The sequence below is a fragment of the Drosophila teissieri genome, chromosome 3R (assembly GCF_016746235.2).
Source record: "Drosophila teissieri strain GT53w chromosome 3R, Prin_Dtei_1.1, whole genome shotgun sequence".
NCBI classification, from domain to species: Eukaryota; Metazoa; Arthropoda; class Insecta; order Diptera; family Drosophilidae; genus Drosophila; species Drosophila teissieri.
The window spans coordinates 31569174-31704983 of record NC_053032.1 but is presented as its reverse complement, the minus strand read 5'-3'; the positions used below and the strand labels follow the sequence as shown (position 1 = coordinate 31704983).

The window sequence follows — 135810 nt, the reverse complement described above, 5'->3', positions numbered from 1 at the left end:
AGATACCCCCACAGACACACACACGAGCCTAGACAGGCGAGCGCACACAGATGCGGAGGCACCAACACATGGACACACCCGAGCGGTGTGGAGAGGAGCGGAGAGCTCGGTTTGCCTATGTGCCAAGGCACTTCGAGTTTCATTTTATGTTTTGACCCCTTTTAAGTTCAAGAACCCTTTTCCTCACAACATCGCAGCACACATGCGCAGGGCCGCCCTCTCTCACGCGCTCTTTATCTCCAACGCCAACTGAGCGATCGTTGGAGAGTTGGGGCTCGACTCTGCTCCGCACTGCTCCCACCAACCAATACCAGGAAACGCAACGGCCCAGAGAGAGCACGAGAGCCTGAGAGCCAGCTCTCCAAGCGCAAGCGGAAAGCTCAGCTCAGTGGAGACTTGGAGAGCAGGGATTGTTATTGTTTTGAGGTGGGATTCCAAAGTTGTTTTTTTTCTTGGGCGCAACAAGTGTATTTCGACTTTTGATTTATGCCTGCGGAGTCCGCTCTCGAAGCGAGCGGTTCGCTCTGCACTGAGCGGAATTATTAATTGATTGATGAACACTAATTATGTTAATTGGTTAATGAAATGCAATGTGTCAAGCGCCGAGCTCGTGGCTCAATTGCGGCGACTGAAGCGGAGCTCTTCCGTCCTTTCCTCGCCAGGAAAAGCTTTTCACTACAGTGGAAAAAAAAGGTATTTCATACTGCTGCTTTTGTGAGATATGTTGTAATTACATTTTGACAACTAATTCAAACACTACAGAAGTACTACAGAAATCATCCGCAACGTTATCAAAAGGAGAAATTGACTAGATATTGAACAAATAAAACTATATATTCGTATAAATCTACTCATATATGTGCATGTCAAAGTTATCACCCAACAAGTACGTCGTATCTTTTAACGAACAGCGTTCAGTTATAGGGGTTTCACTGTAGCCCCTCGCAGGTACTGCGGTCGGGAATGAGTCACTCAGGAGAAAAAGCTCTTCGGAGCAAGTGCTTTGGGGGAAAGCGATCGCAAAGGGCGTTGTCTGCGCCTGGTGACCTCACTGCAACGGGGATATGTGGCTATGTGGGGGCTCAGCCCGGTGAGCCACTAGCGATGTATCTGTTTCGATTAAACAGTTACATCCTCCGCGCAAAAGCCAAATGATAATAGACACCAACACCGCCAACAGCTGTCTAAAACCGTTCATGGTCATTGTGCCATAAATGGCAAACGAAACGAAATTGAAATTAAGCAAATGAGTGGGAAACCAGACGCTGAAGCAACCAAGGAGAAGAACACCAAGGCAGCGAGGCAGCAGCGCCATCAAACTCAAACGCACGGCAGCAACATCAGCAATCGGAACGTCGCAGCGTCGGAAAACGAGTTGATGGAGTCGAGGTCCAAAAGCCGAATCCGAATCCAAATCCGAATCCACTAGACGAAGGCGGATGCGCACCCAGAAGCCAAATGAGGAACTCTAGCGGATGCTGTGCCTCTTCAGCTGGCCCAAAATCCAAGCGACTTCAGCGCAATGCACACTGTCAGATAAACTGTGTCCCAATACATTTCATTACGCTTCATTCGTAACATTTGTATCTAGTTAAATGAACGTTTTAGCAGATGCTCACAGGAACTGCGCCCTTTATTCTCGCAGTGCAACTGTGAGCCGTGAGTTAACCGCATTGGGTTGGGGCTTGGAGTTGGCCCACATGTCCCACGCTTCCATTTACATACTCACACAGGCGCACGTATCGAAATCCAGCAGCTAACGGTAACTTTACGCAATCCCAAGACAAGAATGCAGCGAACAGGAGAGAAATCCGAGAGATACGGCGAAAGAGCGGCGGAGAAAGGGTTTTCTTTCAAATCAACGGGTATCATAAAAATAAATAAAAATACAAATGTGCGACGCTTTCAACATAAAGAGAAAGATACCGAACGAAAGGGGGATTGTGGGGGGCTTCGAAGGGAGGAGCAGAGTGTGAGCGCGTGAGGGGGGAAAGGTGGGGGAGCGGGACCAGGCGACGCATGTAAATTGCCGGCCATGTAAAGTTTACTTTCCACTTTTGGACGAAGCGTCAGGTGCGCCGCCTGCCAAACGGACAACGCTTTCGGTGCTTTGGGCGTGTGCCCATTTGTCGGAACCCCCATGCCACCCAACACCCTCTCCATCTCCCCTCACCCCTGCCGTTATATGTGCACCCAGGCCACAACGGGCTGCCTGCAGCAACTGCAACAGGTTCGTAAATAACCATCAAGTTGCGGGCGTAGCTCTGGGCCAAAGTCCTAAACGCGTCTCGGGTTTCAGGGCACCGATCCACAGGCGCACACTCAGAAAAAAGGGGTGCCATAACACACAAGTGCCAGTCAATATTATTCTGAAGAAAAATAAAATTTTTCTGGTGTGGTATCATTAATGTGGGGTAGGTTACTTTGGACTAGCACTTTCACGAACATTTCGAAATCTTCCTGTCTTCCACTATTTCGTTCAGTGCTTGAACAGGTTACGGCCTTAAAGGCAACAACAACGAGCCGTCAAAACAGCCCAAGAAGAAAGCCCATCGTCCAAGTCGGTCTCGAAAATCCAGACTCGCTGCTCCACCGCCAGTCGTACGCATTTGAAGCGTTTTTACTGTTTACTGTTACGACTCTCGAAAGCGAAGATCGCCGCTCCTCCCCGCACCTCTCCGCCGCTCCGCTCCCAGTTCAACGACCGAAAAACGGACAGACCCCCTGAGCCCCCCATTCCCCATCCGGAGGCCCCTTCTGCGGAGCGGTTCTTCCTGACTGCCCTGCCTTTTCTTCTGGTTCGCCTGCTGGTTCGTCTAGCTTTCTATTGTCTGATGATCGCCCAAAAAGAAAGACAGACAAAAAGTGCTCGTGGGTTTTAACCCTACGAAATGCTGGGAATGGGCATGGGTATGGGTATGGGAATGGAAACGGAGATGGAGATGGAAACGGAGATGGAAGTGGCTAGACCGTCTCTCTCACGCTCGCGCATTCCATACCCGAGGTACACAGCAACGATCTTCGGTCTCTGCGCCGCTGAAGCTGCTGAGGATTAATAATGAGCCGATCTGTTGCCGAAAATGTCCAGAGAGTGTTGTGCCCCTAGATTCTTCTTGGAGCGCGGGTCCGTCGGTCATTGACTTCGCCAAGTGGCCAAGGGATAGACGCACTGTGCGGGATTCCTATGATATGATTAATGGTCTGAGTTCGCTCCTAAGCTCTGCGATGAGTTCCAAAGTCCTCAACGCTCAGGAGATCCATTATAAAAAGATCAAGAGAGATCAATCTTAATGGCAGATCGAGCTGTTTTCTACTCTAATATTATTATTACGTGATATATTATATTATACAGGATTCCCTATTGAAAATGACTTTGATACAAATTCACTGAAAATAACTTCGACTTCAGGCAGCGCCCATTAGCATGCAGGCAGTGCAGCCTGCCATTAAAATCATCTACCCGGCCAATAAAATCACTTGACAAATTATGCAACAGGCTCGGAAAGCACAACCACCTGTGTGACGAATCATGGGAAAATGTCAACGGCGGCGGGAGAAATCCCAGGGGGTTGAGTTGTGGGTTTCACTGTAACAGGTTCACGCACAGTGCACCGCACAAATCCAGGCGGGTGTCGTAAATAAGCCACCGTAACGCCCTTGCCGCGGAGGGCTCATTAAAATTCCATGTGAAAATTGCCATAAAATCTATTTTGATTTTCAGCTCACCTGCGTTACACAGGGGAAAATATTAGCCATAGATCTCTTCATATCACATAGGATTGCGACTATTTTTAGCTATAAATATGCCTATGATACAAACTAGTTATGTGATTAGCTGCTTTTAACTGTGTATCTCCACCCCCGTTTTCCACTCCCGGAAAGCGGTGCTGAAAGCTTTCGCTGCGAGATTTTCCATGGGTCACTAGATCCGCCATAGGGATCTGTGAGCTGTGAATGGGGAATGGTGAGAGCCTCCCCCGACACTGAAAACACATTTGTAATTATTCACCCCTCGCAGTCGCAGTGGCAGTCATGTGAAGGCATTTCCGCTCGCCTTTGTCCCGGTCGCACTTCCGTGTCCCGCACCCAGAAGGCAATTGTCAAACGCTCACCCTCGCCGCCGAGGATCGGACCGCTGACCCTCGCGTCCAAGTGTCCGGAAATGAGATGCAAATATTATGTGGGACTCAGCTCAGCGCAGCTCGGCTCCGAGTCGGGTCGGGTCGGTTAGGAGCGGATCCTTGAGAGGCCACCCCCCTCACAGTTGAGTGGGCATGTGCAAGGAGGTGCGCCCATGAGGGTTGCTCATCTTGCAACTTCACCCATCAAAGCATTCCGTGTAACATATGCACGAAGATCCCCAGCGGGAGGGTAAGAAAATTGTCTTGGCCTTCTGCACGTGCGTTTTCCTTTCCACGGCAGCGAAGAGGGAAAACAAGGAAAACAGTGAAACTAATGAAAATAATGAAAATCGCACTGCTTGAGTGCGCTTGAAGCGCGTAATTTGGAACCCTAGATCACGCTTATCGCCTCTTAAATATCTACGCGGCCATTTAGTGGAAATTATGCAAAGTCGGGATGGTCTAGGTGCAGTCTGCAAGTAGCTACAAGTAAATGGCGTTTCTCATTAACAGGTGGAAGGTCTTCCTTATTCCTGGGAAACCAGTGGTGGGTTTTATGCATTTTCTTAATGGGGAACTATATGAAGTTTTGGACGAATAATAAGAAAATATGGCTTTGAGTGAGTTAGAAGCCCACGAAGGAAGTAGGTCATCTGAATCGTAATTGCAAGCATATGTAACTTCAGGCCTGCAGCTCCCGACTCGCGACTCCCCTTGCGACCCTATTTAATGTCCGGCTGGATGTCTTTCAGCTATGTGATTAAAAGATTTGAAAGCAAAATACTCGGGAAATGAGGGGAGAGCGGCCCCACAATTTATCATCCTCTGGCGGGCAGAGACTGGATGTAACCCCCTGATCCCAGCGAGGCGCAAATCATCAGAAGGCGGGGTCACAGACCCATCGGGAGCAGATTCAATTTCCCATCTCTCTCTATCTGCGCGTCCCTCTATCTCTGGTGTGGGGGACAAAGTCGTCTTTGTCAAGGCGAAAGCGTGGAATGCCGCATGTCGATGGCTGCTGGAGGGGAGTGCTCCAGAGGAGGTTCAACGAGATGATGTGCGTCCGGAACGAGCAAGGGGGTGGCTACTTTCGCCATCCGATAAACAATTTCCAATTGCAGTAACAGTAGAATCAGAATCCCATACAGCTTCAAACCCAGTCCAGAAGAACCAGATTCAATCAAAGTCCTAGCACTTCACTCCATTCCAAGCGACTTTCTTTAGGGCCCAGTCCCATTCAGAACTTCCTTTCGCGCGCTTTCTCTTCTGATCTCATTTGATCACCATCCGGCTGACGAGTTCAACTCCCCTTTCATTCCGTAATGTCTGTGGTCCTTAAAGTCAAGTGCTCGTTTCCCTTACTTGCCTTTCCCTTCGCTGAGTTTTGCTCTCTTAAGTCGCAAGTCTTCAAGTGGAGAAGTTGAAGGTGAAGGTGAAGGAGAAGGTACTGGGGTGCAGCGCTGGCAGGAAATATTGAATTCATAATTATGTAGATAGGAGTTCTTGATATGCGCATATTTTTACGATGCACTGTTGCTTTTGGATGGATCGCTGCCACTAATTAGGGCGCGGCACATCTTCTCAAGCGAGTCCAGCGAGTCCGGCGAGTTCCAGGGTGGAATGTCTCGAAGGAATGCCTATGTCTACCGACTTCCGAATATCCTAGCAGCCTGCTCTCCCCGCTTCTCAAACTCAGAGCCAAACACCCCTGGATGACAACATTTACGTAGTCAAACGATCACTTCACACTAGGCGCACACGAGAAGGAAGAAGAGCCAACCGCCGGTCCACTGAGATTCCACCACCATTACTCCGCTGGCTACCAGGTCGATTGTAACGTCTGTCTGGCCGAGGGTTGCTAGGCCGTCTAATTATCATTTTTGAACGTTCAGGTGTCGCAGTCAGAGCCATCATCAGGTGTTCGGCCGTTGATGAGTAGTGTAGACGAGAGTTCCTTGTTCGTCTGCTGCGGCTTAAGGATTCTCGAGACGCACGACCGGTCTTCCTTTGTTCGGACCTGGGTATTCCAGCTCCTTTTTCGCTTTTTGTTATTCCGGAGGGTACTAATGCATTGTGCTGCCTGTTCCTTTGTGCGCTCGCTGAGTGGATGGATGGTTGGTGGGATGGTTGGAATGGATCGCTGGTGCTGGAGGGACGGGCTTTGTTTGGCATTCACTTGTAACTGACTTTGGTTGGCTTTTCGAGGGCCATTTAGGGCCGAGCACACTGGCAAAAACGCTTGACATGGAATAAAATGATAATGGGAACCATCTTCAACTTTGGGACACCCATTTTCCTCAGTGCTGGGCTGCAAAGCAACCCTCGGGTATCGGAGTGTTTGTGCGGCATCCTGTTGCTTGCTGTTGCATGAAACAGGATGCCAACGAGCGTGTAATGCCCTGCTGCCCCGATCCTCCACCCCGTCCAAGGCCGCACCCTCCACCCCCGCGAATCGGCGGCAGTCGAGTGCATTCAACTGTTGCTGTTTGATTTCCAATTTCCATTTTCCAATTTGAATGCTCCGAAGGAAGTGATAATTGGATGGATATTGCTGTTGATTCCTCTTCCTGTTCGGCTGGGAACCAAGGCAATTTAATGGCTTTTCAAACACTCACTTCCCTGGGCGAAGTTGCACTTAACTCAAGGTTGCCAAGCCCCTAACAAAACTTCCCATTGCCGCCCAGCAGCCTGCATATGCGGCTAACAAAATACAAAACAAGGAAAAACACCAAACAAATCAAAATCAATTTGTCAAGCGACACTTGCCACCGTAAATAAGAGTGGCCAACAGCAGCACAAAAAGGCAGCAGCACACCGCCGACCGCAGCAGCAACTGCGGGCTGAAAAAGACATTCGAACGGCAATCAGAAATCAAAACAAAAACCGCTAAAAAAACACAAAAAGAGCCACGCCGAATAAAACACAATCGAATCACACAAAAAAGGCGCGCATGCGCAAAACGAGTTTTCGACTCGCAGAACAATTGAAGCTTTTTCAGCCGGCGAGCGACGAAAGCGTGGTGCGATAGGAGTTGCCCCAACCCATCCAATCCCCAATCCCATGCCCAATGCCCGTTAATTGTTAGAGGAGACATAGGAGCACAAGGTGCGAGGGCAGCCAGCACACTGCGAAAAATGTCGTACAGCTTGGAAACCTTCTCAAGACACCTTAAAATCGAATTTGAAGCCAATGTTGTCTTGAGCTATCATTGTATAAAAGGCATTTGGAGACACAAGACTAATGAAATGTTAGTACTGCTTTCCCAGTGTAGAAGTGAGTCAGAGCTGCGCGATCGATCGACAATTGAAATGGACAACCAGAGCTGGACAGGATCCGCTGGCCCGCAAAGGGGATCTGGGTGGCAGGGGCACATGCACATGCAAATTGCTGTAAGCCGACGCGACAACTTCATTTGTTCAACGGAGCTCTGGTGGCCAACGGAAATGCAACCGTTGGCCTAAAAGGGGGCCGTCGAGTGGGCTGGGGAGTGGTTGGCGGTTGGCATGGAAGCGGGAATGGGAGTGGGAATGGGAGTGTGGCCAGTTGATGCACGTCGTCTGCCCAATTGAGGTTAAGTAATGCAGTCAAATGCGTGAAAAATGGCCAAATGGAACCAGCAACAATCGCAGCCGGCAAAAGTGCGAAGCCACTGGTCTGGGTTCCAGGAAGGACTGAGCAATGGAGTTCCAGAGAGGCGACCTACACGTAGGACTCGGTGCGTGACGGCAACTTAAAAGAAACGCACGTCGCCAAGCGATGTTGTCACCACCATGCCATCATCATGATCATCGCCGTCTTCGTGGTTTTCAGAAACCCGATCCGCGATTAGCATGCAGGCATTCCTGCGATTGATTTTTGTGGGTCACCATGGCGAAAACTGATGTTCACCTGCCTGTTCGTTAGCAGACTGCAGTTAGCCAGTTGCTATACAGATTCAGAAAAGTATAACAGTATATATGGTATATATTTAAACATATAACAGCCACAATCCAAGAACCATCCGAGTATTATTCCCAAACCCTGCCCATGCTAATGACGTTACCAGATCATTGGCTGCACCTGACCCCTACGTGCAAGTCGAGCTGCGATCCAAGCTCGCACTTCGGGCTGTATAATTAATTTGGAATTGGCACCTAGTTTGACACTCGAGGCTGACACCACGACACCTGCCCCCAGCAGTTCAAAATAAAACAGAAGTCCGCCGCACCTCCTCCTCCTTTCTTTGATCCCCATCCCCTTTGGGATCCCGCAGTTTCCACTCCTCCGACTCGCAAACTGGTTGCCATTGGCAGCAAACAGCAAACATTTGCTGTTGCCGTTTGCTCTTTGCGCGCGGCTTCTAATCCGTTTGGAATTTCAGACACGCCAAAGTGGCGCACCGGCTGTTTTAACTGAGCGAAGCATGCCACAGCCACACTGTGAGAAAAGCGAAACACTTCTTAAGATCGCCCTCATTTCGTACATTTAAAACTCTGGTAACAAATAAGCCGGGCTCATTGTGAATAAATGTTTCACGTACATAATACCCACTTGAAACCGTCTTCTAGGTGATCGATTTTCCCAGTGCCCGGATCAGGCTGCAGGCACAGGCTGCCTAGCCAGTTTGGATTTGTGGCCGGCTGAGTGGATGCCTGGTGTCTGCTGTTGGCAAAATGTCAAGTGTCTGCCGCGGAAATGAGGCCGTTGTGGCAGCTAGACTCCGCGGATAAAGTCCACGACGAAGTTGCCACACGTACTTGCAATGCAACTCGAGGAACTCGCGAGAGTTGACATCTTATTTGGCGAAGGATTCTTTGAACAAACAATTTATTGTGCAACTAACTTAGATAAACCATTTTGATTTAGAAACTAGGTTAAATTCGAGTTGACTAAGCCGGTGTATCAGAGTTAAATTGACCCATAAAATCTTTTCATTTGACAAGCGGTTCGATTGCCCAATATTACGTATACGCCATGTACACAACTACATAACCACATTTTTCTCCAATCTTTAATCTTCACTTAGCCTCACACATACTCATACGCAAAAATCATTTTCTTTCGCCAGTCAAGCGTCGCATTTTGGCTTTGATGAAGGAGCTGAGATCTCTCGATCTTCCCAGCACACGCCATGCGAAATAATAACAGCCCCTCGTCATGGATCGGCCGCCCAATCACTTGATCACATGTTATGCAATCCCGAGAGAGAGAAAAATATAATAATAAGCGAACGGCACAGCAGGCGAGTAAAAATGCATTTTCACGCAGCCTGATGGAAGCGGAGTGAAATGAACCGAAGATAAATGCACTGGAAAGAATTACAGTTTTGTAAATATTGTCTTAACTACAAAATATGTCTCTTAATTGACCTACTGATAAACAAAAGTGGGGTCAATCAAAAAGGGTAAGCTTTCATGGACTCAATCTAGGAAAATCTTGAGTTTTTTTCCGTGTGCCCAGCGAATGCCACTGCCAGTTTTTCCTGAACACATGCTAGTCCCAACTCCCCTCCCAAAAAGCCCCCATTCCCATTCCCGATCCCATCCCGAACACACGGAACTGCATGCCGAATTCGCGAAGCCAACCAGTTTCACTTGCGAAAGCAACCAGCTTCCATTTCCATTTCATTCGAGAGTTGACCGCGCTCAATCGCGTTTCGGGCCAATTAGCGCAACAATCAAAAGTAAATCCCACTAAATCCCAAAGCAGCCCACCAAGATGAAGGAGGCCAGCCTGGAGGATCAGTATGCCAGTTTTCCGGAGATCAAGCGGCCGGAGGTGCTGAAGTTTCTGGACTGGATCCACGCGCAGCCGCACATCTCGGATAGATTTTCCGAGGGCGAGGCCCTGCACTTCTTCCACGCCTGCCGCTGCAGCATGGAGGTGGCCAAGCAGGTCCTGGACACCAATCTCACGGCCCGCACCCACCTGGAGGAGTTCTTCGTGAACCTAGACTGCGAGCGGCCCGAGATCAGGCGCGCCATGCGAACAGTGTGGGTTGTAGTCCGACTTGACTTTACTCGGACTTCTCTCAGTGCCTATTGTGCCTAATAACTATATAATTTCTTTATGCGTGGACAGCTCCATTGTTCCCCTGCCAGGCGCCACTCCCGAAGGATACCGGGTGATTCTCGCCAAGCTCGATGACTTGAATACCTCAAACTACAATTTTGCAGATGTAATGAAGCTGTGAGTACCAACGGACCAGAGAACTGCCTTTGCATCGTCACCAAACTAAGAAAATCCTGACATATCCCCTAAGTGAAATAGTTATGGACAATTCACAAACATTTGCTCAATTCAACTGTATTATTAATGGTTGACAGTGATTGTTGTACTGAGACAGAGCGTGATTCGCACGTCATTTGTGGCGTGATTATGACAAGCATGCGGAGCATGAAAAGATTAAAGGTCCAAACTGAACTCTCAGACTAAATGCACCCAAAAGCACCGAGGTACACACTGGGTTACTCGGTTATTTCGCCTTAATGTACAGCTCACTAACTTCGTTAATAACGATCATTATAACCTGCTGCATAATGGTAGGCAATTAAGAGCCAACAATTAAGCAGGCTTGACAGACAAGGGTGCAGATCAGGGGTTGTATCAGTGGACACACTTCGTAAGTTTGGATTGGATTTTGAAAGCCTTTGCTCTTCACTTCCAGATATTGCATGGTGTTCGACTTTTGGATGTATGAAGATGGCATTCAGCCGGGCCACGTCATAGTAATCGATCTGAAGAACACTTCCCTGGGCCATGTAGCCCGCATTGGCCTTTTGCAAATGAAGAAGTTTCTCTATTACCTGCAGGTGGCTGAGCTAAACCCTTCGTTACGTATGATAAAAAGTCCTATTTTCAGGAAGCGGCTGCTATCCGGTTGATAGGCTTTCACTTCATTAACATTGTACCCTTCATGGACAAGATTCTCGCGCTGATGACCCCGTTTATGAAAAAGGAACTGATCTCTGTGCTCCACATGCACAGTGACTTGAAGGAGTTCTACAAGTTCGTGCCCCAGGAAATGCTCCCCAAGGAGTACGGCGGTCAACTGGAGGAGACGAACTTGGCAAAAGGTCGGTCATAAATAGTACTCTAAATATACCAAAAATATTTAAACAATTGTTTGCAGAGATTTACTATAAAAAGTTGCTGGACAATCGAAAGGAAATGCTCGAGTTCGAAACCCGCCACCAGGTGAATGAGAAACTGCGACCCGGCAAAGCCAAAAATGCTTCAGACTTGTTCGGGATTGAGGGAAACTTCAAGAAGCTGGATATTGATTAGGGCAATGGCCCCACCTTACTCTAGAGAAATTGTTATTGTTTTCCTCGGTGTTTGATGAAATAAATAAAGCGAAAAGTTCTTTTTAAATCCGGAGAAGAATCTTGCAATTTTCAATTTTCCACAGCATGCTTTTGGGCTGTAACTGCCGTCAGATTTTCTTTACGGCTTCTTAAAGATTGTATTAAGATTTATTCTCGGTGTAAGGAATTTTCAATTAATTAATTATATTTGATTTCAAACTATACGTTATTACCCAAAAAATTAATTGTCCTTTATTTACGTTGCAGCTTAGCTTTAAATATACATACAAGGTATGTAAAACAAATGAGAAAAACAATTTACAGCACGATTAAAATGAAAAATGGGATGCCCTTACAGACTACTAGTTGCTATGATTAGGCAAAGTCCATCTGATGGCTTCGCAATGAGTCTTACTTACTAGGCGGTTAGGTTACAGTAAAACCAGCAATACTAGAATAGAGTTTATCGAGTCTTACAAGTAATTATTGAACGGTAATATTATTTTACACTTTCGTCACTAAACCTAATCTAAAAGAAAACCATCGTCAATAGCTGCGCTCGGGTGAATTTAAAGAATTAAAGCCCAAATACATGCGATGACCATTTGTGTAATGGGCCAAGTAAATCGATGTTTTAACGAGTTCCTCCGGAATATCAAGAAAATTATTATCTGAATTGCAAGCAGTCTTTCCAGGTGAAAATCTATCGTAAAGTTTGCTAGTCGTCTACGATTTATGGCTGGAATACCTGTTGATTCATTTGATTCTGGCGGATAGCCTGCGGATTGTTATTGCTGCGCATACCCTGTGGGTTGCTGTTGTTGATATTGTTGCTGTAGGTTTGGCGCATTCGATTATTGTTTTTTCCTGAGCGACCAGTAGCTTTTGGTACTTGCTTCTGATGCTGCTCTGCCATCATGAAGGGTGCATTCGCATTTACGGTGATGGGCAACTGAAACACGATTTAAAAATAAGTACGTCTCAGGAAACGGCTGCTAATTAGAATGCTATGAACTTACAGGAATATTAAAGCGCTGCACGGGCATCGCTTGATTGGTGTGCTTGGCATTGTAGTTGGGGGGAGTTCGCTGTGCGGACATTAAAGTGGCCATATTATTTCCTGGCGGTGGTGTGGGTGCCATTATTACGTTCATGCTGTTGCTATTCGCTGGTGGCGGGGCGGTCACAGGAGCTGTCATCGTGGTGCTGACCACTGGCCGAAGGTATGTAGTGGCGGGCAGCTTGAGCATGGCCTCCTGATTGGGTTGGTTCATCAACGACATCATAGGTGGCCACTTTTTGGAACTTGCTGCGCTGGGAATAGGTGGTGCGGATGGACAGGGCGCTACTGTTCGCATTATCTGCGAACTGGGACTTGGGCTTGTTATCGATGGAGTCGGCGTTGGCGTGGCCACTTTAGATTTGGAACGGCCAGGCTCTATTACCGGAGCCGGAACTGTAGGTGGAACTGGGATTGCCGATGGCACAGACTGACCACAAGAGGCAGAGTGTCTAGGCCAGTGCAACTGCTGGCAGGGATAGTCACAGTAAGAGGTATTCCAACAGCAGTACAACTGTGCCTCACGCATGCAATTCGCACACCACTGCTTCCTCTTGGCCTCCTCGACCGCCCGCATCTGCTCCATGGCGTTCTGCTGTCGCAGATCGCAGATCACGCGTTTGTGCTCTTGCTCCAATGTCTTTCGCATCTCGGCAATCATCAGCTCGCTTGTGCGATGCAAGTCGTTTATCTGGCGGTCGTAGTGCTGCTTCAGACGCTCGTTCTCCAGCGACAACCCGGCAATCCGGGCCTGCAGGACACTCTGGTCTCCAGTAGCCATGTCGCTGAGCGTATCTTCGATGACGGATATAAAGTAGTCGGTAATCTGTGAAATTGGGGATAAGGCAAGACAGCTTTAGTGGGGTAACATGTACACAAAGATTAGCGAATTAAATTTTAGAAGCAATCATACCTTGTGTGCGTTCTCCTTCAGTTTTTGCGAGACCGGTCCGGCTTGCGAGGGATAGATTTGGGAGCCATCCGATCGGAGAGGCCCGCGTGGGCGAGCTACCAACTTTGGCGCACCGGAGTGCAGGAGCATTTCACTTAATGCCGTGGCCAAGCCCGGAGTTATGGGATCATTAGGAATGGAATCACTGGGCAAGGAGTCGTTTGCCGTTCCGTTTAAGGCGCTGGCCAGTAGACCCCCGGATGGTACACTGTTGGTAATTGAGTCTTCCTGTGATGTGGACGTGGCCATTGGAGGAACAGTCAAACCGGCTAGTGGTGGGGGCATAGATACTGAGCTGGGAACGCAAGAGGAAGTTGGTAGCGTTGAGGTATTCTGCAGCGTGTTCTTTGAAACGGCCCTCAATGGTGGAACCGGGAAAGTCATAGGACTGTGTGGATGGCAGCTGCCGCCCTGCTCCACTGGAATCACTACCATGTTGGATCTGAGCAAAGAAGACGTGGTGGTGGCTGGGGGAGCAGTCCCCGGCGGGGAGGTTGGGATACGATCGTTTTTCCCCCTAAATTGAAGGTGTGACGGAGACTTTCCTTTGGGTGGTGGCGTTGGCTTGTTAACAGCAAGAGTGCTAGTGGGCTTTGGTGATGCCGAAGGTGAAGGTGCAGTTGACTGGACAGGCGAGTGACTTGGAGAGGGTGCCTGGGGTGTGCCTGCTATGGGAACTTGCTGAAGCCCTTTACGTTTTCCTGCTGAATCCGTCGACTTGACTCCCTGTTTCTGGCCTACCCTTTGGATTGTGGTGTCGCCCACAAATCGAACCAGGTCATTCGTTGCGGGTGTCTCCTCTCGTGGCGGTAAGGGAGGAGGCGGGGGCATAGGCAATGGCATCGGTGGCACAGACTTAAACCTCTGACTCACATTAGACTGCTCTGTTTCCATTTCTTCTTCGCTGAGAATCTCTTCCTTGATTCTGACTTCTTCACAAGGTACAATATCCACTGGCTTGGGTTGGGGAGCCGGCACTGCAACTGGCATTTGAGATTCCGGCTGTGCTGTGACTGTCTCCTGTTGCATGGGAACTTCAGTAGTTGGAGTTTGATTAACCTCAATTGATCTTTCCTCAATTTCTTCGTCTTCTGGCTCCGACATCACCTCGGTTTTAATTTCTATAAACGGAATTACTTTTTTAATGAGCTGTTCTTGTTGTCTCTCGACATCGGATTGTTTTGGGTTCGCTGCTTCAATTCCTTTTGGGGTATTTTGTTTGGGAGGTGGCGCTGTTGGAGGAGGAATGGGTGCCACCGCTGTGTCCTCTGCTGTCTGCTGTTGCTCGCGTGGTATCTTTGTGATGGTCACTCCCTGGCGTCGTCTGACCAATTCCACCACAGAAACCACAGACGCAGATACCGGGGATGCGGTGGAAGTTTCATTGACAGCACTTTCTATGACAGTCTCTGCATCTTGTAGTTTCTCATCCTGTGGTGCGATTTTAGGAGATCTTGAAGGCTCTTGGCCAGTTTTTTCTAGCCCTTCAATTTGATTATCCTGTTCCTGTTGTTTCCTAGCATGCTTTGACTTGCGTTTGTGCTCGCTGCATTCGCTGGTGTAACTGGCATCACTCAGAGAATGTTTGCGTTTTGATGCCGCCGCTTCTGAAGTTTCCACGGATTCTGAAACTATTTTGGCAGCTAGAGATTTCCGTTTGAGCAAAACCTTGCAACGAGAGTCGGTCAACGATTCACCAGATCTGGGTATAACCTCATAGTTGTTGCTCTTCACCTTTGAGTGATCGCTGCACCCGGCCCCAGTTACAGGAACAATATCCACCTCCGAAAGCTTTTTCGTAGGACTGGGCGACTGATCCGATTCGTTTCCTGATTCTGTCGCCTTTGTCTTCTTGACTATGGACAGCTTGTCGTCCGCGGTCTTGCGTATAAGAAACTGCAGCGGTGTCTTATTGGCCGGCTCCAGTTCCCTGTCGATAGCCGCATACACGCCAGGCATCATCTGCTCCAGTTGTTGTTGCTCCTCCAGAGGATCGTAAGGGGTGCGATAGGGAGCATAATTAAACGCGCCAATCTTCCGCTTGATTTGGTCGATGTGAACCTCAACCTCCCTGATGCATTCGGCCAAATCCCTAGCTGATCTCCGGCTGGTCTGCGTGTTTGGATTCTGAGCCGAATAAAGAAAGCAGTCCTTAACGGGCACGAAAGCTCGGTCGTGTTTGCCGAAGAATCGCACATTTACTAGCGTAGCGTTTGATGAGCCCATGGCTTTCGCGGGCCAATAGGGGAATCCCTTCAGTTTCGCCCAGAGCAGGAGATGCGGATGCCGGCACACCTTCACGAACCACTCGTCGCTGGAATTGGCATTTAGATAGCATTCGGGGCAGGTGTCGATTTCGTTGGCCTCCTGTCGGCACACCTTCACCAAAGCCTTGGCGGCCTGTTCCACTTTGGCATCTACAAGATAAAGATCATTCAAAGCCATTAACAAATGACCTTTAATAGGCTTAATCGATTTTATCGAAATGCACTTACCGCCGGCATCCAGGATAAGAGCGTTGTGCTGTATCCACTTCACTTCGCCGAGAAACTCCTCAGTGCTTTGGTAGGCCCCATTGCGGATGCACTGCGCCAGGATCTCGAAGCTCACCGGGTTCACAAAGTACTTCTTGTACGTCAGCGGAAAGACCTCTTGCGGCGACCGGAGCTTATGGGCCTGCAGATTGAGATGGATGTGGAAAGGGTGCATCAGTGGCGGATCTGAATTCGTCGCGCGGCGAAGAGATCGTTCGTTCAACGAGCTTTTGTCGTTTGAGAACAAGTTTTCGCTTCTACCCAGATACGCCGATTAAGTGTATGTGTATATGTACATGTGTATCCATGTCACGGAGGGGGATGGCTACAGGGGTCTGGCGGTAGAGGAGGGAACGGTGAGCTGAGCAAATATTGTTGCTGCTATCTGTTGTTCCTTGCACGTCTTCTGGAGTATATATATATATATATGTATATATATATATGTACACGCGACCAAGGTATTAAATGGAGGCCAAAGATAGACTACTGTGTACAGAGAAAAGCCACTGATGGACTTAGAGTAATAGCAAACTAGTGCTACCGAAAAATTACCAAACACAATAATGTTATAGAAACTATTGTTGTGGGCACGTTTCCTGTCGTTTGACGTAGATGAAAAACATCCGGAAGTCAGTCAGAAAAATGCTATTACGTTCCATGGCACTGTTGATATACATAAATTGTTATAATAGTATATGCTTATCCATACTGCTTGCACTTTTGTATAATGTTACTAAAGTTAAACTCCGCCCAAGCAGTGATACATTTGGTTAAATTCGTTGGTTCTCGTAATATTACAGTTCTTCATAGAGGAAAACAAAATGTACAGGAATCTAATGATATGTTGATTGTCCATCCTCTGGTTCGCTATTCTCCCCTGGGGCCAGGCATTGTAAGACGGAATTGAACAGTCTATTTGCGTAGCTCAGACCATTAAACCGCATTATCATGTTCATGAGGCCCTCACGAACACAATCACAGCCAGCCATTAGCCACACCAGCAGGCCTTTGGCCATTGGAATCGACTGGCAGATAAGTAAGCGCAGAAAAGTAACCACGTGAGTCGTTAAACAGCCCCGACTAATGCCCACATCTGCTGTTGGAATTGGTGTTGGAGCGGGGAGCCATGCCGGATGTGCATATGTGGGGCTTTAGCCCCAAGGGTCAAGGGAGCGCAAAGTAACTTGTTGCCCAAGAACGCAATAGCCCGGCAGACCAGCGAGACTTTTCAGGTGTCTATCTGCTCGTCCGCTGAAACAAGAGAAAAACTGGGTCTACAGTGGAAGCGAGTGGAGGCGGCAAAGAGCGAAAAAATCACAGATTTATATCCCATATTATTAGCAGCTGCGGGCACAGTAATATTTCAATCAATGCCACCCCTAAATTGCAATATTGCTGAATGTCTTCAGTTTGATTGGAAGTCTTGTACTTGATTTTAGGGGTTAAACATAGAATTTACCTATGAGTTATCAGCAAGTATGGATGCTGAAAACCACACATTGTGTATATATGTACATATTTACGTGTCTCTGGTGAAGCACAATATTTTCGCGTGACTTTTGATACACACGGAGAACGGCGTTGAATGATAATGAAATCTCGACAAGGAACAAATTACATTACATACAGAGCCGATGGAATATGAATCGCGAATTCAGCATAGTCACTCACCCCGCGCACATGCTTCATACGGTCCAGGGCGAAGGAAAGCAGCTGGCTTAGTAGATCCACTGAAACTCCATTGCGCCGCAGTCTGGAAACACAAATGACCAGTATATACATAGGTTTCACTTATAGGGAAATGCCAGATAGTCACCTCTTGGGAACTGCCTCGATCACCTGACACTCGGGGCACTTCCAGCCGGAGTCGAACTTGGTGGTGGGTCGGACGCAGTGAGTGTGAAAGGAGCGCAGGCACTTGGAGCAAGGCATCAGCTTGCCGCACCCTTTGCACTTCCAGCAGAACGGGTCCCAGCCGGGCTGCAGGAGAGGATTGCAAGAAATTATTATGGGCCCACTATTTGTTTATCTTCTTAAGCGTAGCAATTTGTATGTTGTAATGCACGGCAAGGTACAACTAATTCAAAGTAATATCTACCAACTTTTGTCACCACTCACCATTGGTGGCTCCTCATAAATGAGAACCAGCCGCTCGGCCGCCTCCTCCTCTTGGGTTTTGGCCGTTATCGTCTTTGTGTCACTGACATCCGAGAAGAGCGAGTTATCGCCTTCGCCGGATGTGTTCAACACCAGTTCCGAGTCCCGGTCATCATGGATTACGCGATCAAGAAAAGCACTATGTTTTTTCGCGAACTCCTCGTTCTCGCTGCGTAGATTGCTGCGTCGTGGGCCCTTGTCATCATTGCTCCAGCTGTTGCTCAAGGATAAAGTTTTGCTTCGGGACCGGCAGCGGGTGGCAATTGAGTATGGGGGCTCAATGTTGCTGTCCTCCACATTTAGATCCGCCAGCCGCTCGCCATCTTCGAAGGCCATCGATCGTCCTCTCGGTCTGCAGATCTTAATGCTCCTGTCGATGTCCTCGTCCTGCCAGTCGTCATCGGAGTCGAGGATGGGAGCAGGAATGCTTTTGCTCCGCTTAAGGGCAACCTTTAGAGATTTTTTTTCGTTTTTGGAGGAGGCATTTAAGCTGCGGGATAGCTCTCCACCTGCTGCCTGCGTGGCGAGATTCCCGGGCAAATTGCGCGACTTTCGGCGCTTCAGCTTGGACACACCGGTCACAAAGTTGCTGAGCACCTCGGATTCGATGTGTGAGCGCTGCAGAGCAAGCATTTCCTTGGCTACTTTGGCTTTGTTGTTTGGCGTGGAGGACTTGGCCTGATGCTGTTGTGGCTGCACCTTCGTCAACTTCATGGTAAGCGAGGAGCCCACGTTGATGTTGGAGGGACTCGAGCTGGACGAGTTGCTGCTGCAGTTGGCCGAGCCAGGCAGCGCACTGACCATATACTTTTGACGCTTGCTGGGCATGATGACCGGCTCCATCTCGATGTGGCCATCAAGCGAGGAGCTCTGCAACTGCGGCTGTGGGCTGCCGATGGCGGAGAGGGCCTCGAAGTCCGGCCGGGGAATGGACTTTAAACTATCCCCGCTGCTGTCGCTGCTGTCCGTGCTTTCCATGCTCTGTGTGAAAGACTGAAAAGGGTATAATTAATGGAAAAATCTGGCAATTGAACATGTTAAAAAAAATAGTTTTATGTTTTGCCCATTAACCTATTTTTAGATTTTTTTCGGTCAAAATTCGTGAGGTTAACTATAGCTATTTTAATGCTAATGCTGCTTTAGAGGTATAAATACATTTTAGGAAGACTAAATGTGCAGTATCCTTATGTATGTTTGGGTTTCTAAAAATACAAACAAACAACATATCTTAAAGGCCATATTAACTAGACAATTTACGAATCTGCCTTATATTCTTCAATTACAAAATGTCATTTTGAGTAATAAGCAAGAGGGGACACTATACTAGAGTGCAGTCACTAATCTATACTTAGATACATGATACAAGTAGGCTGGTGATCCTGATCAGGAATACAAGAATGGTTTGGAAACCCACTCTTCTACCAGTTACACACTTTCTAACGGATGAAGTGTTTCTTTAACTGTTTGAGTTGTGAGAATAGCAGTGTGAAGACACTCTGTATGGAGTGTGGCCTGCAATCTCGTTACCAAGTACACATTTTAGCCATAAAATCGGAGAGAATTCGAAACCGCAAACACGATATGCTAAACCATATCAGCCCGACTCGCCGAAGTGTGCCGAATGTGACGAATGCTACAAATGGCAATGAATAAATGCAAAGTGTCACGGAATCGTGCGTGTTTCGTTTGCCGTTCTTTTTGCGTCACCCGCGCAACTTCAGCGAGTGATTGCGGCGTGTTCGCCGCACTTCCTGCTTACATATTTGCATCTGGGGTCGCTTCGCGAATGTTACGCACCTGCGAGGTTCGTGCTAGGAGGCCTCACTGTGGCCACTCTTCCGCTGGCGATTTGCAAGCCGCAACCATAACTGTGCGATTTATTTCGGGCCGAGCGGTTTCTGGGCGAGATTCCTCTGCCGCGGCATCTGCAAGAAATGTGCGCACGATGAATTAAGTGTCTTCAGTGTGTTGTGCTCTGCATGGCCAGGTTTACTGGTGCGGATGCTAGGCGGGGAGGGGTGGGGGAAGAGTGATAGGCGGAGAGCATTTCCTTGTGTCTGGCTCTTACCAATTTCTCAGGGCTGTGGGCGAAAATCGGCGCCTTAACTCAACGCCTTCAAGGCCGCCGTCTCCAGACGCCGGTTCTCGAGTCTTCCACGTACAGCGATTAGCCGATGATCGGCTTCCTCAATTGATGTAACGCAGCGCCTTCCTAGTTTAATTAATGGTTTTGTTGTAGTTTATTTTTTCCCGAAGTAACAGTGCTGCCAGATGACAACAGTCCGCGGTCTATCGGGCTATCGGTGTAGGGAGAGTCAATTATGCTATCGATGATAAGCTAATTCGATACTTTGGTTGATGCTGCCTCAGTACGACCAAATTCAGCAATTCGAAATTGGCGCGCATTCAAAAGGCTTAGTTCATTACCCACAAACTAAAATAACACATTTGAATCTGCGTTACTAGACAGACTATACCATCATAATAGAAAACTAAGTAAGACTGCCTCTTTCAAAACTAACCAGCAGCTGTTGGCAACGCTGGCTGGTGCGGTTACTAGCTAAGCAATCTAGTTGGCAATAGTGGCTGAGGGGAACTTTGCTTCTTAAAAGTGAAGTGGGATATTTTTCCATAAAACATTCAATTTGTTAAGAGTCTTTATTGTACCATCATTTTGACGGGCTGTTTTCGTATTATTACGTATTTGAAATTCATGAGCACAAGAGCATTGCCTAATGACTTCCAACAATACACAAAGTGACAGAAGCCAAAACCACACGTCTAATGGTGTATGGTTTACATATAGGCCCATTAATCCAGAACATTAATCATGAATTAATCAATACGAAATTAAGCGAGTTTAAATAAAGGATTACACAAAACATGCGACCACGAAGAGCTGTAAAATTTACTACTAGCCAGGGATTAGATTGGAAAGCACTAGGCCATAAAAGTAAATCAGCCACATGGTGGGAATAGGTCATGCATCATAATTTCAGGTAATTAAGTTCGGTTTTATGCGATGATCTGCTCTAATTTGGCTTTGCACAATAATGAGCCAAATAATGACCAAAAATGCAAAAGCATTTACATGAATTTATAATGGAGCGCATAACCTTGAAAGTACCATAAATCATTGGGCAGCTTCCCGGAAAATCTTCTACGGCAATTCGAGGAGTTTAATTAAAATTAAAAGGCTGCGCCAACGAGACCAGCTCTCTGGACCCTGGCCATTCTCCGGCAACACTTCCCGACTGGATGGGATATAGCCCTGCTAGCAGGTAAACAAGTTATGAATCCCATTACATAAACCATTTCCCAGGCTGACAATACCCAGCGATGTGGCTGGCGTGGGTGTGGGTGTGGGTGTGGGTAGGGGCCATAACCCAAGGACCCCATAGCGGTTGAACTTCTACAAACGGTTTTCATATATTCATGGCAAATTATAATGCTGTGAGAGTATAAAATGCGACGAAGAAAGACAAAAGTTGCCCCATTCATAAGGGTCACACTCGGGCAGACACTGCCTCAAACCGCCTACCACCCACTGAGCCACCTACCTCCCACCACCCACCACCTGTAATGTGGAGCCCATTCCCTGCGATGGCTTCCGAAATAGCGACAATGTCGAGCTGCTGCTGGCCACGTGTAAACATGCATCTCCATATATCAATAAATTGAGATTACTTACATAATTTGTATTCCAAAATCCAAAAACTGTTAAAAAAGTTGCCTTGGCCCCTTTTTCATACGATTGGCTGTGTATGTGTGTGGTGTGGGAGCGCGTGTGTGTGCAGTACACGAGTACATTGTGGAAAAAGTTTTTCTTTTTCGAGTGAGAGTGGCTGGGGTGTTTTCCTCGGGGAGCAATTCGGTTAATATTCCGAACATAAATTTGCAAAGGAACCACTTTAATCAATGGCCAGGTAGGGGCACCCGTTCAGCGGATAGGTGAGGTATATGCTATGGTGTGTGGTATGTATATGGATATGGATGGGGCGCAGGGATCAAAGGACGAGCCCAACCCCGCCCCTTTGGCGCCTCTCCGAGGTGCAATGTACCATTAAGCGGCGGTATTGATTTGCCTGAGAAGATCAGAACAATGGGCGTGTGGCTGCGATTTTTCCGGCTCATTCGCATCTGATTTGGCAGGCGGAGATGCGAATATCTGGTTCGTTTCACCCGGAAGTTTAAAGTGCTTACTTTTGGATATTTCGCTGGAATTAAACACTAATTGCAATAGGCAACAAAGAGGTCTCAAGCATTTGGCGCATCGTGGGTACCTTCCCATTTCTTTTATTCCTGTTTATTAAATAATAGAAATTCGCTAACCGTCGCCAGCGGCAGGCATAAATTGCAGAGTACTCCGGCTAGCCATGGGGGTTCGGATCCGGGACTCCGTTCCGGACATTGTTTGTTTTTCTGGCGGAAAGAAGATGGAAAAGTAAGTGGGCCAGTGGCAGGGGTCCGGGAAACCGGCGATGCGTCCCATTCATAACCCATATTCAATTTCGTTTTGCAGCTCCAGCGCCGCAGGCGGCAGTTCTCGGATTCCACTGCCATCCAGTGCATCCTCATGGTCTCATGGCTTAGCCAACTTGCATAATCACTGGCATGGACTGTGAATTTATAGAAAGCTTTGCGGGCACCTGAGTCACGAGCCCGTGGCCGGTGGCCACCACTCTGCCCCCACCACGCCCACTGGAATGCCCACTCGAACGCCCACTCCCACTTGAACGTCCACGCCCACGCCCACTCCCACTTGATCGCCCCTCCCAATCTACTGACCAATTATTGAGCCGTTGCCAAATGCAAGGCATAAAATGAGCGCACATATTGCCGGCACGGGCAGCGTGGGGATTCGGATGGCAAGGAGCCGGAACGGAACGGCACGGATCGGATCGGATCCGAAAGTAAAGGAAAGGTGCGGGGCGGCTGTGGGAGTTGGCATTAGTTTTGGAGGAGGAGCAGGACCAGGAGGAGGTGGCTTGTGGCAGCGGCGCAGAAACAAGAGCAATAACTGTTTGGCAAACAGATTTATTTTTGTTCCTAAGTCCGCAGGAGCGGAGTTTGTGCTTGAGGATTTCTATGTTCAGCAGCCATGATATTCTTATTCAGATTCAGATTTATTTAATAGATATATGCCCAAGCTAAGTATTTTTGATGCAAATTCCAGTTGGAAGATTAACAATCAATCTGTTTGGTTCACCAACTGTGGTTGCTACACCTCTTCCTCCAAACAATCTAAACCCTAAATGCTCAGAGATTCATGCGAGCCAAACTCAATTATCCATTTAGGGGCAGGACAAACAAGGACCGCTCCTGGGTCTTCGCTTTGGGCCCGCACAAATATTGGTTTCCAACTTTCATTGCCACTGCGGTGTGGCGTCTGCGAAGCCCGGTCAAAAGCAGAAAAGGCCTCTCCCTGCGGGCTACAGGCTGTTTGCTCCTGGCTTCTGGCTCCTGGTTCGTGGCTCATGGCTCGTGGCTCGTGGCTCCTGCTGGTGCTACATTAAGTGCATGTTTTGACTGCGCCGCATCCTCGCAGCCTCGCAACCCGACTCGATTCTGACCACAGACAGCCAGGCCCACACACTTCACCCGGCCAACCGACCAGCCAAAGGGGGAGGAGTGCGGGCGGACGGGGGCCGCGTGGGTGCAGTGCATCATTTTTGCATTAGAAAAGTGCAGGGCCATGAAAACTGTAAATAACGTGGAGCACATAAGACTGAGGGTCGGGCCAAAATCCCAATGGCTGCGCTGCTGGGCCAGCCGCAAATTATGCTTGTCAAAAATGAATGTTGCATACGTAACGGAAGGCAAGGAGAGCTGCACTGGGAGAAAAGGCGTAGGTTTTGAAACTTGGCTTGAGCCTTGACTACTGCGCGCCTAATTGCTCCAAAAGGTGAGTTTACTTGGTAGATGTGTCTTCTCGCAGTGCAGCTAACGAGTGGGTGGGCTGCCTGCCAGGAAAAGCCACAAAGTGCGACTAAGTGGGAGGCAAAGGGGTTGAGGGCGGAGGAGCGAGGTCGCTGCTAGAAATCGCAGCAGTTTGCGGTTGTCGTCATCGGCGTACGTGCTCGATGCGTGGCAATCGGATTCCCCCGAGGGTCCGCACATGGCCCACGTATCCTCGTATCCACGTATCCGCATGAGGACTCGCACACGGAGTGCGGACCACGGCCAAACCAAAGCCAAGCCAAGCCAAGCCGAAGTCTGTGCCAACGGCTCTCGAATCGCTCCTTGGTCTCGGTCTCGGTCTCGGTCTGATTCTGGGTTCTGGGCTCCGAGTTCTGGGTTCTGGGTCGTGGTGGTTTTGGCCAAAATCGGCTGTGTTGCCACATAAGGAGCTCCGCTGGGCTGGAGATGAAGATGGCGATGATGACGATGGTGACGCTGACGCGGCTGCTGACGCAGATGCAAGGGCAACTTTTGACTAAACGGGCTCCAAGTGCATTAGGACGGAAATGTTATTACAGCGAGACACTGAGAAAAACATCATATCAAGTAGATTTGCTTTTTTTCTTTTCACCAATTTAATGAACGTTAAATAAAGATAACCTATTTAACAATATAAAGGTATTTCCACCATTCATCCATGCGCAAATTCCCTTTGATTGACATTAAATGTTAATTTCCCAGTGGCACGTCGACTTTAATTTTCCGGATGAACGCTGCACTGCGCTTCGGGCGACAAAGCAGCCCGCTTTCCCGCAGTGTACTTCCCTCGCACTTCGCAGTCATTATTGAAGCATTTGGCAAGGTGGCTGTGGCACTGGGAAGCGGAGATTAGGCGCGGAAATGCTCCGAATGTTCGTTTGGTTATCGCCAGCAAACATTTCAGAATGGCTATGGCAAAAGTCGGAAATTTGATATGCCAAAAACCGTTTACGATCAACAAGTGATAGGAACGGGGCTCATGGCAAATTATGCAGATTGCCTGAAAAAGTGGAGGGAGGGGTGTCATGGGGATGAGGGGGAAGGACCTAGGATATTGAGGAAGTTGGCTGCAGTGTTTGGCGAGAACTTTCCATCAAGTGCGCAGGAAGAGACATTGATTTGACTGCAGCGAAGTTTTCCATTATGGAAATGTCATCAAATCGATTTTCCCCCCTCGTTTGGCCTTGTTTTTCCCCTTCTGCGGCTGTAATGACGGTATGCTAAATGGTAGAAAAACGAGCATAAATGCATATGACACGTATGTACATACATACATATGTATAAACATACACATGTTGAAATGTAAAGGCTTTGTTTTTGGTTTTATTAAATTTATTCATATTTCTCTTTGTGTTCTCTGTTACTCGTATTATTACAGTAATAATAATAATTATTATTATTCCATCTATGTTAATATAGTGTGTAATAAAGCTTGACAATCTATTAATGCTATTACAATGTATTCTCGGTTATATTGTTTGTTCAATGTTCGCTTTTTCCGGTCTGTCCGTCTTCTTTGTCCACGTCCACGTCCATGTCCGTGTCCGTATCCGTGTGTCCTGTCCGCAAGTGCGTTCGTGTCCTGTCGGGATGTTTTGTATTTATAAATGCGTATACGAGTTCGTGATGGATTCTGATTCAGATTCTGTGCGGCTCGTAGGATTTGGCTAATTTCAGCTTTCGAATGGAATTCAAGTTAAAATGCAATATGCAATGCAATGTTTTTATGGTATTGTACAAAATTTGTTACTACTATTCATCATTCGCATTTCATTTATTTCGCCAGCACTTGGCGGCGCTCATAAAAAGTTAATTTTGCCGCTTTGCCACATGCAACGCCACCAGATGCAGATACCCAGAAACCAAGTCACACGGATACGCAGATATGCGAATACCCGGATTCAGATACGTTTCGCAACTAGGTATCTGGTTCTGTGGGCGCTTTCCATTTGCATTCAAGCTGAGTAATTAAAATCATAGTAACATTTCCATCTCCGTCCGGAAAAACGCGTGGCGGTCGTGGAAGTGGTAGGTGGAAATTGGGAAATGGTGAACGGTAAATGGGAGACTTAGTTAAAAGCATAGTTTAAATTTTCTCTAGTCGGGCTCTTGCTATTCTCATTACCCATTACTCTATTTGCGTGTTTACACTTGTCTTTTGCTCTCGCTCAGTTGGCGGTTTCCATTTGGTTTTAATTAGTTCAAACGATTTAAAATGAATAAAATATTGGCTCTGTCTGCGCGAGTATGATGTAATTAAAATGGCCTATGTACACAGGGTCTGTTTCAGTTTCATTTTCAGATTCAGATTTAGATCCGTCCATTAGAGCGGCGAAAATGCATTTGATTGAATCATTCACTCTGCGCTGTCAAAAATAAGGTACGCAGGGAAGAGGGATTCATTTAAATTATATTCAGATTCAGATTCAAATACAGATACAGATACATATAGAGATTAAACTAGAATGCTCTGTTTGCCGTGTTTTGTGTGTGCCGTGCAAATTTGCTCTGGTTCAGTTCATAATACCAAAATACAAAAATCCCTTCGCCTGAAACTCGGCACACATTAAACAACAACGGCGATAAAACAAATAATGGATAACTACGGGGTGAAGGGGTTAAAAATCTCATGGAAGTTGTGCAAATATTTGCCTGCATACTTTCCCATAATTATTATAGTAATTCATTGCATTCATGTGTTTAATTATTCCGCACACACACACATACGCACTCAGATACACACACTCGCACACAGGCACGCATTCACACATTTATCATGCGAAGGGGGGCGGTGAGTGGGCGTGGTCATGTAAGTGGAATTTATCGTGTACTTATATTGACTTCTATAGCTTACTTTTACATTACCAAGCTCGAATTTGAAACTTTCTACAGACACAAAAAATCCATTTAATGCGACCTCTGTTCTCGTGTGCTCTCTCCTCTGCAAACACGGATCTCGATAAATGTTTACATTGCATATGTACTATGTGTACTATATGTACTTTATACTATATATAAGATATACACATCGATATAGCCTCGCTTGGGTCGTATTTGTTTTTCAGTTTTCCGTTTTCAGTTTTCATTTCTTTCTACATTCAGATTACACACAAGTACAAACATATGCAGATGTTTATATATATATAGATATATGTTGCGTAAATGTTAATGTCGTACCTTATTCAGATATAGTTTTTGATCTACTTGCAGGACTTCGAGTGGGAGAACGGAGTGGAACCGAACGTGTTCTGTTCTGTATGCTAGGCTAGTGGGATTGACTAAATCATAGGTAATAGGTACTAAGTGTTCAGCAAGTACTACGGTTACGTAATCGAAACGGGCTCTAACACGTCTAAACAATCGCATGAGGCTAACAGGTTAAAAACAGACTTTAAAAACATTTGGCACGACTCTGTGATATATGCGATACTTTCGGGTAGTGAGCATAAAATTATTTTGATTTAAAAGTCCTTAAGCAATAGGAATACATTTACATATGTACAAGAAGGAACTATTTTACGGGGCGGAGGGGCTAAAAACTAGATAAAGTATTTATATATCCATTGCACATCCAGGATTATAAGGGCGATTATATGGGGCGTAATAGATCTGGTTAACGTTTCATATATATATGCATATCTAGAGATACCATCCTATTCGAATCTAAGCCTATTCAGTGTCTGATCTCTAAAACCCTAGCACCCCAGAAGCAATATGTCTAAGTCTCGACCAGCTATGGGTCCAATACACATGCGATTAATCGTACTATACACCTTATGAAGATCAGTTTGGTCGCTATACCTTATAGAATACACCGCTGTCGACCTCCAGGAAGGTACCGACCTCAAGGGACACTACCAAATGCTAGCTGGGATTGGGACTACAATGGAGTATGAACTGGAAGTATATTCTTGAACGATGTCTAGTCTGAGAGTGCAATCCGAATGGAAAATAAACGTTGTCAACTCAACACTTTCGGAAACTATAATTTTGATTGGGATGTGATGACAGTCTCATATGGGCTTTCATTTATATGGTTGGTCGACCAATTTACAATTTAATTAACAACAGTGGTGTTTGTTCTACTTTTAATAACCTTCTATAGTTCAATCCCCCAAAAATGAAAACCCAATCAATTCTGTCCGCATTTCTCTTTCATGAATTTCTCGTTGGATTTATGTTCCTCAGAATAATGTGATGCAGTCAAAAGATTGTGTGGGTTGCTACATATACATATGTTCATCTAGAGCACTCGTTCCTCAAACTGATATGAACCAAACGATTGCCAAGGGTTTCCCGGGGACTCTGGGGACTCTGGGGACACGAATCTATTGACCTATTTACACCTGGGTACCGTAATACTAGAGCGACACGAACTCGCCAGGACCGCCGCCCTTGTCCTGGCCCTGGGTCACCTCCTGCGGCTGGTGAAGATCCTGCGTCTGCTCGGGCATTCCCTTGGTCTGGCTCTCCGCCTGGCCAAAGAGCGTCTCGTTTTCGTACCGCTCCTCGGCGTGCAGCGACAGAGTGGAGCCACCGAGTCCTCCGCTCGCGGTGATCCGCCGACCCATGTTGTCGTACTTGGGGTAGGCGGAGCTGTCCAGCGGCCTCATGGGCGTGACCTCGACGGGCGGCGACTGGCAGGCGGAGGGCGGTGGCGGCGCATTGTTGATGCAGCTGGCGCAGTTGCTGGGACTCGGGTGGTGGCACTGCACCACCGCTGTGACGGCGGGCGGCGGCGGCGGAGGAGGCAGCTCCATGGCATTGCTGTGGTACGCCGACTGGTGGGGGTCGTAGCCACTGGCCTCCAGGTTGTAGGTCACGATTTCATCATGTGTGTAGAGTCCGGATGGCTGGTGTTGCTGTTGGAGCTGCTGGTGCTGCTGCTGAATCTGCTGTTGCTGCTGCTGCTGCTGCTGATGTTGATGTTGCTGCTGCTGCTGCTGATGTTGCTGCAAGGAGGTGTCCTTCTTGAGAATACCTCTGCGGGCTGTGTGTCTCGGTAGAGTGGCAAACTGACCCTCGGGCACGGCAACTGCACCGGCTCCGGCACCACTCTCCTGCACGTCCTGCATCCTCTTCGGAATGTTCAGCAGATCTGGATACATGTTCAGGTCCGCTCCGTCCAGCATGTCCTGGGTGACGGATACCCGGATGAAGATGTTGCCCCCGAAGGCTGGATTTGGGACTATGTTGGAACAGAACTCGGGGGGCGGGGGGAAGACGCCCACGTTCAGCGGGAACTCCTCGGAGATCTGGGCTGGATGCGAGTGGGCATGGCCTGCCATCGAGGTGGGCACACTCATCATGCCGCAGGTGGGATCTTTGACCTGCATCAACTGTTGCCGCATGCCACCACCGCCTGCAACCTGTTGCTGCTGCGGCTGCTGCTGCACCAACATGCTGCCATGGCGATGACTCTCCACCGCATGGATCTCTATCTGGTTGAAGCCCATGCCGGCCGAGTCCGCCTTGTTCATGCCAATGGAAGTGGGCTGGTTGTCGATGCCATAGCTGTCACCGCGGTCATTGGTGGTCGTGGTGACGCTCGAGTCCAGAAGCTTCTTCTCCTGATCATTGAAGCTGACACTCGACTTCACGCCCGCCTTGTTGGCATGTCGGTGCTGGCGGGTGGTGCGTTTGCACAGACAGACCACAAACGAGATGGAGATCAGCAGGAAGACGGTGCCGAAGATGCCCATGATGAGGCCGAAGTACCAGAAGGTCTCGGGCGTCTTCTCCAGCACATGCTGAACGATCTCGCTGAGGTAGATGCTGATGTTCTGGGTCATACTGCCGATGGAATTGGAGCCCGTGCAGGCGTAGGTTCCGGCATCCAGGCTGGTCACGTTGAAGACGGTTAGATTGCTCCACAGCTTGTCCGAGGAGATGCTCTCCGAGTCGAAGAGCACGTTGTCGTTGTCCAGTATCTTGCCATTCAGCTCCCAAGCCACCTCCGGCAGGGGATCTCCGTACACCAGGCAGCTGAAGGTGGTGTTGCTGCCGATGTCGATGTTCTGCACCTCCTCGTTGTTGAAGATCTCCACCCGCGGCGGACAGCCGAAGAGCTCGTCGTCCACGCTGTCCCAGGTGCGATCCTTCTGCGCCGGAGGCCCCTTGCACACCAGACTTACGGAGCTCAGGCGACTGTTCACGTACCAGCCGCGGAACTTCCGCAGCTTGCAGTTGCACTGCCAGGGATTCTCCTCCAGCGAGAGCGTCTTCAGATTGGCCATGTGCTGGAACACGTACTCGCTGAGGCTCTCGAGCAGATTGTTCTTTAGGTTGAGGAACTCCAGCAGGTTCAGATTGGCCAGGGACATGGGATCTATGTAGGAGATCAGGCAGTCGTGCATGTCCAGGGTGCGCAGGTGGGGCAGTATGGGAAACTGATAGGCCGCCAGGCGCTTGAGGGGATTCCCATTCAGATAGAGGATCCTCAGACGATCGTTCCCCATGAAGGTGTCCTTGTCGAGCATCTCCAGCTTGTTGTCCGACAGGTCGATCTCCACCAGGATCTTCAGATTGCGGAACGACTCCTTGTGTATGTACTGCACCTCGGACTTCTTGAGGTAAATGCGCTGCAGGTTGAGCAGCCCCAGAGTGGAGAACTCCTCCCGGTTGAGGTACGGGATGTGGTTGTCGTTGAGCACCAGCACCTGCAGCTCCGTGCTCAGGGTGTTCGGAATGGTGGTCAGCTGCAGGGAGCTGCAGATGGCCGACTTCTTGCCGTTGGTCCACTTGCAGGTGCAGTTGGAGGCGCAACTGAGGGACCAGTCATCCGCCACCGTCCAGGCCACCAGGCACAGCAGGATCCAGCAGACTGCGGAGGAAACGAATTCAAATGTATTACTGGTAAATCCCAGAGTGTGACTAAAACTGGGGTCTAAGGATGTATATATATGTCGTAACTAATCTGCAGTGGATACTCTTGTACTGGCCATCTATCTCGGCGCGTGGCACCTGCCGCCTGGGCATGACAACTCACCTGGCAGAGCCCTCGGGGTGGTGCTCCTCCTGCGCTCCATGCTGCGGTGCATATGGCTTCGTTGCTGGGGCTCCTGCTGGCGATTTTCCACTTTTCCACTACCCGGGCAATTGATGACCCTAAATGGCTTTGGCTGATTCGATTGCCATGTTTCACATCATGTTGCCGCCGCCAGCAAAAAGGTCTCCATTACTCCACATTACTCAGCACTTTGGCCACACTTCTTCGGCACTAGCACTATTGATTTTGCCGCTTCTTGCCCACCGCCTCCAGTTTGGCTGAGTTCTTTTCTTTTAATTTGCTTCGAGTGGAAAGTTGGTCCTTCTGCGCCTTTTCCTGCTCCTGCTCCTCCTGCTGCTGCTCCAGCTCCTGCTAGTATCCTTTTAAGATTTCTTAAATCTGCAAAATGTAAAAGAGAATCCGGTATTAGCGTGAGCGGCCAACAATGCCCATTGTAGTCGTGTAGTTGTGTAGTGCCAGTTGTAGTCCTGCTGCACCCACACTTGGCCCATTTGTAATCTCTGTTTACCGAGCTCGGTTTTGGCCTCTGTCTGAATAGAGTGGGTGGGTGGTGCCAAGTGGCCGGGGCTTTAAAATCGCCTTTCAACAACATTTTGCAATTTGTTGTACGTCCAGCTGGACGGCACAACAAAGCGGCAACCAAAACCCGCAGGGCTCAGGCTCGAACTCAGGGCATTCCCACCCCCTTTTCCATTCCCATTCCCATGGCCAGCTCCATTCTCATTCTCATTTCATTGGCATCGACAGCGGCATTGGCATCGGCATCGGCATCTTTACAAAATCAGCATCAATAGCCTGTCGAATGCTTTTTACTTTTGTGCCCACGGGTTTTGTTTGTACTTCTTTTGACTGAAAAGGAGCGGGTCTGAACTGGAAAAAAGCCAACTCGAAGCGGTTCCGAGGTGGGAGGGCATGTTCATCGCTCACTGCGGAAAATAAATAAAAATGCTATGATTGTAACTGGGCTGCGCGCTTGTACATTAATTATAAACGCATTATTCAGGCCACTTGAAGTGCTGACACCTCGTTCAATAATACTGGAGAAGAAACTGCTCTACTGTTTGGTTGACATAAACTTTAACTCATTCTGAGACACTTGAATGAACTCACTGCCTGTGTAGCGCTCCTTTCTGGCATGAAAGTAATTTAGCTCTGCGGAAAATGCCTAATTTAACACAATCTACACCGCACTTACTGTTGCCAACCGAAGTCGGGCCACATTCGCTTTGCCCCAGGTTTCCTGGAACACTCAATCCCACCATTTTCAGCTCCATCTCTAGCTCCACCTGCCCCCAAAGAGGCCACCCACCCAGCGCATAAGGATGAATCCGCTCCGCTGGCAAACTAAGAGATACAGACAGACAATGAAAACGTAAAAAGCTCAAAAGGTTCATTTGTCAATTTGCCATTTGAATTTGTATTTGAGAATTCACTTGGCCGCTTTTGCGCTTTGTCCTGACGGCACCCAAGCCCCCCACTACCCTCTCCTCTCCCCTCCTCGCCACCGCTCACCAGGACCCCTCGTCGAAAAGGACGACCCACAAAGGCAGGCCAAAACCTTGGCAGCCTCAATTTCTGCTCATCGCTCGTTGCTGGCAATGCGGATAATATTTCCTGTGTCAGTGCAGCAGCAGCAGCAGCAGCAGCAGCAGTTGGCAGTTGCAATTGCTGGCTTTTCCTCGGCCTCAGACCGCTTTCCCACTTTCCCACTTTCCCTCCAATCGTCGACGGTTTTATTTTTGCTGCTTTATGAGCACACAGATAGAAAATGGTATACCATTTTATGGACTTTGATTCCCAACTGGGAAGTGGAAAGATAAATACTGCGATTCGATCGACTGCGTTTACTGATCGAACTAATTTAAAGCTTTAACTACAAATATTATTTGAATTGTGTATTATTTGAGATATTCATAGTTTTAAAGGCACCACACACTAAATGGAATAGAATTTAGTTCTGCAGAGATTTTTCGCAGTGAAAAGCCAAGTGGGAATGGAGGCGCACTAAGGGGACACTCTGGCTGGAACCGCATCGGCACTCACAGGTTCGTTGATATTCATAAATGTGGCACAGTGGACCAAAAAAGCAAAGCTAATTTGATGGCCAATTGCCAAAAGGAGGCCAGGCACAGTACCAGCGCGGCACAATATTAAAAAAATATTATGGAGGAATGGAGGAATATGTTGCAAGCGCACTGACTGCAGCCGCAAGTCGTAAAGCAAATCAATTAACTGATGCCACACAGACACGGGGCTCCAGCATATGGGAGATGGCCCAGAAAGATATTCCCTCTGCCAAACTCAGACATATAAACGACTCGGAGATCCCTGGTATCTGGTATCTGGTAAATGGTAACTGGTATCTGGTATGTGGTTTTTGGTAGCTGGCTAATCTGCCGGAATGGACGGTAATTGTTAACCTGTACTTGGCAATTGCCAATTTGATTTCGAATCCAATTCGAGATAATCTGCGGCAGTTTAGCTGCAAATTGATTTCGGGTTTCAAATCCAAACAGGTGCAACAGTGCGTATGAGCAATTATACAGCGGCCAACTAAGTGGACCTGGAACTCAGAGGATTTAACCCAGTCGAATTAGACTGGAAATCTATTCTTAACTGAAACTAAGGATGCAAATATTTGCATCCTCGGAATTATTAGTTACCAAGTAAGTGTGAAATGCCGACAGGATATGATGCACAATCATTGTGAAATTGAGCGACAGAATTTTAAACTTTCCGCAAACACAATTGTGCACATATTTGTCGTACAATGTTGACTGAAACGCAGCTAGGCAGAAATTAAAAGAATTGATTATAACCGAATCAAAAGCCTTACCATTCCAGTGCACCCGAATCAATAATGCATTATAAATATAACCCAGCGTAATTCATTATTACTTCCCGCCTGCTGGACTTTAAAATGCACATTTCCAACTTAATCCATTAAATCCCACCTTACATTTTGTCCGCCGAATGAATTGCCATTCTAGTTTTTTCACGGTTTTTTTTTTGTTGGCACAATTGCTACTCTTCGTTGGCCATATACAATTCCATTTGACAATTGGAATTCAATTTCAATTTTAGCTGGCCGAAAGTTAACTAAATGTCCGCCCCGCAGCTCGACCACGCCTCGCTCATTTGTAAAACTTCATCAAATGTAATTGTCGGAAAACAGGCAAAAAGTCCTTGTCCAGGACCAACAATGGGAGGCCATGCTCCGTGCTGCATTACCAAATTAAAAACAAAAACTAAACTTTTCAGCTTTTTCTTTCATTCCGATTTTTGCCCAACCTCCCATCTTCCATCTTCCGCCTTCATGATGCGTAGCCAGGGGCGTAGGTCACGACCGGGGTTATTTCGGCTCGGCTTCGGCTATTTTTTTAGATTATGCAAATGCGACGCGGTTATCTATTTGTTTATGCAACCAATCTGCTACAGGTTTTTGGGGTCGCGCTGTTTTGATTAGCGCTACACGTGAGATAACGGCACTTTTACATAAAACGTCAATCGAACTTTGGGCAAGCAACCCTCGAATATTAACATATTGTGCATGAATTAACTGTACCAGTCCATATTTTTAGATAAGGAGGATATTAGATATACAAGTACTCCAGATAACTTTAAATAATTTAAAAATGTACAAAGTACCTACTGCATAACAAATTGTATTTCTTTTACTATGAAAACCCATGGCAATTGAAGACTTTAAGCAATAAAGATCATGACTTTCACCCCCATTTGGTTCGTCCTCCCAAAGGACTCTTCGTTGGCATCCCCTCAGGTCTAAGCCCCTGTGCGTATGCAAATGGTTTCTTTGCCGCCTGGCTGAGCACTTTCTCCGCCCACCCACTCCCCCTGCTCCTGCCACGCCCACCTGCCGCCCACCCTGCTTTCCCCAATTGTTTTGCTGTTGCATAAGCACGTGCGAATGTGCGTGCAAATGCAAATGGCGATGGAAAACTTTTTAAATTGAGCAAACATTAACAAAAAGGCAAATCCAGAAGTGGGCGCAACTTTTCCGGGCAGCGGCGGAAGGGGGCGTGGCACTTGCATGGCAAAAACAACTGCAAATACAAATGCAAACAAAACAAAAAAATGTAGTACAAAAACACGAGAAGGTGGCTCTTATCGCCTGTCATCGGGTGGCCTATTTGTTTTTCCTTGTTAAGACCAGGACTCGCCAATCTTTCAAGGACAGCCGTCTCCAAAGTGTAAATTGCAAACTTTTCCTTGGGCTCCAAAGTGGATCCACAGCGGGGTGGGGCGTGGCGGGGAGGGGTGTCCGTCGTGCCACAAATCCGCACATAATCGGAAAATGTCACAGCGAAAAAAACAAGCAAAATTAATGGCACTCGAAGCGCCGCCAGGCCAAGATTAGATGCCGCTGACGTTGACCGTGTTGAGTTTTATTGCCGCCCGGAAATGGTTTTCATAAATACACAAAACTCCGCAAAGAGCGAGGACGCAGGACGCAGGACGAAGGACAAGATGGCAGGATTGCAGGATGGCCTGATGGCAGCAGCAGACACTTATGGACGGGGGCAATGCAATTATCTGGGGGCAGAGTGCAAGTGCAGCACAATGTACGTGCGAAAACGAGAAACAGGACATTCGCCTTAGCCCAGCAGCCACGGGGCTTCCACTACAAGGATTCTGGGGCAGGAGCAGGCGGAGAAGGACATAAACATGTGCCCTGCTCCTGCGTCGACGGAGTGCCAGCGAGTGCAATTGTTATTGTTCGCCGTGGCCTTCGCATGCGGAGCATTGTAAATTTATCATGAGCTGTGCCAGGATTACACCGAAAGAAACTAATGGTGTTCGGTAAGGAAAAACCTTGGTACTAAGTGGAAGTAGTTGTGTTAGAAAAACTTAAGTTAAGCTATAATCTTAACATTGTTCCTTATTCCCGATAGGTTTTTCCGTGTGCAGGCTTCCAACTCGCACTCGCAGTTATCTTGGCCATTATTGAAGCCAAAACAATAGATTGGCCCCAGGGGAATCAATAAAATCGGTCCGTAATCAGCCACCTGCAAGGCATCCGGTAATGCGGGGCTCCCAGCTTCCTGCGAAACGCATTCAGCTGGAGGTACGTCCATTGTGGGCCGCATAAATAATACCCTGAAACTATTGTCTTGGCGAGCGGGCTGCCAATTTATCTGGCAACTTCTAATCAATTCGAGCCTGCAATTGAAATGGGCCCTAATTGCCGTCCGCAGCGGCAGCAGCAGGCTTTCAATCTCAGCTATCCAGCTACCCATTTTCCCATTCATTATATTTTCATTTCGTTTCAGTTTCGAACAAACTCGAATGCAACAGTGCGTGCAAACAGTTATTCAACATTAAGCCAACAATAACGAGTAGCCGCCCTGTTGGCTTCGCAGGAAATTTACCATTTACAATTTACAATTTACCAGTTACCATTTACCATTCACCATTCACCATTCCCCATTCAGCACTCACCATTCAGCATTTGTGTGTTAATAGGAAAGGCGGTGCTGATTGAGTTGGCTCATTGGCAGCTTATAAATAGCAATGTTTTCCAGCCCTCGCCGGAGTTTGTCCTCTACTTGGCTTAATTGGAAAATTACAATTTTCTGCGAAAACAGGGCAATAAGTTTCCAGTGAAGATTGCCGTTGAAACTATATGCTCTTCAAAGAGATGCAATTTGAGATGCAGATGCCGGGCTATATTACCATTTCCATTTCAACAAGTTGTAATGACAAACCTCACTCGAATAGCTTTTCAAGGAATCAATATAGATATATAACGAGTGGCGTTGTGTCAACAACTAATAATCGATTGGTAATTCCCATCGTGTAGGCCGTAATATGAGCTGTGTCAATTTGATTGACGGACTTAATTGATTGAAGCCCACTTAAAACCATAATGCACACACCAGTGGCCCCCCCTTCCCCAACGGCCGACAAAAATCCCCATTATTATTTGCCCTTTTGCGAGCAGAGTATCTCAATTTCGGCCTAGACCGCAGATCAACATTTCGCAAATGTCGTGTTGCTGGTCGCATTGTTGTTGCCACTGTTGTTTGGCTGTCAGAGCTTACAATTGTTTGCCATCCTTGTCATCGTCGTCCTGGTGGTTTTGCTGCAATTCCGTTTTGGGCACCAGCTGTACCTATAACTCGAGTTGCTGCCGCTGCGTGCTGCATGCTGCTGCTGCTGTTGCGTTTTCTGTTGCTGCTGCTGCAGCTGCGCATGCTGGTCTGCTGTTGGCAGCTTTACAACTGCGAGACCATTCGAGTTGATGCCGCCCAGTGCGGAGAGTGGGGGGAGTGGAGCCCGGCCAGACATTATAGTCGTCAGTTGCTGCCCCATTGTTGCATTGTTGTTGCCGCTGCTGCAACTGGCGACGCCAGCTACATGACCTCAGCACACAGTTTTCGGGGGAATTCCCCGCACTTGTGTGCGTATGCCATGTCCTGTATGTTGTGCACACTGAGCACTCTGCGAGCCATCAGTATATTTGTGTAGAACCACAGAGGCACATACAAACGAGCCGAAGGATGCCGTCCAGGATGCCGGGATGCATGGTTGCCTGAATGCCGGGATGCCGGGATGCCTGGATGCCAGAATGATGATGATGGTGACGAGCGGCGGCGGTGCTCATATTTTGTCCAGCACCACAATCAGGAGCACGACCAACAGGAGCAGCGCCAGGCACAATTGCAATGCAAACAATACGGAAGCGGCAAGGAGCAACTGCAGCGCCGGAAATGGGCTGAAGAAATTGGGAAGATGCCACAGCAAACTGCAAACTGTAAACTGTAAACAGCAAACGGCAACAGCAGTGGTGTCTGCTTTTGATAATGCAACTCAGTTTTAGCAGGAAGGCAATAGCATAAAAATCCAATTTACTTTGTCATTAAGTAAAAAGGAATTCTTTTGGCCAAAATACCCATTATAAAACAGTTTTTTGAGAGTAACTCGCGAAATATTTGGCTTACAGCTGAAAAATTGACGTTTTTAGTTAACTATCCATACCACACTCAGCCTGATACGAGAAAATCTATTTTTGTTGATAATTGTTCATTTTTTATAAGGGGTTACAACACAATTTTTGGAAAAAAACTTCAAAAATTTGTGAGTTCCAGATTGGTATGCCAATCGATTACAAATGCTTCAAGAAACATAACAAGGTATTCCAATCCATTTTTGAACATTTTTTCGCAAAGTTATGGAGAAAACGTCGATTTTGGGGTGATTTCGAGGCAAAACCTGAGGTTTTTTGCATAAAACTCAAAAATTTAGTGACCTAGAGCGGAAAGAATGGCATCTCTGGATAGCTATTGGCACTAGCTAACGATCGGTGCCACTCTTGGTCAGATCGAAGAAAATACAATATTTGGCCAATTTTTGATTTTTTGATAAGGGGTTACATCATATTTTTTTGCGAAAATTCTCAAAAAACAAAAAGTTTTATATTGGAACGCCAATTTGTTGGGGGCACTTTAACAAACTTTTCAAGGTACGCCAATCCGTTTTTGGACCATTTTTGACGTGGTTATCGGGAGGGAAGTCAATGTCTGACTTGCTGCAAATTTTCAAGGAACTAGTGGAAACCAAAGATTAAGGCAGAGTTTACACGAAAGAATGGCAATCAATCACGGGCAGGCATATTGCACAGAGCCTTGCTTACAAATATTCGCCAGGACTTAAAAAGCTGATGTCCTGGCAGCACTGAGACAGCAGGAAGAATAATCAGAAGACGGGCGGCAGATAAGAAAGGACGAGGCCGGCGATCTATTACCACAGCTGCAGCCATTGCACAGCAGCCACATCCTGCTGCGTCCATTGAGCGAAGTGTGCTAAGCAAACAAAATGCTCCTGTGAGCCCGGCTCCTGCTCCTGAATATGCTGCTCCTGCTGCTGAATATGCTGCCCCTGCATCTGCAACAACAATGCCTTGAATAACCAAAAGGGATGTTGACTTGCCGTTTGCTAAAAGGAACTGCAGCTATTCCGTTCGCATATACTCATATATTCATTTACTTGGATGCCGCCAGATGCTGCCGTCGTTCGGTGGGATGCGAATGTGGGTACTGTGTCCTGGGTGTCCTGGCCACCCCGTAAATTAGTTGCACCCATCAGCCCGCTCCAACTATTTTACTCGCAGCCCGTCTGAAGCTCGTGCTCTCCGCAACCGCAGCCTCTGAATGCGGCCAAAGCAATGCGGAAGAATATTAAGCGGTTTTTAAGCGCCTGCATATTAAAAAGGATACAGAAAGGATACCCCGAGACAGAGGCGCCAGCTGGACCAGTGATGTTAACTTGGCCTTTGCCAGGCGGTCTGTGCCTAATGGCAGAACGAGGCTCTTTTAAAAATTCATATGACCTCCTGGTATTCAATTGAACCAATTCGTTTGGAAAAAAACAGCCAAGTAATGAATGTTTTAGTATCCTTAAAATATACGTCTGGAAATTTGCTGTTTTTTCTAAATATATGTGCTATTTTTCCAGGATAGCCGGCGCATCTCTGCCGCAAAAGGAACAGAATAGCAGAGGCAGAAACAGAAGCACAGCAAAGGACATTCGGCGGCAGCTTTCGGATTCCCTGGGCGGCTGGCAGTTAAAGTTCCTTGGATCATTTGGCGATTTGCAAATTACCAACAAATGCTCTTGTAGCGAAGGACGAGTGGTGGGTGGTGGGCAGTGGGCAGTGGGAGGGGGGCGGAATGATTTGGACGGCGATTGTGCGAAAAGTTCCTCTCCGACATTTTTATTTAACTTTTATTTCTCTTTTTATTCCGCTGGCCGACTGTCTAATACGTGCATTGGGTTCTCGACTGGCCACTTGGTCTGGATTCTTGGACTGGATTGGGGATGAGGAATGGGTGATGGGGATGAGGAGGGGGATTGGCATCGGCATCCACTTGGAGTCCACTTTGGCAACCGAACCCTTTTCCATTCAATCGACCGTTAGCTTTGTTTTCAGCATGTCCTTTCTGTTTGTCCTGTGCAGTTGGGTGTGTATATGTGCATGTGTGTGTGTACGTTGTGTAATTAACTCACATTTGCCACGCCCACAATGGGCGACATTGCCGGCTTTAATGAGTCACAAAACGGTTTTATGTGTCAAACGTTTGAAAAGCCATTCGTCGATTGAGAGTGCAAATGAAAATGAGAACGAAAATGAAAGAAATCGGAGTGGAAATCGGAGGGGAAATCTGGCCCAACTGCTGATGATGATGATGATGATGATACTCGATGATGACGGCCACCAGGGTCTTTCAAAGGGTTCATTTAACAGCTAATTAAATGTTTAATCGGATATCTCTGCTATGGCGAATAAAGGCACACTGCCGCCCTCCGCCCCTCAAAAATCCAGCGCGGCAATCTATTGGCGAAATCTGCTCTTCACTGGGAAGGGTAATAAAAGTGAATACAATACAGCTGGAAAGGCAGAATTCATCGAATGAATTTGTTATTAAGAGATACATTTTCAGTGGTTTGATATATTTGCCAGCTCCTCAGCCACACTAGTTTGCTATATTTAAAGTGGAATATTTCACGTAACCCCAGCGTGTTTTAATTGCGAAATGGCGATCAACTAACAAACACGCCGCTGAAATGCAGCAAACTGCTCTACCGCAATTTGATGGCCAGTGGGGCATCCATCTGTGATATATGCATATACATATGAACCCCATTCGTGTTTGCTCGACTGGTCGTTAGGCAATCATAATCACCGCAGCAGAAAACATCGGCCAGTCAGTCCATCAGGCCAAAGCCCAAAGGCCTTTTAATTACTCGATGTCCAGTTTCAATGATTCCGCTTCTTTTTGGCTTCTTTAAGCACCCAGCATCGACAACTTGTGTTAATTACTTGCCGGCAAAGTGCAAACCAACTAACCCAATTAGGATTGGAAAAGGCCAGACACTGACACACAGCGAGATTGAGTGGGGAAATGTGGGCACCGAGCAAGAGCGGCAAAATGGGAAAATGGGGAGGACAGAAAGCAATAAACATCAACTTTGAGCTTTGATGAAATCCGCGAAGAGGCCAACCACCCGGCGAAAGGAGGATGATACAGCAGCAGGAGCAGGAGCGGGAGTAGTAAGCAAATTACTGGAGCGGAGCTGCAAAATGTCCTGGCTAGTGGACTCTTCTGGCTTCTTCATTTGGCATTCAGTTCGGCTATCGCTGGATTTATTTCCAGCCAGCGAGGAAGCCAGCTTTATGAGTTGCCAGCTCCATTCCATTGAAATCCTGCCCACCTGGGCCTCCACCCTTGCACATTGCACACATTTCCCGGGGCCTTCTGATCTGAACAATTAGACTCCGGGTTACATTCACCAATTTGAATGGCCCCCGAAAGTTTGCTGAGCCTCCACATCTGGGCGGGCGAAAGGGAAAGGGATTTGTAAGACGCTTGGAAATTAGCTTATAAATACGCAATCTCAGCCGGGCAGGGCAGTCTTGCTCCTGGTCTCGGTCTCGTTCTTGGTCTTCGTCTTGGTCTTGGTCTCTGGAAATGCAAAAGTCTGAAAATGTGAAAAGGAAACCCGGCTGATGGCGGAGGACATCACAACGACACTGACGCAGTTGCTGCATTTTTCATGGGCTGTGCAAAATAAATTAGTGAAAGCTGTAAATATGATGAACTGCTGCTGATGCTTCAGCTTCAGGATGCCTTTCCGCCCCCTTCCTTCTACCCCTTCCTTCCCAATCCTTTGCAAGTCATCCATGTCCTGGACCCAGTTTCGCTCGAGCGACAAACTTGCGAAAGTTTTGTTGGTCGCCAGCGGCGCGCATTTTCAACAGCTGAAGCTGCAGCTGAAAAGCTGAAGTGGAAAGCTGCACTGGGAAATATTGGATAGCCATCAGAGGATTTCATCAAACTGTTTTGATTTTCCATGATATTAATGCTCTATTATTCACACTTATTTTGGGAATCAATATTCCCTAACAGTGCTGGCTTTAATAAATCACAATTTCTGTCTGTACTTGGAGTATTTTAGAAGTAAACCCCATGTCTAAACAAACTCGCCTAATTGAATATTTCCCAAACGATTTTTCGCTGTGTGATGGAGATGGAGATTGGTGGTGGCACCTTTCTGGCGGAGGAGCATCCTCCACAGCTCCCGCATTTGTAGCCGCTTTAGTTTAGTTTGATTCAGTTAGTAGTTTTAAGAGTTAAGTAGTTTTCAAAAGTTTTATGAATTATTAAGAGGATTTTCGAGTTTTACGCTAGCCTTTCATTTTCGCTTTCAGCTTCCTGCCAGCTCGCTCCCCTATATTACCGAAAAACCCGGCGGAAAGCCCCGGAAACCCCCAGAAACCCCCGGAAAAGTCCGCTTTTAGGCGCTCGTCAGCCGTTTCCGCTGCTGTCCGTCGTTTGCCATTTCGGCGTCGCCCGAAAAGCTGTCGAAATATTTTGCAGATTTTTTAATTTTTCATGCCGCACTTCCACTCTGCTGCTGTTGCTGTGGGTGGCTTGATTGTTGTTCCTGCCACTGAAGTTGATGATGATGCTGATGGTGATGATGATGAGGACGTCGGCAGAGCGAGCAAACATTGACTTGAATGGCGGCACAGCCCTTTTCCTCCTTTTCCTCCGTTGCCTCCACTTCCCCCAATTGGCCCCCGAAAATTAAATACATTTTACTGTCAATAAAATTATAAATGCAAATTATAATTTTCTACTGCCGTTTCGGACACTGGACGTGGACGTGGCAGTGGCAGTGGACGTGGACGCACAACAATTAGCCAGCCCCACGCCAAGTGCCCAATTTGCTCTGCGAGTGGAGCAGTGGAGATAATGCTCCCCAAATTCCCTGCCATGGCCGGGCACTGATTGTGACGTCAATGGCCAAATTAAAACTTTAACGTGTCGCACAGCGAGTGGTTAGTGGGCATCCCAGATGGCGGCGATGGAGATACGGACCAGTGCTGTCAGTTCATCATTGTTTCCCGTCAGCAGGACTCCCGTTGGGCTACGTTTCCCTGAATTCCTCCTGAATTCTCCTGCAGAAGGCATTACAAAGTCAAATAAACGCAAGTACATACATTTGCAGGAGTGCCTTCGAGTTATCATACAGCACGGATTGTAGCAGAATGTTTGTATATATTAAACTGAAGTTTTTGTTATTCCAAGTTGGCTTTTTTGGGAGTAACTCATGGTGAAAGTGCGCAACACTACGTGGGGTTAGTTGGGTGTTCGTTCGGTTAGTTGGCTGACGCCTGGCGGCAAGGATGTTGGCATGTTAATTCAGTTTGCAAATTGTTGCGATGCCGATGCCTGCCTGTCGCTAGACATATACAAATACGTATGTATATAGTATATTTTCCCTTTTTTTCTCTATTTTCTATTTTGGGTTCTACGTGAGCGCGGTGGAGCGCTAATTTGGTTTGGCTAGGCGGTGTAAGCGGTGCAAACTTCGTTGATTTGCTAAGTGAAACTTCGATTATACTCGTAGAGACAGCTCTTAGTGGGTTCATTTGCTCCGTTTTGGTGGCCCTCGTCGCAGTTTTCACAGTTTTCGCATTTTCGGCGCTCGATTTCCCATTTCCCATTTTGCTCGACTGGCGGAATAGCCAGAGGAGTATAAACTTTCGCCACGTAACATTTGTTATGCTCTATTTCTTTGCAAAGCAATTACCGACCCACATATCCAGACAAATAAACAGAAACCAACAACGCACAGCAAAAACGGCCGGGCAAACATGCCTCCCGTGGAACGGCCTATGCACAGTGGGTGGCAAGTGGGTGGCAAGCGGGCGGAAAAGTGGGCGGCAGTGCGGCATAGACGTGCATAAATGGATTCGGGCGCACAAAAGGGGGCGGGGTTAAAGCTGGGGAAAGCGAGTGTGCTTCTAAATGAATCGCACTTATCACGTAGTGGCGTCGGCCTCAAGTACAGTGAGGCCTGGCACGGGGCGATAATGAATGCAAGTTACGGCGAAATAGAATTAACTTTAGTTGCCAATTAATTAGTGAGGTCAAAGGCTGCGCGGCGAACGAGGCAACGAAACCGCCAGCGATGAGTTAACGCAAAATGGGCTCCTTCAAACGGGATGCGGAAGTTGTCACATGGAAACTGCGTAATGTAGTCGCAAGCCAGCGGAGCCAGGTGAAAGGTGGTGAAAGTGACAGGTGAGTCGTTGAAAACTCTGAAGAGAGTACTCCGCATGGAATGGAAGCTGTGCACGTGGAATTAACTTGTGTGAAAGATAAGTACACGAGCTGGCTTAGTCGTAGATGTTTCAGGCTTCAGGATCAAACAAATTAGTGCATATTTCTGTAATGTTTAGTGGCAATCCATTTGCAGTTGTGGCGAATGCAACTCAGTAGAAATTATATTCAGAACTTGCTTTAGTGTCGAGGGTATAAAGTACTACGATTTATTTACCACATTAAGCCTTGCCATTTACCAAAGTAACCAATAGCCTTTGCGAACTGGCAGGCTTCCCAATTTGTGTTGTGGAGCCAAAGTAATATAGTTAGTTCAAGGACCCATTAACTTTTAGAGTTAACACTGTACAAAGGACACTATCTGATGCTAACGGCCAGGCTCCCAAAAATTATTACCACGTGAATTCGAGCAACTTTTGTTGCATTTGTTGCGTTTCTGAATAAATAATCGATAGCTTTTGCGCAACAGCGCCAAAACAAGCCACCGAGAGGGGATTGAGCACAATGAGGACCCCAAATGGGCTCTAAAATGGGGTCTAAAATGGGTGATTCAGATGGAGACAGAGGGGGCAGAGGGGGGCAGATGGGGCAGTGGCTGATGGTGATTTGCACAGGCGGAGGCCAAGTAAATTTGCAGAGCGAAAACAAATTTATAAGCGCATTAAACGGGCGCGTGTAGTTCTCGTGATTTGTGTTCCGAAACGGGGAACCACCGAAAAGCGGGGGTCTTGAGGGGGAACTTGGGGAAGGGGAGCGGGGTTCCAAGGCAGGGAACACGACGAACAAGGGAGGTCAGAGTGCAAAGTGCTTACCAAGCGCTTAGCGATTAATCAGTTTGCTAACAACGAAAGCCAGTCGAAGGGCGATAGTGCACTCAGAAAAACACATGCTCATTAGAAGTCTAGTTTCATTTAAACCATTGTTAATCAAAAGTTATAGTGTTTGCGAACTTGAGATGAACGAGCAGTTGAAGACTTTATATTAAACACACCTTTTAAAAGCATATACCCATGCATTTTCATTCCATTCCATTACAATTACATTTATAGCCTCTATTTACAGACTTTGCATGTTGGAAACGGAAAAGGAAGGCCCACTTTCTTCAAGTGTGGAACCTTCAGCGGAGGTTGGACTCGTGTGCTGAGGCAGTGCAGCGGCACTCGGAACTTTGGAGTCCTTGAGCCCCGAGCCCTGAGCCTTGCGCCTGCAACCTCCAAGGAGCATCGACCACACGAGGGGCGGCGAACTGTACCTCACGGTTTCTGCTGCAGCTGCACTAACGCCGTTTTGGTGGCTAATTAAGTCAATTATGCACTTAGGGCGCCAAGTGGCGTGCGGCACCAATGGAGGCCGTGCCCCACAGACATCGCTGCACCACCGCAGCCGTTGCAGTCGTTTAAACATCAAAGCTCGTCACGCTCAAGTCCCTGCCCCGCCCACTTCCTGGCTGCCACAGCCGCTTCAGTCGCCCCAGTCGCCTCAGCCGCCTTTTTTAATAATATGAACGGGCCTCGGCTGTGGAAATAACTCATACGCACCGTATGCCGCGCTCGCCGTACATCAGCTGGTGCGTTGGTATTGGTGTTGGTGTTGGCATTCGCGTTGGTCCTGGAGCCTTCGCCATTGTTGTTGTCGGCATAAGGACGTGTTACTTACACTTTGCCTTATGTACTTTGGGCGCTGATACATACGCGTATATGCAGTGTGTAACAAGCTGTATATACTTACACACCCAGTACATGTACTATAAGTACGGAGCTGTGGGCTTATGTGCTGGTGCGGCTGGCACGAGAAACGATTTATCTCAATTTACATACTAAATGACAGGCAGAGCGGCTCATGCATTCCTTTTCGTGACTGTCGAAGGATCCCCGACAGCCCGCCATCCCGACATCCCGACATCGCAACAACCCAACATCCCGACATCTCCACATCGCCACATCCAACATCCCAACATCCGACTGCCACGTCCTCGTGCTCCCAGGACTCTCCATTCCCCTCAGCTGCTCCTTGGACGCACAATGGGCAGAAGATTGGTAAATGAGGCATAAACATTGATTTTCAGTTTAAGTAAACACTTAATTGAGTATAAGTTGAGTGGATATATACTCCGGGCGGCGCGGCGAAGGCGCAAAAATCGCTTAATTATTCAGGGCAAACAAAGTGACTGGCCGCTGGAATCATTCATTTTTTAATCAATCGAATCGATGCGATAGCCCTGCGCTCCGCGTTGAAAGGCGGCATTAAAAACCTCTGCAATCGAGCGATCCGTTAATCATGGATTCGTTAAAGTATTTAATATGCCTGCCCATCGCAGATGTTCAAGAACAACATCTCCCTATCGATCTTGGTTTTCCAGCTATGTCTTACAGCTTAAATGGGATGCAACAGTAAAAACGCTTTAATTAAATCGAAATTAATTCCCCTATGCTCAGCTATTTAATCTTTAAATTGAAATCAACAATGTTTATTACTTCATTAGCGATGTATTAATATAATTGATTACCAGTTGTTGATAAACATGTAGTAATTTCTATGCTGCTATCGACCACATGCCATATAATTCAATTAATACATTTAATTCACGGTGGCCCACCGCCTATCGCTCCGATTTGCCCCACTGTGCGGGGCACAGTGCCTACGCTCGATTCCGCATCACTTGTCAGTCCTATATAATGTAATGAAGGCGTTCGATGAAACAAATGCAAAATTTCAAAGACGTAAAAACGAAATTACAGGATGAGACAGACGCGCTGCGAAAGTAGGCCTCTGCGAGGTGACACTGGAGTTGGTGGGCTGTCTGTCGACAGCTGCTTTTGGGGGTCCTGTCTAAAAAGGAGACCTGAAAGCAATTACTTTATACCGCAACCACACACAGAGATACACACACAGATACACACACTGGCTGGGCACTAGGGTGGTGTTTTTGTGCAAATTTAGATAAATCACTTCAAACTCCGTTCGTTGTTTGTTCAATATGCGTGATGAATAAGTTCTCCAGCCACAACACATTCGCATTTAATTTCATTTCTTTAAATCAGCTACATATTTTCATAGATTGTGTTGCATATGCAATTCATGCATGTTCTTGACGTTGCATGAAATAAATTTCGAAAGGCATCACGTCGTATGAGTAATAAACTTCATAGCCAACGCGCAAATGCATCACTCATACGCAGTGTGACATTCAATTGCTTCACTGTTTTCACAGCAAAACGTTTTTTTTTCGGGGGGCGTTCTCCCATAAATGTTGAACAGATGAGGTCCACCCCAAAGGACGGCACACACACGCCCACTCAGAGTCACAGATTGAGCCCCAATCCCAGCTAAGCGGTTTCGGCTCGTTCATTTGTCGCCACCGGGGGGAAATGGGAAAGTGGGGAAATGGGAAAGTGGGGGGATATTGTAATTCCCCGGCGATGCAGCGCACGCACATGACTTTTTAATAAATATTAAACAGTGCGTCGCAAAAGTAAGCGCCAGCGGGACAAAGGGGACGGCGACGGCAGTGTTGACATGACGCCTGGCGAAATATTAAATTACGATAATAAAATATTGAACAAAGATTGTTTTGTTCCACTTTAAAAAGCCAGAGTCCTGCGGTTCAGTTCGGTTTGGTTGAGTTTTTGCTTTAGGTTCGCTTCCGTTCGCTGTGGCATTTTTGACAAATGTTTTTCGTTTTCGGCAGTACGGTTATTGTTTTGCCAGCCAGTCCTTGGGAATTCCCCCCACGCAAGCCCCCCTCCTTATGTGGTAATATAACGCTCTTTTACTTCGAAATTTGCCCAAATATCTGGGGCTATGTTCGTCGCTCCCCTGCGGCGCTTTTGTAAGTTATATATATTTATTTTTACAAAAGAGGAGCAAAGTTGCGTAAATTATTGTTAACGGAGGCGTGAGTGGGCGGGTCCACCTACCTCCCCCGACTTGGATGTTTTTTTTTTATTTTCTTTGGCCGCCTTTTGTGTATTTGAACTTGGCAGTGCGTTAAATTGTAAAGGCCGTGCCAACACAAGCACACAACACTCGTATTGTTGGCATTTAGTAAGCTAATCCCTGGAAGTCTTCAGGAGATTGCGCCAGATTACAGGCAAATGCGAATCCAACAATCCAAGTGACTTTCCCGGGGATTGGGCTGTGGGGTGGTCTGGGTGTTGTGGGAGGACGAAGGAGGACGAAGGCCAGAAAGAAACGCACACGGCTCTAGATCATTTTAATTTGGCATTTGATTAGGCACGTGTTCCATCGGAAGCAGCTTAAGGACATGTATGTGCGCACAAGGACAAACTATCCTCATTGTCTGCCCCTATTTGCAATGTCAACGCAGAGGTAAGGCCCCCGGCTCCCCGAACTGAAGCTCAAACTCAAACTCAAAGACTAAGACAAAGACAAAGAGAAAGAGAAAGTAGCCGTGGAGTGGGGTAGAAAGCAGGCAAAGCAATTGCAAATACTCCCCAGCTATATGAATATTTATGAGCGTGTTTGCGACTGCTTAAGACACACAACTAGCTGGCGAGGAGCGCGGCTGGGAGGGGGGCGTGGAAAAGTGGAAAAGCAGAAACGTAGAAACGCAGCAGCGGAAAAGCTAGGGAAAGCAGGTGCACTCAAAGGAAAGTCGCGAAGAGGTGGGTCCAAAAGGAAGTATTGGAGATTACACTTGGGGAACTTCTTCCTTTAGTCATCAGGAGTTTTTGGATTTTTGTATAGATACATTTTTCGCTCTGTGCATCTGTAAGTACTGAGTGGGGAGCCGAGAGCCTTGAGACCGTATGGCTTCACCCTGGCCAGGTTTACGGATTAGCGGACAAGAAGTGCACACAAATGCCGCCCGCAAATGCCCACACTCAGTTCCAGTTTGAGCCATCTCAGTGGGTGGGTGGGTAAATGGCCGAAGCCATTTGGCAGAGCTACTCGGGATCCTGGCTAAATTGCCGGCTATGAAAATGAAACTTCATTGTTTTGCCATTGCCGTTGCCATTGTTTGATTATTATTATAATGCGAGCGGGTGTTTGTGCGTTTGTGTGGGCTGCTGTTTGGAAAATATCCCCAATATACCCAATATAGGAGATGGCCAGTGGAAGGACGCATATGACTACTTGACCACTTGATTGTCCCTGCAAAACAAACCGAGAATATCAACACGTTTGGCCAATCTGCCGGCACTCCATTGTCGTCTCTGTTTCTGCTCTGCAGGCGGGCGTAATTAGTTGACTTCCTTGAATTAGTTTTAAGGTGATTAAATTTAATGGCCTGCGCTGGCGCCTCGAATATTTACCGCACGAATGCAATTACCCGAATGGCTACGCAGCCAAGACAACAAATCAGCAATTAAGCCACATCGCACCGCCCACTCGGCCACCTTTCAGCCACCTGTCACCGCATCCGCACTCCGCCACTCCGCCACCCACACAGAGGCCACAAATTCGAATGGAACCCCAAGAAACCAAGAAACCAAGAGCCACCGAAGCAGGGAGCCCGCTTTCCACCCCGTTCGGAGACTTGATGCTGACGTTAATGACCGCCAATAAAATGCGTGCTCAAGTGGCAGGAAACTGCCTCGAGGAGCTCGCGGAGCTCGCGGAGCTCGAGGAGCTCGAGAAGCTACAGAGATTCCGACTCCAAGGATCTGGCTGGGCCAGCAAATAATGTCAAAGTCAATATGCCTTATCGCGCCGTTAAACGTAAAGGGTATTATAATAAAATAAATAACGCAAAAATCAGCAACGACTGAAATTAAATCGAACATCAACAATCTGTGGCGAAACAACAGCACAAACAATCGGCAACCAAGAAGGAAGCTGCGCCAAAGGACCCACTGTCTCGTTCGTCTCGTTCCGCCCGGAATCAACGAGCCATCCGGCAACTTGGTTATCCATTCCATCGACATCGCAGCACCGACATCCATGGCCATGCCATCGACTTTCGCCAGGAGCGGTATTCCGCGATGCTTTTGGAGTGCAGCTCGTTAGGCACGAACGAGCAGAGCAGCAGAAAGCCCAGGGAACCCAGAGAACCCAGTAAACGCAGAAACCCCAGAAAACCCAGACAGACAGACAGATAGGGAGATAGGGAGACAGGCGGGCAAGGACATAAACAGCCAGCTTTCCATCGAGTGGTTCCAGTTCGAAGGGAAAGAGGAGAAGGAGATGGTGGCAAGGACATTCGACGGCCATCTTAAATGCCAATTTGAGGCGCTGCATTTGCCCCCCATCGAAGAAAGTCTGCACAGCCGAGTGTTTGAATACTAATTGGAATCGAGGGACTCGGTGCGTCTGAATTTATTCCGAAATAATTACCATTTAACAGGCCATGCAAGTTCTCAGCTGGGCTGCATAAACTCAGTTTAAATATGGCCAAAAATAAAGTCTCTCCAAGGCCATCCTACGTTCTCTTGGCTCCGACCTCTTGGCGTGTATAGTTTTCTTTAACGTTTCCATTTTTTGCGCATCTTGAATGCCAATTTGGGCAGCGCCACTCAAAGCACTGAGAGAAATCCCTCTGAACTATTCATAATACAATTAGCTGGCCACTCTTCATATTGCGTTTGCTGTAAGTGGATTAAAGTTCTTCGACCGCTATGTAGGTTTTAAATATTCCCGAAAACCGTGACAACTTTTCTCTCAGTGCCACATTCATCCCGGATCCGGACAGGGCTGTCCGTCGAAAAGCCAATCTGCTCAACACTTTGTTTGCCGCCGCCATTGTCGATGCTGTCGACCCCAATTTGCAGAGCTCCTTGTCGCGCTCATATTGATATACATAGCTGCGCCTCTGGAGCTTCCCCCACCTCGCCACGCTTATCCCCCAGATCCCAGACCCTCACCCCTCACCATTCACCCCTGATCCCTGGAACCGCATCTCTGGTCGGTTTTTAATACATAGCGTATCCTTATGCAAACAAGGCGGCCAGGGGACTGTCAGCAGGTAACAGGTAACAGGTAATCTCCTGCCACGACGGCGGGCGCGGATACTCGTAATTCAAGGCAGCTCACGTAGATTTTAAGTTTCGTCATTAAGATTATTGGACTAAGAAAAATTTGGTCAATGCATGCGCGGAATTTTTCATGAAGGGACGCCGCGGCAAGCAACTGTGGAGGAGGCCAAGGGCCAAGGATTCAGGTGATGAATCGAGGGACGCGCTGAGCAGGTTAGTCCATGGTGTACTCAAGATCCTTTAAAGGTCCTGGCACTGGAACGAATTGGGCTACAATGGCACTCTTATATTTCCCAGATTATTACAAATTGCAGGTGAGATTGGCCAGCATTTCCTAAGTATGTAACTTTTAACTTTTAAGGGATATTTATGCATTGCGATGATTTCCCGCGATTCCTCTGATTAATATCCACGAAATCTATCATTTAATTCCGAGGCTGATTTCCAAATATTTTTCTTAATTAATTCCGCTGATAAATAACAACATCCTCCAGGGTTCACCCCTTGAGTGTGGAAATGGAAAACGCGCGAGCCCTACATCTCATCCTTGTCCCTCTGCATTGTGCAGTTAGGAGCGGGTCCAGGACACGTGTCCCGTCCGTCAACCTTTCATGGGCATTCCATCAAGTCCGAAAGGGTCTTCAGCCAACTCACTCTTTGCTGTGAGGGAAACTTTCTCGAAATTCTTTCATACGTCTGCAGCTTTTGCCCAGTTCTTTTCTGCTCGTTTTCTTACTTTGTGTGTAAGCAAATTGCCCAATTTCGTTCCCTTTGCCTGCCTTCCTGGGGTTTTCCTTTGGCGGGGTTATCAACGCATTATCTTCGTGAAAAGGAGTGCAGTTGGAAATTGTTGGGGGCAGCGGGCGCCACTAAAAACAGGGCCAAATGGAGGGGGGAGCCAACAATAACACACAAAGAGCGGATGGGCGCAAAGTGGAAAAGGAAGAAAAGGACGAAAAGGAAGTTGGGGGAAAATGGGGAAAATGGGAAAAATGGTGAGCGGAGCTGATGCTGGCCAAGAGCACTAGTCGCCGGCTGGGTGAAAAGCAATAATCTAACATTTCAGCACATTTTACAGTTCACTGAATTAAATAAAGAAACTTTGAGCTCACAAGCGCACGCACACACTGGCACACACACACTGGCACACACACACATACGCTGGCACATACACACACAGATACAGATTAAAACCTATGAGCACAGAGCTGCCGCTGTCTACGTGGCGTATGCGTATTTCCACATCTTCGAGCGTGCTCATCCTTACAGCTCACATATACCTCATATCCTTGATTCGAGGAAGAGGAACTCCCTACTTACGTGGAGAGTTAGGCTAATCTCCCATTCTTCGGGGTGAATTTATTTCTAGAAAATATCGAGCTTTTTGTGTGTAATAACTCTGGCTTCGCTGGCTATTTAAAAGGTAGTTCAGAATTAAGGTTTCAATTGAATCAAGAGACCCTGCAGAAGAGCATTCTATAGATTGTCCCGATGTTTTCTCAGCTAATGCTGGCCTCCAGATTGTGTGTCTATACTGCATGAATGTGAGGAGTTGGTCGCTCGAATGTTGCCACAAAACTCAAACGGGTCGGCACATTTGGTAGAGGACAGACAGCCGGGACGGGACTGCTCCACTGCTCCCAAGCAGCGTCTTCTGGTCTTCTGGCTGGGCTAAGAGCAAGGACTTCCAGGGTCGCACTGAGTGACTGAACTGAGGAGCAAGCAAAGCAATTTTTATGGCAGCAGAATCGTACGGGAGGAGCGCAAAGTAAATGCCGCGTTATGGGACCCGAGTTTCCGAGCTGCGAGTTTCCTAGCTGCCGCATGCCGCATGCCGCACTGCCTCGCAGCCGCACTGCCAGTGGGGCAAGGGCACAGGGACGCACGCTGGAAAAGCGTGCTGGAAAAAATGAAAAGCACAAAAAAGGAAACACCAAAAGGGAAAAAACTGCTGAGCTAACGATGTGTGATTTTTCTGTATGGCTGGCTGATGGGAGTAGATGGCAAGTGGCGGTGGTGGGTGGTGGTAGGTGGTGGTGGGTGGTAGGTGGGAGGGGGCGACAATTGGGCCGGGGTTAGGTCTCCTTTTTTGGGTTTCGGGGGGCATAAAAAAATAATAATAAATGAAAGTGTTGGCGCTGGCTCGTGGTACGTGTAATAACATTCAAGTGCGCCAAGTTTAATCTTTCAAAATGCTTATGCACAAAAAATAAGCTATAGCTGCTATATAGCCCCAAGTCGGCGGACTGGGGCGACGGAGTGTCAGCGGGCGAAAAGTAATGGGGAAAAAAATAAAATAATAAGGCAGGCCAGCGCCGAAAAAGCCGAAAAAAAAGAAGGCGAGGGTAATTTACGTTTAGAGCCTGCAAAATTATTCAAATTAAAATTGTAAGTATTCTAACGCGTCGCAGGCATCTGCGGCCCACCAGCTGCGGTGCGCTGCAGGACCAAAGATCAGGCGCGTACACTGCGCGAAATCGGGAGTTGGCCAAAAAGGTGGGTGAAATGTCAGTAGAAGCTGTGAAATCTAAACTAACATAAGAATCAGAATATATTGCATCAAATCTACAGACGCCTTAAGTGGTTTTGAGTACTTGGCGATTCCTGTAAATGCCTCTTTTCTTACAGTGTAGAGGAAGGGGGAGAGAGAAGGAGACAGGCGAGGAAGCGAGAGCGCTGACCCAGCGCTGTGTTAAATTAGCTGGGACACTTAATTTCTGTTGACGCGCACATTTTTCTATGGAAATTAACGCTAAATAATTTTTTGGATTCGCCAGCGAATCGTTCAGGCAGCAGACCGAGCAGACCGAGGCGAAGGACCTCCTCCCTCGCAGGACTCGCTCCTTGGCCCACCATTTGTATTCGGCTTAGGCTGGAGTTGGCAATTAGGCCCGGGGTGTTTGAATTAGTTTCGTGTTTTAATGAGTTTCATAACTTTTTGGTTCCGTTGTAAATTTTGCAGCAGCAACAAAACACGCATAAAAGATGCGTGCAACGGTTAAAGCGGTGGGTGGTGCGGGAAAAGCGGGAAAGCAGGAAAGCAGGAGGAAAACGAGCAAATTTCCATGTTACTGCTGGGGCAAACCCTCGGGCGGATTTATGTATGTATTTGTTAGCCATACCCAGTTGACATAAGCGAGAGCAAAGTGGCAAAAGGCAACATGAAAAATGCTTTAAATCTTGTCAAGCGCGGGGGTGTGTGTCTCCGTGTCTGTGTGAGGGGGGTGGGGGTGTTTAGGGTCGGAGGTCAGGTCTCAGATGTGTGTCCGTGTGCATGCTAATGATATTTTAAGAGAGCTTTCACTGGGCCGCACATGTGTGAGTGGGCAAAGTGAAAAATTATTTATGTTGCATACTTATTGGAGCATGCAAATGCGCATTGTTATGCAAAACGGCTCCGAATGCCGCCCATAAATTGAATTATCCAGCGAATCAAACTATCCAGCAATTTGGCATGTAATATTCAAGCGCTCTAATTAATTAAACATCACAGAGTCCGCCAGAAAAAACAAAGCGAACGGGCAGTGAACAGGACTCGCCGAAAAAAGGAGCGAAAATTCCAATGACAAATGGGGCTCCCTGTTAAATATTTGCAGGAAACCCTTTATCCGTTTTTCCCTTTTTCCGTTTTTCCGGCATTAAAACAGAAAAACACCAAACGTTTCTATCTCCTGTGCACACACCATTTATTTCCCTCACTTGGTATTTCCCCTTGTTGGTAGCCACCATTCAACTGTAATTACTTAGGTAGACCCGATGCGAAACGATACGGGATATAAGCCTCTTTTGCAGAGAAAGAAAAACTTGGAATTCCCTTTTAATTTTTCATTGTTAAATTGCCATTTCGTGGAGACACAAAGTGTGGCAAGTGCAGGGATGCGCAAGAACAGAAGCGGAAAACCAAGGCAAAGCAAAACAGCGGCAGAGGCGGAAAACTCAGGCGGAAAACTCAGGCGGAAAACTGAGGCAGAAAACTGAGGCTGGCAAAGGGACAAGCAAATTGAAACTTTATACAGTTGGCAGAAGTTGAACGGGGCAAATCAAAGGCAGCAAACCCGAAAGGGCTAACAAATTTGCAACATTTTGCTGGTCCGTGAAATGGGAACCGATTTTGATGTAGGTCAGGTCAGGCCAGTCGAAGAGATTGAAACAAATTTAATAACGCCAAGCTGATCCGGGCCGGCACTGTGAGAAATCCAGCCTCATTAGTGCTGAATGTTTAAGTTCCCCGATTAGTTTGCTTTAATAAGACCATTGACGTCGAACTCAACTTCAATTTGTATGGAATTTATAAAGCATTACGGCTCAAGTATTCAGAGCAATCCAAAACTGAGTGGAATTGATTTGGGTCAGCAAAGGTGTGCATGAATTTAATAAACCCAATAAAAGGCAGAAGCCAGCGAAGCAAATTGAATGTTTACATAAGACAAATGAAGAGCAACTTCTGAGATATCTTCATAAAAGTCTGCCAACGAAATACGGCCAGGAATAGATAGCACTCCCGAAAAGAAATAAATAATAGTAAATAATGGTAAACAATAGCCGGTTTGCAAAGTTGAAGCAAAAGCGTAAACTGGAACTGATTGCTCCGCACTGAATTTAATAAAGTTAAAAAAAAACTCAAGCCAGCCAGTTGAATGTGTACGCAAAACCCATTAAGAGCAGCCAGGAAGGCACTCGTATCATGGCAGAATCTTTTGCAAAATAAATGCGGAGGGAAATAAATAAATATCAAACCATAAATAAATAAAAGTTGTGAACAAGCAAATGCCCTGTCCACCAGTTGGCAAACATTTACAACTCCAGAAAAACCAGCAAAAACACTAAAAACAGTAAAAACAGCAAAAGCAGCAGCAGCAGCCAACCAGCGAAGATACAAGATACACACGTCAGCGTCGGCTTTGTGTGCTCGTATCTCGTGGGTAGTTGCGGTCGTGGGCGGCGACACGCCCCCTTCGCACAAAAATCAATATGTTGATTTGAACTTTCTTCTTTCTTCTCGCATCGCCCCTTTTTTTCTGTGTTTTTTTTTGCGTTTTTCGTTTTTCTGTTTGGCCACAAACTTTTGCGCCAAGGAATTGTATGTTGGCCAACTCAACGCAACTCAACTCGACTGAACTCTCAACTGAATGAAAGAAGTGGAGGCCGAAAACAGCCATTATCTGCTTACATATTCATGTGTATGTACCATAAAAGTCGGTATGTATTTCTATACATAAGCGGATATTTTTGACACTTCAAAAATTGGAATATCTCAGAGTCGAGCCGACAGGCGAACAAAATGCCCTGTGTAATTTTTCATGACTCTGCGCCCCATCTGGGACCCACTGGGTACCAGCTCCATTGCCCTATTGCTCCATTCGAAATCGTAGCAGAAGCAGATTGAGCTGTTGAGCTGGGGGATTGCGAATAAAAGCGGGCATGGGCATCCCCTCCAGATAACCAGATACCCAGATACGGAGGCAAAGGAACCAGGATGACAACTGGGCCCGCTCCCGTTCATCGCTGCTCCGTATTTCGGCAGTGTGCGGCCTGCCACTTTTTTATTATTTCGCAAATATCGATAAGGACAGATAGGCACAGGCGGGTATCGGCGACGAGAACACAGCGCCATCTCCGTGTCACTCCGGCTGTCTTTCCCACTTTGCCCACCATTTCCCACCTCGAGCTCGCAATATTTGGGAACAGTAAATGTTTGCTAAATATCCTCGGTAAATACTTGGCAGCTTATGTGGGTGCTGCACACACATAATCATTCGCACATAAATAAATAAGTGTGTTCTACAGTGGAATCATGGCTTACTCACAGTGCTACAGTGCTACTCGGCTGTGAAGGCTCGTCGGAGTGGCCCAAAAACCTGCAAGAGAAGAAAAACACGAAATGGTTACTTATTGTAAACATATCAATATGGATTATTTTAGCTAGAGATAGTTCATAAAACCCTTTATGTTTGCACACTTGAAGACGCCTTTGAACTGTGAACCAAGTCATTCGAAGGGAAGTGAAAACTATAGCCTCGGAATCAGCTTCCATTTAGTTTAAGCCCCTTACAAGGGACCAGACCCGGGCACATTTCAGTTCGATATCACTGTTTAACAGTTCGGCTGAATGATTCCTTCGAATCCTCAGCTCTGTGAGGCTGTCAGGAGTACTTACTGTACTCCGTTGAGCCCGCTGAGCCCGGCTCCATGGGACGGATGGCTGGCAGCAGTGAGGACTGGGCTATAATGCACTTTAAAGCTCGTCTGGGACGAATGGCATAATGTGCGAGGGCATTATTAATGAATTTATGTATTCGCAAACGCATCCAATACCCACCCAATCAACGCTGCGTATACGCAATCTTTGGCATCTTTGGAAGTTCATGTTGCCGACGAGGCTTACCCGAGAAATTGGTATTATTTTACATACATTTGAACGTTGGGGGCTCACGAGTCTCGAGCGATTCATTAGTTTCTATTTCAGTGGCTGGCAATTCAATCAGGTTGATCAGTTTTCAATATTGCAGCTATATTGCCTAAGTCTATCTCGCTCTTCTTGGGCCTCGTTGGCCTTCTCTAGTTTCATGGCTGTTTGGCAGGCAGTAAAGTAAATTTAGTTAACCAACCATAAAAAATTGTGTGCGCAATGTGGGTGAGTGCTTTGGCCACTGCCACAACTTTCCCAACCCCTCCACTCGCTCTGGTATTCACACATATTACGTATACGACACATAGTTGGGCGGAAAGTTGATGATGTGGTCGTAGTGGCTCCTGCCTCTTCTCCTGCTGCTGCTCATTAGAGCCGCGTTCGCGCCGAAAAATCTGTAACACATAAAAGTATGCAACATCAAATGTGCTAACGACGAGCGACACACAGGGAAAAATGCTCAAGAATTCGCGAAAGTTGCTTATAACTTATAATGTCGGAGTACGGTAGTGCAAATTATTCAACAATTTAATGAATGAATGAAAACTAATTTATTTAAGGATGCCACAATATTGTGCATATAGACTTCCATTTCTATAGGTATGCCTTTTTGTTTAAGGAGAAACCATCAAACCCATATTATGTTTTCCTGTGATACGCATCTGACCCAAAAGCTGACCCGATTGTTGATATTTTGCCGCGGTGCAGCATCGAAAGAGAAAGCCATGGATGGAGATAAATAGCGAGGGCTGCCGGGTGATTCCCAGATATTATCAGAAAAGTTATTGGTGCTCTGGGTGGTCAGTGGGTGAGTGGGTGAGTGGGGTGGCGAACTGCTGCTGAGCATTAAATTTATGAATCCGCAGCGAAGTGTCTTCCTCCACTTGGTGGCCCATAACTCCGAGTCAGCTTAGAGCCGGGCACCCAGAATGTAGAATCCAGAAACCAGAATCCACTAGCCAGTAGCCAGTAGCCAGTAGCCATGGCGACTGTGGCGCCGACAGGAAGTTACGTGACTCGTGGGCATAAGTCCGAGCTGCACTTCACCTTATTTGCGTGGACTTCATCTGCTGGCTCCTCTTCCTTGGCTCCACTAATGGCTAAGTCGGGCCAAGCAGTCAAGTGATAAATTCCGGGCCAAATAGAAACGAAGTGGCCGAGAAATTTACATTATCACGCGAGGCGCAAGGCGGTGGGCAGCTGAACTCTGGACAATATAGTTATGCAAATAGCGCCACGAATTATATAAATTGCGTATACGCAGCGTGGCCCAGACACATTGATATAAATTCATATTCAAATGGCCAAAAGCGAAAGTGGGGCTCCCAATGTGGGGGGAAACAAAAAAACATTTGCACAACATTCGAGATACACTCGCATATCTCCAACTTCCTGGGGGGATGGGCCACTGTGTCTCCGGCAAATTAAGGCGGGCGCAAAGGAAAAAGGAAAAAGGACAAAGGGCCTGTAAATAGCGGAAAATGTTAAACGACCGACCGTCTACCATCGACGTCGGAGGTACGCAAATTGATATTTTTCTACAACATGCAAATAACACGAGTAATGCGAGTGCAGGGCGTGGGAAAAGGGGGGAAATGGGAAAAATGGGGAGCAGGGAGGCTTTCCCTGCGCAAATAAATGATCTGATAAGACAACAACAAACGTAAAAATTTATGCATGCCAACTAAAGCACACACACACACATACACACACGCCGAGCCGCCGGAAGTGGGCGGTAAATGGCTGGGTGGCCACGTGTAGGATGCTGTGAAAAAGTGAAATAAAGTTAAACAGGATATTTCAACATTCTCGCAGCGAAAGCAGCACAAGCAGCAGCAGCGGCAGAAGCAACAGCAAACAAAACAAGCGAAAGTAAAAGCTAACGAGGGGCGGAGTGGGGGCCGGAGGCGTGGCAAGGACGTTGCCAGGACACATTCCGATTCGGTGTGTTAAAATGTAATAGCAACGTTAATGAACACGAACGCAGTCGCAGTCGCAATGGAAATGGTCACATAAAAAAGGCAACGATTTGCCCCGGCCTCTGCTCCTTTCATTTCATTCCATTTTTTGTTTTCGCCACTCCCCCTATTTTTTCGCCCGCCCCACAGGTTGTGGTTGTAAAACACGCACACACTCTGGCCCACCGAAGGACTCACACCCACACACCCACACACCACGCACCACACGGCCACAGCCACAGAACCATGGAACCCATACATCCAAAGACAGGACATTAGCAGGGAGAGCAAAAAGTTAGCAAAGCGCAGGATGTGCGCGGATGAGAGCCAAACAAATCTCAGCCACGCACGTATTTGGCAGCCTCGTGTAACCTCCCCCCACCCACTGGATCCTTTCTCCGCTTTCCCCACTTACCCGCTCTTCCCACTTTCCCCCCCAACTCCGCCCAATCGAGGTTCGCTTTCTTTGTTGTCTCCCAAAAACCAATTGCGCTGTCGTCCTCGTCATCGTGCGCTATTGATACACTCGCGGAAAATGGGGGGAAATGCCTTTCACTTTTCAGATTTCTACAATATATTTCGGGCCATACGAAGGCCTTAATAATATATTTGGCCCACGCCATCTGCGGCTATGTTTATTTTTTTTGCAGTGTTAGTAATGTTCCTGCCTTCGCTGTCGTCGAGGCCAACTGCCTCCGCCTTCGCACCCATCTCCTCCTCCGCCTCCGCCTCGGCATCCTTCATCGAATCCCACTCCGACTCCTGACTCCAGTTCGTTCGCCTGGTCCGCACCCAATCGTCGCCCAATGCTGCGGGGAATGTCACCACTTGGTGATGCGTGAACAGGCGCAGACAGTGATTCAATCACTGCTATCTGCCAACTTGGTGGCATGCGACTGTTTTACACAACCAGCGACTTTCACTGAATGCAACTAAGTTATTTGAATAGTAGTTATAGGAAAATACCCCTGATGAATATGATGTTGGTTGATCCATCGCATCCATTCATTGACTTTTTAAGTTGAAATTGTAAAGGCCGCTGGAGTGCGCAGCGTTTCTATCTCGATTTTTCCCAGTTTTGCCAGTTTCACCTTTTCCAGCTTTTCCGCCAGCGTGTAAGAAAAGCACAGGCTAAGGAGCTTATGAGATTATAACTCCCTGTGCTTCGATTCCTTCGCGTCAGTGGCTGGGGCAGGGGAAGGGGAAGCCCCTCACTAAACCGGGGCTTAATAGTAGTTGCGTAGTTGCAGGGGATCCCTGAGCCGACGAGGGTTCCAATTAACCACGAGAGCGAAATGCGAGTTCTCTGCAGCAATTATAAACTAATTCCAGTTGGGCTCAATCACAGTTTTGCCCCATCACTGTTATCCTGTTTTTCGTTTTTCCGTTTTTCCGTGGCAGGAGGTAGGAGTGATGGGTTTTCCGAGGCTGTCGCTTTCAATGAGGCAGTTTACACCGTTCGCCTGGCATTTGATGAGCATCCCGGGCGCGACACCTTGGCTCCATAATGATGCGTGTGTCGCCCCCAAATCCTCCCCTAAGCAGCCCCAAGCACCCCTTGGGCAGCCCCCACCAAATTGGAGGCCCAATTTGCGGATCTTGGCTTGTTGCTCGACTCATAAACATTGCAGCTTACCTCTGGCAAGACGTTTTTATGTCATCCGATCCGTTAACGAATTTTCCAATAGGCCCTTCGCCATTCGGCGGCTGCTCATTTTCCGCCCCTGAATTACCAAATTGGATGTCCAATACTTATGCTGGCTGGGGTTAAGCAGCAGGCAGCAGGCAATTTATGAATACCTTAATACGGTTTATAGTCGAAATATTTACCCACCAAAAACACAGGCTGAAATGCGAGAACATCCCGGCCAAATAAGCCAAATAATAAAAAAGAAGCCGACCACCAGCCTGACAACGCGCGTTGGAGATGTCGATGTCCTGGGCGGCTGGGCGGCAGGGCGGCAGGGCGGCTGGGGGGTAATGAAAATAACTGACATTAAGCAGATGAAGCGGTCCTGGGCAACGTGGCCAAATGGGCGGATGGAAAATGCGGAAAATCGGCAGGAAGTCGGGGGAAAATCGGCAGCCAGCAGCGAAGAGCTGCGAGTGGAGCATAAAATATTAAACGGGAAACCTTCGTAATTAAAGTGAAATGAATTTAAGTACGCAAATTGGACGTTGAGGAAGTCAGGAGTCAGGACTCGTGTCCTCGTGTCCTCGCATCCTCGTCTCGATTTCTGCACTTGGAGGAATTCCTGGAGTTTAGTAGTACGAGCTTAAGTTATGTTAGTTACAGAAATACAATACGTATTTGAAACGAAGCAAGAATAAGTTTAAACTTTAAAGATAACTTATTAAGGATCCAGCATTGTTCGCAGTGTAATGGTTTGGTGATGCAGAGAAGGTCCAGCACACGAGTATACGTATAATTAAGTGGTCACCAAGCCCCGGCCTTCGAAAAGCCACTTGAATGGCCCAATCTGAGCTTTGACTTTGAAGTGAGTTTGCCTCAAATCATACGAGTATGTGCACAATTCAAGGATCCACACAAGCCGCTGTGGCACATCTTTTTCCCCGGGCTAATTAAAATGCAGTTAAGTATTTATTTTCTCATAATTGAGGTGGCCGAATGAAAAAGTCAAGTGGCCCAGAGAACAGCGAACAGGGAACAGCTGGCCAATTAATTTCAAGTGCACGTTAGAGGGCCAGTCGATGTTGGAAGGGAGTGGAGAAGTGGATTGGAGCCATCGATTGCCGATGGACATGCAACTTGGAGTTGAAAGCGTCTAATTGGTGCAGAACTGTGTGACTGATAAGCGCAGAAATGTCATTCTATGTAATATATATCCAATGCTTTCTGGCCAAGGTTACCTTCAGTAGCATAAAAACTGGTCCAATTATTCTACGTGATTTTACGCATTCCTGCACTTGTCTAGACTGAGTGGGAATTCAACGGAAAATCGATGATATTTCGCTTAATTAGCAGGAACCTTCGGCTAATGATTGATTCGTGCGTGTGAGCTTCTTTGAATTAGGTTAATCAATTAGCAGATACGCAGTCATTCGGGCATCGATCCATCTGTGAATCTGAAAATGAGATACCCGACCAAATGGTTTCTGGCCAGGATATCCATTCCGCTCGGAAGCCCCAAAAACCAATTGGGCTAATTTGGCGACCTGCAAATGGGACTTGCGAGTAACCCTTTTAGCGGGCGCATCAGACAATGGAGCACATGTGAACGGCGTAGTCCTATTCCCCGCAAAGGACTGGGAAAACTTATCGCTGCCATTGCCAAATTGTCGCCATCATTTTCTGGAGGGCGGTGGGGGTCTGTTTTCCACACCGACCGAGAATGAGATACAAAACTGTAACTGCGGGTAACTTGAGTAGCCATTTCCACTCATTCGCTTTCGCATTCGCATTTCCAGGGCGTCCCCTTTCCCAATTGCTTTTCCCATTGCCTTTCCCTTTCCTGTGCGACTCTTTCCCCTTTTAGCCCCTTTTAGCCACTTCAACTGCGGTTTCATTAGCCGCGGTCTCTGTCAACTGTTGTTCTTCCTCCGCCCGTTGCCACTGGTTGGCTTCCTCTAATTTCGTTAAGTTTCGTTGCCACAACAGGAAACCGAGTGTGTGCCACAATTTTTTCCCATCCGCAGTTAATGCCTCCCCAGCCGAAGAGGCCAGTTTTAGCGAGCCATTGCACTGAAACAATAATTTTGGTGTGGCCTTTAGTCTAAGTATTTTCTTGTAAAAATGCCAAGTTGCGCTTGAAACGTTTAGTTCAGTTCATAGCACAAATAAAGTAATTAACATGAATGGAAGTTAGGAAGATAAATATTTTCCCCAAGTGTAAATTGTGGCATCTTCCTTTCTCCCCCGCCTCGCCACATCTCCGTCTCGCTCTGCCGTCAAATGCAATTAACAAAACACGCTCCTAGCATAAAGTCATTAGTTATTCCATTTCATGAATATCCCTCTCTCGATTCGAACGCTTCGTTGGCCATGTTTATGTGTGTGTGTGTGTGTGTGTGTGAGCCAGCTTGGAGCATATGCCGCGTATGTGTGAGTGGAGGAAGGCCGATGGCGGATGGGGGCACTGTGTGACTTAAAGCCCTGACCATTGACCAAAAACCAAGGTCCACAACAAATGTACATAACAATATTATTTTGGTGGATTTTCGCAAAACGGCCGAGAGCATTGATGCTGGGCATGCTTAAACTACAGCACCACCCCGTGGGGGGCACACCACCCCCTCCGCCCCTTCCTGCTGATGCCCTGCAACCATTTGAAGTCCTGGCTAAATTGCCATTCAGTGTTGTACACCGTCATTGGTGTTCGTTGTTCGCTGTCCGGCGTCACGTTGTTTGCTTTCACCTCAAGCCAAGTTTGCGAATGTTGCCCGTGCCCCCGGTCGGAAACCCCATCCCATATCACACCATAGCATACCATGCCACACCATACCATCCCATGCCACACCATACCATCCCCTACCATCCCACGTCATGCCATCCAATCGAGAGCCCCGATTCGCTCACCCTTCAGCCGGAAAGCGTGTACGCCGGATAAACTTTTCGGCACGAGTTCTTATAGGCAAAAATGGTTTTTCAATACTCAAAGATTTATGAGTCTATGAATCTTGTACCCATGCATGTACATAAGTGAGTTTGTCGGCGTGGGCACTGAGAAAAAAGTGATGTACTTTTAATAACAGAAATGAGTCCCAAATGAAATTACCTAACTAGAGAATAAAAATGTTTTCTTGTCCCTCTTTCAGCAAGCATGTGATATGAAAATTTAAAATGGCATATTTGTTTTTTCCTCTGTATGACCATGAGATACTGACACCCGCCCTTCCCGCACCCTCCGCCCTGACCACATTGCATAATCCTCGGCGAAGATCCCGGCCAGAACCGACCCGAAACGGAACGGTACGGAACGGAACCACTGGAGCAGCAGCAGAGGAGTCTGAAGAGGCCAAAAGCAAACACCACAAATTAGTCGGCATATAACACGAACCGGTAAATGGCTAAGAAGTGAACTGCAGGGGGGCGGAGGAGCGGAGGGACTCGCCAGGAGAACAACAAATAGAAATCAAGTGAAATTCCTGGGCAAGCAAAGTTTTCCATTTCATTTTTCGGATTTTGCTCATCTATTCTTTTTTGTGTGTGTGTGCTTTTTTTTTGCCTTTTTGGATTCCCGAGCAAAGTTGGGGCAGCTGCCACATGGAACATGAATCAACACAGAAAGTCCTCAAAAGTTCTCGGGGATGATTTAATTAGAATTCTCGAAGATGTCACCCAGGGCTATGCCCCCAGCTCGGCTTGGCTTGGTTTAAGCCGGCGTTGGGCAACGTTTAATTATGAAATTTTCAAGGTGGCAAGTTGGTTAGTTCGGAGAGGTGGCAGGATGGGAGGTTGGCAAGGTGACAGGGAAATGCAAAAGGGGAACCTCGGATGCCCCACCTCAAGGTATTTTGTGGTAGATTAGCCGGGCGTTCAATGTGTTGATGCGGCGGAGGCGTGGAATCCTGATTGGTGTCGGATTTCGGGTGTCGGATGCTGGCAACGATGTGATAAGTTAATTGAAATTAAATTTTAATTTCATGGGATAAAGTTGCCTTCGATGAGATTGCTTTTTGCGGGCGTCAAGGTGCCCCTCGAAGTCAATATGGAAACGAAAACATCGGGGGCAGTGGAGTGGAGTGGAGTGGAGTGGATGTGCATACGTCCGAAGAGCAATCAAAAAGAAATCCCCCGGGTCTATTAGCAGAATCATTTCATTTCCCTTTTAATGGACAACTCACATGTCACGCTGCCTCTAAGAAAACTCATTTATACATTATGTATACGCCATGTTGAACACACAAGCACAAGATTCAATCTACGTCGCAACGGAGTCCTTGAGGTCTGCTCGAGGATGTTAATTGGAGTCGTTGCTGCCACATCGCAACACCTTTGCGTTTCCCAGGAAGCCAAACACTCGAACAATCCGAATTCGCCCGGGGCTCCCGAGTTCTCTACATCAGTTTTAATTATACAAATGCAAATGCAAACGAATCCGTCCGAGTTTCCAGTTAAGTGAACGGGCGGAGCTTACGCTTTTCGCCCGAAATCGATTTCCCAATCATAACTACAAGTGGCCATAATCAGCTCGACCGGCGGGCAATGATTTCAACAATTGGCCAACCACTCGGACTTAAACCCATCATGTTGGTTGTTGGCTGTTGGTTGTCGGTTAAATGGCCAACGGCAACGGTGGTCGTGGCCATTAACTATGCAAATAATGTGCGGGATATAGACAAAATCGCCACAAGATTAATGTTTATTGATTTTCCCGGCCAGCGATAATTTGTTACCACGCCAAATTGGGCGACAGTCGAGCGGCGCTGAGTGAATGCGATTTTTCTGGCTTACTTTTCTATTTTTGGGCAAAGCCATTCTGAGAATTTGATAAGCCCCTTTTGGAATTTTTCAGAACCCCGTCCCCCAGAAAGTTTTTGTGGGTATTTGCATTATTAAGTACTAGCGCCGCTTCCCCCGGCATTTTCCGATTTCTTGGTGGTCGGTCGCTTTGTGGGAAATGCGAAATGCGAAATGGAAAATGGAGAAGGGGTGATGGGTGTTGGGTGATGGCTGATGGGTCGGTCATCCATTGAGCCGAAGGTGTCACATTGCCCGGATTTTCTTATCAGACATCAAAGGACACCTTGCGGTGCCATCGCTCCCGGATCGTTGCCATTGCAACCCGCAAACGAAAATGTTGCCTCCTCCTCCTCCTCCTCCAAGGAGAAGGGGCCAAACTCAGTGCCAAGTTTACGCATCCCCAGGAATCTTGGCTCCAGCCGGGTTTTACTAACTTTCAGGTTTGTATAAATATTTTCGTTGGCTTGTTTGTCTGGTTTCGTCTGTTTAGCATTTCGGAATATTAATTAAAACAAACTTTCGGGAATGTGAGCATTATTAAAAAGAAAGCTTACGTGCGCTGCCTTCTTTTTTGGCCCTCCATTTTTTGCCACCTCAAATCGGTTTCTGCATTTTAAACTGGTACACAAAAATAACATTGAAAATCTGTTTTGCTATGGAAAAATCCTGGTAAGTAAAAAAGAGCGTTAGCCACGAAGTGGAAAGTCTAGATAGAAATGCTTTTAAGTTGTAAGCTTTTTGGGAAGGCAATTAAATGCGATACCTTGCAGATATTTCCCAATTGCGTTCTTAAAAGCGTTTTACAAGTGAAAAGTCTCAGCCACGACTAGAACGAATATAATTACTGGTTCATCAATAGGAATTAAAAAATCATCAAGAAAGGTCTTCCAAAATCGATTTTAAGGACAATTACTTAGTGTAAATGGGAAAGAAACCTTTACATCTAATGGAGGCGAGTGTTGTCAACCGGAATTGAACGAAACTAAAGAGAAAATAATTTTTTTAATATTGATGAACGCGAAAGCAGCAAAGGAGCAGGCGACCCGCCGGAAGCCAGGAAAAGAAAATGTATTAGAAAGGGTCTATAATTCGGGTGTTTCCCGAAGAAGTCCTTGTTTCGGTCGAAAAGGAATCCCCAAATGGAAGCCCGCGGTCCTGGGCAGCATTACCTGGATTTACTTAGCCCAACTTCAAAGGACACTTGCTCCCGCGGGAAGCGGCGCTCCCCCAATTCGTCCGCAATTCGCCCGACTTCTTATTTACTCTTCATCTCTTTATTTCACCGAAATTAGCTGGAAGTGAAAACGAAACCAAAGCCAAACCAGAAACAGAAACAGTAACTGAAACCGAAACTGAAACTGAAGCTGAAACTAAACGAATATCGAGCGGCAACAAAGCGGCGCAACAAAAGCCATCGCCAAACGCAAAGCAGAGCAGAGCAGAGCAGGCCCAATCCCAATCCCAAAACCCGGCCAGACCGAAGTCAACCTACTTTTGGACGCAACAGACTACGGCAGAGCCGAGCGAGTATCCTATATGCGCCATGTAAGTGCACGGGGAGAAAAAGCTGGCAGTGGTTGCTCTGCCAATATTTACTCAACCCTTTCTGCTTTCTGTTCCGTGTTGTTTTGCGGCGCCACAAAATCCCCAAATATTGTAATTCAATTAACACACGCCTACTGCAGATGTAGAACTGCCATTATGTGATAATGTAAGATAAATAAAACCGCCCTCGCCTATGAAAAGGATGTGGACTTGGGGTTTGAAGAGGCCTGTCCTTTCATTTGAGCTAGAGGGATTTAGGAACACATTTGAAAGAAACTCAAAAAATTACACAAGCTTAAGAAATCAGCATAAAGAACACCGTGCAATTCACTTTTCAGTCCACAACAAAGTGCTGCAACCCACAGCCCATTTGGTAGTAACCACTTTTTCTGCCCGTGCACGAGTTCATTCGGTATGCGCCCAAATGGGGGGCGTGGAGTGGGTTTTTCGGGCAGACGGGCGGTTGGGCGGTCGGGCGGACGGCGAGGAGGACGTGTGTATGGGGCACAATTGGGCGCCCTGCGGCGGATTATTGAATTTTCCAGCATTCTCCGCTGACACTTGGCGCCTAATGCGCTACCGCTTACCTACTGCTGCTGTTGCTGCTGTTGCTGCTTTTGCTGCTGTTGCTGCTGCTGCTGATGTCCTTGTTGCTGCTGGCTTGCTCCTGCGTCCTGCGAACTGCGGGCCGCTTCCGCTGCTCCGGCGGCTGCTGTTTACCGATTCACTGGCGCTGACGAAAATTCCGATAGAACTTGGCATAATTTACATATCTCCGAGTGCTTAGGCCAGGCGGGCCAAATGCATTGGACACAGTGTGCAGGAGTGCGTGTGCGTGTGTGTGTGTACCCGATTTTCCGTTTATTTTCCGAGTACTCCGTCTTTCGCCGAATTTCCGCACTTTTTTCCCAGGCCCAGGCCCAATTTCTGCACCGTTAGGCGAAAAATCAAAAACGGCGCGCGTGTCGTACCGCTTGTGATATCCAGTGATTTGACGGGCAGCCCACGCACTTGCAACACGCGACACACGAGCACCGGGAATCGAGAGTCGGGAGTCGGGAGTCGCGAATCGAGGGACTGGGGGCTATAAAGTGGGTTTTTTGGGGCACACCGAGGGATGGAGGAGCACTGACAGGCGACCGTTGACGGTTGACGGTTGACGGGCGACAGCAACTAAGATGAATGTCAATAAAAATGATTCTGCTCTCCACTGCAGTTGGCGTTTTTCCGCTTTGCCCCCGAATGCTCTTCTTGGCTTTCTGTTTTTCTCCCCGTTTTTTTTTTGTCGGTCTGTGCCGAGTTACTGTGATTTAATTATGAATGCCAGACGAAAGTCCTGAGGATAGGAGCGCCGGGTAGTGGTTTTCTCGCCACGCGAAGAATCCGTACTGAAGATACAGATACGGACTGCGAATTGGCAAGTCAGAACTCGCCACAATTCATCTCGCAGCAGGGCTGCTGCGCAAAATCCGGGAATCTGCGCCTGCGCCGCTCTCCCCTCGCTTTCTCTCTCCGACTCTTCTCTTTCTCGACTCTCTCCGCTTTCTCCGTGGTAAATATGTCTGTGTGCCACGCTCGTTGGAATGCTATAAAAAAGGAAACGTTAGAATGAAATGAAAATGTAGCATAATTTATGACTGCATCGTCTTTTAAATAATTGCACGCACACACACCTACGAACCTACACCCTGCTACACCCCGCTACACCCCTCGCTTTAAATATTAACATCCACTCACCTAACGACCGCCCGAAGGACCCCCCAAAACACCCGACCCGAGCCTCCTAATGGCCATGTAAATATCCATTTTTTTATATTTAATACGACTTTTTTAAAAGTCTTCCAAATTGGTTACGGGTCAATGGTATTTGGACGTTTCAAGAACGAAAGCGATACGAGAAGATTTACGAGGGAATTAGGTAAACAATATCTGCACATCATGAGCAAATAATTGCCCTGCCGTCTGCCCAAATGAATGATATATAAAATCTTAGAACACTACTTTTATAAACATCTTAATCCCCAAATACAAGGGAGAGTATTTTTAAATGGTACTTTATTTAAGCTTATAATTGTATAATATGAAATTGAACCCCACATCTTAACTATTGCAGACATGAACTACTTATATTTGGCAATTTAATGATGCATTTACCTTAATGTAAAACCACTTCATAAGCAATTGCTCTGCATTTTTGGCCTCTTGTTGAAGCCACTTCATGAGTAGTTGTTCATTATTGACCAGTTCAGATAGTTGAAGGCCGATTTGAAATCAGTTCGTGTGCCTCTAGAGAACGCGTCGTTGTTGTCATTAGCTCATTAGCTTTTCGAATATGGAACTGGGTAACTGAGAGACTGGGAGCTTGTCATGCACTACTAGAGAATCAAAGTTGGCAAGAGAGAATGTATGTTTCCCAATCAAAGCTCGACGTTGTTCAAATTCGACCCGGAGGAAGTGGGCAGGTCGACGTCGCTTGGCGGAACAAATGTGCCCATGGTCAGGACGCTTTCCTGCTTCGCGCACAGTTTCAGCATCTCGGATTTAAGTTTGTCCAGTATGGCGTGATTGGGTTGATTAACCGCCGCCTTGCTCTGCAGGACGGTAATCTCCTGCTCCTCCAGCTTCTTCTCCTTGAAGGTCTTTATGGAGTTGTTGCCATAGAGGCGCAATAAGGAACCCCAGGTCTGGATGTGCGGATGTAGAATCTGACAAAGGGTAAACTTAAAAGTTATATGAAAATGTATGCAAAGAACCTATCACTGCTCACCTGAAGGATTGCTTGCGAAGCCAATTGCTTGCCCTCTCGCTTGTTTTTGCAAACCACTTTGGCAGTGTGTTTGCCCACGGTCATGGTGAACTCATTCTTGTTATTCGCGGTGCGGTTGATCTCCTGGCTGATCTGAACATCGCTGCCGTAGTTGCGCTGCAAACAAGTTAGCAGAATGGCATTGGGAGAGGGCTCCGTCGTCTTATTGCAAAATTCGGTGACCCGGGGATCTTCGATGCGGATGTCATCGAAAACCTGCAGGAAATGAATAAGAAGGAAGCCATTAAAGTACACGATATTCAGAAATCATGAAATTCTATATAGTTATCTTTCTTACAGACAGATCGCTCTGAGCCTTTTTGGCAGTACCGCTCTTTTGGTCCTTGTTGTTGCCCGTAATCTTGTCTTTGACATCGGGAATGAGTATTTCCAGCGTTTCCCGAGCCGCCTCGGACTTGGCCTGCTTCTTACTGGTGCCATAGCCCGTTCCATACTTGAGATTATTTACCGATACGGTGGCAGAGTATGGCGTGGCTGCATTTTGGAGCTCCTTGAATTCATAGGTGGGCTGCGTTTTCAGAGCATGCTGCACATACTCGTGTAGGATGCAGACGAAGCTCTTGCCATTGGGATTCATGATCCACTCCTTCCGACCGCGCGGGTTTGTTGAGCCCTCGCCAGCTGCCGCTAGTATTGGGAATTTAATTAGCTTAGTCCCATCGGGCAGCGTGGGTCGTTGGATGTTCTTGATGTGCTTGCGGTTTTTGGTGAACTTGCGGCGAGCATTCCAACTCCGAAATCGCAGCACACGGATCACCTTGAATTTGAAGAGTTTCTGGCAGTAGGTGTTCAGTTGCTCCGGTGTTATGGATTCTTTTTGGGTATTCTCGTTGACCGTGACAATTTTGGCAGCTGGCATAAGGGCAGTTAAGCCATCTGGTTGGGCTTTGGGAACGGAGCTGCCGTCGTTGTTCTCTTTTCCCTCCACGTCCATGGGTTCAGCCGGTAAGGCGGCAGCTCCGGTCACAGGACACACAGCCGCTGGAGGCGCTTCATCTGTTTTTTCTTGCTCCACCTCCGACTCCTCCTCCAAAGCCCGTCTGTAGTTGAGACAAGGGATTGCTCCCAAGGGCACTGCATGCTTGCGGGCACTTCCAGTGCCAAGAAAATAGGGCCTCGATGCGCAACAGACGCGGGTTTTGCGGTGCAAGAAGAGCGGCATTCCGCTGTTGTGAGTCACCTGCACCCATCCCTCGGGCAGGACTTCAAAGTGGTTAAGCCGTTTTTCTAAAATGGAAACAAATTAAAGTAATGGTCATCTTTGTTTGGTGAAAACCACTGACCTTCTAGCACAGTCTTGAAACGCTGCTCGTACTTGGGCTGCTTTGACTCGCGGAGCTCGTCGGGCAGCTTCTCGTCCAGCAGATTTTCGATCTCCTCATCATCAAATTCCGAGGAATCGTATTCTTCGCCGTCACCTTCAGCCGCCTCCTCCTCCTCCATGTCGCCTCCTTCTCCATACTTTCCACCCTGCTGCTCGCTAGCGTTGTCTGGTTGCCATGTAAGGAGATACAATCACGGTATAGATAAGCTGTCTGTTTGTCTGGGAAATGGGAAACCAGTCGAAAAGTTGATGGGAGGGCCCACAGAATATTTGAATGGCAAGTTCACGGGTTGGCCCACATTTGTATAGCTCTTTGATGTTTCATTAAAATGATCCCTCCTTATTAGTGGCTCTACCTGAGGAAGCTGGACAAGCCAGTCGGATAATGGGTATCATGCGCATGGAGATGTCCACACAAAACTGCCGCCACCTGCCTGACAAGAAGCTAAAGGAAAACTGAAGCTGCTATATCGTGGTTTAACCTGCCGGCTGACTCTTTTATCAGCCTCCTTTGTTTGCACAATGATAGGCGCCAAGATCTTGAGATAAGAACCTCGCCTGCACTGAGAAACCAAAAGTGGTCATTACAAAGTCGTTACATGTGACCTAGCCTGTTATCTGGTATAACTTAAACCCCTGGATGAATTGGGAATTAGATCCGAGGTTTAGTTCCGTCTCACCTGACTCATCGTCCTCATCGCTGCCAGAGCCGACTTCGTCGAGAACCTGGAACTGCCGGAGTTGCTGGTCCATGGGCTCGTTCTGGAGCTCGTTGTCCCGGGTCTGGCGCATTTCCTCGATGGCGCTCAGCGAAAAGCCGGCCACCTTGAGCTCCTGCTCCTCGTCCTCCAGCCGGGGTCGCTTGCGGACCTGCCCGGAATCCGGACAGTCGGCCAGCGGCTTCTCCGCCATTGTGTTTTAAAGATGTGTGTCTAGATCGGAAGGGGTTTAATTCGGACTGATCGGAACGGTCTAGTAATGCTGTCCCGGGGCCAATCTCGCCTATAACCAATACTGAGAGCATCCAACGCCTTGCAATTGATTTCTCATTGGAAGTGCCACATTGGTTAAGCCAGAAGCCCCGCCGGAAAATTCTGCGACTGCACTTTCGCGGATTACAAACGTTGCTACTTGCTGCGTCTTTCGCGATGGATTCTGCCTAATCTGTTGGACAGAATCCCAAAGCAAAAGCTGCGCAATTCAAGTGAGAATTCGAGACTTTAAAGAGAGAGGGTTATTTGGGGAAAATAACCAAACAAGCGAAACAAACACCACATGCAGCTTTGCGGAAACGGATAAGCACTTTTTGAATTGGGGTTATTGGTGGTTCCGGGTATTATCCTCCGGATAAGTACGTTTAGTCTTAGGATCTATGACAATTGCAGCTCTAAACACTTTTCTACAGCTATTGCAAGGAATTTTGCAATTTAAAGACGCCCTCTAATTTATTTAGTGCAAAACAGTGTGACCAGGCGCAGGACGTTTTAAAATACTGGCTACTCGCAAGCCGGCAAGTTACTTTCGAATTCGTTACTCATAAAAAGGGTAATTAATTTAACGATGTTTTCAATTTTAATATAACTACTAACATAAAATTGATTTAACAAAAAGTGGCGCGCAACTTCAGTCAGGTACCCTGCAAAGGCATAACAAAATGGCCACGTTTTGTATCCATTTTGTAAGACAAAAACTACAAGCATTAACAAAAGTGCACTTTAATAAACATTTATACAATCTTTTATTATTTAACACAGCCCTTTTTGCACATATCCTGTATTCGATAAATATAAATAACATTGAGTATTAAAGTTAAACTGAAAATAATCTAAGCTATAGGTTGTTAGTTTCGAAATCCCCAGCAGAATTATCTTTTAACATCTTATTCATCTTAGAATCCTTATTTGGTAAATTAATTTTGCCTAATTAAGTTTTAGCCTTTTAGCCTTAGCCCTTGTCTGCATCCAAACGATTCGTTTACGTACTGGCCTCTACGTCCAGTTCCACAGGATTATCCAGCGCCTCCTGGGCGCTTAAAACGTGGGCGTGGCCCTTGGAGCGGAAGTGAGCAGCCAGGTGGGAGCGGCGAACGAAGGATACTTTGCAGGACTCGCAGCTGAAAAAGAGTTTACATGTTAGGAATCCTACTGAGATTCAAGCAACTGCAATCTTACTGGAACGCGCGCACTCCGGTGTGACTTAGCATGTGCGTCCGGAGTTTTCCGCTCATGGCAAAGCTTTTATCACAATCCTTGCACTTGAATGGTTTGACATTCGTATGGCGCCTGAACGAAAGAAGGTCAGATATAGAAGACAATATAAATTGAAACCAGTTCTGTCGTACATGCGTTCGTGCTGGATGCGTCCGCTGGCGTTGCTGTAGGTTGCCTCGCAGTAGCGGCACTGAAACGGAGCAGTTCCTGCGTGCAACGCTTGGTGGCGCCGCAGAAGTGTACCAGTGTAGAATTTCTGGGAGCACTGGTCGCAAGCGAAGCTCTTCACGCCGGTGTGCCGAAGAAGGTGCAGCTTGAAGTTGCTGGGGCATGAGAAGTGCCGGCCGCACTGTTCGCATATGCACTCCCTCTTGCGTCGTTCCCGCTTCAGAGCCACCGCTTCGTCCTCGGTGAGCCTGCCCCAATGGGTACGTGGTTTGTGGCTATTATGGGCCTGGCTGTTGTCGGCAAACTTTAGAGAGGGGAAGACTGGGGGCGTGGACTTTGCACTTCTGCGGAGCTCCTTTTGCTGCACAGGAATCTCTACCTCAGGCTCCTCGATCTGCTCACATATTTCGAGCGGCTCTTCCGTCTCCTCCGGCAGCTGTTCCTCGGGTAGCATGTCTATGACCTCGACTTCGGTGACTTCCTCGGTGTACTGAAGCTCCTCCTCCACACCAACCACGACGGATTCGTTTAAGTCCAAGACCCCAACGTTGGGACTGTTTTGCAGTGTGTTCTGGGTGTGTATCACGCGTTCCCGAAAGGAAATCGCCACCTGCAGGTCCATTTCGCAGGGTGAGCAAATGAAGGTGGGCAGTTCGTGCTCGTCTCCGGATCCGCCGAGTAACTATAGATTATCCAGGCTTGAGTTTTAAAATCAGATAAACATAGTGAGGCACTCACAAACAAACCAGTCAAAGCCTCGATCTGGTGCAGCATCACGGAATCGGGCTCCTGGAAGAGATTCCTGGGCGTTGAACAGAAGATGAACTGGCCGCAAGTGCGGCAATAACGCTGCGGCATTTATTGACTTATTAACTTAGTGACTTAGTAACGTTTAAGAAGAATTTAAACAGAAAATTGTTCTGCTTTTCATATTATTGCTCACTTAGCGATGCCTGATTGGTCCAGCTGAGACGATCTGGCAACGCTATCATGACATCGTAAGGGGTATTCCAAAACGGATTCTGATTGGAATGATAAGAAAATGTCCCTCCAATTCGCCTTTCCAGGATTATATTTAACAGTTAATTTGAAAAATATTATCTTATTTGCAGTGCATGCGAGCAGACCATTTCTTACAGTGTAGATTCACTTAATTTGAACAGCTGATTTGTGTAAACAACCTTACAATAACAAATATTTCCAGGTTGAGCATATTTTTTAAGTCTCGTATCTCTGAGGATGCATCTGAACGCGAATACCAAGATACTGGGTCGCAGGGTTATCCTGGTGCCCTACGAGGCGCGCCACGTGCCCAAGTACCACCAGTGGATGAGCAACGAGACCCTGAGGGAGCTGACCGCCTCCGAGGAGCTGACTTTGGAAGAGGAGCACGAGATGCAAAGGAGTTGGCGGGAGGACGACGACAAGCTCACCTTCATTGTCCTGGATGCAGAGATTTACGCGCGTGACCAGGATGAGATTACCGCCATGGTGGGAGACACCAATCTCTTCCTGCACCAGGATCCCGATAGCCAGCAACAAACGGCGGAGGCGGAAATCATGATTGCCGAACCCGATGCCAGAGGCAAGGGATTCGGCAGGGAAGCCATGCTCCTCATGCTGAAGTACGCCCAAGCGCAGTCCCAGTTAAAATTGGACAAATTCGAGGTGAAGATCGACATGGATAACGCTGCATCCCTGCATTTGTTCAAGAGTTTTACGTTCGTGGAGACGCGTCGAGTGGAGGTCTTTCACGAGGTCACCCTGGAGCGGCCCATCACTCCGGATTGGATCAACTGGCTGGACCAACAGGTGGATCTGCGCACTCAAAGCTATCAGTGAAACAATGATGATCGAGAATAGAAAATAACCTTTAAGAATCGTAATTTCACGGTCTGTTTATTACACTTATGTTACATCTACTTGTTTCGCTTGCCTTATTTATGTTGCATTTTACATCAAATGTATGTATTTATGGGTGCATCGATGTTTCTTTTTGTTTCGCCCTGTGGCTTGGATGATTGTAATGCTGTGTATGCTTCTTGTAAGTTGTAATTTGTATTTTGTAATTTGTAATTTTCGTGGCAGGAAATGGACAACAAGCATTTGCCGCTTGCTCATTGTATCCGGTGTTGCGTGTGTGTATATTTAAGTATAGTACATAAAACTAGATGCTTAGTGCTTTACAGCTGCATACTGCATACTTAAGACCTCTAAATTGTTTCAATTTTTTATAAAAATTATTATCAAATAATCAAAGGCAAACATAATCGTAATCAGAATTGCAAATGAAAAACAAAAATCCGCCAATTGTGTCGGATAGCTGCCGCCAAAACTGAGCTCTTAACATAGATGTAGGCCAATAATAAATACGGATTAGGCAGCGGCACGTGGGCCATCGATGGGCATGGCGTGAAGCACTTCGTCCAGCAGCTGCAGAGCGCGATGCAGATGCACCTCGATCCAGCAGGGCGTTTCCTTGATGGACTGGCGTGGGTAGTCAGGTCCCCAGCCCTTGACAAAGCTCAGGCGCAGGATGCACAGTCGGCGCAAATCGTCCACGCCAATTCCAGCCGCTGCTGTCATGCCTAGAATAAGACATTAACATATTAGTTGGCATTAAATCGAACTGATTCCATGAACTTACTTCTTCCACCGCCGCCCATTTGCTGATTAGCCACTCCGGCCACAGCTGCCGCTTGAGCTGCGGCCGCTGCCTGCGCATTGGTCGCCAACGAGTGCATCTGCTGGTGGCACTGGCGCAGGTCGAACACCTGTATGCCAAAAATTGTGTTAAAATAATCTTATTGAATTCCCTTGCTTGCACCAACCTTTATGCACGCGGCCGGATAAATCTTGTGCACAGCATCGCCAGGTGTGCGTCCTGCCTCGCGATCCAGATAATAGCTTTGTACGAAAACTGAGTTGTCACTAAGACAGCGCAGCCAGACGTCGCCCTCGCCACGCAAATCCAATTGCACGCCCTTGCCAATGTGCAGCCTGCATTGAACTCTGTAATTAGTCCCTGCTCGTCGGGCAACACCCAGGGGGATGTACTCACCTGGCACGTTCCGATTGTTCAGTGCGATGAACATTGCTCAAGGCGCCCAGACAGAATCGATTGCCGCCCGAGGGATCCACATAGCCGTCGATGATTACGTTCGGTTTCGCCGAGGGCACCTTAAAGGTCTCGCCAACCTGCGTGTCCAGCTCGAAGTATGCGATGGAGCACCAGTATTCCGGCGGCGGTTGGCGAGACAGGAGGCGTGGCTGCTGCTGTTGTTGTTGCTGCTGCGGAGGCGTCTGCTGCGGGGAGCCGAGGTCACCCGAAAGCGACGAGTTCCCTGGAAAAAGAGAGATAGGTATTACAAAGTCGCACAGTGGGTTCTATAACCTAGACTTACAGAATCCCCCTGGCAAAGAGCGTGGATCTGGTGGTTGCATAGACTGTGTGTAGGTGAGGGTGTTGGGTCCCGTCCAGGTGCCTGCTGCACCGCCTCCCCCGCCAGCTTGAGCCCCAGCAGTTCCTGTATTGGCCTGCACTCCGGTCGGCGGCTGCTGTGGCTGTTGTGGTGTGGGTTGGGCTGTGCCAAAGACACCGCCACCTCCAACGGAAGCAGTGCCCGCGGATCCTGGCTGCGGCCCGTAGCCGTTTTGCTGGGCGTGGACGGACGGGGCAACCGAGGCGCCTCCGCCACCAGCACCTTGCATTTGACTTACAGGAGGTGGCTGTCCATAGTACTGCCCGCCAGTGGCTGCTCCGCCGCTGGCATTAACTGATCCATTGGGCACACCGCCTGGTTGCTGCTGTTGCTGTTGTTGTTGCTGCTGCTGCTGTTGCTGCTGCATGGCCAGTGCGGAGGCGGGATCTGTGGGCGAAGTGGCCTGGTTATGATGCACCCCATTGCCCTGGGGATTCTGAGCCTGCTGCGGCGGGGGTGGGGGTGCCATCACGGGTCCGGGATTCATCGGACCAGGCATGCCCGGCATACCGTGAGGTACAGCTGAAAGTTGAGTTTGGCAAAAGATTAGAAAGTATTCAGAAACTAATTGCTAATATGACGAATAGTTTTACAGTTTAAAATCCAACATATCAAATAAAATTAAAGTGAAATTAGATTGTGGAAACTTCAATTCAAATTCAAGCCAAATCCTTACGGAGTGAGTGAGCAGCTGCCTGCGATTGTGCCTGCTGCTGCTGTGAAGGTTGCGGGGTTTGTTGCTGCGGCTGCTGCTGCTGTTGTTGCTGCTGCGGGGGCTGACCCAGCCGTGGGGGAGGTGGCACCATCCAAGACCCACGCGACCCAGCAACTCCATCCTGGGGCTCGATTTTTGGTATTGTGCGACCGGTGGGAAACATTGCACTCATGGGATTGGCTTCGCCAACTACGCAAAGTCAACATAAAAGCCCCGAAAGAAAACAAATATAAATAAACATATTAAAACCAAAAAATAATCCAACGAATAAAAAATAAAGGAACAAATCAGTTCAAAATGTTAAATAATCTAAAAAATTATAAAAAAATTAAGTTTTCCAACCTAAACTAGTTCGACCAATTGAAAATTATGCAGTCTTACCATATTCAGAGGGACCCTGTGGATATCCGTAGCCGCCTGGCCCCACCATTTGCGTTGGGTGGTGCTGTATGGTGCCGATGTCGTTGCCATCTATGTCCATGCTGCCCACCAACGGGCCCGCTGAGTATTCGTCCTTCACCAGGCGACTGGGGCCGGACTGCAGGCTCAGGCCGGACAGATCGATGCCCGGAGAGACGACGCGCTCGTAGTGGTAGGGATTCACGCACACCGAGTCGCACTTGAGATCGAAGGCGAAGGCGCAGTACTTGACGTGCTTCAGCTCGTTCTTGTGCAGGTCAGGCCAGCGCCAAATCCGGGCGTATATTACGTGCGGAAAGCCCTTGCGGCCAGCAACCTTTTGATAGAAGGTTAAGGTGTAAGTTCATTGAAATCTATTCTTCCATTTTAACCATAACCATGCCATTCATATCCTTACCTGCAAGCGACCATCGAGGGTGCGCTGTATGGTCACGCACTTGCTGGGATGTGCTCCATTCGTGGTGATGGCCGTGATCAGGGAGTCCAGTTCGTCGCGCTTCTCCTTCAGCTTTTTGACCAGCGATTCGATGGCCCGCTTGGCAAATCCCTCGCTCTCGCCGCCCTGCCGATGGCACATCAGCGAGTGGACGATGCTCAGACAGGCGTCCGCCGATGTGGGGGCGTTGGAGGGCGGCGGCGGCATTTGCACCATGTCCCGGACAATTACTGTGGATGGTGGGGGTAATTAGTTTAGAGTTTAAGGAGTAGATCAGCGGTTCTGTCTGGATACCGCTCAGTACAATTTATATTTCTTTAGCTTTGAGAAAATGAAACCAACTAAATTACTTCAGTAGTCATTTAATTCCCTTCAGGGAATCCAATTAGCTCGACTGGTGCCTCTGGAGCACTTTACTTACTGTCCTGCGGGGCTACAGCGCCGTACATGTGGGCGGGCGGACACGCCCCCGAGCCGCCGCCCATGCCAAAGTCCTGGGCGAGGGAGCCCAGGGTGCGAGCATGGGCATCCACGGCGGCGTTGTTGCTGGATCCGGATCCGGAATGGGGATCGGCAGTGGCGGAGTGCGGAGTGGGGGTCGGATGGGAGCTGGAGCAGGCGTAATCGAAGCCGGCGGCGGGTGAAAACAAGACGGAGAATCACGGCCGAAAGGAAAGCCAAACAAAGGCGGCACGCGAATGTGAGCACAAAACAAACGGCGGCTGGCTGGCTATGTGTAAGTGGGCTTGGGGGGTGTTGCACACAAACGCACACACACGCGCACAACTAACAAAACTTGAACTCCCACAAAGTTGGCGTAATTTCCCTGCGAAAAACTCTTCTTTCCTCTCCACCGTCTTCACCTCCTCCTTCTTCGCGCACACTGGCACACGCACTGCACACACACACAGCAGCAGCAAGAAGTTTCCTGCTCAAATCCTTGCAAAAGACTTGTTTTTACTGCTTTTCGTGGAATTTCATAGTTTGCACTTAATTGGCTGCTTGGGAAACTCGAAAGTGCAATTTTCCGCCCGACGAAATCCAGTTTTCCACCCAATTTGCCTTTTTTCCTTCTTTATTTTGTTGCGGCTGTGTAGAGTGACCGTTTGACGATACAACATCGGCGGGCGTTGCCAGATGGGCAATGCACGAAATACCCACCGTGGATTTTTCCAAACATCTAGTTTGGTCAGTTCTCGAAGATTTGATTTGAGAATAAGTTTATATTTTCTGGAAAAAAGAAGCAAAGAAAGCAGATACTGATCAAAACGCAGAGGCATCCGGGTAAGTGCCATGAGATTTATTACACCAACCTACATTCATTTCGCGGACTGTTCTGTGCATAAGACGAACTTTTTGGAAGGCCGAAAATCAATCGCCACGCGTTTTTTCCCTATGCATGAGTGTGTGTGTATGTGCGTGTGACGAAATTGAGGAAAGTTTCTAATCGTTGAGATTGGGGAAAATCGAAGGTTGAATATCTTGTGCAACAAGTTAGATCGGTGATTTCATATTCCCATTGAAAAGTTTCACTTCCTTACTCCATTAGCTAAGATTCATTCATACGAAAGTCTCTTCGATGAGTCCGTGTGTGTGACAGGTTGTTTCTAGAAGTGTGCGTGTGTGTGTGTGTAGAGGGGCCCTGAAATAGACCACCCCCTCCCCTCCTTCATCTAAAAATGTCCACTTGGCAACAGTAACGAATTTTCTTTCAGCCGGAAATGCATTTCTCCGGCATTTTTCAAAACAAGGCGCTGCGTAGTTTCTATGCTCACAATATCTTATCAAAACGAGTAATTTCGTCGCTAATCTCTTTGGAATTCCGCCTTCCGCAGGGTATATATATAAATATGTTTCAGTGTTTTTATTTTGGCAATGACATTGATTGTGAAATAATGTGTAGTAAGTTTCCTATTCCCTGCGAAAATAGAATTCTTCTATTTGTAATACTAGTTTGGGGACTCAGCTGATGCGTTGAAATTAAGTTTGTCCCTTTTCACTTCCTTTTAATCGTTTGTATTAAAAATTACCATTCACTGCATTTAGAAGCATAAGAAATGCTTATATATTTATTCGCTATTAGGTTTTATAGTTCCCATAATTGAATTGAATTTAATTATTTGAATTGTTGGCGGGTATTTTTGACTTCGATAACATTACAGAGAAATGTTATTTAACAGAGATAATCGAATAACATCCCCTTCGATAGTAAGGAACATCGACACTATCGTCTCCGCTCGATTAGGGTATTTTATAGTACGAATTTCTGTTGGCACCAATTGTGTGAAACTCGTACACCGACTGGTAACACTGGTCGTTCACAAAATTCTTCATTCGAAAAAAAACAACAAAGCGAAGAAGTACCGTTTTTGGCGAGCGCGAGTGTTTGATTGTGTTTGTTTGCTTAGAAATAGAAATAGAAATTTGTAAGGACCAAGTGCAAAAATCGATGCTGTTCGAATGTACAAAGCTTTGCTAAAGCGAAATTAAGGAAAATTAGCAGAAGGAAAATGCACAGCTGATGGAGAAAAGTCCCAAGCACTTTCAGCCTAGTGTGTGTGGGAAAAATCGATCCGCAGACGGGAAAAACCGAGGATAAAATGCCAGCCTAATAAACAGAGTTCCAATTGTGATACAAACGCAGTACAAATTAGTTAACAACTAGCTTAAATGGCCAACGACAAGGTTTTATAGCAAACTCTCTGACGCAATAATTGAATAAGCGTATAAGCTGCCAGCCAATTTATTCACTTATTTTCGAGTGTAATAGAAGCAGAAATTCACAACTAAACAAGGTTCATCTCAACATTCCTGCGCAACACAAAAACAACAAAATGGCTGTAAAAACGTAAGAAAATCCTATATTTATTTAAAAGGGAAAAAGTCGATAAAATGCAAAAAGAAAATGTAGGTTTTTTCGTCATCTATCAGATGATATTGTTTGTAAGAAAAAGAAAATATATTAGGCATACATACAAAATTCGTTCATTTACGTGTTTGTTTCGCTTCCATTTTGTTTCACAGCTGTTTGTCTGGTGTTTGTGTGTGTGTAATCGAGAGAGTGGGTTTTTGGGGTCCGCTATTCGTAGGCCGATGCTTGCAGAGTGAGCGAGAGGGTCGGATGAGGGGTGGGCGGGGGAACTATGCTGCTTGCAGTGGTATGTGTGTTTGAGGGTCTGTGCTTTTTATGCAAGCTGTACAACATACATAAGTAATGCAAGTAAGGCATGCCTTAGTTACCTTAGCACCTCCTTATTCGCCTGGAAAAACTATTCCTATTGCCTTCCCCAATTTGCATAGTTTTATTCCCGATTTGCGTCAATTGTTTTACTTTACATTCCCCTTTTCCTTTGTTGTTCTCCCCACAATCAGTGTGTTTCACTTCCAAAGTTCCCCTACCAGCGCACATACACACGAACTGCAAACAAAGACTTTGTATGTGTGTTGTGTTCCCATTCGGATTTTTACCTCATACACACACTCACACGAGCACAGCAACTTGATTGGTTTGGGAGTGTGCGTGCTCGGGCTTGGAATTGCGTCAGCCAAAAATAAAATATGTGCGACGAATAAAACTACTTGTTTTCGTTTCAAAAACACTTTTGCTTGTTTTAAGAAGCAACTTGTTTCTGGAAAACACAATTAACAACTGTTATTGCATTCCGTTTTGTACCCCGTTTCTCCTGATTTCACCTTCAGCGCTCTTAGTTTGTTTTCTGGGTCATATTTGTTGATTTCAATTTGTTGCGCAGTCGCAAACTCGCACAGAATTGCTTAATTTGTTGATTTTCATATTTTCCATAGCCTCCAAAATAAAATATATACAACGCATAAAACGACCCCACGCACGCATACTAATGAAATAGTTAGGTTGGTGTGGTTGTGTGGGTGTTGCTGCTGTACCGTTGTTTTATTTATTCCTCTTCACACTTGTTTACATGTAAAAAGGTCTCTTCTATTCTCTGCCCACCTTCTTTGCGGAATGAAAGAGAAGAAACGGGTGAGGAAGGGGAGAATTTACCATTAACCCTTAGCTGACCAATATCCAACTATTTGGGTCACTTTTACTAAAAGTATCACTTTTTGAATGAAGAGATTCATTTCAATTTCAGTTTAAAAGTACATCATTTATTTTTGCACTCCCTCAAAGTCATTGGACCGAAATGATCAGTCTAAGGCTAAATAGCCCGAAATCCAGATGACATCTATTGGGCTTCCACTTGCGGTTAGGAAGGCGCCTTCTTAGCAGAAATCGTCTGCTTTCTACCTGTTTTCTTCGATTTCGGTGTGCCATAAAATTCGTGTGTCTGCAAAAACGACAGACGGCCCAAAGTGAAATTCAATGCCAAACCCACTTGAACGACAGCTGACCATCTCATCCCATGTACACCGATTCCCATTCCCGGAGATTCAAAAGCGCCCAGAAAAAGCACTCAACTGAACCGATTTGCACCCCTCCCTTCGACATTCCCCCTTTCAAAGCTCGTGCCAGGCGACTTTTCGAGTCCCACCCTTGCTAATTCAATTTCCCGAAAGGTGACGAAATAAATCCCATAGTCCCGACTGCAGCTGCCCTTTTCTTCTTTTTGCACTGCAGCTGCCTGCCCTTCTGGAGGCATTTCTATGGGTTCTCTGACAATGGCGATAAGATCGAACCGCTTTATCGAACCTCGTACTTACGTCATGGAATGTTACGAAATGTCCGCCTCTTCTCTGATAAGCGAATCCCTCGCTCTATAAGTCATCATTGGGATTGCAGTGTATCGGCCAGCTATCTACCAGGTGTACAAGTATGAAATGTCGTTCAACTCATGTGGCACCCATCTACCGACCTTCTGAATCTTTCCCATCCCTCGCAAGCGATTGGAAACTGCTTGTTGACTTACTTCCAACTGCTCTGCGAGTTGTTTTTGCGTTTGAGCATCGTCTTCATCCAATAATGCTTGCAGTTCGGCGTCTTCGTACCTTTTTGGTGGTTTTCCGTGCTCTTTGTCGTCGACGTCAAAATCACCACTTTTGAAGCGTTGAAACCACCGTTCACACGTTTTCACAGTTGGTACTTGTTCGCCAAAGGCTTCAACAAGCATTCGGTGCGATTCCGCTGCTGTTTTCTTCAAATGAAAACAGAGAATTAACACTGTCGGCGTTTGCTCTTTATTCGGCACGAAACTCGACATGTTGACTGCACTGAGAGTAAACGATAATGACGCTCGATTGGCGCAAAACTATGGTGGTTCGACAGTCAAGGTTGACACTTCACAAGGTCAAAGTTTTAAGACAATCGATAAATATTTACGTTTGGAAGACATCTATATGTTCGAACCGACATTCCATACTTGTACACATATGTAAATGTCAGTCCGGAACCTTGGATGGATATAGTACGCGTGTATGGGGAATACAGCAGTAATTGAACCCCTGCGATATCTCGAGGCTAGCAATTACGCCGATAAACACAAAACCCTCTATGGGAAGGGAATTTCTCTGCCATTAGGCTTGGAAAATGCCCTCGGAGGAGGAGCTTCGTTATAAACTCAGGCGCCTGGGAATACTCTTGCACTTGCAGAGTAATTAAAGCAAATTGTCTTAAATATATTTCCTCAATCAAAGCTGAAACTTCCCTAACCAATGCATTTACGGGTAGCATGGTTGCCAGCTCTTTACTAGAATGAATCATTAGACCACCACCTTTCTGTTCAATCTTATACATTAAAACCACCAACTAACTGGTGTTCCGGGTCCGTCCCTTTGCTATTTTGGGACTTTGAACTACGACTGCGTTCTCCGCGATTAGCACTCGCTTATCATTCCCTTGGCACGCTCCTCAGACGCTTAGCCGCCGCTCCATTCACTCAGACTTTGGGCACGTTCTCTTCACGTCAGGGAAATTCTTACTGCATTTCCGTTGATAATGAAAAGTGGGCTCGAGTGCGCTGTAATTTGGAAATGGCCGAGTCACACGATCGGTAGATAATGGGCTAATGCAAATCGCCAGTCCAGCTGACGAGAGCGACCTACCGATAGCACGCAAGTATTGATTTCAAGCTACTAGAGAGCACTGAAAAACAGGCTTGGCAAAGGTCGATCGACTGATAGGGTGGCACTATTTCCAAATCCAACGAAACGCAGTGCAATGATCTTTCCTCTGCGTTTCTATTGTCGTTTGCTTTCGGGGTCTTTTTCTTTAGTGTACCGAAAAACACAGTTTCCTTTGTTCGCTGGAGATATCGGGAGACCTATTTCCCCGTATCGTATCTTTTCCAGCACATGCCAATGCAGCTGCTGCAAGATCTTTTCATGCAGTTTCCCCGCCACTTGTGCCGGATCATCTGAGGTATTTAAATTCCGAGCCCTGGCTGTCAGCAGGGTGGATTTGAACGCTTTTTGGGGTTGCTCCGTGGAGTAGAGCCACCCCTGAGTCAACTGGCTGGGCAATTTCCTTCTTCCATCCGTTAATTATAGCCCGTGGCGAAGTCATACACCTCTTTCGCCCTCGAAAAAGTCGAACTGCTCAGGTTTCTTAGGGGTTGACAACGTTTTTTCGGCTGGTTCAGGTTGTTTTAGAAACAACAGGAAGCATCGAATGAGAGAAATTTGAGGGAGAAATTTTCATTTGGCGCCTAAATTGATGAAATTCTGGCCACATCCTGAAGACTGTAATGTGAAAATGAAGAAAAACAATCGAAATTCGAAATACAGCCGAGAACTTGCCACGCTCTTTCCACCATTTGGAGCCTGGCTCTGGTCACGTTTCCATTTCTCCCATGAAAAGCTGGTCTTTACATGGTCTCTCTGGCCATCTCTTTCCCGCAATCTGCAGCAATCTCACTCTCTCTTCGGCTGTCATTTGTTGACCTTCATCAGTCGATGACGATGATAAATGAACGAACAATCCATTCGTTCGCTCAAGTAAAAAAAAGCCAAGTAAACGGAAGGCAAAGCAAGGCGTACAAATTAAAAACAATTTCCGACGATCATATGTTTGCAGTGGAAATATTTCGCTTTTGGTTAGGCTTTTGTTTACGATCCGCACTTTCGATTTGGAAACGCATCTTTTTACCTTTCGGCCGCACCTGTAGTCTAACTTTCAATTGCAGTCGAGGGATTTACGTCGCTGCTGCTGCTGCTGTTGCTGTTGCCTAGATAAAAACAAAGAGAAGCCACGAAAATATTTCGCACCTGCCTGTCTGCCCAGGTAATGGCCACGCCCTCCGCCGCTGCCGCCTGTTACGAAAATAGGTAAAAAGTGAAATTTTTGTGCGCTTCTGCTGGTATTTTTAACAACAACATTAAAAATATGGCAACACAGATACTCACTAGTTGCTTATTTGTGTGCGTACGTGCTTTTTGCGTCAGCAGAGCGCGCGCCAAAAAGAAAAACAACTAAAAACAACCAAACGAAAAAATAAGAAATAATTCAGCTGAGAAATCTTGCGTACATACATATGTATAACCATTTTAAGTACAACTGCATTCGAGCAGAAAACCTTCGTAGAGATCACAAGTGCGATAACTTTTTGTCTAGCTGAAAGTTGTTCGTATCACAAAAGCTGTGATATTTAATAACAACCGCCTTTGTTCTCGCTCTGTCTTTACTGTAGTGGTCTTTACTGTACAGTGGAGCCACAACGGTTTGTATTTGATGATATGGAGGGAAAAACAATCGTCTGATGTTGTTATCAACTAATCTTGGTATTGATAGCAACAAATGCCGAAAATCTTATCGCGTGTTCCTTTATTACAGCTAAAATTATAAAAGCGATGGATTTTACAATAACCCCCTTTCAAATAAAATTTTGAACCGTGTACACTTCCGACCTATGTTGCCCACTGATTGTTTTCTTTGTTTTTATGCTCAGCAAAGCATAAAGTTGAACTTTAACCTCTGTGCCTTACCGTTATCGCTTACTTGCGGCGGAAGCTTTTCTCTGATTTTGCTTTTAAGCTTTTTAAGCCGCGATCTCACTATTTCTTTTGTGCTTGCTCAGCAGCTTTGTGGCCAAAAACTTTGGTGGATCGCCCCCGACCCTTGAAACGGGTTTTTGGTGGGTGGGCGACCTTGAATTGCGGGCCCAAAGCTAGTTTTATTCGGTTATTGTTATTGGCTGTTTTCGTCTGGGTCTTATAAATAGAACTGATCAAGAGAAACCCCACAAAACGGAAGTCTTTGCTGTCAATGCACAAATATTTCGGGGGGCATTTTCAATGGCGTCACATACACTCCCTGTGTGTCACATAACCCGCATCTGATTCATGGCTATGGTGGCGCATTGAAAGATGATTCAGGGCGCGGTCGAATTTTTCGATGATTCTCTGACCTGATTATGATTAAAAGCCAGAGTCATCGAATTCGGATTCTCAAAGTCCGAATCACCGCTGAAAGATTGGTATATGGACTTGGATTGCCCAATAACGCAACTCGGTAAAGTGAATGTTTAATAATCCGAGGTTTGCTAGCAAAGATGTGGTTTTATTTCGGATTTCTCCACTCGTACGTACTTGCTTTTAGCAGCTGTTTGTTTTGCTAATAAGCAGCCTTGTTTATCTGGTTTGCCATGAAGCAGGTTAAACGCTTTAATGCCCTCACTTGTGGCCATTTACGTATGCAGATAGAGGACGATCGGAATGGTATCACAGACGAAACCCTTGGCGCCAGTGGCTCAGGGGCAGCTAATTCTTGCGATTGCCAGCAGTGTGATTTCCTCCTTGTTGCGTTTCTAAAAATAACAAGGCGATCCCTCATCACTGCCAGATACTTGGAATCTTTTGACTAACCAACCACATCTGGAGCCAATTGTCGGGGCTTTATTTACCATCGCCATTGGGTAGTTTCTCGAGTGTTTGGTTTAGCTGGGTTTATGTCATCTATCAGCGGATTGTTTACGCTATGTGAAGTTTTTGTTTTGGTTTCCGAAGGAGGAGAAAGCATTAGCTGCTGTACTGCAGGCGGCAATCTTTGGATTTTCCTCGGGTCCAACTAAACTAGCACACAATATGGCGATGTTTGCCCAAGTGTTTATATGTAGATTGGTTTCCTCCGTCGGGCTTTGCGTTTGCTTAAGTTTTAATCGCGGGCTTTTGGGAACAGCTCTTGTCTGGCGGAAGTGTGAAGTGATATGGAAGTACTCAGGGATCTAATGCTTTGTTGTTTACCCATTCGAGATTGTTTGCTATTGGCTGTGCCAAAGGAGTGGAATAAATTCGATTAGGAACGTTTTGAATGGTTACACTTCTCGTCGAACTTATTGGTCTATTTCAAGTACCTGACATCGAAATCAGCAAGGTCGTTCATCAAGTGTATCAAACGTATCTGAATAATTAAGATCAAAGTATGTCTGCTGTCCGATTCTATTCATGCTTTGATTTCTTGCCTCGATCTCGATCTATTTACGTGGCTCGCCTTGGGCGCTACATCGAATCCCATACCACCATACCCCCTCCTTCCCATAAGGCAACCTTGTAAGCGAGCGATTTGAATAAAATGTGTCACTGACTGAGGTCGGTTGCTCGATTTGAGTAGAGCACTGCTCAAAATAAAACGTATTCCAATGCCATCGTGTTTATTGCTCCATTGGGCGAGCGCACAACCAATTTTTCCCACTGTACAGGTGTTTTTTCAGCTGTCAGCCAAAAAGTTCGTTAAACGCACTGAACATCACCGTGTATTTCGAAAAAGCACAGAAGGGGCGAACGAGTGCAATGCACTTGCACACAATCAATTAATTTGCATGCCATCCAACCATTTACTTTATTTTGAAACACTGTAATAATATTTGAATTTCTCTGTGCCCCACACAAACCACTTTTGCAGCTCGTAAGTTTTATTTCAATTTAGCCAAACCAAAAACCAAGCATACAAAGCTATCATAAAAGCTGAAAAGCAAATTAGCAAGCGCAAGAGTTTATTATCGTGAAAAGCAACGAGCGAACACTTAATAAACCATCATTTTAGCGCTTTGCACAGAAACTCACTTGCTTTGAGTTTCTGAACACATTTTCCATTTTATTAGCGCGACAATTGTGAGATCAGCGTACGCCAGACAAACCAAAAGTCGACCTATAGCCTATATAGACATAGCTATTGTCGAATTGTCCTTTGGTACACTGCCCGCAATTCTGTCGTCGTCTAACACGAATTACCATTGTAGAGGGTGTCTTTTGTTTGTTTCCCGTTTGCCAATCGTTGAAAGAATTGCATTAAGGTCACTGAACTGCTGGCGTTACTGAAAACCAGCCAGAGTTTTCCTAAAGCAAAATCTCTGAGTTCTGAGACCGGGGTGTGCAGCACAAGTAGCAAACAGATTAGTTTTATTTTCGGTGGCGTTTCGATAGAGAGTTCCAGTTGTCGTTTTGGACTCTCTGAAGCGCAAGTTGATTACCAACACGGATCTTAAGCGAAAGATTGAGAGTTTCTTCGTACAAACTCGTTGATATCGGCCCAATTGGGAAGTCTGAGATCCGCGTTTAGCTGAAAATAAAAGCAAACAAAATTTGCCAAGGACTGCGAGAACGAAAGGACGAATACCGCTCCTTCCCACTTCTCCTCCTTGCGATTTTCTCTGGGCCTAGTTTTCTTTTTGCACTTTCCCGACACTTTTTGCCAGCAAAGAGTGTTGTTTGTTTAAATTACAACCTTGAAAACCACAACAGGTACTAGGCCAGCCCTCACAATGTCTGTCCCTGTACGCTACTCCTCTGCTGCCGCCGAATACGCCGCCGAAGTTGATTGTGAGTTGGAGAGCACTCTGCAACAGCAGCAACAGTTGCACTTGCAACAGCAATACGAGCAATACCAGCACTACCAGTACCAACGGGAGCAGGATATCGCCTACTATTGCCAGTTGCAGGCGGCGCGGCAGCAGGAGCAGTTGATGCAGCAGAGGACATCGATGTCGTCGTCGGTTATGCCAGGCCTAGCCTTGCCCCAGGATCACCAGGACCACCCAGCCGCCCTTTTGAACGGACCCCACAACAACAACATCGGACTCACCATGGACGCCCACAGCATCAACGCCATTCTGGTCGACGACGAGCAGCCCTCGACTTCGGCCCAGGCTGCCGCCGCTGCTGCCGCATCCGCGGGTAGATCTGCTGCTGGACCGGGATCGGGATTGGGTGGAGCCATTGGTGGGGGCAAGCTGGCCAACGGCATTAACCGCAATGCAGAGATGCCAACTGATTGGATGAGGATTGCGGACGAGGGCCGGTATGGGACACCGGGTGCTGCTGGCTTGGAGTATCAGAAGTACGAACAACAACAACAACTCGAGGATCTGGCGGAGTCCGAGGCAGGAGCCGTCGGCGGAGCCAGCAACAACAACGGCGAGTCGTCTTCGTCCCTAAAAAAGCTAGAGGATCAGTTGCATGCCCTCTCCTCGGACGAGTTGTACGAAACCCTCAAGGAGTACGACGTCCTGCAGGACAAGTTCCACACGGTGCTGCTGTTGCCCAAGGAATCGAGGGTGAGTCTGGTGAACTGCTTGGCTTTCAAGCTCAAAACTAACGTAATATGTATTCCTTTCTTTTTCTGTAGCGTGAGGTTACTGCCGGAGGACGTGATGGATCTGCTTACGTGCTGCGCTGCCTGAAGATGTGGTACGAGCTGCCCTCCGACGTCCTGTTTTCGGCCATGAGCCTGGTGGACCGCTTCCTGGATCGCATGGCCGTCAAGCCGAAGCACATGGCCTGCATGAGCGTGGCCTCGTTCCACTTGGCCATCAAGCAGCTGGACTTGAAGCCCATTCCCGCCGAGGATCTGGTTACAATATCTCAGGTGGGTGATTGGAAATCCTTTTGATTTCGCAGGAGGGTGCTTATTTTTGATTGCGTTTCTAGTGTGGTTGTACCGCTGGTGATCTGGAACGTATGGCCGGCGTGATTGCCAACAAGCTAGGCGTCCAGATGGGACATGCACCGATCACTTCTGTGAGCTACCTGCGCATCTACTACGCCCTCTTCCGCAACTTGGCGAAGGAGATCGGCGGCGACTTCTTCAAGTTCTACCAGCAGCTCATCAAGCTGGAGGAACTGGAGAACCGCCTGGAGATCCTGATGTGCGACGTGAAGACCACGGTGATTACGCCCTCGACGCTGGCGCTGGTGCTCATCTGCCTGCACCTGGACTTCCACATCAAGGAGTCGTACACTCGCGGCAGTCCGGAGCTGAAGCACGTCTTCGAGTACATTCTCTTCCTGCAGCAGTACATGAGGGTGAGTTTGGTTGAGCTCTTTGACCGCTAACTTGAACCCTTCTAATGGCTTGTTTCGTGTTTTCCGCAGATTCCTGATCGCGTTTTCACCTGCGGCTTCAGCATCGTTTCGGGTATTCTGTCCCACTACAACGGGCAGAACAAGGCGCCCTACAAGCAGCGGCTTGTCTGGAAGCTGTCCAGTCGCACGCTGCGCGTCTTGCGCCCGATCAACCGCTTCTCCTCCGACCTGCCCACCATTGAGGAAGGCATCTCCAATGCCCTTGACGATGGCCTGCGTTCTAGGTGAGTCTATAATCTCTTGTATATTGATAATTGGACATTATGGAAGAATGAAAGAAATGTAAAAGTTTTAAAGGAGAAAACCTACAATCTCGAAAAGGGGTATTTTTCCAAATCTATTTGTAAATGGGACCATAAAACTTTGGGACCTGGATCACCGGTCTTTATTTTTAGTGATTTTTGACATAGCCAACACGCGCATATATAATCTCGAATGTAAGCAAATGTGTCGATGACGATCTGAACTTTTTGGCGTAAACAAGTTTCTAGAATATTAGCGATTCCATTATCAGCCAGAGCGGCAACAACACAATTGTCATGAGACTGACTGGCTCGCCCACCGTCCGCCCGCCTCCTCTTCAAACCGCCCATTCTACATATATGCGTGTTTGTGTAGCTATTTGTTTTTTATTTTCGTTGCCTTGTTTTTGCCTTTTTTTCGGCAACAATCTTATCGTTTCCAAATACCCGCTAGACGCAACAACAAAATACACGCACGTAGACCGCTGCGAGGGTCGCAGGAAGAGTACTCGCTTATGCAAAACCTATACATATATCTGTGGGGTATATACGCACGTAGCTATATACCTATATCTTTGCCAGCTGTTGTGCGTCCTTGAATTCTCACATTGAACTTAGATGTGCATGTTCAATGTCATTGAATTTCTGTTTCGACAAGGTTGTTTTCTTTATTTTCTAGCTTTCTTCCTAATGGCTATCTTATCGTTGATACTGTGCTCTAGGGTTTTGTCGCTGTTTCGAAAAGTTAGTCATAAACATTCGGAAAGTTCAATGCACTGTTTCCCGAACTTTGTGTTCCAGTTGCACCTGAGCAAAGGCTTGCGAATTATCAGCTGATTTTTGGGGCGTTAATTGCGAGAGGGGCCTTCAACTTGAACTTGTTTCGTTAATTGATGTCCGATTGTTGAGAAACCGCAGTAGCCTTGAAAACGGAATATCAGGGGGTTATAGTTACTTAACAAATGTTTGATAAATTAATTTTACTTTTCTGATTAAAAGCTTGACTGGTCTATCCACTTCGTATGATAAATTTTATTAACAATTTGGTTTATTTTTGTTCCAGAACCGAGAGTATTAGCTCCGAGGAGGAGGAGGACTGGCCCACTTCACCCATAATTCCAATTTTCGAACAATGTTAGTATCCAGCGACAGCCAGCAGCAGTAGAGCAGCAGGGTCAACAGCTGGACAACTGGAGCAGCGGACAAAAGTACCATCAACCAGACGCAGACGCGGACACACCACACTTCTCACACCTCATGCTTTCCTGGCGCCACCAATCCCCAGGAGATCAGACACTAGACATATCCCCATCGGCAGCAAGGAGGAGCAGCAGGAGGATGGAAGTCTGCGAAGAGGATGTGTGCCCGCGAATGCGATCCGCGTGCAAGTGTAGTAGTGCTGGTTGAGGTAGACTGTATATTTTGCTAAAGTGCATCATAATTCTTTTGGCATACACACGAATGTGTATTTGGTAGCGCTGGTTCTAACATTTAAGAAACTATTGAGATACGGAAATGTGGGCGGCAAGGTGACGCAGCCACGCCCTTCCCCTTTTGAAAAGTTACCCGAGAGTAGCGCCCCCCACATTTTTTCGATTTATTTGCGGCAGACAAAAAAATACGTGAAAAAAAAACAAAAGCAAAAAAAAATTAAAAAAAATTAAAATGAATGCTGCGGACCATCATACAAAAGATTGATGCCGTTCCGGATCATTATTCGAGATCAGTAAGAGAGAGAATACGATTTGAGAATTGCGAACCCACGCCGATATCCCGAACATCTGGAATGGGACAGCAGTTTTTTGTTGGTTGCGCTTGAAACCGTCAAAAAAAAATTCAAAAACCATAAAGAAAAAACTCCCACAAAAAGAAAATCCTTTCTACAGACCCCTAAATAAGTTGTCCCTCTATGTTCTCTATGTTTGTCCCCGCTCTTATCAGTAAATGTAAAAGCCCCGAATCTATGGACCCAAAAAACCTTAAAAACACCAACAAAAATCATAAAATCTAAAAAAAAGTACAAAAGTTCTTTATGTATAGACCGACCTAAAAGATAAGCTAACAACAAACACAAACACAAAAAAAAAAAAACAACACAAAAACAAGGTCAGATCAGATTATTCAGTAATTTTAGCCGCGCTCAAACAATATGAGAAAGCCCATAGAAAAACTAAAGTTTAATTCGCCGCCTGTATTGACTAAGAACTCTTAACAATAATATAACATTAAACAAAGGTACGATGAAGCCACAATATGTAGTGTGTGTCTAGTAGATTTTTCTCTGTATAACAAAATCGAAAACCAAACAAAAGCGAACTCAATTTCCGCCCTAGAAAATCAAACGAAAGCATGACAAATGCAATCTTTCATTATCATACGCAGCTAAGTAAATTTGTTATTTCTACACAATTGTTTATCTATGACTCGAACAATCAATCATTCAATCAACTGCAAGGCATTGAAATTTAGTTCGAGTACCACGGTGATCCTCTTTTTTATATTATACCTTCAATTATAATGCACATGCTAAATCTTCTTTTTTGTTACATAATATTATTTAACTTATTAAACAAAATGTAAACTGAAATCCATTCTTATGTTCTACCATACGAAACTACCCATTAAACCCTAGTTTAAAGCAAACCAGCGTTGAGACAAAGCCAAATTCAATACAAATTGAAGCGCGGCAAATTAGAAATCAGAAATTATGATGCAACATTTAGCAAGATGTACCGAGAGAGAAAGAGAGTGAGGGTCGAGCGAAGAGTTTTAGAGAACGTAGGCAAACTAACGCAGAGCATAAACACAATTGAAATTTCGCGAATTCAGAACACTTTCTTTTTAATCCACTTGGCAGCGGAATGTGCAAACTCCTGTCTGTAAATTTGAATAAAATGCGTTTGCCCCCGCCACAGGGGCATTCAGATTTCATGAATATTTACAACAAACTCGCCTGTTTTATTTCACTTTGTCCGTGGCCACTTGCCCGGTGCCAGATGCAGTGCAGCGGCGACTCCGGCGAAATGTGAGTACACCACCACCATTTCCATAACCCCGACTTCCGATCAAGTGTAAATAAACCGGGGCGACTTTGCTGTAAATATTCAACCATAAAGTCAACATATTCAATTAACAATTGTGCAATAGATTTCATTGTAATTTAGCAACTTTCTGAACCACAGCCTGAAGATCAGTTCTGTAGAAACAGAATCCGAATACATTGTTAACACAGTCGAACGCTGAAGTGAAATGCGATACAAATAATTATATTTAAGCGACAAAGATCATCATGTGTTCGTTTAAGCTTAGTGCAACCTTAAGTAACAGCCAATTGACGATTAAGCGATTAAGAGAAAGGTGAAAGCGGTGAAAATAAGTCTAGAACTAAGTTTTTCTACCATCGACTGCCACGGGCTGAGATTTCATAATTTTAACAACTAGCAAATTTTACATTGTATTTAGCGCGGAGTTAGTTAAATATTTGCAAGGATCAACATCAAAAACGTGAAGAAAAATCTCAATTATTGTAAAGTGTATGCATAATTAGTTTTTATTTGATGACTAGTTTTATTGATGCTGATGATGGATGGTTAATCCACCATCGTCAAGTTTTGAGCTTATATTCGGTTGAGGTTTACATTTTTAGGATTAGTTACCACACGAAATGAATTCATACTGTACATTACGAACCACTCATTTTAATTTATTTTCAATTACAATCTGTAATTAACAATTAGATTCTACTTTAGGCGTCCACCAGAATCATTCTAAGCAAATGGATCATTGTGTAAAGAAATGTGGAACAAGTTGTTTGAAAACAGCTGAAGCTCGTGATTTAAATCATTGTACACATTAAAACAAATAAATGGAAAAAAAAAGTATTATTAAATGGTAAACGGAAAGTTGTGTTTTATTTATTTCACCTATTTATTAAGTATTTCAAAACATTGAAAACGTTCAATAACCGAAAAATTCTTGCTGGCCTGTTGGAATGTGAAACCTAAAAACTGTTTACGTTAAAATGAAACTAGTTAAAAGAAACAGAATTTAAACAAGTGTTTTGTATCATTTTTTAAATTTGTCATTTTATAAAATGGACCGTTATTTTTATCGATTTTTCTTGCAATAAACTTGAGATGTCGCGATAGTTGTTTTGTTGAGACCGTGTGCATTTTCTATCGATAGTCAAAATGATTACACAAAATAATCGTATAAACTAGAGCTTTAATGGAAATCACTCTCAACTGTAATGGAAACTGAAATAATGTTTTTAATTTGCATCTCCTGAGTGCATTAAAATAAAAAAAGCACGGGAAATTTTGATTTAATTTGGGGTGTATTAACAGTATGATCTTAACCAGATCTGGTATTTGTCTATGAACCCGGTGGTATTTTTATCTCGGCCGCTCTGGTCACACTGCTCAAGACATAACCTTCCTTTTCCAATAATTTTTGTGCTGTGTACACGTGTTTTACAATGGCACCCGTCGAGAAAGCTAAAAAGGTGGCCAAGTCGGCCAAAAAGGGCAAGAAGCACCCGGTCAACTCCTACCTGAAGGGTGGCATCCTGCGTTACTCCAAGGCCCAGGTAAATATCGCCGGAAACAGTGCGGAAATGGCCTCTTGGCCGAGTGACGCCTCCACCTGAAGGGGGCGCAGCAGCGTGGCTCGCATTTAGCGCTCCGATCCTATGGGATGCGGTACTTACTCATTCATCCGTGGGTGTACCACGCACTGTCCCTCCAACGGGTGTTAGTTTTACTTAAAAACTTTGTATTCGTCAGAGCGATTTCTGAATAAGTGTATTTTGCCGTGTGTTCAAGTGGCTATAGGTACAAACCATACGTACTTAGCCTAAATTGTTTACTCTTTGCATAAATAAGTTCAATAATCCGCAATACCCTTTCTTGTCACTGTGCAACAAGTGTCAAATCCCTTGAAAAACTGATAAACCAGAAAAACAAATTCACCCTCTTGTTAAAAGGATAATGGATCAAGGTAGTTAACCACATTCTAACCCATTACAGATGTACAAGCGTCGTGCCCTGTACCGCCTGAAGGACAAGAAGAGCCCCGTGGTGCAGAAGGCCAAGGTTCCCATCAAGAAGGTGAAGAAGATCGGAGGACCCAAGAACGGCGGTGAGCGCACGGTCTTCCTGAAGAAGAGCAAGGCCAACTACCCGACCAAGACGTTCGTGAAGAAGCGCCCCTCCAAGGCTAACTTCAGCGAGCACAAGCGCAACACGCGCCGCAACCTGACCCCCGGAACCGTGCTCATCCTGCTGGCCGGACGCCACCAGGGCAAGCGCGTCGTCCTGCTGAAGGTCTTGGCCTCCGGACTCCTGCTGGTCACCGGACCCTTCGCCCTCAACTCGTGCCCTCTGCGTCGCGTGTCCCAGCGCTACGTGATCGGCACCTCCTCGAAGGTGGATCTTGGTGCCTTCAAGGTGCCCGAGCACCTGAACGACACCTACTTCCGCCGTTTGAAGGCCAAGAAGGACAAGAAGAGCGGCGAGGCCGACATCTTCGCGGCCAAGAAGGAGCGTTTCGTGCCCAACGAGCAGCGCAAGAAGGACCAGAAGGAGGTGGACAGCGCCCTGCTGAAGGTTATCAAGGCCCATCCCGAGGGCAAGTTCTTTGCCAAGTACTTGCAGAACATGTTTGCCCTGCACTCCTCCCAATACCCCCACCGCATGCGATTCTAAGCGAGCGGATTTGGTTCTTCAGTTTAAGGATTTCTAAAGCAAAAACACTGTACAAGCGCGCCCGCTGGTTAGACTAACAGGATTTGTAAAATAAACCTTACAAAACGGAAAGTTTTTGTTTATTTCTTCAGAGAATAACAGTTGACATTTTTTAAAATCAAATAATTGCCTCAATTTAAATTAATTTAAAGTAGCAGATCTGCCTTTCTTATTTGCTAAAACGTAATCTTCTGTTTTTTTTACAATTTTATTTCATTGATAAGCCTACAAATTATAAAGTAACAGCTAAGAGGTTATAATTATATCCGTTCAACATATTTGAGTCAACTTCAACTTATCCTAGCGCTTATTCTAGGTGCTGATAACATTTGAGCTTTCTTTGCCCTCTTGGATAGGATCGGGGTACTCCGGCTGCAAGTGCAGTGCGGCCAGGAGTTTCCGCCTGCCATGGACGTACCACAACATCTCTCGGTAGGAACGCGGGAGGACTTCGTCCAGAACCTTGTCCGCCTGATAGGTCAAGTAGAAGACATTCGTGGTCTGCACTTTGCCGCTCTTGGCATCCCAAATCTGCGCCACGGTCATCAGCTGGACGTAGTTTTGGGCGGCGTATACCACGTGGGCGGTGAGCTGGAGGAACCGATCTACATGCACTGGGTGCATAAAACTGATGTCCGAGATGCACTTGAGGATGGGCCGATCGCCCAGGTAGATGCTGGCCATTATGAAGCTGATTTCAACGGCTTGGCGCATAAGGTAGCCTCCGAAGATGGTGTTCTGTGCATTTCTGTTCTCCGGAAACGGAGCAATCATGGTGGACTGCATAGAGTCCTCCATCCAACGGCATTTCGGTGGCAGAACACGCTTATTGAGATCCATGCTGTTGGCTGGAGTGGTTCTCTTAAGGATCTCGTACATGATGGACTGTTCGTGTTCCCTGGGCGGCGAGTTGAAAACAGAATCCATGGCAGAGGACTTGCGCACCTTCTGCCGCTTCTCCGCCTGCTCCCAAATGAGCTTCTCGGTTTCATCACCAACCTCTAAAGGATTAATGGGAGCCGCTCCCGTATTGGTGGCATTTCTGGCCACCATCACAAAGATTGCTTTTGTTACATCAATATATTGGCCATGGGCCAACTGCCTCACATAGATGGTAATCTCCATGGAACTCCGCCCTGCCCACGAGATGTGACCACTGATCTCGATGTCCTGGTTGACCTGCAACCGCTCCAGGTTGGTGAACTCCACTTTGTCGACCAGCAGCGTGACAAAGGTGTACGGCAAAGGCACTCCTTTCGGTAGTTTGGGCAGCTTCACATGACGATGGCAGATCCATACAGCAAACATGTCCAATTCCTCCATAATTCTGCCCAATCTCACCCTTCCCAGGTGATTCACGTAGCTCTCGCGGATTAGCTCACTGGAGCTCAGGGGCAGAATGGCAGTGGTATGCGAATCCAGCATAGTTCTGGGCGGTAGCTCCTCTCGCTTCGGCTGGTGCTGCAGCAGATGGTCCCGGGGCTTGGGAACAGTATGGTAGCCCACGTCCACTCCGGATTGCTCGCGAATGATGCGAGCCACTAGGGGGGTAAAGAGGTGTCAGAGAAGTTCCAGAGTGAACATAGATTCTGATTTACCCTCCACCATGGTTCCAGAGCGATGATCGGACTTCACCTTGGGTCCGTTGTCTAGCGTATAGCTCCTGGGCATCTGCTGGCAAGCAAAGTTTGTGCAGCTTATGGCCAGCAGTCGCCTTCGCCTGGCCGTCGAGTGGTAGCTCCTCCTCGACAGCGCCGTTCCAAAACCCCGTGCCAAGCGACACAGCATCATTTCCAGGTGATTTGGTATCCGGGGCCTACTAAGGCTCCAATGACATGGACTTTTTTAGGAAGTCACTTGCAGGGCACTTGGGAATAGTTCCCAGTTCCTAATACGTAATACGGTTCAGTTCGATCGGATTTACATGAAGTGCTTTCACTTGGGCTGCAAAATAGAGAGTGATTCTAGACCCGCGTAGAGCTACAGCGTTGGCAAGTGTGATTACATGGCTCTCAGGCGACTGAGAACCCGCGCATGGCGATCACCTGTCCGCTTGGTGAGAGATCTTCTGCCTGCACTGGGAGAAATAGCGCAAGTTCTTTGTATATCGCTTATGAGTCTTAAGTATTATATCTTTTGAAAAAAGTTTTATTATTTGTTATTAGAATTTTTTGACAACAGAATATTATGATGGCTATATTTTTGAATTTATTCCCTTTCTAGCACTTAAAGCTTTTTCATTAATTTTTAACAGGCCCATCTTGTTTTTCTGTGCATCGACTCAAACCTACAATCTAATCTGAACAGAGGTGTAAAGATGATGTTATGGAAAAATGCCAGACTGATGAAAGAGATGGAAAATTTTACACTCAATTTCTGTTCCGATTGGACAGCAAAAATATTACCAAAATATAATGTTTACTATGTATCAATTTGGGACTCAATCTAATCTACAGAGTGGGAGTAGGGTGAACAATCACGTGCGTGCCCAGAACATTGGCAGTGGTCATGATCTTCACGCAGCTGGGTATTCGAAATGAAAGCCGGGGCCAAACTACACGCTTCTGGGTTTCGATAAGGAATCTAAATGGTTTTGCGATTTAATAGGCATTAAAGAGATCTTTGGTTCAGAAAGAAAGATCTGGGCACAATTCGGTTGACATATGTAACAAGATTGGTTGAAACTAAGTTTGTTTGAACAATAAGCTTAAGGAATATTAAACTGAATCGTGGTAAGTTGCAGATTTGAAACTTATCGGGAAACTCTAAGAGGCTCAACCCCTGCTGGCCTTGAACTTGCGGCGACCATTGATGTACCACATGGTATCGTGGTAGGAGCGGGGCAGCACTTCAGTGACCGGATCTGGAGCGGAGAAGGTGTAGTGGAAGGCGTTGGTGGTCACGCGGCTGCCCGTGTATGCGTCCAGGACTTCGGCAACGGTCATGATCTGCAAGTAGTTCTCCTTGGTGTACACCACGTACGCGGTCATCTTGATGAAGCTATTCACGCTGACGGGCTTATGGAAACTGACGTCCGAGATGTGCTCCAGTTTGGGTCGGGTCTTGCAGTAGAGGAAAGCCGTTGCCCAGCTAATCTCCAGGGCACTGCGCATGAGGAATCCCCCAAATACAGTGTTGTTTTGATTCCTGTGCTCCGGAAATGAGGGAATAGTGCTCATCTGGAAGGAGTCGTGCATCCAAATACAGTTGGGAGGCAGGAGGCGCTGCTGGCCCGTTTGCTCGACGGGAGTAGTCCGTTTGTAGAGCTGGTATATAAGAGACTGCTCCTCGGCGTTGGGCTCCACTTTGAAGACAGACTGGGCGCTGAGTATCTGTCGTTGTTTTTTTCTATCGGCTCCGCCAGCTAGGATGACCTTCTCCTCCTCATTGGCAGGCTGTATGGGATTCACTGGAGCCGCAGCTGTGTTGGTGGCATTTCTTGCCGCCATTAGAAACAGAGCTCGCGTGATTTTCTGATACTCTTCATTGACAACCTGCTCCAGCCATACCACCACCTCCATGGAGCTGCTTCCCACCCAGGAGACATGGCCAGATAGGCGGATGTCTTGGGTGCCATTGGGGGAGACACTAGTGAAGTCAATTCGGTCCACCAGGACCGTCACGATGGAGTACGGCAAAGGCACTCCCTCCGGCAGATTGGGGACTTTCAGGTGCCTGTGACAGCACCAAGCTAAGAAGAATTAAGAAGAAACTATTTCAACAAGATGGCTTTGGTATAAATGTGTAGATAATACCGGCAAACAGATCCATGTCCTCCAGAAGCCTGCCAAGGCGTGCAAAGCCTCTGAAATTGATGTACTTGTCCTGCAGCACTGCATCCGTGCTCAAGGGAATGATGGCCGAGGAAAATGAATCCTGCATAGAACGTGCAGGCAAGTCCTCAAACTTGGGCTGGTACTTGAGTAGTTCCTCCCTGGACTTCGGCTCCGTGGTATACCCAGGCTCTAGGCCGAAGCTCTTCATCATCTTCTCCTTGACTGGAAAGGGTAAGTGGACCACTAGTACCTATTACAAGTGGAAGTACTTACTCTCGGCAATGGTGGAGTATTGATTGTCCGGTGGGTCGCTGCGCCTATTAGAGCTGGAAGTAATGTTGTCTATAAATACGATTCCTGCTAGTTGAGTTGATGTTTTACCTGTAATGTTTAATTGTCATCTTCCTGAGCATCCTGGTCCTTAGAAATCTCCGGCAGCTACGGGCTCCGAGCAAAACGGGCATACTACTGAAGTCAATAAACTTAAGACCAGGGCTCATGGAAACGAATCGGGATCTGAGTCCAGATCCGAAACGAAATTAAAACTATATTTTTTCGGCTTTTTGTTTTGATTACAGGTAATTTGGTTAGAAAATGTATTGACGGCAAAAATTAAGGAGTATTTTGACAGTTACTATATTAATGAATATCTAATCTAGTAATCTTCGATTGATTAATAGAAGATTTGAATACTTATAAGCTGGTTAAGCACTTCATTGAACAATGGACATTTATTGCTTTTTGTAAACACAGAATGGGTAATTGCATTTATCTGGTAGGATAGCCTGCATAATATCTTTAGTAACAATCATAGTATTCTGTCTACACTGGACTCATGCTGGCCTCAAACTTCCGACGGCCTTGGATGTACCACATAGTTTCATGGTATGAGCGGGGCAGCACTTCGGTAACCGTGTCAGGGGACGAGAAGGTGTAGTAGAACGTGTTAGTGGTCACCTGGCTTCCCGTTTCCGTATCCAGCACATCCGCAACGGTCATGATCTGCACGTACTTTTCCTTGGTGTACACCACATACGCGGTCATCTTGATGAAGCTGTTCACGCTCACGGGCTTCTCGAAACTAATGTCGGAGATGTGCTCCAGTTTGGGTCGCGTTTTGCAGTAGAGGTAAGCTGCTGCCCAGCTTATCTCCAAGGCACTGCGCATGAGAAAGCCTCCAAAGACCCGGTTGTGGTGATTCCTGTGCTCCGGGAATGAAGGAATGGTGCTCATCTGAAAAGAGTCCTCCATCCAGCGACAGTTTGGCGGCAGGATGCGCTTGTTCAGCTCCAAGGTGTGGGTGGGAGTGGTCCTTTTGTACAGCTCGTACATAAGAGTCTGCTCCGGATCATTGGGTTCCACCTTGAAGATGGACTGAGCACAGAGAATCTGACGTTTCTTCTTTCTATCTGCGCCGCCAGCCAGGATCACTTTCTCCTCCTCATTTGCCGGCTGTATGGGGTTCACAGGAGCCGCTCCCGTATTGGTAGCATTTCTTGCTGCCATTAGGAACAAGGCGCGGGTTAACTTTTGGTACCTTCCGTCAACCAGCTGCTCCAGCCACACCACCACCTCAATAGAACTGGTTCCCACCCAAGAAACGTGCCCAGACAAACGGATATCTTGGGTTCCTGAAGCCAACACATTGGTGAAGTCGATGCGGTCCACCAGGATGGTCACAAATGTGTACGGCAGATGAACTCCCTCCGGCAGATTGGGCAGCACCAGGTGCTTATGGCAACACCAAGCTGAAAATAACGCAGAATAAGAGAGTGCGCCGGGACTCCATAACCAGCAAACGTGTTCCTCGTACCCGCAAACATGTCCATGTCCTCCAGCAGGCGGCCAAGTCGCACATTGCCCAGATAGGTCACATATTTGTCCTGCAGAGTGCGGTCCGTGCTTAGAGGAATGATGGCCGTGGTGAAGGAATCCTGCATGGCTCTAGGGGGCAGGTCCTCCAGCTTTGGTTGGTACTTGAGCAGCTGCTCCCTGGACTTGGGCAGCGGATTGTAGCCGGGCTCCAGCCCCAATCGCTTCATCATCTCCTGCTTGACTGTGGAAGGTCAGGGATTAGGTTGGGTTCGACTTTGCTAGAACAACACTTACTCTCCGCCATGGTTCCGGAATCATTGGCGGCCGCTGATTGCTTGATATGCGTGGGCGGTGAGTAGTGACGCCTGCCGGAGATGGAAGTACTCATAAATCATACAAATAAGCTCAGTAGTTCACATTTGGTTCTTACTTGGACATTGCAAACGATGCTGGTGCCTGTTTGGTGGCTAGTTCCATGAAGTTCCTGGTGCGGATCATGCCCCAGCACTTTTGTGCTCCCATCAAAGAACGCAGCATCTTGTGGTTTAGTTTAGTTTCTTAGTTTTAGCAGTTTTCTCCTTTCTCTTCGAGTTACCAATGTGTAACCCGTTGTTGTTCTAACCCCAAATGAAAACCAGCTGGTGGCCGCCACAGCTGACTGGCATAGTGGGCTCAATTCCATTTGTCTCAAACTAATTTTAAAGTGTTCGATTCGTTGGTGGATTAGTGCACATCGCCTTTAAACAAATTGGTCCATAAATAATTGATGGGTACTCATTGCAGAATTGCGGTGCACGACTAAATCCACCTCTATAGAAAACCTTTATAAATCTCTTCCTATTCAGTATTCCATCTTTTCGAGTCCACTGTTCATATAGTGTATACATGCATATGACGTCATCGCGATTGTTGTTAATTTTAAACTGGGGATCGAAATTCCGTAGACAATTTCTCATATTAACACATCGTTATATGATTCATAAACTATGAACAGTTTAAATATTGACTTAAGGTGTACGAGCGATTATCAAAATAAAAATAAGAAATAGTCCACGTTTGTATTAACTATATTTAGAGGGTTATTCGATAATATTTACAAAGTTTTGACCATTTAAAAGTACCTTCAACCAAACCAGATATTCCATGAATAAAACAATAAATTATGTGAATTTTAGAATCGGAACTGCACGCTTACAGATTCAATTCCTTGAGCGCAAAGTTCAGAACCACCGGCAAAAGACCAGCATCCTCCAGATCTAGGATCTGTTGTCGAAGGTTCTCTACCGGATGGGAATGTATCATCTGTAAGAAGATTTAGAGTTTACAGTGACAATAGAACATTTCATCAAGATTGTGGTTTAACAAACCTTTTTGATCTTCTGCCGTTGCTCGGAGCTCTGGCAGAAGCTAAGTAGAGCGGCGGCCATGTGGGGTCGATGGACGACGATGCAGTGCTGGGCGAACTGCACCAGATTAAGGGCGTGTACCACCGGACAGCCCTGCAGGCGCAGCAGCGTCTTGTGGAGCAGCTCTTCCTGCTGAAAAGAACGTGACTCGACTGCGTTCTGCAGAGGATGGCAGAGCACATAGTCCCAGGCCTGGGCGAGTCCATCCAGGTGAAGCAGATGCGGCCGGCAGCTGAGTACATCCAACAAGGCGTTCAGCTCGCGCACCATATGAAACATGACCATGCGCTTCAGAATGCCGTTCCAGATTTGCGGCAGGTGTATATCAAAGCCCAGGCAAATGTTGGCCATCACCTCCAGCGAAAGAGGATTCTGCGCATTACGCTGCCAGATCATCTTCAAAATGTCAATCTTGTTGCAATGGTCGTCGGAGAACTTCTCCAGGTTAGACTTGTAGCCCAGAGCCTTGAGCTCGTGCACACACTTGATGCTGATGAACTGGCGTTGGCTGATCGTGTTGGTGAAAGAGTTGCTGCCATCGTTTAGCTTGGAATAGCACTCGTACATTTGCAGCTGCGTGGAGGTGTTTACCGAGCTGATGGAAGTGTATTTAAATGAATTCTTTCTGTTAACTTTTAAATAGCGATGCTTACCCGCCCTTGAAGATCAGACCCACAAGGAACTTGACAGCCTCCGCCTTTGCCCAACTGGAAAGTATGTAGAACGCTCTATTCACATTCTCGCTGGCGTCCTGGCTGCTCGAGCATTCCGCGCCGTTGGCCTGCTCCGGCCAGTTCTGCTCCTCCATGAAAGTCTCTTCCAAAATGGTACCGTCACCCGCCGACTCCATAGTCAGTGAGAGCCACTTCTGAAGCAGGCGGTACTGTATGGTGGCTAAGCAGAGGTCATGTAGCTTGGCTATCTCCGCGACCAGGGCGTTAATGTCTACTTTGCTGGACTTGAGGATCAGCTCGTGGTGGTAAAGCGCCTGAATTAGCTCGGTGGGGTTCTCAACCTGGCGTAACAGCTTTTCATCGGTTAGGCCATAGACATACAGCAGGTGCTGGGTCTTCTGTATGGGATACCGTCGCTTCACCTTGGCAACCTGATCGCGACTCTTTGGATCAGTAATCAGGTGGCCTTTCTCCTTGACAAACTTCCAGCACTCGTAGGAGGCTTCCACCTGATCAGCTCCATCACGAGCATAGTTGGACACGAAGTACAGTATTAGAAATGCCTTGTTTGGGTTGTTCACGTTCTCGACCAGGCGTAGTATAGACTGCAGGAAAGCATTATTCGTGGGATGCAGACTCCAGGATTCCGATTCATTCTTCGACTTGTATTCCGATATCGAGTTCTTTACTGCCGACATGCAGAAATAATCACAGTTCTGGGAACTATCCTTGGATCCCTTTAAAGCCGTGTACATCTGAATCAGTGGAAACCAGCTTTGGCAGTTGTCCACGTTTAGTTCGCTGTCTGAATAGAAGAAACGAAAACTTGAGTTAAATAGGAACTTTAAGCTTTACAAAATTTCTGTTGAATATACCCAGAATATCCTTAAGAGGTTGCTCTACGATGGGCTTGAAAGGCAGGCGATATCGTGATATCTTCGGCATAACGCCATTTTCCCTTTGTGATTTGAGCCACATGTCGGTCTCCACCTGACCTGGCCGATTACGTCTCCTGGTGATCATCTTGTGCCTCAGGAAGTGCAATATGTTCATCCAAATATCCATTTCCTTGGGAGCCGAATCGAAGTACATGAGAATGTTGATCACACACATGTACAACTCGTAGAAATAAATGTTGATCTAAACGATTTAGAAAATATTAAAAAAATAATTGTATTATTTGTAGCATTGGTGAACTTACGTCTTCAATGAAGTGCTTTAACTTGGAAGTAAAGAGCTCGACGTTATTGATTTCATTAATGTACGGTTGGCACATATCGCGCATTTCCTGGGCACTGCTTAGCATAACCAGTTCCTCGTCCCCGAAGGTATCCCTCTTCACCTCGAAGCGCAGCTCCTGGGCACTCAGAATGCTTAGTATCTGGGTAATGAGAATCTTCTGATAGTCGAACCCAAAGTCCTTGCTCATGCGTTCCAAAAGCTGAACGTCAAGTTGTTTATTGTGAAATTCCTTCAGCAGGTCCTCTACGTTGTCCATGTCAGCATTGAACTTGCCCTTTATTCTTTGATCCTGCTGGCAGAACTCTAGATAATAGTAGAGTTTCAATCTTCTGCAAACCAATAAAACAAAATGTAACATAACGAAGTTTTTAATATTATGTTCCACTTACTTGGTGCGTATCATTTGCACGTTGTCCAAGTCTTCGATATACTCGTGGTACATAGCGGATAATGTGAGGAAGTTGATTCTTTGCAGATCGGTTTTCACTTCAACGGAGAGCTTTTCCAGTAGCGCTAGTGCCTCGCTGTCCACCACCAACATGGTGAAAAGCTCTATGAAGTTCACATCCTTGTTTCCCATCGCATTTCGCAGTATGCGGCGCAGCTGGAGCGTAATGAAGCCCTCGTTGATAATCCGCTTCTTCCGGCAGTTTTGCTTCTGAAAGTCCAGCAGATACTGCGACATAACGTACCAAACGTCATGCTCCTTCACCTTCGTCAAGTGTTCCAGTGACAGAAAGAAGTCAGCGCAAGCACTTTCGACATCCGCCTTTGTGTCCTCCGACAGTCCATGGCGAACCTGCATCAACAATGAGTTGTTTGGCTCCGTTTCGATTACCATGAGCAGCAGGGTGCGGGCCAGGAACTTCACTATTGCCATGTGACCCCCGACGCTTTTCTTCGAAGGCAACCGAAAAGCATTAGTCAATATTTACTCAATTCACGATTTATACGATCAATACCTTCTGAGGCAGTTGCTGGATAGGCTGCACTTCTACCTCATCAAACATGGATACCGAGTAGCGCTTCTTCGTAGTCGTCGGAACCTGTAGAGTCTTTACGTCAAAGGATCCGTTAAGAGCACTGCTGAAGTTTATTGTGGTCTCGCCCATGGCTACCGAAACTCCATCGAGGGCCCGGCAAATGTGCTCGTTGACGGCCTGCTCCTTGCCGTCGTAGTGAGTCTTCATGGCGTCTAGCGGGTAGTGGATTACGGCCACGCGAATGTATTTGATGAGTTCAACCAGATCACGACGACGGCTGGTTTCGTGGAGAAGGGCGGATGTGAGCAGGTCGTACGCTAAATAAAAGCTAAGCGGATCGCTCTCATTGATCAACTGCAGCGAGGATGCCGTTTCTGCAACACAAAAATTAAGTTTTCGTTCAATCCCTTTATTGCAGCGCTGTATTCGACTTACCCTGATTCTTTCCCCTGGCGTTTTCTATTTGCTGAACCAGCAGCTCAAGTGCAAGATTGACGAACTCGCCGGCATTGGCGGGCACACAGTCGATGAAGCTTATTACATGAAAAGCCAGGGCGCAGCTGAGGGGAAGGCACCCAATCCGTTGGCAAATGCGGTTCAGACCAAATACTTTTGAAAGACCGAGAGCCGTACACAGTTCACTTGTTTCACTGGCTATAAAAGCGGACACGTTCAGCGTGGCCTGTGCCCGCTCAATTATCCTTTCAATGGCCTCATCCAGTAGGCAATGACGTCTGTGCAGCGGTATAAGTTCGCTGCTACAGCTCAAAGAAATGCCGAACTTCCTTAGGCGGAAACGATGTTTGATCACGAGGTAGCGGCGCTCATAAACGGATTCAACATGTGGCAAGAACAACTTAAAAAGCTCTAGGACGTTTAGATGCTCCTGCACCTCGATATCACTTTCAAACGAGGCAGAGGAGCTGTTCTCCAAGATGTTAGCAATGATCTCCACCACTTCCTTTCCGTTCTTCGAATTCTTCTCGCCATTCAGCGTCTTAAAGAATTCATAAGCCATCTCAATTTGTCCTCTGCGCGCCATTTGGTAGCAGCAGTTAGAGTTGGCACTAGTTGAAATGTCCGGCGCCGCCTTGGTGAGGGCGCTGATGTCGTCCAGCATGTCCGGAAGGTTCAGCTTCACAATGCGCATCATGAAAAGCTCCAGGTTGATATCAGAGCTGTCAGCCGGCCAGCCGTACTTGACCTTCATGATCTTGATCACCTGAATTTCATACTCTGCATTGATCTTCACGGCCAATGGATGAGTGGAAGTTCGCAGCCTGATGAGAGGAGCTAGCGTATCCGGCCAAGGCACGGGTGCGTTTTGCAGCACAGACAAGGCGCACTCCAAACGGCTGTCCTCATTGTGAAGCAGCTCAATGCAAGCCATCGCCCGTTCCAGCCATGTACTAGAAGATTGCCGACTGGCTACTAACTGTGATATGTACTGTTTGATCACGTCGAGTGGCTGACGTCCCTTCTCCTGGAAGATCGGGTACATGAAGTTCTTCACCAGGCGCTGAAGCTTATCTAGTTGAACGTGCTGCAAAATGCTTAAAGCAGTGGCGTCAATGGAGTCCTGCATGTAGTTGTCCAGTGTAAAGCCCATGTTATAGTTGGTCTTAAGCACTGAAAGATCCTGCAGTGCGTTGACAAGATCCCGAAGTTTTCCAACGTTGCGCTCCTGCTGTCGCCGCACATCGCTGAAACGGATACACAAGTTAAACTACATTCTAGGGCGAGAAATAGGATTTCACTTACGAGTAAGTGAACTGGATCTCCTCAAAAATGTCCAGTATCTTAGTGCAGAACTCCAGTCCGATATCCGGCCAATGTGGACTGTACTGCAGATTCCGCGTCATCTCAATGCTCCAGTCGGTTATAAAGGGCATTATGCTGGGATGAGTGTTGCTGACCATCGGAATGAACTGACGCAACCACTGGACAACGTTGAAGGGCTTGGTGTTGCTCGGAATAAATCCTAAAAGCGTGCGCAACTCGTCTTCGTTTAGCAGCGGCAGAATGCTGCTCGAATGCCGACGCCAAATGAGACAGGCCGTGGGCATATCGGTGTTGAATAGCGACTTGACCATCCTGACCAAGTTGTTATCGTAAATAAACTTCTGCCAATCTGTGTTGCATTCGTAGGGATCTATTATGGCCAGAGTTTTAAGGCGGTGCAGTTGCTCGTCGATTTCCAACATGTCCTCCTCGTCGTCCTCGAAACTCAACCGCTTCTTGACCTCGCGAAGATAGCGTTCGAGGATGTGTCTGGAGTTCAAGTTGATCATGCGATGGCTCTTTATGAATGCCTTACTTTCCACTTGAGATAACAATTGCAGCAAGTTTTGGAATTTATTATCCACCCCGGAGGCGTCGTTTTGGGAATTCGAGTTGCAAAGCTCGACCAGAATGCGTTTCGCTTTGGCTTCGTAGATGGGTTGGAGGCACAGCTCAAACTGCAGGCCAAATTCCTGTTGCAAATGGGAATGGATAAAAATGGCTAGGAGATAATTTATAGTCTATACCTCCGCCTCCTCCAATCGCCCCTTGCAAATCAACTTCTTAAAACGATCACTGGGGTCGGTCTCTGAAACGAGCATCATCTCCACCACGGAGGGTATGCTGCTCTGGTTGACTTTCTTGGCAGCCAGATAATACAGATTGACCGCACACTTTGGCTGACGCACGAGCCATGCGTGATCAGGAACTTCTACCTCATTTTTGACAATAAGCGCTGCAATGATACAAGGTTTTAGGCCACACTATGTTTCTATGTTTGCTGGATTCATACTTGGGTACTCCACTATTTTAATGAAGCGTCCTTCGTCCGTTGACTTCGTCAGCACCAGTAGCTCAATGTTCTCTTCGCTGCACTCCATAACCAGCAGATCCTCGATGAGCAGTTTATTTTGTTGGGAAGTTTGACACAAATGAACTGTGCGAGTGTATGGACAAATGTCCACCAAGTGGCCGGAATTGGTGAGTGCAATACTGTAAAACATCCAGATACACATTATGGTGATTTTTGCACTACAATCAGACCCACTCACATATAGTGCTCCAAGTTGAAGATCTGCTTAAGACTGCCATACTGAGCGGGCAAATTTATGCGGGTCACGTCATTGCCCGCATTTCTAAAGTTAATCGTGCTATGATCTCCAGTAACAACTAGACCGGGATGCTTCCCCAGTTCATCCTGATTGTTCTCGGAACTGATGTTGCCGGCCACCATCCGCTTGAGCAGCACTGCACAGTCCACGTTGGTGGAGGACTTCCCCTTGGAAAGACGGTGAATGGTAACGTCCTCGAGCAGGGCCTTTTCGCAAGCTATAGTTTCGTTTTCATTTAGGCTCATATTGCCTAACGTCTCCAAGCTGGTCTCATCAATGTCGCTTAAACTAAAAGACATTAAATTGTTAAAGGTAAGAATGTCAATGCATAGGCATTTGTCACGACTATCTCTCTCGGGATAGCTTACCTGTAGATGCTTCCATTCTTACAGGTAAAGTAGAACCGCTGATCCAGTTGATGAATGCTCCGGAAGGTCCCGCCGGTTAGGCTCACATCCTCTAGATTGACAGCGACGCTGAACAGGAGCAGACCCTTGATGAAAACCCCGTGAACTTCGCCATCGCTGAGGCCGCAGACAATAAGGTTCCCACTTGTGGAAATGGCAATGGCCTCAATGGCGGCCCCGAATGCCAGGAAGCTGCACTTGGCCACCAGTTCGTCCTCCAGGAGCAAAAGGCTCTTGTCGATGCCAATGACCATCTTGCCGCACTGCACGGAGGCCATAACATCCGGGTAATTGTTTACCTAGTAAGGAAACAATACAGGAGTATAAACCCAATAGCAGATTCTGCACAATAAGGACTCACTTCCTCTTCACTGCTTATTTGGAAGATGCCTCGCGACGAGAATATGTTGGAGATGGTTTCATCCTCCAGGGAGGACGCCTCGAAGTTGCTCCACATTGCTACTTAATGAGCTCTAGCCTAATGTGCAATCCCAACCAATTTTAAACTCTTTTTTTAAACGCCGCCAAAAAACAAGCGTCAGCTTAGAGTATACCGATAACACTACCTGCCTATCGATAGACGATTGGCGGCATGACGAACAACTACGTATAGGCCTTGGAGCTAATACGTTTCAGCGAATTATCTATATTAGAACCAGTAACGTCGGCCAAAATAGTAATTTTACCTTAAATCAAAATAATTTTTAAATTTTTAACGTAGTTGCAAGCCGACTCGGGCTTCCGTGCTTTGGCCACACTGAGCCGCCAACGGAATTCCGGCATTTCTCTTGACGTGCGCAAACGGTCACACTGGCGGACTTGCAATGAAAATTATTTATATTTCGCTTCTTCGCACGCAAAAATTGGTCAAAATAAACAAAGGTTAATGTGCTGCTCGTATATAACGGTTCAGTGGTCAGTCCGCCGGACCGCCGAATCCGCGTAACGGTAATCCCTGCTTGTGCCGTTCCGATAAACGGCGCTAATTAAAAGTGGATGCTGCAGTGGCCATCAAATCAACAAAAAAGCCAACCGAAAACGCAGGCTTCAATAATCGCGTAAACCCAACATAATTTCCTTTGGGAAATAACCGCCGGTTATTTTGTTTCCCGATTGAAGGTAAACGCAAAAAGATCCCGTAAATAAACAACAGTTAAACGCTGCACTGCAATTAAAACGGAACGGGAAGCGCAGCGGAGGACATAAAATCGGTGGCAAGAAGAAGAGCGCTGCCAGAAAGCGCCCTTTGAAGGGTTAATGAAGGGGATTTAGTGGCAAACTGAAGTGCAGAGTGCTAAAAAGACGTGCTCCTGGCAAAAGTGATCGAGGATCAGTAAGAAACTGAGAAGCGGCAGGTGCTTGGCGCTTTGAAACGAGACAACACGACGCTGGGTTTCCACGGTAGAGTTGCCAACCTGAAAAAGAAACGGGGTTGCCGTTCGTTGCGCCGAAAGTGTTTACCTGGGTTTCGGGAGCCAGTTGCCTTAAAGACGTGAATTTTATAAGGATCTTGGCCAGGAGATGACTTGGTGAGTAGTTGAGAAGGACTGACCTACAGGATGCCAGATACTCATTTGGCACCCTTCCCAACCCCCAGGAACTCAAACTTCAGGCGGTCGCAGGCCGGATAACCGGCAGAAAGCCCAAGCCCACCGAGCATAGCCCACTTAGCCCCACAGTTGGTCACCAGAGGATCCAGAGGATTAGTGTCCACCTCTCTGGGGACATCACAACCGAACCCACTTCTTTACCAGCGTCGAGATCTCCTGCGCGGGATTGGCGACGCCGCTACAACCGAATTTCTTGCCCCACGCCGTTGAAGAAAAGCTGCCACCATTCGGAAGAAGAACACCTCGAATATGACCCACAATCTTGGTATGGCGCCATATCGATTGCCGGGTCCAGCGGGCGGACTTTGTCCGCCCGACTTTAAGCCGCCGCCTCCAACGGACATCATCTCGGCGCCGAGCAATCCGAAGAAGCGGCGGAAAACCTCAAGTGCCGCAAACTCCGCTGCAGCGGTGGCTGCGGCTGCTGCTGCAGCAGCTGCTGCGAATTCCATGCAACAGCAGCAGGCGCCACCGACACCGCAGGATCTGCTGCCACCTCCGCCAATGGGAGGCTTCGGAGACACCATTATTGCCTCGAATCCATTCGACGACAGTCCCCAGGTGTCGGCGATGTCCAGCTCAGCGGCCGCGGCGATGGCGGCCATGAATCAGATGGGCGGCGGACCAGGAGGCGGTCACTTTGGCGGCGGTGGACCGGGCCAGCACCCGCACTGGGAAGATCGCATGGGCATGGGTGGTGGACCTCCTCCCCCGCCTCACATGCATCCCCATATGCACCCGCATCATCCAGGCGGACCCATGGGTCATCCACATGGTCCCCATCCGCACATGGGTGGTCCTCCTCCAATGCGAGGCATGAGCCCCATGCACCCCCACCAAATGGGACCGGGACCAGGCGTCGGACTGCCGCCGCATATGAATCACGGAAGGCCAGGAGGACCGGGAGGACCCGTCCCAATGGGCAGTCCCATGGGTGGAATGGCTGGCATGGGCGGCATGAGTCCAATGGGCGGAATGGGAGGCCCCAGCATATCACCCCATCACATGGGAATGGGCGGTCTGTCGCCCATGGGAGGCGGTCCCAACGGACCCAATCCGCGAGCCATGCAAGGTTCACCAATGGGCGGTCCGGGCCAAAACTCGCCAATGAACTCACTGCCCATGGGCTCGCCGATGGGCAATCCAATTGGCAGCCCGTTGGGCCCTCCCTCGGGACCGGGCCCTGGAAATCCCGGCAACACCGGCGGACCACAGCAGCAACAACAACAACCTCCGCAGCCACCGATGAACAACGGGCAGATGGGTCCTCCTCCTCTGCACAGTCCGCTCGGCAACGGACCCACGGGTCATGGCAGTCACATGCCTGGAGGACCCATCCCAGGGCCAGGACCTGGGCCCGGCGGCCTGGTAGGACCCGGTGGCATCTCCCCCGCGCACGGCAACAACCCAGGTGGTCCTGGGAACAACCTGCTCGGCGGGAATCCCGGCGGCGGCAATAGCAACAACGGAAGCAATACAAGTAACGCCAGCAACAACAATCAAAATCCTCACCTCTCGCCAGCAGCCGGACGCCTGGGAGTGCCGACGTCGATGCAGTCGAATGGACCTTCGGTATCTTCGGTAGCTTCCTCATCGGTTCCCTCGCCCGCCACGCCCACGCTCACGCCCACATCGACGGCCACGTCCATGTCCACGTCAGTGCCTACATCCTCGCCAGCGCCGCCCGCCATGTCACCGCATCACTCGCTAAACAGCGCTGGCCCGAGTCCGGGCATGCCCAACTCCGGACCCAGTCCGCTGCAGTCACCAGCCGGTCCCAATGGCCCGAATAACAACAACAGCAATAACAACAACGGACCCATGATGGGCCAGATGAACCCGAACGCAGTTCCTATGCAGCACCAGCAGCACATGGGCGGCGGCCCACCTGGCCACGGGCCCGGACCGATGCCCGGAATGGGCATGAACCAAATGCTGCCACCGCAGCAACCCTCGCATCTTGGTCCCCCGCATCCGAATATGATGAACCACCCGCATCATCCGCACCATCATCCTGGCGGACCACCGCCGCACATGATGGGCGGACCCGGAATGCACGGCGGTCCCGGTGGAATGCCTCCTCATATGGGCGGAGGACCTAATCCGCACATGATGGGCGGTCCGCACGGGAACGCGGGTCCACACATGGGTCACGGCCACATGGGTGGAGTACCTGGTCCAGGACCCGGACCTGGCGGCATGAACGGACCCCCGCATCCGCACATGTCTCCGCACCACGGACACCCGCATCACCACCACAACCCGATGGGCGGACCAGGTCCAAATATGTTCGGCGGTGGTGGAGGAGGTCCCATGGGTCCCGGTGGACCGATGGGCAACATGGGGCCCATGGGTGGTGGCCCGATGGGCGGCCCAATGGGTGTAGGTCCCAAGCCGATGACAATGGGCGGCGGAAAGATGTACCCGCCGGGTCAGCCAATGGTCTTCAATCCGCAGAACCCGAATGCGCCGCCCATATATCCATGTGGCATGTGCCACAAGGAGGTGAACGACAACGACGAAGCCGTGTTCTGTGAATCCGGTTGTAACTTTTTCTTTCACAGGTAGGTCACAAAAGATTTAAAATGTTAAGTAAAAAAAATATGGTTGAAATATTTAGGAAGTATATTTAGTTTATTTCTTACCTCATTCGAAACATCTTGTGTCCTGAAAATTTATCTAAGTTTATAGTATTTCCATTAGCAATCAGTCTTATCACTACTAGTTCAAAATAATCCGGGGAATTATCTTTAACTCGAGTATGTCGTCGACTAATTCCACTTTCAATTTTCCAGAACCTGCGTTGGCCTGACAGAGGCGGCCTTCCAAATGCTCAACAAGGAGGTGTTTGCCGAGTGGTGCTGCGACAAGTGCGTGTCTTCCAAGCATATTCCCATGGTCAAGTTCAAGTGTTGAAGCGGGTCGGATTTAAAATCAGCAAAACGTATCGATCAACCAACCCAGCCACCAGCAAAAGCGAAAGCAACAGCTACTACAGCACCAGCTAGCACCCACTCACTGTATAAAATATCCAAGCATTAACTCTATCTTAAATGTAAGACTTAAGCTGCTCAATAGTCAAGACCCCGACCGATCCTGAGACCCACCAGTCCCCATCCCGGCAACTAACCCACGTGGCCAGTATGCAACCCACTAAAGTGCCGGAGCAGTGTTGTGAATTTTAGCTCCGGGCTTCCTGGCTAGCCCGCGGCGTGCTCCTGAAACAAATAAGCAAAGCAAACCTTAACGAAAAGTGTAAACGAAATATGTTAATTGTAATATAATTGTAATTTGTGTGTGCGTCTGCAAGTGGAGTAATCAAACAGGCCAATAACGCCGCAACAAGAAATCGGAAACACAGCTGAGAAACACTCTAGTTTGTATTAAAAAAAGAGATTGGTTAAAACTAAATAGCCAGTTCAGGCGGGATGATGATGCACATCTCCGAACGAATACCACCCGCCTGGCAAGAATTTCGCATAAAACACAACCACAACAGACAACCACTCGTAACTATATAAACATATATCTAATGACATATTCAACACATTTGGAGATGAGTATAGAAATTGTAACGAAATGAAATTATCATTGTGAAATTGCTGCAAACTGCATGAGTGTGTTATTTGTTATTACGAATCTATATTATTTTTATACTTGTGTGCGTTTACATTTTTAATATTTAATACGGAGAAGTGGTTCGAACAATTGAAAGAACTCCATCGTCGGATACATTTTACACAAAAATATTCAACATAGTCGGAATCGGAGAATGTATAATAAGGAATCGATTGCGAACAAAAGCACAAGAAATTATAAATTCATGCGAGAAAGATAAACTTGTAATTTAAGACGAGTGTGGAAGACGCAGCGAAAATAAACGATTCAAGAGAAAAGAAATTTGTAAAAATAGGAAAACAAGAAGTACTCTAGGTTACTGCAACTATAAGTTATTTATAATTAAATAAAATACCATATAAAATAAAGTAAGTTCTAGTTATGAAGCAATTTCTCTTTGGAGGTACGGTTCTCACGAGGTTGCAATCAGTAAAAAACATTTAAGTGTCCTACTTTTAAAGCACCTGCCAAATAAACGCCTTCAGGTCGGGTTGCATTGCATATACATGTATTTTTAATATTTTGTTTCCATACTTAAGCTAAATGCACAGGCTAAATGGGGATAATAAACATATGCGATACATTTCGGAGGATGCATCGCTGGGCCACATAAACTTTTTGGAAATGGGCAGTAGCAATACTCAATGTTGCACATGCCGAATTGTGGACAGGGACAGTCACTTAAAGGTACGAATTATTTTTTGATTAGGTGTAATTTTCTGTTTCGTAGTTCAGATTATGTTGACAGCACGCAAAAACCAAACGAGGTTCCTGCATGGCTCGCTGTCTTATCCGATGGCCGCCGTTATGAGCTCCGCCACGTCCTGATCTGTGCTGCGCACCGTCAGATTAAGCGTGACGCCCTCTGAAAGCGCCAGCTTGGCCCGCACCAGAATCTCGGCGCCGCCTCTGAAGGTTCCTGTAATAGGGCAAAGATTTTACTATGCGTCCTACAACTCAAAGCGAAGAATCCGTACCTGAACAGAGCAACGTATGCAGGTGCGTACCCTCAGGTACATTTTCAGAGAGGTTTGCAGCGCCCAGCCCCAGAATCTTGACTATAGTGTTGACGGCTTCCTGCAAGGTGGTCACTGCCGATAGCACAAAGGTATCCTCGGCTTGTAGCCATTCTACAAATATATAGTATTAATAATCATTGTATGGACTTTCTCTGCTCTGTGGCACCTTCTGTGTCAGCTGCATCCCATGACACTTGGAAATTGTTCTTTCTGGTTTTCTGTATCTGATCGGCAACCGTCAGCTCCAAATCCTCTAGCATGTACTCGTCGTCATAGCCCTCATCTGAGTCCGGCTCGCCGGTGTTGGGATCGCAGTCCTTGACCACAAATCGCAAAGTGGCACCGAAGGTGGCTAAAATGAGAATGTTAAATCAGATATTAATGGCCAAAAATTTGTGGGAGAAATAATAAACTTACCGATGGAACTGGCTGCGTCGGGCGGGAATTCTACGATGACAAATGTGGTCTGCAGATCGTTGTAGGGTAACTTGGGACATGGAATGACCGCCCTGGCTGTGAATCCTTCCGGCAGCGTGAGCTCCACCCGCACATTTTCCAGAATTTGGTCGGACAGCGTATTCAAGCAATCGAATTGGAAGACCACGTGCTGACCGAAAATGTGTTTGATGCATTGCACCGTGTACTCCGTTTCGCTTTCGGTCAGCTGGATGGGAGCTGTGCTGCGATGGATGGGGCCCAGCACCTGGATGCCTGGCAGCTGTGCCAGACGTGCAGCACTCTCCTCCTCCCGCGTGATCTTCGGCGGCCGTGGAGCACTGCTGGTAACTAGCATTACATCGTTGGCAATCACCGGCTTAACTATGGCCGCCTTGGGCACAATGGAAATATCAAAGCGTGTGTCCAGGTCGCCATTCAGATGATCGACCAGCGATTTCTCCAGCAGAGCCAGAGAACAATTCTCTCTCTCGATGATGTAGTTCTTGTACAGCTCTGGCCTTTCCGAGTTAAGAATGCTAAGGTAGTAGGTGGCGCGGTCACGCACTTCGTCGTCCGGATCCATCTGGCAACGACCCAGCAGAACGAGAATATTGCTTAACAAGGCTGGGCAAGATGCTCCAAACTGGGCCATGGCCGTGACCGCGGCTGCTCGCACAATAGGGCTCTCCAAGATAACGCGGTTGTAGATAAAGCGTATGTACTTGGAGGGTGTGGCCGCGAAGGGTCCCTCCTTGCCCAGCAGGTGAAGAATCCTCACCGCCAGTGAAACGTGTTCACAATCCTCGATGAACTCGCACAGATGCGACAAACCGGACTCCTTGGCGTCCGCATTCTCCTCGATGATCGTGATGATGGTGTCAACTATGGAGGTCTTGTACTCAAGGCCACCCTCTTCGCGCAACATACCGCTGAGGAAGTTCATCAGCACTGTGTGCTTGCGCGGATACTTGGTACACAGAGCGCAAATGGCCTGTACGACCACCACCTTGAACTCATCAGAAATCTCGGCCACAAACGTGGAGATCTGCTTCATCAAACGCTCCACCGAGGATTCAGCGCCGGTCTTCAACAGCGTAGTTATGGCCAGAGTGGCCACCGATCGGTTGGAATCCGTGATGAGACCTTCCAGGTCCAGATTACAGGTGGTCACCGCCGCCGGGTGCGTCATGGCCACCTTGTTGAGGGTGCGCACAGCCGCAAAGCGCAACGTTGCCTTCGGCGAGCTGCAGAATAGCTGGAGGATGGAGAACGCCGGCGATAGCATTCGCGGATTGGTGTTCTTGAGGTTGACAATAGCGTGAGCCGCCTCGTAGATGACCATCTCGCTCTTGTGGCGCAGACAGGACTCGATGAACGTAAACAACGGCGAATCGGACAGCTCTTCAGAGGGAATGTCCTCCTCTTCGATCAGCTTACAGGCAATGCGAATCTGGGGGATGTAAAACGAATTTAGTCAAATTTCTCATGAAGGGGAATAAATCTGTTCTTCCAATCTGTTTTATACAGAACCATTTAGGGTACAGACTCCACTTACCAGCATGCAAACGGCATAGGGACTCTTCAGAGAGCCTCTGGTCAGCTTGTTGACCAACTTGGAGACAGCCAGCCGATCCGACTTGCGGATGTGGTAGAGCAGACCCAACGCGTGGTACTGCACCATAATATTGTCGCTGTTCAAGGCCTCCTGGGCTTCGTTTGCCCACCTCTTGACTACGTCGCCGGCGGTGGTGGCCAATCTCAAGGAACTAACCAATGCGGCACAAGAAACAGCCGCGTTTTTGTCGACAATGCACTGCTTCATGTAGCGCTCAACGGCCTGCAACATGGTGTTGTCCGTGATGCTGCACAAGGCCCGGATGGCGGCGGCCCTGTACAGGTCCTCCTTGCCGGTCATATCCTTCGTTAGCGAGCTGGTCACGATGATGACGTCCTCGGCAATGGAGCTCAACTCCTTAATGCCCAGGTAAACCATACGACGCAGCACCACGTCCTTAGATTGGAAGAGCTTCGTCATCGCAAAAAAGCAGTCGGTGGCCTCACGGGCCACAAGCTGCTCACCCTGATTGATCAGGTACAGGATTTTGGTCAGGATGTGGATGCACTTCCTTGGGTTCACCGGCGTCTCATTGAAGGTGCGTGTCTCCTGAAGCACCGACGTTTTTTCCAGGTTCTGGTACGCATTGCTCGGTCCTGCTGGCGGATGGCCGCGATGTTTTTTGTGCGAGGCAAGGGAAAAATAGTTCATTTTCTCAATCAATTTAGGGAAAACTCGATTTTTCTCGACTTTGTCGGGTTAGTGGGTGTGTGAGTGTGTGTCTGTGCCAGCGGAGCACCTTCCAGCAACTAGGTTGTTTTCGATTGGCTTCGCTGGCCGGCGGATTACTTGGCTCCAGGTGTTAGGGTGCTACTTACCGTCCTCCTCCTCATCCTTGTCGCGGCGGAACGAACCCATTGTCTTGGAACTTTCGGTTAAATCGTGGGTAAAACAATTGAAATGGTTTTTTGGCTGCGCTTACACGTCACTCAGCGGTGCCCAGTTGGTTCATCTGTTATCGATGTGAAAACATCAGTGATGTATCGATAGCACCGATGTTGCTCTTATCTTCAAAAGTAAACTCGTTTCCTGCGTTTTGTGGGATTATATATTTGGCTATTGTTTTTATTATAACCGAAAGATTTCATCGTCGAATTTGGCAACGGAATGATGAAGTTTTTATATATATTTTTTTAAGCTTTTTAGTTTTGTCTGTAGTAAATAGAAAATGAACCAGCGGTGGTTCACTTACTGGTTCGATTATACATATCGATAACTTATCGATTGTGAATAGGCGGATAGAGTCAAGCTTTAAATTTGCTACATGTTGATTTATTTATGACAGTGCAGGAAATGAATTATATTTTTTATAATATATTAAGTTCTATTTCAAATTTCGCCATTTTTTTTTGACTATTTTGGGCTTTCTATGAACATCTGAAAATTGTTTTGCAAAGTCTTCTTGATTTAGAAACAGATATTGGTGTGAGGATTGATTTTCAGTCAGTGTGATGCATTTTGATTCAAACTAACATTTTGTATATAATTTTTGCTGATCTAGTATACCTAATCAATTTGAGTTTTGTTTTTGATTTGCTGGTGGTGAAAGTTTCAGAAGTCAGATCGATAGACTTATATGCTTAATGTCATCGGATAAGCCTTAATTAATCGAATACAGATCCTGATTACAAAATGGCCGCCAGCTTTTTTGTCAGCCCTAGTTTGTGTTTACCAATTAATTACGACTTTGAATTGTGTTTACTTAATTTATGCGTGCAAAAGCACCACCAATTAGCGAAAACAAGAAACCCATTATATTGAATTGTCAATTTCCGGCGCGCTGCAAGTGCCGTTAATTGCATTTTGCATGCCGCGGGGAAATTCCGGCGCACGAAGAAACAGCTTCATTGCGTGTCCACCAGGCGAGGACCTCCGCTAAAACGCCAAAAAAAGAGAGAACCCGAAAAGATCGAGACACCTACAGCATGAATTTATGGCCAGGCGATAAGCGCCGGCCAGGAGGAAAATCTGCCTGGTGCCCAAAATTGGACAAGGAACGTGTGCGTCGGACGAGCGGAGAATTTAGTAGCTGTCAAAGGCATCAGCTGTGGCCCCTGGAAACACCTACGAAGCCACGAAGCCCCCAACGCTTGCCAAATCCCAAGTTGAAGCCAAGTCGGAGCGAACCTGAGGCCAAAGTCGGAGCAAAAGTTGAGGCGTCGGCGCACGCAAGGAGTGAGCCACAGGTGAGTTTCGGGCTGGATGCCAGCCAACAGTAGAACCCCAATTTGTGGAACGCTCCTCCACTGTGTCTTCAAATACAATTGATTCTGGGGCACCTCTTGTAGGCTATATAACGGTTTTAATAGTTTGTATTTTATAACAAGGCAGGGCGAGATTTGATTTTCAAACAGTCGTGCTGAGTTTTCCTAATTGATTACCTACATATGTACATATATCAGTAATAATTTCGATGAGCAGTACCAAGTGCTACTGGCATATACTCTCGGGCTCTCCTTGTCGCGCATCGAACCTCGACTGTAATCCGCAGTTAGCTTTGCGTGCAAATGGCAAGGAATGCGGGCGGGGATCGGATACTCAGGGTTCGGTGTTTCGCTCGGATGGAAGTAGAGATCCCGATCCGCTGGTGGCCTGTGACTCCATAAGGCTGATGCTGTCAGTTGCTCTTGGCCGACCGACCATTGGCAGCTTTATTGCCGGCTGGTGTGTGTGTGGGCCAACCTGCATACCGATCATAAGTACGAATATGAATCTCTAAGCACTTGCATTCGTTAGTGCGCTTGGTGCGAAAAATGCAAAACGGTTGCAAGTTCGGATTCCAGGTCGGAACCTCCCCCCATCCTGGGCCAAGAACTTCACCGGTGTGCTAACAAGATGGCAACACATGAAATTAGACTGCACCGATGCACGTCCAGCGATAGAAGAAGAACGAACTGATCGTGCCCAGAAAACGGGCAACGGCAGGAACAACAGACTAATTAACATATTCAAATATTTGTCGCATTGTTTCGCCAGTTTCCCAGCTCCATCTGGCAGTTCCCCTCCTTCTGCTGTCGGGTTTATTGAAAAGCCATTTTACGGTTTCATGCTTGAAAGTCATTGCCAAGTGACCACGCCCCATCATCTCGAACCCAGCACCCCGGACTGGAGTGGTGCATCTTCCCTGACTGGTTGTGCACTGCAGACCCCTTGGCGCTATTTTTATCGCATTTTAAAAGGCTATTTGTAGTGGTTCCACCAGGAAGTGGCATAAATTCGCAGCGCATAATGGTTGTGAATAAATTATTTTGCCACAGCTTCCTCTCGCCCATTGATTGCCTGATAAGAGCCATCCTCCGACTGCGGCATCATCCACTGCAATGGCCAACAGTAGAGTCCACGGAGGAAAACCAAACCCGAAACAGATGCTGCGTACAATGCACTGGTTACGTAATCACTTACTGCGATTCTTGTCCTGCAACGTGAGAGAGGGCCGCCGCCGGCCTTCCTTGTGCACTCCAGCAATTTTCACGCACGCCCCCAACCGGCAGACCATCCTCTTCTTCTCAGCCTCCGTTTCCCTCTTCCCTCTTCAAGATGCGGCTAGGCAAAACCAAGCCCATAAAAAAAGGGGAAGGAACACAGCATGCGGAAAGCAAAAGTCCCACAGTCCGTTAGGCGGAAACGAAGGCGAAGAACAGAAAGCCAACTAAAAGAGCTGGCTTTAATTAAATTTAAAGGGGCTCTGTTTGGATGCCTAGGCCTTGCGATTTTTGCAGGAGCGTTAAGGTAGATTTACCTGAATACCTCGAAATAGAATCGATTATATAGTCTGCTTAAGCACTTCATTAGCTTTGAGGGATGATTGCTTATCGGCAGCATTAAGTCATAGGATGTGCCTTGTTTCTTTTAAATGGCTTTTGAGTTTTAGGATGCCTTCTCTACCTATTTTTCAACATTATTTTTACCCAGTCAAACGATTGAAGCTACTTGCTAACACCAATCGTTTAACGACTTTAACGTAAAAAAAAAAATATGACCATGGCCATTATGCAGGATGCAATAAATCAAAACATAATATTTGCCTAACATTTTTTAAGGCTACAAAAGCGAGTATGGGTCGTAAGATCAGAGATATAAACAAGTGCTACTCATCTTTATGAAAGGCAGTTGGGCATTTTCCGTTTGGGCAATCAAAGTTAAGCTGATGGACAGAAGTGAAGTGACCCTTGTGGTAACTGCAATTGCCCAAGATTCCAGAGATATATTGCAATTATTAATTGTTTTTCCGCCAGTCTCCAACGGTACTGAACCATTTCACTAATTTTAAATGGGTTTCCACCGCCGACTGCCGCAATCGGCTGTCTGCCTTGGGTTTGCATCGTTCCTGGTCAATGTCCTTACCCATTTCGGTTTTCAGTTTTGTTTGAAAGCGGCTGGGTAAGCATGCGCATTGCGCACGACGCGTCAGTTCCTCCAGCTCCTCCAGTTCCTCCAGTTCCTCTGAGTTGGGCTGAGTTGGGCCAACCAGCCAGCCAGATGTTATCCCGGTAGTGACCCCAGAGCAGGGCCATAAATTCTCACAGTATTGCCTACTACACGCCTGCGCCTCCGCAAATGTTCCAATTTGTATTTTTGCACAAATTGTTGTGGCCGCCGTGGAATCTTCAGCTTCTCCTGGTGATCTTGGGGTTGGCTGGCTCGCTTGTTTGTTTTCGGCTGCATTTAATTTAATTTCGCCTGCCCAATTGGGCTGAACCGCAATTAGAGACAAATGTTTTCGGCTGCATTCCATTGGCTACTTAGCCCCATGTTCGTGGCAATTAGCATTAGCCTGTGGGATATATTCGGGGACATGGGCGTGTGTTTTCTGGGGCGGGGAAAGTTATCTCCCCGACCAGTTTCCCACACGTTTGTTTTTTGTTTGCTTAATTAGGTGAAAACTGGCTAACAGGGACAGCTGTTTGGCTGCCATGCCGGGCAATTGCTAATGAGCAGGACAAGCTGAAGGAGTTGGAGTTGGCGAAATGAAAAGTAACAAGCCACCGTCCTCGCTTTCAGGCTGTTGCCACTTTGGTATCGGAAAATGGAAAATGGTAAACGGGAAAACGTTTGCCACTCGTCGCTTGAAGTGCTAACTTCCAACTTTGTCAGTCTGTCTTAATGCCCTGGCTGGAAGGCTGGGCATTTTGATAGTAAAGAAAATATATCTATAACTCTATATATATGTTCCAACACAATGTGCCCTCTCTATTTTTTTATAAAACCCACAAAAAGTTTTTATCCTATTCTATTTTATTTTATTTTATTTTTTGTTGGGAAGAGTATTTGAGAATATCAACTGGGAGAAGGCTTTCCACTTCCTCCCCGACTTCTTCTTCATTTCCCTGACTCGTAGTGGAGGCGAAATTTGGCGATGCCCATTGCCATGGCAAGTGCATAATTTTTCAATCAAAGCCAGCAGCTGTAAAGCAAACAAAAGCAGAGGCCAAGAGGCAGAAATCGTGAGCAGGCCAACATGGCCAGAAAAGAAAACCCGAATGGGAAAAGGAAGTGCTGCAAACGAGATCTTCAGCTCATCCAATCCCATCCGAGGCCCAATCCCAATCCCAATGCAAGTCCAAAGCCAAGCTAAATGGCAATGGCATTTAAATGCAAATGTCTACGAAGCGTGAGGGTGTTCAATGCGAACTTTATGTATGGAAATTGGCAAAATGCGAGCAAGCGTTTTCCTCAATGGTCAAAGTGTCAAAGTGGCATTGGGTGTAGGTGTCGCCACGCCATTGTCTCTGGAATTTCCGCCCATTCTGGCCGGGCTCTGGGCCATCTCAATCCAGGCCGGGCCAAAGCCAAGCCGCTAATTAAAAGCCATTGCTAACAGTCAACGACTTAATGGCCAAGCATTTGCATAGCTGTCAACGCCAATAAGCCCACACTTGGCCACGTTCTCCATGCCTGCTCTAAGGTGAGAAAAACCAAAAGCAAAAAGCTCACGCGGCGATGTTCCGGATCGACTGGACAACGCCTGTTCTGCTGCGGCATCGCTATACCTCCAACTCCATCGCCATCTCCATCTCCAACTACATCTGGGAACTCCATAGCCGTGTCCAAGCCAAATACGCACCAGAACCGGCCATAAAAATTGTCAACGCGTGGCTTCGATGGTTTACCCTAAGCCTTTTCAGAGGTACATTCACTAAGAAGACATTTGTTGTCGATATACGAAACTAAACCAGATCTTCAGTTCACGCACTTTCAACTATTTTGTTGGATTTTCTTCTATACCGATGCAAACTTCAGTTGAATATATTTTCCACAATCTCGTTTCACCAGACTTATAAACTACTTGTAGCCATATTGCACAGCATCCAGCATTCGGATACGGCAGTATTTTTCAATTAACTGCAGCTTAATAGGGGCGTTTTATTCAACGTGGGGCACGACGCACATGCGTTCCCAACACCTTGCCAGTGACAGAGGGACGCGGCGGATGACATTCATGCCATGAAGATGGAGCCGAGGCCCGACTGTGGAGACCGTGGAAGACCGTGGAAGACATCTTCATTCGTAAAGGCGGCAGGCACATGTCTCGAGCGGCACTCGGGTTTTCGCACATTTTAATTTCAACGTGATCATGATTAATCGACACTGCAGTGGCTCAGAATTTTTGATGTGGCCCACTATATTGTAGGACTGCAGAGTCGAGTGGAGAACGGCTGTAATGGCGTGCGTAGCTGGAGCGTTAAAGAGATGGTAACACGCCTGGTTAAGCTCGCTGCCATGCCGCCTCTTAATTTGATTAACACTTTTGTCGGACGGCCCCCAACTGAAAGATATCCACGTATGCGGCATATGTGAGCCCTGCTCAAATTGCCGTGAAATTATCATGATTTCCTCGGGTGTCTTTCGCTTTGACAAACATCAATTTGGTTAAGCGGCTCTCCGAGTTTCTTCGACCTAATGCTAATGGAAAATGGTCTGGGTTACGGAAAACTGTTTACTTAATCAAAGCGTTAATAAATTTCGACATGCCTGCCCAGCCACCGTAATTAATGTATTCATTCAGTGGCTGCCTGGCATGTGCCTTCTTTCACCAATTAAAACAGACAGCTTTATTTATGTTTAGACATTTATTAATAAATATTTGTATTTAGGCGTAAGGTTTATTGCATTACTTAATCAGTACAATTCGTTTATTTAATTTACGTTTATTACTCTTCATCTCCTCATCTCCTTTCTGCTTGAGATTAAACTAAGTCTCTCAGCAGTTCCTAATAACTAGCACCGCCTGTCGTCTCGGCTAATAAATAATAAGAAGTATGATTCGAAATTTAATAGTTAGGTTAAGAGGACTGTTGGGATCCGGAAATTTGGAAATGCCGCCCTGCACAGAAGCCTGGCGCAAAACATTTTGATACAAAATTATTTGGCAAACTTTGCGGGTTAATTGAGAGCAGCAATATAGTTAATAATAAATAGTATAGTTATAAATGCATTACGCTCGAGGACATGAAGCAGATTTCTCACTAAACTTATAATTAGCCTAACTTTCGCTAGCGAGTTGGTAGCTCTATAAACTTACTCGAATTTATCGGGTTCAATTTCCGTTCTTTTCTTGGCAATGCGCCGATTTAAAATGCTGGAATCTGCAGTGCGTTTCCAGTGCATTTAAAAGCGCGCATTCTATTGTATCGTAAAAAAAGGGAGTCAAAACTCCGAGAGTAAACTAATCGTAGACTTAGTCTAGGCTGGATTAATCAAGGGTTCTCAATGATTTTAGATTTCACGTGTCGCTGCTAGGCGAATATTTTCTATTCAAGTCTCATCGAATCTTTTGAAGCTTTCGAGGCATATTGCGTTTGTTCCCAGCTAAGTGTTCCCGGCAAACAGCGAGAGCCACCCAGATCTCCCCTAGAACTGCTGTCCGTAGCGCCCGTTGATGCCGCTGTCGTAGAGTTTGCTCAGCGTGTCCTTGGCACTGCCCCCGTACGACGCTCCCGAGGCCGAGGATCCGGCGGAGGAGTTGGGCGGTGGTCCGTACAGCATGGTGGGCGCTCCGTAGGTGATTGTGGGCGTGGGCTCGTGCTGGTATAGGTAGCGCTCCTTGCTGCTGCGGCGCTGCACGGTCTTCCAGATGCCGAAGATGCTCAACTGGGCCAACAGGAACAGGCCTCCTGCCATGATGAGTCCTGAAAGAATAGATTGCGAAAAAAACTGCTGTAATTTTTGGTTTTTTTTACAATACAATGGGAATAAACTGAAACAGCCTCACTCTCAAAGTATTATTACACACAAGTCGAAATAGGGCAAGCTCCCACTTTTTATTTCATTAAATCATTAATCTTCCTTTAGCCTAGACCACTTGAGAATTAGAAAACCCGAATTCGGTCCAGATTGTTACTCGAGCTCTTTAAAAAGGGAAGTCGGCCTCTTATCGCCATAAATCAAGGGGATTATCTCGAGTTACCGATCTAGTTCGAAAAGTTTCGATGGAAACTGGTTGCGGATAGCCGGCAAAATGCCGATAAGATCGCTTCGATGGGCGGAAAACCAGAACGAGAGGAAAAAAAAAGGCAGAAGTGACCTCGGATCGGCTTGGTTATCACAGAAAACAAAAGTGGGCGCCACTTGACCCACTTCGAAGTGGACTGAAACCAAAGTAGAGGAGCGAAAAGAAGAATATAGCTCCAAGGTCCCAAGACGCAGAGTGACCAAGTGACCAAGTTTGACAGCAACAAGTTGAAGATAAACAAAAACAATGAGAAATAAAACAACGACAATTTAATGCATGAGTTGCATATTTCGGCATGGACTCGGACTTGGACTTGGACTCGGACTTGGACTCTCTGGCTTCACTTTCTATACCCTAGACATCGCATGTTTCCCCGTTTGCCTGGGTTCTTAACAGTGCAACATGCCACATAAATAAGCCGGGCTCCAGCGGAGGAAATACGAAATACCGAACCACAGCCGGTAGAAATCGGGTGAAAGTGCCGCCAAACTCAAAGTCAAACTCAAACTCAAAGTCGAGCTGTGCTGCAGTGCTCAAGTTGCATGCGTTGCTGCCTCTGCTGTTTTTGTCCAGTTCACGAAATCAGAATTTAAGAGCAACAGCGTCGACGACATGCCAGATGACTATCAGAGATTACTTGGTAGCATTGTTGTGGTTGCTCGTTCCTCAAATGACCATAAAAAGTAAGCCGAAAACAAATCAACAAACAAACCGAGAGCCACAACATCGTCATCATCATCATCATGATTTCCATGACTTGAATGAGTTTCAATAACAAAGTGCACGCACTTGAGACTTTTATTTATGTATTTGCCTCCGCTTTTTCATCGCAACAAGAAGACTACAATAACAGTAACAAAAAGCAACAAAAGAGGAATCGACGAAAATATACAAAATTATAACAATTACTATAAACGGTCCACGAAGTTGTGGGAGTTTCGGGGGCAACAAGTAAACCGCGGCGCCCACAAAATGGTAAATAATTTGATGAAACTGAAGCCAGAACAAAGAGCAAGGAAAAGCGCTGAAAATCTCTCGAAATAATAAAGGTGTATCCAGATATCTGCTGAAAGGAGGCTCATAAAAATTAAACTGTGTAAATCCAAAGGATTAACTCGCTGCGCAAGCATTAAAAGCGAATGAATGATTTATTAAACGTACAAATTTCCATTGAAGTTTATTGGAAACTTTGCCGTGAAGGGAACATTAAATTCAATAGGAAAACCCTAGAAAATTACTGAGCTAAAATTGACATGGAACTAATTCATTAACTTGATTTATTTTTTATGACTGACAGGAGTCCGGGATTTGAGAGAAGCAAGAAAACTAAAATGGTTTATCGATTAGTAGGAAATATAAATCTACATTTCGGAATGGCATTCCTGAGATCCATAAACAAAAAATCGAAAGGAAACGACAATCTAAATTTATAACCATATGAGTTGGTTAAGATAACCAAGCTGAAAAACACTGAACTATGGAGAATTGGATGAAAGCGAAACTACTCATCTAAAAGAAAAGCCAGTTTGAAATAATGCCAGAAATTAGATGCCTGAACTATCATAGAGTTAGTATTAAAATGATTGATGTAATGAGAAAGATCCATTTCTAAATAAATACCGCTGCAGAATGCAAAGTGCTCATAAGCTTTCACAAATTACAGGGTGTCGTTGATGCGGCGTTAAATTGCCGCTCTGCATGCCAAAGATGAAGGCCAAGATTCATCTTCTCCTGGGTGCACACGCACATCCAAGTTGGCCAGGTGATTTCAGTGGGCAATGTGTGCGGCAAATGAGCTTAAGCGCAGGTAGAACCGTTGCTCTAATTGCTTCGGTTTGCTCGCCTCTGATCTGCCTTGAAATGCTTCGAAATGCCTGGAAATGCAGCGCGTAATTACAACTGAATGTGCGCCTGATGTTTGGTGGTCCAGTGGAGTTTCATTCGTCTAACGAGCTGTCAATTTAACGCTTCAACGCGGCCTGGAAATTGCTCCACAAAAGCAGTGACACTTGGGAGATGCTGGAGCTTTGGAGCTCGAGAGCTCGGAGCTCGGGAGCTGAAAACCCAGCAGCCATCTGGATGGACAACCAACTGTGCAGAAAGATTTTCGCGCCGCACGAAAACGAGGCGTGCAGAATCCTGCTGCACAGCATTGGGTGAACTAGTGACCTGGTCGTGAGCCAGCAGAGACACCAGGAACGAGCCAGTCCAGCATCATAACACAGAACACGTTCTGGACAACGAAGAACCTAATTTAAGGCCTCTTGCTCAAGTCGGCAATGATGAAAAATTGATTCATTATCAAAATTAGCGAGCCAAGAACAAGCTGAGCGCCTCACGACGCGCGGAGGACACGATGTCGTCCAACTGCAGATTCGGTTCTAACTTCAGCTCCTGATCCTCCTGCTTGTCTATGCAAATCAAGCTAGCTTTGATTTGCGCTTGATTGGGCTTTTTCACAGAGCCCCCGGAAAGGAACATCCAACTTACCATAGCCATTAAGGCAAGTGAGCTTGTCCTGGGCCACGCCCGCATAGGCCTTCTCGTGGGGACCGCTGTCATTGCCATGGGTAGTGGTGCCATCCTCTGGCTGGAACCCGAACTTGTCTGTGATTTGTATGGACTGCATGAGCAGTATGTTATCATCCACAGGGCCCACATCACGACGGTGGCGTGTGCTGAGCGAGAACTCGGCTGCAAGAAAGGGGAAATGACTTTGTAGTGAGGATCGGTATCGAAACGAAAATATTCATAAGCAGCTCAACATCATATAAATTATTATTTTATACATTTGACATCTATATATCATCAGTCTGAAGAGTTACCTTGCACTAGAACTACTTACCTCCATCAGTTCCATTCAGCACCGATCTCTTCTTGCGCCCGTACGAAACCAAAGACTTGAGCTCTCCACTGGCGCCATCTTCGCTGTCGCAAATCACGGGTTCGCAGCGTGGAATGCAGGGCGTGACCAAGGCACGAAACTGGACCACTTCGCTCGAAGGAAACTTGAAGGCGTCGAACTGGGAGAGCAGCACCTTGCGATTTTGCGCCAGCTTCTGGATGGTGCCCATGATGTATTGGTCGGTGGGGCAGCCATTAGCATCGATCAGCGTTATCTCGGCGCTGTCCGAGCCATCCATGGCCACCAGTTCCCTCACGAAGATCTCGTACGGACTGTTGGGCTCCACGATCTCGAATCGCAGGGCAAGCGGGTCCCCAACCTCTGCGATCCTCTTCATGTCGCTGCCATCCCTGGAGGTGATCTTCATGATCACATTGGGCGAATCAATGGTGATCTCTTCGCTCAGGGAGGACTCAATCTCTCCAGTTACTCCAAGGTCTACATCATTCAGCACTGTTTTGTTGGTCAAATCGTACTGACAGGAGACTGCGAGGCCAAGATCGGAGGAGGTGACAATCATGTCGTGATGTTGGATAACTATGTCGTTCATATATCTGCCATAAGCACTCTGGCGCACATTGCACTCCAGGTCATTGTAGCCCATGCGGAAGTCAAACTCCAGCGAGTTGTTCACGTTCACAGCGCAGGATTTGGGTGCTCCTTTGGCGTAAACCTTGCCATCGAACAGTTTGGACGTTCTAATCTTGGTGATCATCTCACCGGAGCGGCACTCAATGGATACATTGTAGCAGGCTGACAGTTCATAGGTAGCTGCCTCGGGCACATCCAAGTAGGGATCCATCACATCGGTCAAGGTGGCGCGGCTGTGGTGCGACAGTCGGCAGACCATGTCTCCAGTGTCATTGTAGTCGTAGGAGTGGCATCTGAACAGGATTGCATTAAGGCGGCTATCAGAGAGGGCTCAAAATTTTCGCCTTTAGAATACCTTACCTGTAGGGCGAGTTTAGGCAGAGATCGCGGCACTCGTCGATGGTGTTGATGTCCTGGTAAACCGAATCCACTGTCTTCAGGATCTTTCCCGAAATCCGCTTGAACTCGCACAGTTTGCTGGGCTCCTCGGCGCAGTTGTTCTCCAGGTAGTCGGCGCCATCGTAGGGCTCCACACTTCCTCCAGCAGACAAGGTTATGCGGTCCATGTCGGACAGTTCACACAGACCCGAGTGGCGGTAGTAGTTCGCAGATCTGAGTGGATTGAGCGGTATAGGGCGGTACAGGGAAGAGTGAAGTGCGGAAAGCGAGTGGCGAAGGTAGTGGAAGAAAGTAAGCGGTACGAGAAGGAATTAGGAAAGTTTGGCAAGTTCGAACGAGAGCAATGACATCGAGTTAGGGCGCTCGAAATCATCAAGTGTTAGCAATGTTTGTCTAAATCTTAGAATGCAATACAATTTGTTAAAACCTTTCGTACAGGGTTGTTATCAAGTATCAAGCCTTTAAGTACTAGTCACTTCATATGATGTTTACATTGTCAGATAACCAAGACCAAAGTAAAAGAATCAACTTGATTAAGCTGATACTCACCGGCAGGTGAATTCGGTCTCCCCCAAGCAGAGTTCCAAGCAGTCGCGCCGCGACAGAACCGTCTGACTAGATTTGACGTGCTCCGGGAGGCGGTAACCTTGAACGCGATCGATGCACCAGGCCTTCGAGCAAGGACGCACGCCCAAACACGATTTCTGTGCGTAGATGGTGAAAACCGGAAACTGCGAGCGCGAAAGTGAACCTGAAAACGCAGAAATTGAGAAATGAAAAGTGGTTGGAAGGCGGAAGACGGGAGGCTGGAAAAGGGGGATAGGCAACGGCGCTGTGCGTATTTTATGCGTTTTACGCACACGCCCCTTCACTGCGAAGTAACAGGCGTTGAGAAACGGGCAACAGCCCCAGTCTTTTGGAGCAGAGTCAGCTGAATCAGCTGAATCAGCCGAGCCACGACAACTGCATCGACATTCGAGATTCGACTGGGAAGGCTGAGGCTGCAGAAATTATGCGTTACTATGCCAAAAGCCAGTTTGCCTGCAGAATAGGCAAAAATCTAGTTTGCAGGCCGGGCCAAAAACCGCGTCGTGCGTAAAAGCAAGAGGCGTGTGCTGCTGCAGGTTCGCTTTTATTTATTTCTGTTTTTTATTTATTTTGTTTTGCGAACACGCGGGTGATTTATGCCCCCGGGCCACGACAACCGCAGCCGACCTGCATGAACTAGAACTCAGTAATTGAGTAAATGAATGAATGAACGGCCGAGTGGCTGTGTCGCTGAGCCGCCGAGTCGCTGAGTCGCCTGAATTATTGAGCTTTCTTTGGCACAAAAAAGAAATATAAAACAGCACACAGCCGTTTGAAATTCTCACACTTTCTAACTCACCTGGCAATTTATCGGCGGTCGTCTTGAACAGCACACACAATCCGGTTTCGTAGTTGACAGCGCTGCAGGACTCGTTATTTTGGCAGGCCTCCAAGCAGTCGGTTAGCATCAATGTGCCGGGCAGAGTGTCCAGCATTTTCGAGGGAGCCGAAAGCACGTAGCTGAAAAGCGGGAGAAAAATGATTTATAAATTAGATCGATTCCCAGATTGCCGAATGATTTATGGTCCCGGTCCCACTAATAGATTCCCAATTCGATTGAAAACGAAAGTGGTCGGACATTCTTGCGATAGCGGGTATTCATTATAGACGGCTCGAAACAAAAGACTGAGGCAACGAACTTGCGGCAGGCGATGAGTTCGCTTGAGTTCGGTTCATGGATTAGTCACGTTTTAGCCAAAGAGCGTCACTCCTACCGAAGCCACAATTTGCATATGCCAGTTAGCGGTGCTGTGCTGGTGGGATTCCCTTAGCTGGTTCCCTTTCTGGGTTCACCGTCTTCACCGTCTTCTCTTCTTATGGAAATGTTAATTGGCCCAGATGTCGGGGTGCATTTCATTCGACACGAATAAACCTGTGGCCGGCCCATTGTGTTGTCGCTCAAAAATTCAAATTTTTAGAAGAAAAGCAAAAGTGAAAATAACAAGTGGCCATAAAATGTAATCAAGTTTCTATAATGCCGGCGGTTGCGCAAGCTGTGGGCTGAGTGAAACTCCGCATTGTTTTGTGACAGTTTTGAAAAGGTGGCGGTGTTCAGAGTAACATTTCCATTCATTATGCAATACTCCATAATAATGTTTGTTTGCTTGCTTATTTTTTTGATTAAACTAACTTGGACAAAAAGGCAGACTTCATTTCTAATCTCTAGTGCAATTTTTGACATTGTTTGGCAAACGGAGTTTGTGACTTAGTTTTGAGAACTGAACTCACCCGGTAATAATCTCAAAGCCAATCATATCTGGATCGCAGTCCTCCTCCTGAGCGGTCGGCTTGTCCGTCTTCGCCTCGGGCTGCACCTCGATGGGCGTGACCAGAGGCTTGGGAAGTTCTCCGCTGCCGGCTGGAGCCGCAGATCCCACTGTGACTGCCTCCTGGTCGCCCCTTCCTTCCGTGGTGGTGGTGCTGCTGGTGCTGGCGGGTGTGGAACTGCCCGATGAGGCGACGGCCGGCGGCGAAGGCGTTACATTGGTGCGCGGATTGGTCTGCTTGACCGGCTTGACAGGACGCTTTGTTTTGCGTGCGGCGCTGGCGGCGTCACTCGCAATTAGGCAGATCAGCAGCAGTAAGGTGCAGCGGCGTAGAAACATTTTGTCTGCAATTGAAATGGTACACGGTGTGAGTATGGGGACCTGGTAGTCTGGGTGCTCCATAGCTAAACCCCTGGGGAGACGGCCTAATGTTAATTAGGCAACTAATTTCACATTACGCGCAATGTATGTAATTCCTGGTGTGCATTTTATTAGTTTGGCGTTAGTCTTAGCAGAAACCAGGGCTCCTCCACGGGGGCTTGGGAGGCTTTGGGGGCTTTGCTCGCCCAGGAATGAAAACGGAACGGAACTCTGTGTCTTCGATGCTATTCTCTGGCATTCCATGGCATTCCCCGGCCTTTCTGTGTTCGAGCTTTAATTGCTTGAGCTGTTCGCTGTGTGTTCGCAGCGTTTAATTAAAGCTACAGATGCGCTCGGGATTCCTATTGTGCATATACAATAACAGTTGCACCACCGACAATCAGAACAAAAACATTGCTGAGGCCCTCAGTGGGGCGAAGTTTTATGTGTGAAAAGCGCCGCCGCCTGGGAAATATTTCGGAGGAGTACTACGGGTAGAGTGGGTCTGGATGCGACCGGGTGTAGGTGGCACCATGCTGGGGCCAAAACCTGGGAGACCGAGATGATCCCAGAGCCCTGAAACCCCAGGGGCCCAGATTTCACCTAGTATGTATAGCTACACTGTTCTGTGCTCTGTTCCAGATACATCAACTATATAGGTGCTTTCAGTCAGCCGTGATAATTAATATTATTACCAATGAAATATGAGCCCCTACATGCTCACCACATAATAAATTACCGCGAAATGCTTTCCAAAGGGGAACATATCCAAACCTAATCTTCGGAGCATAATGATCAGTCAGAAGTGATAATAAGTATTATCACCGAGTGGGTTGAACATACTTCTCGTGTGATATCTTCTTATTTAAAGTATATGTTCAGGCTCATAATACTTTTATTGTTTCGGCTTTTCATTTGACGCATTAAACGTACAGGACCTGTTTCGGTTACTACTTCTCATAAAGGCTTAGATGGGGAAGTGCTGTTAAATTCGCAGATGAACCCACTCGAACTTTACTTTAGTACTGGCTGCAAGAACTTGACATCTAGCCACACACTTAACGTTTCTTATTATTATTGTTACACAATTTTTCTAAAGTCATTGACCAGTCGACAGAGTAACTTGACTCTGCCATAACTCTCTGCTAATCTCTTATGCAATCTCACTTCAAACGCGCGAAACAATTAACACTTTATAGCTGTCGTATCTAAGATATATTCAAATGTTTCCGTTTTTCGCTAATACCTAAGTATCACACTATTTTCCGCCATTCGGCGTGAAAGTGAATTCAAGTTCCATCTCCTCTTCATAAAAAGGCAAGCGAAACAGACATTTTCATGTCGTTAAATATTTTTATGTCTTTCGGCTGCCGATCGCCGGCAAGAGTAAAACTTGAGTTTCACCGACCAGCAGTAAAAACACAAAGCAGTAAGAAATTCGAGATTCGCACTGCGCTGAGCACCTGTGAGATAATCTAAAGTGTGGCTCATTATTTTGCGGGGAGACAACGAAGAAGATTTAGCGGTTAATAAGCGGCTGCGTGAGAAAAGAGTTTCGTTCGGATTTTCCTGGCTTTATGTACGTTTTCGTTATAAACTCGCTGGCTAGGCGTTTGTTTAATGTTTCGTCAGTTACATAATTAATTAGGAGCCGGGGTTAGCCGAATGGTGGGTTGCATGCAAAACCAGGGCCACGCCCACGCCTCGAGAGCCT

The 135810-nt window shown here is 47.1% G+C and overlaps 16 protein-coding genes and 1 pseudogene across 21 annotated transcripts; 5 read left to right on the top strand and 12 right to left on the bottom strand.

Annotated features, from left to right (window-relative positions):
- The first annotated feature begins 9649 nt into the window (after positions 1-9649).
- LOC122621120 (alpha-tocopherol transfer protein-like) lies at positions 9650-11463 on the top strand. The gene is made up of 5 exons (XM_043798877.1): positions 9650-10093; positions 10182-10289; positions 10768-10912; positions 10963-11176; positions 11233-11463. Exons 1-5 carry the CDS (start codon positions 9819-9821, stop codon positions 11385-11387), a joined length of 897 nt encoding a protein of 298 aa, XP_043654812.1. The 5' UTR covers positions 9650-9818; the 3' UTR covers positions 11388-11463.
- Positions 11464-11633: 170 nt separating this feature from the next.
- LOC122620646 (protein kinase C-binding protein 1) lies at positions 11634-20383 on the bottom strand. Its single transcript, XM_043798218.1, has 9 exons — positions 20179-20383; positions 19908-20035; positions 18072-19103; positions 17770-17933; positions 17625-17706; positions 15915-16095; positions 13381-15836; positions 12427-13293; positions 11634-12359 (listed from the first exon to the last, which is right to left on the bottom strand). Exons 3-9 carry the CDS (start codon positions 19086-19088, stop codon positions 12141-12143), a joined length of 4986 nt encoding a protein of 1661 aa, XP_043654153.1. The 5' UTR covers positions 19089-19103; positions 19908-20035; positions 20179-20383; the 3' UTR covers positions 11634-12140.
- A 5066-nt stretch (positions 20384-25449) lies between these two features.
- LOC122622572 lies at positions 25450-57350 on the bottom strand. Its single transcript, XM_043801129.1, has 4 exons — positions 57303-57350; positions 56953-57003; positions 31039-31437; positions 25450-30873 (listed from the first exon to the last, which is right to left on the bottom strand). Exons 3-4 carry the CDS (start codon positions 31088-31090, stop codon positions 28412-28414), a joined length of 2514 nt encoding a protein of 837 aa, XP_043657064.1. The 5' UTR covers positions 31091-31437; positions 56953-57003; positions 57303-57350; the 3' UTR covers positions 25450-28411.
- LOC122618954 lies at positions 34765-35365 on the bottom strand (annotated as a pseudogene).
- A 12169-nt stretch (positions 57351-69519) lies between the features above and the next one.
- LOC122622574 (microprocessor complex subunit DGCR8) lies at positions 69520-73129 on the bottom strand. 2 transcript variants are annotated; one of them, XM_043801133.1, is made up of 6 exons: positions 72936-73129; positions 72313-72564; positions 71592-71798; positions 70586-71535; positions 70249-70503; positions 69899-70186 (listed from the first exon to the last, which is right to left on the bottom strand). In XM_043801133.1, exons 2-6 carry the CDS (start codon positions 72542-72544, stop codon positions 69899-69901), a joined length of 1932 nt encoding a protein of 643 aa, XP_043657068.1. In that variant the 5' UTR covers positions 72545-72564; positions 72936-73129. The 2 variants fall into 2 exon arrangements, with proteins under 2 accessions (XP_043657066.1, XP_043657068.1); XM_043801131.1 differs by having other exon boundaries at positions 69520-70186; positions 72313-73129.
- A 217-nt stretch (positions 73130-73346) lies between these two features.
- On the bottom strand, positions 73347-74981 carry LOC122622576 (transcription factor Ouib). The gene is made up of 4 exons (XM_043801136.1): positions 74749-74981; positions 73974-74692; positions 73804-73914; positions 73347-73745 (listed from the first exon to the last, which is right to left on the bottom strand). The coding sequence occupies exons 1-4, from the start codon at positions 74866-74868 to the stop codon at positions 73607-73609; spliced, it is 1089 nt and encodes a 362-aa protein (XP_043657071.1). The 5' UTR covers positions 74869-74981; the 3' UTR covers positions 73347-73606.
- Positions 74982-75059: 78 nt separating this feature from the next.
- LOC122622577 (N-acetyltransferase 9-like protein) lies at positions 75060-75871 on the top strand. The gene has a single exon (XM_043801138.1). The coding sequence runs from the start codon at positions 75250-75252 to the stop codon at positions 75850-75852; it is 603 nt and encodes a 200-aa protein (XP_043657073.1). The 5' UTR covers positions 75060-75249; the 3' UTR covers positions 75853-75871.
- A 19-nt stretch (positions 75872-75890) lies between these two features.
- On the bottom strand, positions 75891-80158 carry LOC122622573 (mothers against decapentaplegic homolog 4). The gene is made up of 9 exons (XM_043801130.1): positions 79485-80158; positions 79025-79293; positions 78589-78943; positions 78169-78396; positions 77415-78014; positions 77072-77354; positions 76842-77010; positions 76658-76784; positions 75891-76598 (listed from the first exon to the last, which is right to left on the bottom strand). The coding sequence occupies exons 1-9, from the start codon at positions 79546-79548 to the stop codon at positions 76387-76389; spliced, it is 2307 nt and encodes a 768-aa protein (XP_043657065.1). The 5' UTR covers positions 79549-80158; the 3' UTR covers positions 75891-76386.
- An 81-nt stretch (positions 80159-80239) lies between these two features.
- On the top strand, positions 80240-95471 carry LOC122622575 (cyclin G). Of its 2 annotated transcripts, none has more exons than XM_043801134.1 (6): positions 80240-80347; positions 89714-90525; positions 90597-90836; positions 90899-91273; positions 91343-91557; positions 92639-95471. In XM_043801134.1, the coding sequence occupies exons 2-6, from the start codon at positions 89734-89736 to the stop codon at positions 92712-92714; spliced, it is 1698 nt and encodes a 565-aa protein (XP_043657069.1). In that variant the 5' UTR covers positions 80240-80347; positions 89714-89733; the 3' UTR covers positions 92715-95471. The 2 variants fall into 2 exon arrangements, with proteins under 2 accessions (XP_043657069.1, XP_043657070.1); XM_043801135.1 differs by lacking the exon at positions 80240-80347 and adding an exon at positions 81370-81911.
- A 532-nt stretch (positions 95472-96003) lies between these two features.
- LOC122619153 (60S ribosomal protein L6) lies at positions 96004-97391 on the top strand. Its single transcript, XM_043795902.1, has 2 exons — positions 96004-96163; positions 96603-97391. The coding sequence occupies exons 1-2, from the start codon at positions 96053-96055 to the stop codon at positions 97278-97280; spliced, it is 789 nt and encodes a 262-aa protein (XP_043651837.1). The 5' UTR covers positions 96004-96052; the 3' UTR covers positions 97281-97391.
- Positions 97392-97511: 120 nt separating this feature from the next.
- LOC122619150 (acyl-coenzyme A thioesterase 9, mitochondrial) lies at positions 97512-99341 on the bottom strand. The gene is made up of 2 exons (XM_043795897.1): positions 98918-99341; positions 97512-98860 (listed from the first exon to the last, which is right to left on the bottom strand). Exons 1-2 carry the CDS (start codon positions 99108-99110, stop codon positions 97632-97634), a joined length of 1422 nt encoding a protein of 473 aa, XP_043651832.1. The 5' UTR covers positions 99111-99341; the 3' UTR covers positions 97512-97631.
- Positions 99342-99888: 547 nt separating this feature from the next.
- Positions 99889-101739, bottom strand: LOC122619152 (acyl-coenzyme A thioesterase 9, mitochondrial). Of its 2 annotated transcripts, XM_043795900.1 has the most exons (4): positions 101477-101739; positions 101369-101421; positions 101075-101317; positions 99889-101010 (listed from the first exon to the last, which is right to left on the bottom strand). In XM_043795900.1, exons 1-4 carry the CDS (start codon positions 101593-101595, stop codon positions 100094-100096), a joined length of 1332 nt encoding a protein of 443 aa, XP_043651835.1. In that variant the 5' UTR covers positions 101596-101739; the 3' UTR covers positions 99889-100093. The 2 variants fall into 2 exon arrangements, with proteins under 2 accessions (XP_043651835.1, XP_043651836.1); XM_043795901.1 differs by lacking the exon at positions 101477-101739 and having other exon boundaries at positions 101075-101312.
- Positions 101740-101807: 68 nt separating this feature from the next.
- Positions 101808-103553, bottom strand: LOC122619151 (acyl-coenzyme A thioesterase 9, mitochondrial). Its single transcript, XM_043795899.1, has 4 exons — positions 103341-103553; positions 103205-103275; positions 102909-103151; positions 101808-102843 (listed from the first exon to the last, which is right to left on the bottom strand). The coding sequence occupies exons 1-4, from the start codon at positions 103445-103447 to the stop codon at positions 101918-101920; spliced, it is 1347 nt and encodes a 448-aa protein (XP_043651834.1). The 5' UTR covers positions 103448-103553; the 3' UTR covers positions 101808-101917.
- Positions 103554-103959: 406 nt separating this feature from the next.
- Positions 103960-111311, bottom strand: LOC122622138. The gene is made up of 14 exons (XM_043800353.1): positions 111097-111311; positions 110697-111034; positions 110269-110616; positions 110010-110209; positions 109744-109952; positions 108977-109689; positions 107651-108918; positions 107195-107589; positions 106622-107130; positions 106192-106561; positions 105866-106130; positions 104970-105795; positions 104278-104911; positions 103960-104212 (listed from the first exon to the last, which is right to left on the bottom strand). The coding sequence occupies exons 1-14, from the start codon at positions 111190-111192 to the stop codon at positions 104102-104104; spliced, it is 6282 nt and encodes a 2093-aa protein (XP_043656288.1). The 5' UTR covers positions 111193-111311; the 3' UTR covers positions 103960-104101.
- A 193-nt stretch (positions 111312-111504) lies between these two features.
- LOC122622142 (protein pygopus) lies at positions 111505-116331 on the top strand. The gene is made up of 3 exons (XM_043800358.1): positions 111505-112264; positions 112333-114909; positions 115141-116331. The coding sequence occupies exons 2-3, from the start codon at positions 112595-112597 to the stop codon at positions 115259-115261; spliced, it is 2436 nt and encodes an 811-aa protein (XP_043656293.1). The 5' UTR covers positions 111505-112264; positions 112333-112594; the 3' UTR covers positions 115262-116331.
- Positions 116332-116449: 118 nt separating this feature from the next.
- Positions 116450-119992, bottom strand: LOC122622141 (coatomer subunit gamma). 3 transcript variants are annotated; one of them, XM_043800356.1, is made up of 6 exons: positions 119854-119992; positions 118976-119634; positions 117400-118870; positions 117149-117334; positions 116941-117093; positions 116450-116882 (listed from the first exon to the last, which is right to left on the bottom strand). In XM_043800356.1, exons 1-6 carry the CDS (start codon positions 119891-119893, stop codon positions 116752-116754), a joined length of 2640 nt encoding a protein of 879 aa, XP_043656291.1. In that variant the 5' UTR covers positions 119894-119992; the 3' UTR covers positions 116450-116751. The 3 variants fall into 3 exon arrangements, with proteins under 3 accessions (XP_043656291.1, XP_043656292.1, XP_043656290.1); XM_043800357.1 differs by having other exon boundaries at positions 118976-119631; XM_043800355.1 differs by lacking the exon at positions 119854-119992 and having other exon boundaries at positions 118976-119701.
- A 6894-nt stretch (positions 119993-126886) lies between these two features.
- LOC122621535 lies at positions 126887-134075 on the bottom strand. The gene is made up of 7 exons (XM_043799433.1): positions 133699-134075; positions 132770-132930; positions 131932-132133; positions 131344-131595; positions 130333-131276; positions 129978-130181; positions 126887-127164 (listed from the first exon to the last, which is right to left on the bottom strand). Exons 1-7 carry the CDS (start codon positions 134073-134075, stop codon positions 126887-126889), a joined length of 2418 nt encoding a protein of 805 aa, XP_043655368.1.
- Positions 134076-135810: the final 1735 nt, after the last annotated feature.

What these genes read in the sequence shown, in the direction of transcription:
- LOC122621120 (XM_043798877.1), top strand. Translation starts at nt 9,819, where the DNA reads ATGAAGGAGGCCAGCCTGGAGGATCAGTATGCCAGTTTTCCGGAGATC. An exon ending in TTTGCAGATGTAATGAAGCT is followed by an intron (nt 10,290 to 10,767) that starts GTGAGTACCAAC and finishes CTTCACTTCCAG; the next exon opens with ATATTGCATGGTGTTCGACT. An exon ending in GGAGACGAACTTGGCAAAAG is followed by an intron (nt 11,177 to 11,232) that starts GTCGGTCATAAA and finishes AATTGTTTGCAG; the next exon opens with AGATTTACTATAAAAAGTTG.
- LOC122620646 (XM_043798218.1), bottom strand. Translation starts at nt 19,088, where the DNA reads ATGGAAAGCACGGACAGCAGCGACAGCAGCGGGGATAGTTTAAAGTCC. An exon ending in GTATGAAGCATGTGCGCGGG is followed by an intron (nt 16,096 to 17,624) that starts GTGAGTGACTAT and finishes CTCAATCTGCAG; the next exon opens with GCCCATAAGCTCCGGTCGCC. An exon ending in TGCAGCGCTTTAATATTCCT is followed by an intron (nt 12,360 to 12,426) that starts GTAAGTTCATAG and finishes ATCGTGTTTCAG; the next exon opens with TTGCCCATCACCGTAAATGC.
- LOC122622572 (XM_043801129.1), bottom strand. Translation starts at nt 31,090, where the DNA reads ATGCACCGCAGCATGGAGCGCAGGAGGAGCACCACCCCGAGGGCTCTG. An exon ending in CACCCCGAGGGCTCTGCCAG is followed by an intron (nt 30,874 to 31,038) that starts GTGAGTTGTCAT and finishes TTTCCTCCGCAG; the next exon opens with TCTGCTGGATCCTGCTGTGC.
- LOC122622574 (XM_043801131.1), bottom strand. Translation starts at nt 72,544, where the DNA reads ATGGCGGAGAAGCCGCTGGCCGACTGTCCGGATTCCGGGCAGGTCCGC. An exon ending in AGGCTCAGAGCGATCTGTCT is followed by an intron (nt 70,504 to 70,585) that starts GTAAGAAAGATA and finishes CATTTCCTGCAG; the next exon opens with GTTTTCGATGACATCCGCAT. An exon ending in CTTCGCAAGCAATCCTTCAG is followed by an intron (nt 70,187 to 70,248) that starts GTGAGCAGTGAT and finishes ACCCTTTGTCAG; the next exon opens with ATTCTACATCCGCACATCCA.
- LOC122622576 (XM_043801136.1), bottom strand. Translation starts at nt 74,868, where the DNA reads ATGCCGCAGCGTTATTGCCGCACTTGCGGCCAGTTCATCTTCTGTTCA. An exon ending in CGCATCCAGCACGAACGCAT is followed by an intron (nt 73,915 to 73,973) that starts GTACGACAGAAC and finishes TCTTTCGTTCAG; the next exon opens with GCGCCATACGAATGTCAAAC. An exon ending in ACCGGAGTGCGCGCGTTCCA is followed by an intron (nt 73,746 to 73,803) that starts GTAAGATTGCAG and finishes ACTCTTTTTCAG; the next exon opens with CTGCGAGTCCTGCAAAGTAT.
- LOC122622577 (XM_043801138.1), top strand. Translation starts at nt 75,250, where the DNA reads ATGCATCTGAACGCGAATACCAAGATACTGGGTCGCAGGGTTATCCTG.
- LOC122622573 (XM_043801130.1), bottom strand. Translation starts at nt 79,548, where the DNA reads ATGGGCGGCGGCTCGGGGGCGTGTCCGCCCGCCCACATGTACGGCGCT. An exon ending in GAACAATCGGAACGTGCCAG is followed by an intron (nt 77,011 to 77,071) that starts GTGAGTACATCC and finishes AGTTCAATGCAG; the next exon opens with GCTGCACATTGGCAAGGGCG. An exon ending in ATCCGGCCGCGTGCATAAAG is followed by an intron (nt 76,785 to 76,841) that starts GTTGGTGCAAGC and finishes TTTGGCATACAG; the next exon opens with GTGTTCGACCTGCGCCAGTG.
- LOC122622575 (XM_043801134.1), top strand. Translation starts at nt 89,734, where the DNA reads ATGTCTGTCCCTGTACGCTACTCCTCTGCTGCCGCCGAATACGCCGCC. An exon ending in TGTTGCCCAAGGAATCGAGG is followed by an intron (nt 90,526 to 90,596) that starts GTGAGTCTGGTG and finishes CTTTTTCTGTAG; the next exon opens with CGTGAGGTTACTGCCGGAGG. An exon ending in TCCTGCAGCAGTACATGAGG is followed by an intron (nt 91,274 to 91,342) that starts GTGAGTTTGGTT and finishes TGTTTTCCGCAG; the next exon opens with ATTCCTGATCGCGTTTTCAC.
- LOC122619153 (XM_043795902.1), top strand. Translation starts at nt 96,053, where the DNA reads ATGGCACCCGTCGAGAAAGCTAAAAAGGTGGCCAAGTCGGCCAAAAAG. An exon ending in TGCGTTACTCCAAGGCCCAG is followed by an intron (nt 96,164 to 96,602) that starts GTAAATATCGCC and finishes AACCCATTACAG; the next exon opens with ATGTACAAGCGTCGTGCCCT.
- LOC122619150 (XM_043795897.1), bottom strand. Translation starts at nt 99,110, where the DNA reads ATGATGCTGTGTCGCTTGGCACGGGGTTTTGGAACGGCGCTGTCGAGG. An exon ending in CTCTGGAACCATGGTGGAGG is followed by an intron (nt 98,861 to 98,917) that starts GTAAATCAGAAT and finishes TTACCCCCCTAG; the next exon opens with TGGCTCGCATCATTCGCGAG.
- LOC122619152 (XM_043795900.1), bottom strand. Translation starts at nt 101,595, where the DNA reads ATGAGCCCTGGTCTTAAGTTTATTGACTTCAGTAGTATGCCCGTTTTG. An exon ending in ATACTCCACCATTGCCGAGA is followed by an intron (nt 101,318 to 101,368) that starts GTAAGTACTTCC and finishes TACCCTTTCCAG; the next exon opens with TCAAGGAGAAGATGATGAAG. An exon ending in GGACATGGATCTGTTTGCCG is followed by an intron (nt 101,011 to 101,074) that starts GTATTATCTACA and finishes AATTCTTCTTAG; the next exon opens with CTTGGTGCTGTCACAGGCAC.
- LOC122619151 (XM_043795899.1), bottom strand. Translation starts at nt 103,447, where the DNA reads ATGCTGCGTTCTTTGATGGGAGCACAAAAGTGCTGGGGCATGATCCGC. An exon ending in TTCCGGAACCATGGCGGAGA is followed by an intron (nt 103,152 to 103,204) that starts GTAAGTGTTGTT and finishes GACCTTCCACAG; the next exon opens with TCAAGCAGGAGATGATGAAG. An exon ending in GGACATGGACATGTTTGCGG is followed by an intron (nt 102,844 to 102,908) that starts GTACGAGGAACA and finishes CGTTATTTTCAG; the next exon opens with CTTGGTGTTGCCATAAGCAC.
- LOC122622138 (XM_043800353.1), bottom strand. Translation starts at nt 111,192, where the DNA reads ATGTGGAGCAACTTCGAGGCGTCCTCCCTGGAGGATGAAACCATCTCC. An exon ending in ACCTCTTAAGGATATTCTGG is followed by an intron (nt 105,796 to 105,865) that starts GTATATTCAACA and finishes TCTTCTATTCAG; the next exon opens with ACAGCGAACTAAACGTGGAC. An exon ending in GGTCTGATCTTCAAGGGCGG is followed by an intron (nt 104,912 to 104,969) that starts GTAAGCATCGCT and finishes CACTTCCATCAG; the next exon opens with CTCGGTAAACACCTCCACGC.
- LOC122622142 (XM_043800358.1), top strand. Translation starts at nt 112,595, where the DNA reads ATGACCCACAATCTTGGTATGGCGCCATATCGATTGCCGGGTCCAGCG. An exon ending in TGTAACTTTTTCTTTCACAG is followed by an intron (nt 114,910 to 115,140) that starts GTAGGTCACAAA and finishes TCAATTTTCCAG; the next exon opens with AACCTGCGTTGGCCTGACAG.
- LOC122622141 (XM_043800355.1), bottom strand. Translation starts at nt 119,686, where the DNA reads ATGAACTATTTTTCCCTTGCCTCGCACAAAAAACATCGCGGCCATCCG. An exon ending in GGATGCAGCTGACACAGAAG is followed by an intron (nt 117,094 to 117,148) that starts GTGCCACAGAGC and finishes ATATATTTGTAG; the next exon opens with AATGGCTACAAGCCGAGGAT. An exon ending in GCATACGTTGCTCTGTTCAG is followed by an intron (nt 116,883 to 116,940) that starts GTACGGATTCTT and finishes GCCCTATTACAG; the next exon opens with GAACCTTCAGAGGCGGCGCC.
- LOC122621535 (XM_043799433.1), bottom strand. Translation starts at nt 134,075, where the DNA reads ATGTTTCTACGCCGCTGCACCTTACTGCTGCTGATCTGCCTAATTGCG. An exon ending in GACCGCCGATAAATTGCCAG is followed by an intron (nt 132,134 to 132,769) that starts GTGAGTTAGAAA and finishes CTGCGTTTTCAG; the next exon opens with GTTCACTTTCGCGCTCGCAG. An exon ending in CACTTGCCTTAATGGCTATG is followed by an intron (nt 127,165 to 129,977) that starts GTAAGTTGGATG and finishes CTATTCTTTCAG; the next exon opens with GACTCATCATGGCAGGAGGC.